This window comes from Paralichthys olivaceus, chromosome 6 (assembly GCF_024713975.1).
Source record: "Paralichthys olivaceus isolate ysfri-2021 chromosome 6, ASM2471397v2, whole genome shotgun sequence".
Lineage (NCBI taxonomy): Eukaryota > Metazoa > Chordata > Actinopteri > Pleuronectiformes > Paralichthyidae > Paralichthys > Paralichthys olivaceus.
Window position 1 is genome coordinate 10,693,026 of NC_091098.1, and position 107,489 is coordinate 10,800,514.

A 107,489-nucleotide genomic window follows, 5' to 3' on the forward strand; every position below is an offset into this window, starting at 1 on the left:
TGTATTGCTTTTCTTGAAGGAGAGTAAAACAAAAAACTAAAAAGGCATAGTTACAATTTTCATTTCTTTTTTTACACACTTAACCCTTTAACACATTTTCGGGGTGGTCTGCCAAATACCCTGCCCCTAATTCTAACTAGGTACCTAAACCGAAACACTTGGTTTCCATTCAAATATTTACTTCAACATTATGGCATAGCAGCATCAGAAGACAACGTGCCATGATTAAGGGATGACAGGTAAAGTTTCTAAATTTATTTCAGTCTCTTTAGCACTGTGACTGTAAATCAGCTGTTGCTTTATTCATATGAGAGTCTGAGCTGCAGATATAAGCTTCAACTTGATTTGCTGCATGAATAAACACTGTTCTTTCTTTTCATACATACACTGGACTGTTTGAATTAGAAAAAGGAGAATGTGTATCCCTGTGACTTCATCACTGTGATGTACATTAAACAAAGTGAAAGCAGTTTCAATGAACCACTCGAATATATAACTGCTACCACACCACTGATTTTACAGCTATGACAGTGATTCAACTCATTGAGCTCTATTGTGTATATAAATCCTTTCTGGATAAACAAACAGATTTTATTCCTCCAGTCGCCCTCTAGTGCTTCCTGTCAGGGAAATGAAGTCACATTGAAGCTGCCATTTTTCAAAACAAATTGTGAACCACTTCATCCAAGCAAATCATTTACAGTTACACAACTGTTTAACTTTTCTTTTAGGCACTTGATGAATTGATTTGAACAACACTCTTGGGGCAGTTTTTCAGAACGGACTGAATCTGAAGCTAAAATACACAAATATATAAAACAAATACAGGTTTATAGAATAAATAAACTGCCCTAATCACCAGATGATTTGATATTTTTAGATGGTTGGAAAATACCTATGACGCCATTGTTTATGGGCCATTAGAGTTTTCCTACTGTGACAGTGACTGAAAATGTTGGATACGAGGTTTAATTTTTCTGACTCAATCACAGTGAGCTGCTGAAATATTATGAAACATAACCCTTGAAAACAAAACTTCTCATTTATTTGGTATTTTTTCATTTTCTTTTAAAAAACTTTCTTTTTTTTTTTACAATAGCAGGTTTGAAACAAAGTTAACCCCCCCATGCCTGCTTTTAACAACCTACACACACACATGCTACCAGGCAGCAAAACAGTGTGACAGGTCTAATGATTAATGAGCCAAATTAACAGTAATTACCTCTGTGATTAGACTGAGCGAGTTAGAAAGTCTGTTGACACAATGGAGACAAGGCTCCCACTAACTAACCTTAGTAACTCACACACACACATACACACTCACACACCCCTTGATTTACAGTGATGGAAGCCTACCACTCTCCCACAGCCCTGTGTTTCTTATGAAAACAAGAGATTTAGACATGAAAAAGTATAGTCACAAAGTAAAAAAGAAGAAAATTGAAGAAAGGATGGTGGATCTACGATGTTTTAAATCAGGGCCTATACACATAATTATATGTCCAACATCCAAATACACATTTATGTATTTATGTAATTGTTTGCTCAATGTTAATTCAACAGAATTGAAAATACATTTTGAGAATTGCTCCTTGTTAAAGGTCGCTGAGTGCTTCACAAAAGCTTAGAAAATAAAAATTCTTCATGTTTATTTGTTGGTAAGTGACCAGTAGAAAAAAAACGATTACTGACAAGGACAGGGGGTAATCAGATTTGAGCAGAGGCCAGCGCCACCCCTAAGTGACTTTCTCCTGCAATTCTCCTGCCAGCCCCCTTGTAAAATCTCCAGATAATGTCAGAGTGAAGCCATGTGAGAAAACAGAAGGAAACTCTCCGGAGGATTCACTGTGAACGTTTCCAAAATGTGACAAGTGTAAAAGGCAAACTCCGGAGAGAGTCCATCACAATTTTGCAAACATTCTCCGGAGTTCATGTCTGAAAAGGGCTGAAGTAATTGAAGCAGAATTTTAACAGTGTTATGAAAATGACTGGTCTAATGCCAGCGCCTCCATGTCTCTGTTATGTCAGGTTGGCACGTATCATGAGCAGTAAGCTGGCAGTTGAAATGTCCGTCTGTTATTGAGCTCTGCTTAGAGCTGTGTGGACCACTGTAATAATGTAAACGTTTGCCAAAGTGAAATGTCTCCTGAGCAAAATCAGCTCATTTAAGCACCTATGCCAGTGAAGGGGCTGTTGTGTCCCTGAATCACACCTCATTTAATCCCCTCTGTATGTCAGAGACCTAGGTTTAAGAGCAGTGTTCATACCTTACGCCTAAATGACAAAATTCTGTACTTGTTCCCCTGCACCTCCTAAATCGACCCATGTGACTGCTCAAAATATGACCTATATGAGAGTTTTCTAACACCTCTATCATTAAAGTAAGTTTTCCCCTTTAACTGTTCCGTCATGTTCATTGTTCAAGATGATCACACCTGATTTGACACAGGTCTGCTGTTAATATTCAAGGCTACAAGTTTTGACATGGAAATATTATGGAGGATGTGAGGTAAGAACTTTGCCTTTGTAACTGACTCCTGATCATTGCTTGAGTTTTCACTACAAGCATCACAAACCCATACCTCTGGGTGCTGGTGATTGAATTGCATTGTGGGAACAGTAGACACTAGGTTTTTAGAAGATAAGAAGAATGCATGAAATGAAGAAGATGAGGCTATAACACATCAGTATGACTACCTTTTATTCTGAGGAATGGTCTGTCATTATTAGCATGAAAATAAATGGTGTTTTGTCAGTAAATTGAATATAAAATCAATTTTAAACATTTGAAAAAAATACTGTGGGGACTGCCCCTAACCCTTACTTTAAAAAGACTATGGGAGCTTAAAACTGAATGAATTATAGGTACATGAACCTGAACAGGTACAGAAACAACCCAGTGAGCATCCAGTCATGATGTTTTCACTGTCCCCTCTCACACATTCTGGATGAAAAGTGCTCAACATCACCTTGTAAAACAGGATCAATGTGAATAAGCTCAAGAAACAAGAGCTGCATAAGTCAATAAATAACCTGTGTTCATGTACAGTTCACACACGTACACACAGAGTAGGAAGCTTGTCCTACTGTTGACAATACCTCGGTCAGACCACATGGGAGGGAGCATGACTTCCTGCTGGTCAAGGTGGGACCACAGATTTAGGAAGGAAGTAGCTTAGGACACATTCTGCAACACAAACGCACACATGCACTTCACCCGTCTGGCTGGAGAATCAATTAACTCTGATTACACTGTGTAAAGGTTAATCTCTAATTAAACACACAGTCAGAATAGTCCCTCGCTTCACTGGACTCTAAAGACTGTGTTGAGTGTGTGTGCGTGTGTGTGTGTGAGACTTTACAGTGTGTGACATACATTAAGATGGAAGGAAAGATGGAGAATAAACAGACTGCAGGAGGGAGCATTTGTGTATTTATTTACGTATCTAAACCATTTTTACTTTAGTAAATTCAAATTGCATCAATCTTAATTTCTACGCTGTGGCAACATGTTTCAAAGCAAAATGTCTTGCCAATAAAATGTCATTAAACTGAATGAGAGGGAGAAATTCCACATTTTTACAACATTAACAATAATTGGTAAGTGCGTAAGAAAACGTTTGGTCTAAGGTAGTTCCAGAAGTGCCTGCTCTATTACAGAGTACAGCTGTTGCAGCTATCTCACACACACACACACACACACACACACACACACACACACACACACGACCGGTACTTTCAGGCTAGTCATTACCACTGACATAATCAAAGCAATCTGGCAAAGGATCAAATCCAGCTTTAGCTTGTTCCCCAAACAGGAAAAAAACAGGAAGTGAGTTGTGTGTGACAGTAAACAACCAGTGTACGTGCGTTATTGACTAGCAATCTTCACTTTGGCATGTGTACGTGTTGCTGTAAGTTTTACTTACAACTTTAAATAACCAGGTGCTCGGTCGTCTCCTCTCAGTTGTTTATTCCGATGTGGGTAAAAACAGCACTTCTTTGTCTCTTGTTCAATCAGTTCCCAATACCTAAAGGATGACTCGGAGCCACACAGCATGAAAACACATGTTTCATCTGCGTTGTAACAAACATCTGCTTTAGGGTCAGACAATGTTCTTTTATTTGTTGAAAAGGATCGAACAAATGCCAGGAAATTACAGGCTCAAACATCCACGGCTGCAGTCCACGATGACAGGCTCTGTCCTGAAGACACTGTGACATAAAAACACCAAGCGGATGGTTTGTTTGACTGACGACAGTGCTGAATTGTTGCTTTATTAAATGATGGCCATGATAGGGCATGCAGGGCATTCACAACATGTAAGCCCTTAAGTTGAGTAAACTCAAAAAAGCTTTTCAGCTATGGTTACTTTACTTTTTTAAGTTGACTCAACTTTTCTTTTTTTACAGTGAACAGAAAACATAAACTCAACAATCTCGACTGAAAGGGTCCAGCTATTTCTGCTGTCTCTTCCTCTGTGTCTCTCCCGTGCGTCTCTACTCTCACTGTGTGTCTCTCCATGTCTCACTCTGGCAAGAGGAGGACCCTCTCTCTCACCACTAACACACACTAATTATCAGCAGCACCAGGAGAAAACCTACCTGGACCAGTGGCTGTTAAAACTAGATTTGTGTGACAGAACGCACACGAATAAAGGCTCAGTAAAGGATGATGAGATTAGTGTATCGTAAATCAAGCTGTCTTGTGGTTGTGAGCAAATTGAAGATTTCTTGTTCACTATGACGATGTTGTATCTTGATGGAAACAAAATATTATTGAGCGAGAATCATTTTTGGCGATTAAGCTGTTTTTCCTGACAAATGCAAAGTGTTTTTATCCATGAATAGTCAATAACATCTCATAATTCATCAATATAACTGGGAGTCAGACATTTTGAACAATTGTTGACAGACTAATATTATTACATGGAGGAGGCTGATATCAATATGTTTTGCTATCCCATTTTCCACACTGCTGTCACTTGAGAATAGGTTCACAGCTTGATTTCAAACCGCAGTACATTATTCATTAAGTAGAAAATATTGATGTGGTCATTGATGTGGTATTTCTGTCCAACTTGGTGTTTAAATGTTGACTCCAGACTGTGTCCCTGTCATGAATTTGGATCTAAGGACCTCCTCATCTTTTGTTTTTAGCAGGACCCATTTGAAAAGAAAACAGCAGATGAGTCATTTTTTCCTCATTGTTACGTGATGAACTTGGAGTGTTCAAAGTACATAACATTTCTACACACTATTTTAATTAGGCCTCATTTCGAGCTGCGGTGGGAGATCCCTCTGTGCTTTTGGTGGAAGAAGCACTTTCAGGGCCTCAACGTGAAGGAGAGAAGGTCTCTGTGGTTTTGTGGAACATCAGGGGGGGTCAGTGAGTGATAAATGATACTGGTCTGAACACTGAAAGATAAATAATGAAAAGTCCCTCTCAAAGTGGGTCATGTGATGTTTGAGTGTGTGCGTGGAGTGTGTCCTGTGAGATTGTGGCGTAATGACACTATCTATCTAGTGAGTAATGACTTTTATTACCAGGACTGGAATAGACTCCCTGGTTCAGACACTTAACAGGTTGTGACACCCAAAACTATGTATTCCTTATTTCCTCTTTCCCCAGCGGCTGCGTGGGCTGAACATGAAAGATTAATGACCAAACTTTCCTTCTTTGCCCACGACACCTCCTTCACACTCCACTTTCTTCATTTCCCTTAACCCTGCATCATCCCATTTTACTGTACACTGTGCCACCTTGCTCTTCCTCTCTTTCTTTCCTCCTCTCCTCTTCTTCCACCCCTATTTGTCTTCTCGAGACTTGTTCTTTGCCATTCTTGGTTCTTTCAAGGTCTTTGCATAGCCCCTTTTTTCTCCCCACCATTTTATTTGCTTCCCAATGGAGATTCAAAATATGCAGTTTAGATGATTGGGGCCACATTTTGTTTACAACCAGTCATGGAGATAATGTCTGAATTTTCACTCAAATGTTTTAAATTTTTTATAATTCTGATGATAAACAGACCGTCAACCACTCCCTCCATTTTTACCAAAACAAACACCAACTTGAAATGTATGAGTGGCTCGCACATCAAGATGATATGCAGAAAAAAATACAAATCTTGTTTCAATTTTGTCTCTACTTGAATTTTTTCCATTTAATTGTATGTAAACTGACAAAATTATAGTTCATCTCTTGAGACACTTACTGTCAGTGTAACATTATGTACAGACCATACCGCAGTTGGCAAAAGTGTGAAGGCAACAACAATAGCAATGAAAAAATGGATCTCAATGAAGACCGGATGAAATAATGTTATTTCTTTCAAATCATGTGGTTTTCAGACTTGTTTTCCTGACTTCAAGACGCCAGGGCAGCCCGTTCTTACTGTTTGTTGCTGAAGTTTTCCTTTTGAGGAATCGTTCTACAGACATGCCAGTGTTCTAAAGTGAAACATCACTTCTACATCTCTCCATCCCAGCCAGTCTCCTCTCTGAAGATTAATCATCATCAGTCAAAGTGGAGCCTCCACATCTACAGCCGACTCCCTGTGGATCACTTATGCATGCCTGTCATTGCACACACACACACACACACACACACACACACACACACACACACACACACACACACAGCCTTCATGATCCATGCTGTTCAGTGCAGCACTGCTTTTCAAAGACCCGGATTTTATGTTTTTTCTAAGGTTGATGCACGTTAGGGTCCATATGTGGTGTGAGGCATGTTTATAACTTTCAGTGACCAGCATGATGTACAGCGTCATGGCTGACCATTCACTCAAAAACTATTATTACAATGTTATTATTTCACACATTTCAAACACGTTGCTGTTTTATGTTTTTAAATATGTTTATTTTTGAATTGCCCTCTGGGGTCAAATAAAGTTGATTTGAATTTGAAACAAAACAACAAAGAGAACACTCGTGTTGTGAGAGCAGAGCTTTGATGGACACTGTTCAGTCCACCATTTGCAGACATTCAAACAAGAATTCAGTTTGATTCTCAGCTTCTCCGTCACAGTACTGAGCTTCGCATAGTTGACCTGATGTCATGTCATGGTGGGAAAGTACAGGAGATTCCTCTGCTGCCTCTGGTAAGACTCTGAAAACAAAGCAGCTATGCTAGCAGGAGTAGTAATGATAGCAGAAGAAGCAATTTTAACAGGCAACCAGTGTTTTTTGTTGAGAGGACATGAGTCTCTATGACCTGCTACAGCAGCAGGAGTGGAAGTACCTTCCTCTACCTCAGATCCACCCAGTTGCTAAGCAGGTATGTAGCTGCGATCAATGCATCATGAAACCAACACACTTTTGTTAGAGAGATCCCCAAAACCTAAACCTAACACCAGACATCAACGTCGCTAAGAGGAGTAAGAATACATTTGACGCATTGTGTTGCGGGTCAGAGGACATCAGTTGAGTAGCTCCTCTTCCTGTATGGCCCTGGATGCATTTGCCTCTGTCTCTGAGTTCCACTTCACCAACTCACATCGAACAACCAAGCAGTGGTTGGTATAAAAATCCTAATAATAGTAATCATTATTTTAGCAATGGTCTCTTGAATTGTCTAAAATGTTGTATTACCATGAGGAATTCAATGCTGTGTTTAAAGGTGCATTGTACCTTTTGGCTCCACTACGTAGTCAGCATCAATATAACAACAGTACACCAACCAGTTTAGATGAAAAGCTATAAGTTCATACATCACATATCTATGGTATAGACCAGGGGTCACCAACACGGTGCCCGCGGGCACCAGGTCGCCCACAAGGACCACATGAGTCGCACCAATGAGCTGCGTTTAAAATGTGTGTGTTAGCCCTGACCCACAACGTTTTGCGGTAATATGTCCATCCCACTATTTACCCCACATATATAAAGATTCAAACGTGCTTAAATTGCCTTTTCTTTACTGAAAAGCAAATAGTTGAGGCACTGTCATCTCAAAAGCTGGAACTGAGCTGAAGTAAGCCAAAGAGTAATTATCCAACATATGTAGTGGAAATTACGGCAGTATAGGAGAGGGCAGAGTCTGCAGTCAGTCAGTGTGAGGCTGATACTTTACAGAACACAGACATAAAAAGAAAACCTCATGTCTCCAATCAGGATCAATGAGTTCAGCAGACTTCTCCAGTGGGTACGATAACCAGAACAAAAAAAAAAACTCAACAAGAGGAAAATTGTTTGTAGTCGGACATAAAGTTAAGAGGCTGACTGGGAGAACGGCCTCTGAACAATAACACTCCTGGGAGGTGTTGTAATAGACCTAAATCTGAGGTTATAAAGCTGCTCAATCCCACAACGTTGAATGTTAAAAGTATCTGAATTACATTAACACTTAGACCGGACACAGGGTTGTTGCTTCATGCATCTCGAGATCTCAGCAGACACAGGAATGCAACAAAATGTTTGGTCTGTGCAAAGGAAACAGAGGAGGTGGGCAACAACATGTTTTGTGTGTGAGTTGCTATAGACTCAACAGCATTTAAAAGAAACACTTTAAAAACACTTTGTCACTCTGCTCTTATCAGACCATGTCAAAAAATTCCCACAGTGCATCAACTGCTAAACAATGACTATGGCATCATTACAATAATTTAAGTCCATTCATTTCAGGCCATTAGGTCAATGAAAAGTATGCGTGTAGACTTATTTAATTAAACCTTTGAACGAGTTATTCTGAGATCTTGGCTGTGTTTACATATGATTGTAAGATTTTCTAATGACTGTAAACTGGTCAAGTGTGTTCCCATGGTTTCTCAGAGTTTGGATAGCCCCAAAAGGATTGTATGCCCAAAGCTGCAAGTAAAGCCCCAAGAGAGATGACAAACATGTATCTATTGTATATACTCTGTATAATTTACAACAACAACAAAATATAAACTAAAGCTTTAATTGTGGTATGAATCTTCTTATCATTAGTTGGAGTAGCTGTGTGCACATCAACAAACCCCACAAACATGAAAAGAGGAACGTGCACACTTGAATCACAGCTTTAGCGAAAGGTCATTTATCCCACAGAATGAGACCAAAATTCTGTCAGAAGCAGAGATTCCGATCTGCCCAGTCCCACCAAACAACACCTCAGAGATGATGACAACTGTAACCAACCTGTGGTTTTATTACATGTCAAATTCGGATATGAAGAAATAATGTTTTCTGTGCAGCTGTGATCAGCCAAATGAAACCGTGGGACTGAAATATCTGATTTCAACAGGGTAATTTATCTGTGTATTGAGCTGTAATATTGTCAAATATAGTTAGACAGATTAAGATAATAAAGGGTGACTACTGAGCACTGCAGAGAGTTGCATCCTTACAGGGAACCTGTGGACAGAAAGTCCTCCTCGTATTGAAACTAATCTCTAATCAGCTTCTGTAACGTCTTAGTCCATCAAAAGTTACATTGAGATTAATTTCAGCAGTTCCTTTTTGGAATGGTCTGTAGTATAACTCTGGATTATTGAGTTGAATTATTTTGAATACACAATTCAATTAAGTTATTCATTTAATCAACACAAACTTTAGCTGAATGTATTAAAACGCTCAGTCCACTGAGAAAAGCATACAGCTGTGTTCAGAAATTGTGGTCACTATACAACGAGCTGTCAAGATATCTGATAGAGATATCTGATATAGAGTTGTGCTGGCTGTGTGTTGGTCAGCCAATCAGAGGAGAGGCTCAGAGACCAGGGGCCTGTACTACGACGCAGGATTTGCGGTTATCAGGGTAACTTCAGGGTTTTTCAAGACCTACGAAGCTTGTTCATTTTGTATCGAGGTAATTCACCATGGTAACTTATGCTGAACAGCTAACCTGTTCCGCAGCAGGTTAAATTGGAAATAAGAGATCAAGCGGTATAAAAGCACCGTCCCACTGACCAAGTTCCTTTGAAACATGACATCATCATTCTTAGAGGATCCCATAAAAAGAAAAAGAAGGATCCTGAGAGGCTCGGTGTGGATTCTCAGAGGGTCTCTAGGGAGGACAAGGGCCTTCAGAGACTGACAAAATCCTTCTGCCTACTCTGATGTTAATGAAAGATAGATCCTCATCAGAGGGAATGATAAACCTTTGTCAGCTGTTGGAGCCGAACATAACCAACTTGGCACGTAGTAGCAATGTGCTCACAGTAATACAGACTGTCTGCATCGCTATACACTCAGATCTTAAGTAGGAAAGCCTGGGTTGACTTAAAGCGTTAGAAACCAGCTTCGTGTGACTGCTTAGCCAGACTGCGATTGTTTGAGCCGGATTACAAAAAGATATCTGGGGTATGTTGAACTCACTTTGTAGTGCAGGCCTCAGGTCCAAAGAAAAGCATGAGAGAAATGATGTAAATCTATATTGGGATCATTTTTGTTATTTAAAAGTCACAAATTAAGATGGTTTACTATGGTCGCTTCACAGGTTGAAGCAGGTTCTAATAAATAATAAATGAACACAGGCTAGCAAAAGACAGACCAAAAACAAACAAACAGACAAACAAAAAAAACAAGCACAAAAAATGTAAAAGTACTAGGGAGAGGTACATTCACAGATGAACACACAACCAACACATGCTATTTAATTTAAATTCAAAGTAAAACAGGAACTAAGAGTCACTCTGAGAGGCAGATTTAACACAGACATATCTTCTTGTGGAAACTAAAAGATAAAATAAAAAATAGAAAAGGTATAAAATATGGTACATTTAAAAGTAAAGATTTGCTGAGTGTTTGAGACACGTGAGAAAAAAACAATAAAGAAAGCAGTGTGGGGTTTGTTTGTAACTTGGCTAAGAAGCAGGTTTTTTTTTATGTCTTTGGTATATTTGAGTATAGCTTTTTTTACAGAGTTGAGAATTGTGGGAACTCTGTTTTACATGTGTGCCAGCTGCAGACTGTAATTGTTTGTGCGTAGTGAGATGGGAACAAAAATAAGGAAAACCACATACTGTGAATGGAAAGTATCATCTTCTGGACATATTGGCTATCTACAGAAAATATAATGCGGAATATGGAACAAGGTTTTACCCCTTAAGGTATTAAATTTTGTCAATTTTTATTGCTTTTGAATTTTCTATTTAAACCAGAGAAAAATGTTTACCATGCCATTGTTTGGTCTTTATTTTTTTCAGTAGACATCAAGATAATTTACTCTGAATCAAAGTAATAAAAGTGTTTGTTGTTTTCTCAAAAAAAGTGAATTTCAATTGTTTTTTTCTTGTTTTACTGGAGACCGAAAGAAAGATAAAATTTTCCAAATGGCCCAGAACACTGGTAAGCCTATAAGCTGAGGTCTGCAGCTCCCTAATGATGTGTGACTAACACACACACACACACACACACACACGCACACACACACACACACACAAAGAAAGCACATCAATTATTAAAATAAAATCCACAGGTGGTTCTGCACACTCCGCTGAGGTGACTGGGATAAATGAACAGATGTCGGAATAGCAGCTGCTGTTTTTTCTTGTCCAGGTCACTTCTCTTTATAGGACTTCAGTTAACAGCCAGTCCCACTGATTTATGTACTTTTCTTCTCCACCACAGAGCTGCTGTTTATGGAGGAAATGATACAGGTGTATGCATCACTTCAAGTGCAGATCAAGCGAGTTGATAATATGCAGCAACAAATGGAGGGGCTGAGGAAGCTCCAGCAGTTTTGGAACTGTTAGGAGCCTGAGAAACTGGGACATGTGATAAAGATTCAAAACCCACAGCCTGAAAGGTTTTACCCTGCTTCACATCCATAAAGGGTCACTTACATGAGCATCCAAAATGGCAGCGTCAGTTCATTCAAATGCATTTGCCCTGATCAGTGGATTTGCTCACAAGGAGAATCACGTGAACACACGCTTTCACATTAAGAACGTTGAGAATTAGAACTTTTCAATGAGGCTTGACCCAACAAAAGTGTTTACACAGTGTGTGTGACCTTCGAACGGACATTCTGAAGTTTTTACACATGGCAAAGTGTGGGAACATTTGTGCCAGTTTGTGGGTCTTTTTACACATGTATGTTAATTCTATATCTGTGCGTATTTATGTGGTGGCAGTAATTCTTAAGGTGTGAAGTCGCATTGCAGGCTTGTTTTTTATGAGATGGTCTGTTTGCCTAAGCGACAAGCGGCCATTGTTACTGCACATTTCCACAGATGTTACAACCCAATTATCCTCCAATCACACGCATGACCCAGTAACCGGGCAACCTAATGGGTCAAATTGGGTCTGTAAATCTGCAATCACACACACCCACATCTTCCTGCTAGCTTGAACACAAAAATGTACAAATTCCACCAAGAGGTTTTACAGTGAGAAATGCCTTCATACATTTGTGTTAAACCTACATGATCTGAATTCATTTTCTAACCCCTGTGAATTAAAGTTTAACAAACATTTTAAAGAATATTTTGACATGTATAGAAAGAAAGACACAAACACACACACATATATGTCTCTGCGATTTTAGAGGACATTCCTTTGACTTACATTGATTTCCTGGAGACCACAGTTACTACTTGCCTTACCATAAGCCTTAAGACAACACCTAACTTAAACCTAACTTAACCTTTAAAATGTTGTCTCTTTAAAATGTAATGATTTAGATTACAGGGACATGCTCTTTGTCACCATAAGAAAAACAAGCCCCCATGATGTGTCCCCATGAGTAATACTTGGACCACAAACACACATTTCAATCTTAGTGAGGACACGCATACATAATACAGAAATACATACCCTAGCCCCTAAACCTAACATACACTTTATTCGAAACCCTAAACCTAAAAGCAAGTCTTACTCCTCAAACAGCCCAAAGAAGGTCAGAAAGTGAGGACTGGCCAAAATGGTCCTCATAGAGACATAAGTACAAGTACACACACACACACACACACACACACTAAATTAAAGTAGACATGGGAAATAGAGCCGGTCTTTTCCTTCCTGACATTAAATACCAAACAGCCTTGTTGCAGGTGTGCAGTCTGCATGTTGTTGATTCAGTATTAAATAGAGCATGTCTTTCTTTCAGTGGGGTAAAAGCTATAGTTTATAAAAGTGGCTCATTTCAGGCCGCTGTTGTTTGGTCTCTGTTTATCTCACTGGCGCCATTAGTCTTATCCAGTTGGCCTCCCCCACCCCCCCCTTTGAGTAAATCTTAATCTTTAACATATTCAGTCAGGGACCATCTTTATGTTAGAAAATCAACCTTTAATGTTGTTAAACAGCATACAACTACACAGCATGCATGGTAGAAAGACACTTAAATAAAACATAAATACACACTTAAATTAGGCTCTTTGTGTCAGAGACCCCACAGCCAGCAAACATTTTTTACAGTACAATAAAGGGACATTACACCAAGATAATGTTCATTTCTGATCCAACCATCCTTCCATCTTTTAGCCTAATTTCTATATTGTATGTGGTGTTTTTTGTACTAAAAAATATCTGTACAGAAACCATGCTTGTTGAACCTGTCAAGTTCAATATAATAATTATAGTTTGCCCATTGGACTGCTGCCAGAGTCGGCAGAAGAATCTTTAAAAAGTTCAAAAGTTTTTACTGCAGTCTCTTCTTTAGGCTCCGGTCGCCTTCCGTTTACTTTCAATCTGTGAGAATGAGGAAGTGATTGAAACATTGTTCTTCCTACGACGAGGCAAATTGTGGCTTCGCATGGAGTTCAGCTTTGCTAAACTCTGATCAGCGATATTTGCTTTATATTAAGTATATGTGATGGGGCTCTTATTCTACCACTGGTTGAACCTCCTGACTGCTTCCTGCAGAGCAGCCGTGGGTGTCGAAGCATGTGCACGTATTAATGAATCAGCTCAGCACAATCAGGAGGATTAGCTGATCAGTGAGATCGCCTGCTGTAGTTCAACAGAACTGAAACACTTCCCCAGTTTTACAAAAAGTACAGCAACTTCCATGAGTTTTTAAATCCCTGACAAACAACACATCTATCAGCTGTCCATTATACATTATACACTGTAAAATACTGCAGTTCAACATTAAGGCAAGACAAATGCTTTAACTCCAAACAACTTAAAGAAAGTATTGAGAAACTGCACCAAACACAACTAGCTAGAGAGGTAAATATATAAAACATCAGATGCAATACCACAACACAATTTGTACAAATGTACTGAAATTCTTTTGATATTTGGTTAGTGATGGAGCTTTTTTTCCTGCTTTCTGTGTCATTGACTTCTCCAGCAAAAAGAGTGTCAGCATTTATTTTTGTGGTTCTATCTCACAATCATTGTTGTAAAAGTTACAGGACAACCTTTTCTAATGACAGAAATTCAGGACCTAGAAAGGCAGAAGCTTAAACAAATCTGGTACCACCACCACAACATACAAATAAAAGGCAGATTTTGTTATTATCTTTATAGACCAGAGCAGATTTAAAATTAAACTATAATAACTGTTACAGAGAAAATGAACTATTATTAAGGATTTTTTAAAAGATCAATAAAGTGTATTTCATCCCGGTAACTGTATCATTCTTTCAATTTTTTAGAGCAATATTTTTTACAGTAAATACCAGAGTTGCAGTCACACAGCCAGTCTCTCAATCCCCAACCAAAAAAAAACATGTTCTTTAGTGTTTTGTACAAATCAGAAAAAAATGTGTCACTTTTTCATATTGATGAAATGCGGGATAATTAATTAGGATAATTTGAATAGTAAATACAGCCTTCACAAGTTTCTTATCGTACCTTTATTTGAATCTCTCGCTCTTTTCTTTGTTTCATCTCCGTTCCTCCTCTCTGTTCATTTGACCTCTTGAGAGGCCGTTCACACGCCACACAGGTCACAAGAAGTCACCAAGTTCATAGGTGCAGCTCTGCTTCCCTGGCTAATTTTAAGCAAATATTGGGCTCACAGAAAATATATACCATACTCCATTAAAAGGATTTCACATGAGGTAACACATTGGCAGCCATGTTGGTCCCCTCAGTTCTTTGGCTCCTACTGTACTTGGCTACTTTGTGATTGTGTTATATATGTAGCTGTCTTCAAATTAAATTAAAAGAACACATATTATGTTACAACAGTTTATAATTGTTTATCTATTTTTCTGTTCTTCTCTCCTTTCATAATTATTTGTGTGTGTGTTTAATTCTTTTTTTGGAGGATGGAGGGATATATTATATGATATGCCATCATATTAGGGGCCAGGGCCCACTACTCTTCCTGCCTTGTGACATTGCTGTGAGTGCTATGGTGCTTCCCCTGCCTTGTGAAAATAACTAAAAAACAATTGTGTAACATGGAAAGTTATATTTTCACAATAAATCTGATGACAATAGCAAGGTGGATTATCATGTGTTCAAATCATGAACCAGTGTTTCCAAAGCAGAAAGAAAAAAAGCGTTAGTCATTACATTTGACCCTTCTTGTTCCCTCCACTGTCACTGGAAAGCTAAGGCAGACAGAGGAACTGTGAGAAAGGGAGTTCAGTGGCTGAATAACATGTGAGATGAGGTTAGTTAAGTTTAGCTTGTTGAATTGAGTCAGTTTATCACCCAAATTATCAACTGAAGATCTTTGCTGGTTTCATAGGCTCTTTTATGCATACTTAACAATGAAATCTTACTTAAGATTAAGATAAATGATTCAACAGATTTGCCTAAGGTTTCCCTTGACAGCGAATTTTAAGCATTTAGTGTGAGCTTTAGGTACATTCCAAGAGGGCGTGTGGTATGAAAACCAAAAGCATGAAAATAAGCCTCTGTGAAATATGCCTCTAAGGGTCAGTGAGGAGGGTGTTAGATGGTGTTTCATGGAAAATTTAACCCACTGCAGTAAAAATAAAGCAATGTGCCTTTAATCTGTTGAACCATCAACAGTCGTCTCATGGTAGCTTCCAGTCTGAGTTAGATAAGGCTATGCATTCAGTGTTATGGGTGAGTGGGATGTCCGTTTATGTAAGAGAGAGAGAGAGACAGAGTGTGTGTGTGTGTGTGTTACAGAGCATGTTAAATACGTGTGCTTCATTAGCTCATTTGCCTTCAACAAATACACAGCAGAGGCCGTCGTGTCTTGGAATAAAGTCACACATGAGCATGAATGTTTTAACTATGTCAAGAGCAGAACAAGTGAGGAGATATGGGCTGTTAAAGACAAAAGATATTAATCCAGTGAAATGTCACCAATCTGGTCAGAAAAAGAAAGTTAAATAATTGTGTGTGTCCAAACAGCATTTGGCAAATTTGCTGTAGTCTGAAGATGCAAAGGTACGGTATGTAGATGTACCGTTCCTCTCCCTCGAAGCACCAGTTTTCAATTTAACTGGATCTTTACAATAAAAAACCCGCCTAGTGCAGCTTGAAGTCTCAGGAGACAATTAACACAATAATATGAGCCAACACACGGTTCATCAAAGAGTCAGCAAGGCTGCGAAAGCAGACATAAAACAGGCTCTGCTCTTGGTAAAGTCCATCCATAGTCATGCATACATTTTTAAATCTGAGGTTTGTTAAGTGTCGAGGGTTTTCTCAGTGAAGATTGACTGGTATGACTTAAGCAGTTTATGTAATTTCTTATGCATTGACAAAGTTGTCGGGGGGGGGGGGGGGGGGTCCTTGGTGATTAGGATTTTAAAATATCATCCTCAGAGTGTATGTGAATGATTGTCTCTTATTTTCTCTTTATCTGTTTCAACATCTTTTCTGGCTCAGTTGTCTTTTCAGACAACTAAACACATCTTTCCTGGGCTACAGTCAAATCCAAGGTCGAGCACCAGATCTACACACTGATTTCACAAAATCTATTCTGTTTGATGAAAGTTTGATGACCAGCAAAAGTGGAAAAATGGTTCTGATCTCCCCTATCCTGAAATTCAACTAGGTTTAAAGTATGATGCTGGTCTTGATCCTTTTGTTGGCCCTTTTATCTTGTCCTACACTATAAACTTTCTCTGTTTTTAGTCTTTCATTTCCTCCTTCTTTTCCCCTCCCATATTCTCATCATTACTCCTCCCATGCGGTCAGATCCCGCGGCGTCCGGTTACGTTCTCCGGAGCTCTTGCTACGAGCCTTCCTGGCACTCTCCTGTGCCTGCCGGTACTTCTCCAGCATGCTCTTGTGTTTCCTCCTCAGCTTGTCGTTGCACCACATCCTCTCGCAGTACTCCTCCACATGTGGCAGGTTTGACGGCCCAATCAGTTGCATGATATCTTTGAACCATGTACGTGATTGGCCAATTTGGCTTGATGAGCCACCCCTGGTGTATGCGCTGCAGGGCATCCACGGCCTGTAGCTACCTGTAGATCTGTCTTTCAACGAGTCAGAGAGGCCGGCATTGTCACGAGCCATGAGCTCGTCCACGGTCTCCCCCTGGAGCACTTGGAGGGTGAGGCGGGCCAGGGTCTGTGTGAAGCCGTGCTCTCGGGAGCGACAGATGTACACACCTTCATCTTGGCGGAAGAGGCGACGGAACAAGAGACCCTGCTCTGTAGACATCACGCGATCATCTAACTTCACCTAAGGAAGCCAGAGAGAGAGCTTTTACTTAACTTAACAATTATCTCACATTAGACTGTTATTGTCTATCATATTTTATACTAAAATTGACTCAACAAAGTTCCAGGTGGCATTTTTAAAGTTCAGATTTAGTTGCTTCTCTTACACTTTGTGAATGTCACAAAACTCCACGTGCAGTTTAGAATCTGAGACTCAGATCCTCAACATAAATCAGTTGAGGATCTTGGTGACTGAACTTCTGACATCTATGCCCCAACTGTGAACTCTGTTTCAAAGGTATTTAGATTTCTTCTTGTTACCATCTTGATACCAAATCAGAATCAGCTGAGCCTGCTCAGCAGTTTCCAGTGAGCATGATTGGATGTTAACTGTTTAATAGTAGCATGCAGTGCCCCTGCAGGTATCTGAAATCGTTATGTCTCTCAACTCATTTACTCATACTTGTCTGAAGATGTTCCAAAGGTTTTTGATCATATATGGAATTATTGTAAGTGGTCAAGTGAGTTAACATGAATGCAGTGAACAATAGGACTTGTAAAGCCAACGAATTAGCCTCTGGGGGCAATGGCCAAGATTTTGGGGCTTCCAGTGTAAACAGCCAATATCTGGGCCAAGACTTAGTCTTCTGTTTGCCGTACACCATTCACAGGCCAACTAGTTTATTTTATCACACTAGTTGATTTCCCTACACAAAACACAAAGATCAATAATATGATTTAATTTAGTACTTGCTCTCCACACAGAACAAACAAAGCCTGCTCAAATGTGGTTGGTCAAACCAGAAACTGAAACCAGAAGGTTTCCAGCCCCAGAATAGAGTCCCTCTCCTACAGATTCTGCATATTCACTAGGAACATTCACTGTTGGTTTTTACTCTCTTTTCCTTCCATTTACTCTCATTCTCTTTGTCTTTTCTTTCCTATTTTCTTGCCTCAACTATGTCTCCCGTGAACTTTTCTCTATCAACCTCCTACATCCTCATCTGACTTATTCCATTTGTTCAGTGCCAACACAAACATGGCTGCCCTGTTAGCTAGAGTGGCAGCCACATGTTTATTTGCAGGGAAATGAGGAGGGGTGGTAATGCCTTAATTCTTGCATGGCTCACCGAGGTACTCAGTTAAGCTTGAAGAAACATAACCTCAAACAGATGAAAAATTACTGTGGGTGTGGGCATTCATACAGGACATCATCATTTTCAAAGAAGTAATTTGAAAAGGACTTTGCAACACTGTGCCGAAGTCACAGAGGTCTGTAGACACTGAGTGACACCACAGCTTTCAGTGGCATGTGGTCCATGTTTGCAAGGAATTCATTGTTTATTCAAGAGCAAAAGAGTGGTTGTGCACTTTTCTTTGAAATATAACTACTCAATTTCAACCATATGTCAAATGGCTGTCAAATGTGTCGGCCAAGTGCCAAATTCACTCACAATTCTCCGTTTTTCTGGCAGTTAGTCGGGCCACTGTTAGCCAGAAGTTTCATATCATCCCTTGACTGTCTCTCAAAACTTCCCCCACCTTCTACCTATCAGAGATACACACTATTTTGATATGCAGGAATTTCCTTTTCTTGATATTTACTTTGGCCATTTGTTTGTTGTCTTACCTCTTCCTTGTGGTCATGCTGTTGGATGAGCCAGGTTACAGTAGCCTGCGGAGAGCGAGGCACACACTCTAAGAAGGTGCTGTTGTTCTCAGTCCCATACATCACTCTGTCCTCTGTCATGTCAAGGTCTTCTGGTTGAAAGAGAGAGAATTAGGAAGGCTGTGTCTTTGCTAGTTTCTATACTGATGCAGTTCCGTCCAGTGCCAATCTTGTTTGCGTAGCAAAAATACATCCAACTGATCACCCATGGCCATGTTGATCTAAATATGAGGTGCAGACAGATGGATTACTTGCATGTTGCCTTCTTGAGGCTGTGAAAACAATTGCACTTTTGACCAACACAAACCATTTCAGTGCTCAGTATTTCACTGATATTTGAAGGCGGCACAATCATGATATTAATATAATAGGTCCAGTCTGCTTGTTACACACATGCAAGATGATCTCTTCATGTGCAAACTTTAGAAAAAAATTATTTCATTTTACCTGGCAAATCTGTCGCATATAGCAAACCATCACAATCCAAGTGCAAGCACACGTGGCTGGGAATGGGAGATGGCCCTGTAATGAAGTTTTCACGCCTGTCCATTTGTTTGTTGGGAGGTTTGTAAGCCAGAAAATACAAAAACAACTCCACAGTTTTCCACAAAACTTTGTGTAAAGTTTTGATATGGGTCGAATAAGAGCCCTTTCAATTTTTTGCATGACTGCATCAGGGGTCCGATTTCGTTCTTTGACTTTGCATGATATAGCGATTTTCTTAATTTTCTATCTTTCCAGGGAATAATTCCTGGATCTTGATGAAACTGGAGCTGTTGAGTTTTATTTCGATTTTCATAGTTGTTGTGATTGTTTTAATGAGTATTTGAAAGACTACACAAAACAGATATTATGTGTTACTTCTTGAACTTTAAATGTGCTGGCAGTAGAAAGACTTTGTTACAGGCAGTGCATGTCTGAGAAAGTGGAAATCTTACTTTAACAACTTCCTGACACTTTGGAACAAAGGAACCTTGTTGAACTCAGGTTCACCCAGAGTCTTGAATGAAGGCATGTTTCATCACCTGATCTCTGCTTCTACACACATTTGACACCTTCACACCTCTATTTTTACCTCCCTCTCTGCAGCCTTGGTTCTCTCCTTTTAGACTGTGCTCACTTTCTCTTATCCTCACCTCACTTTTATCCATTTTCTACCACTTATGTGTCTTTCTCAGGGTGATCATTGAAGAAGTTTGAGGTAATTTGTCTCCCAGCTCCTCCTCTCTCTCGAGCTCTCACATACACATACTGGTTATCATGTTGCACGGGGACCAACATTTTTATCATTACTTGTGGGGACCACCTTGACCCATGAAAAAAAACAGGTATACACACATGTATGCACATACACACTTACACACACACACACACACACTATTTTTGATTAAAAACAAATGTCTCAAAACCCAACAAGACGTGAAATAAGTTCTAGGTTGTAGCAAATTTAAAATGTACTTTACTGTGTTGTAAAGACAGCAACATGTTTGTATTTACTGCACAAACAAACAGCTAGAGATAAACTGACTGACATCTCACATAAACACTCTTTGTCTTTCATCCTGGGAAAGAGGCTCTGACCCTTACAGACACAAATACAAACAATCTTCAGTACAACCCAGGTTTGCACACGTCTTCCCCTCGACCACACGTGCATACTGTATACAGCAAAATTGAGTCTCACTGGTCTTCTCCCTATCTACAGCTAAATAGTTTAGAGTGTAAAGACAGCTGTGCCTTGGTCTTCATGGCACCTGTAGTGTCTTTGAAAGGATATGAAAATCTGTTTTAGCTGATACTAAAAACATGACCTTAAAAACAAGACAACCCAGTCAGCATTATAAACACAACATGTATCACTGGTGATATGTAAAAGTTCTTCATGAAGGATGGCTACAGAGTCAAATGTTTAGTATTTGTGTCCTAGAATCTTGACCATGTAAAGAAACATACTCGGGAGTTATACATGTATATTCATATCTGTCTTTGAGATTAAGGTAATAGTTCAACATTGTGGGATATTAACGTATTTAGACAATTTACACACTCTACTGCGTGTATTTTAAATAGGAAACTGCAACAATCTACCAGTTCGCTTAACACAAAGTCTGAAAATGGGGGGAAACAGCAATAGCATGGCTCTGCCTAAAGCAAACTAAATCAGCATACCAGCACCTCAAAAGTTCATAATATGATATATCTAATTTAAACCCAACGTTGAGGTTTGACATTGAGGTTATGTTCATATTTTGGCTGGGCGTAGTCCAGACTCAGTCAGCAGGAGGTTGCCAGGAAACTATCTGAAACTGCTGGAAGTCAGAGGAAGTAGGCGTGTCCTGCATAATGAACAAAGAGGGCACAGAAGACGAGGAGACGAGGAGTAGTCAACGCTCACCATTCAGGTTCTGATCCAAACACTGCAGCACAGGGTTTCCATGCCTGATGTCCTGCCTGCGGTAGCGTCGTTTGTTATTGGGCACATATCGTGCACAGGATGAGCCATCCCACGCGCAGTAAGGGTCCCTGGCCAGGCAGCACTCAGCACAGGCTTTCCCATAAGTCTCGCAGCGATGCAGCTTCACTTGTGCCACACCTGCCGGAGAGCCCACGTACACGGCTTGCTATTTAAAGGGAGGAGAAGATAAAAAAGAATAAGGCATAAAGAAGATAACATCTAGTATATTGAAGTATATTGAAATTACAGTAATATCAACCTACCCTTTTAACAGATATATCCATTGATGTAACTGGAGTTGGCACCTGCAACAGTGAAAATAATTCACCTTCAACCTCAATGCGAAAAAAGACTTCCAATTCTCTTAAAAGCAAATTTGCCTAGTTCTTGAGAGTAAATTCAAGCAACTTTTCTTTGAAAATTAGGAGACAATGAAGAGATGTTATAGACATACATAAAAACTTAAAGGGACATGGTAAAACTTACTTTAAAGACCTGTAGCTCCTCCAGTGTGACCTCCTCTGACTCTAGACTGTTTCCACCATGCACAGTGATGACCTTCAACACTGTGCCAATGTCTGAAAGACAAGGAGACCCATTGAATCATCCACATTTAACCCCATGTTCTTAAATAAATAGGCTTCATTAACAATTCACCAGTCTCTGATCATTGATCAAGTTTCTGACAGGAATCACAAGCACCTACCTGTGCCAATGAACATGACATCATACTGCCCATCCTCTGCTTCCACTCGGTCCACCACTATTTGCTTAAGCTTGTAGGGGACATTGGCTTTTACAAGCACGGGTTGGCGCAGAGCTGGATACACCGGTCGCCACATCAGGGGGTGGCTGCGGGCGAAGTGCAGCACTGAATCAGGGAAATCCTTTGTGCTGCCGAACTCTCTGCCAGGCTGGTTGGTGATTTTACTGGGGCACTGGAGATAAGGGGGAAAAAAACTTTTACAACAGATGCTTTTTGGTCAAATTCTTGGCTGGCAAATGATAGTACTCTGGAAAAGTTGATAATGATAGCGGATAGATAGATGGATGTGATACAGAAAGAAGTGTTTAAAGCAACAGTCTAGGTTTTTTCCACTTTATTTTATTATCCAACATTTTCCAACATTGTTTTCCTAATGACGGTTTTAAAGTCTTCTCAAAGAACCCTCATTATTATTTTTATTGTGCCTGAAAATTGTGGATTATCACTTCATGTTAAATTCCCTTTGTGTTTGACTGAAGTTATAATAAAATGTGCTCATACTTGGCTGAGATGTTGTGTCACTCAACTAAGTACAGAGGCTGAACTCTCTCCAAACTAAGGCATTTACACGAACCATGTGACCTCTGACTTTGCAAGTGATTGAGATCAGTGATTCTTTGTTAAGCAGCCAGAGTCTTTGTCACGCAGTCTGCACAGCAACTGTTTAACACATGTTTGACTGAAGCAGGGGTAACACAAAGAAGATGTCAACCATTCAGAAGCAAATGGCTCTATTGTCTCTGCTGGTGGCAAAACCACCATGATGTGATGTTTGTCTGGTCATTCACTGACGACGTACTAACAGATGTATTCCCTTCAGAATATAATTTCTTCATTCATGGTTGTCCTGCAGTTACTCATTCTGTCACAAATAAAGGATGTGGTAACTTGAAATTTTATCTGACTGACGTCAATTACTCAGAGGGTGCTGTTAAGGTTGACTTCTGGCATATCATCTGGAAATACACAGGAGAGCTGCGGCTATTGACAAAATCTGATTTGATTTCTCAGAGTCAGGCAAGACTCAAGCCTTTGTGTACTGCGAATATTGTCCCCTTGGTTTACGAAAAAAAAACTCCATTCACAAAATCTTAGTTTTACAAAATATCTCAGTCCAGACGACTACAAACAAGCATGCCAGGCCAGTAGGTAGTGATAAAGTCTCCACGAACGATCCGTCAAACACCAGAGAAGAAAATCTCTGAGAACAAAGATTATGTGTTGTTTTGGGTTAGACCTGAAGGGCTGATATGAACAGAAGGGGAAGGTTGAGGACACAGGGATTTGGGTGACATAACTTCTTTTAATAAAAAAAAGTAGCAGTGACTGACTAAAATGAAAGCATATGTAAGAGTAATGAAGCAACTTTGATATGAATTGAGACAAAGAAATGGGACATTTACTTGTGATAGATCATCTTACACAGAAGAGCCGTTTGATCAGCTTAAATCAGCAGGTCAAATATTTATATAAAACTTTTTTATTTGCGTGATATTGCTTTTCCAAACTATATTTCCATATGGTATAAATACTGTTACTTTGCCTTATAACAACAGTAACTAATCCACACAATAGCCCTCTAATGGTCTGGTTTCAATTTCGGTGAGGGGGCTTGAACTATGCAGGGAGGTTACACTCAAATATGCACCAACGTTTTGATGTATAGAATGTTCCTCTGAGTATATGCTTCTCTACACAGCATCACGTTATTGCAGAGGATGTAGAATGTGCGAGCAAACCTGAGCTCAATTCTCAAACTCACTAACTTCAAATGCTTCCCGGACAAATACATTTGTTTGCAATTTGTTTGCAATTAGTTTTTAATGATAAGTGGTGCATGTATTGCGATGTATATAATTCAAATGGGGTTCAAGCATGCATGCGCTCCCCAATCAGTAGGGAATCTGTATGCAAAATCAATGTAATTGTTATTTTTAACATGCACAAAGAAAAAACAGAAAGCATGATCGTTTACACTTTCATTTTGGAACTGAACTTTCCATGTATTTATATCAGATCTGCTCAACTTTCACACAGTTACACACTCACTCATGCAGCTCCCAGTGCACATCTTTGATATGTCAGGTTGCTTCAAAACAGCTCGCCACACTCCTCATTATCTGTTTGCTCATAAAACGTAAACTGGAATAGCTCCAGAGTCTATTCTCAACTCATCCAAACTTTTGCTGCAGCATGTCGACTGCTTTCAATTACCAACTTCGAGCCATGTGAGAATTAATGAGAGGGAGAAAGGGTGAGCATATTTGGCAGACAACTATTTGACTCCAGTATCACTGTGGATGTGGATGTTACTCTTGTCTGTTTCTGTTTATGTGTGTTACAGGCACGGTATGAAATGTGTAAGCCCTCCTCTGCTGTATATAAGACATTGATCCATTTCAACAAACAGACCCAGAACAGGAGATTGGCTGATATGCTGGGAAATGACTTTCCTCATTTCTACATCTACTGCACCCCTCTGACTGGGATTTCAGTCATTTGCACTTGAGACCAAAACATTCTTTATATCACCAAATATGGGATTATTCACTTACTGTTCATATTAAACAGAAACACAGCACCATAATCATACCAGGGTTTTCTCTGACTAATAGAATATAATTGTCAGCTACAAAATCTGACATGTGCATGTAAAAACTGTAAAGTAATGTAATGCGGGTATTGATATTTTTGGGTCTTATGGTGTTTGACATTTAAAAAAGTACTACAATATCAACATAACATAAGAAAAGACCACTAAGATATTATTTATTTTGTCTTTTTCAAAAAAGAGACTGACATTTGTGAATGGTTTATGTTAAGACTGGATCATGGTTTCAACATCTTTCAACTAGATTTCAAGATCAATCATATACTTGAAGTAGAGCAATGATGTTAAAATATCACTTTTAAGAGCCTTAATATTTCATGTTACAGAGCACACAGTCATGCAAAACTGCAAAAGGTTCAGGTGACATGTCATGGTGCATTCAGAATTCTGCTCAAGCTTCCAAGATGGACAAGTGCGACAAGTTTGTGGCTACAACAATGTCCCCATCCTTCATGATCTGCTGAGGGGGGGAGTAGTAGATGTATGTGTATACTATGTGTTACTGTAGAGTGGTGCCCAGCGTTAACAGTAGCCTGATGGCTTGTGGGTAAAAACCTTTCTCTCTACCTGATGGTTTTGGTTAAACGTTGATACACATTGTGTCTGAAGTCAACGTGGACGCTCCCTGAACGTAACCCAGTGCTCTGTGTCAGAAAACAAGTGAAAAAATGTTGTTTTACAATGTCAATGTAATGACACAGACCAGCAGAACAATACAACAAAGTACAGAGATGAATGAAATGTTGAGCCAAGGTCCTGGTAGGATTACTTAAGAGCTGGTAAATCTGTAGTATCCCATCACTCAGTCTGTTACAAGATTAGTTTTGACACAAGTTTAAACAATGTACTCTGATATTTCCATCCAAGACAAATGTCCAGGGAGGCTACATTCACAAAATGTCTCAAATAACTCTTTCCTAAAGCGACTTAGGAAACATGATGGATCGGTATCATCAAGCCGAAATCTGTTATATTGAAAATCCAGAGAAATAAGAGAGGACTTGAATGTTTTGTCTGGTGTATTTGAGACAGAAACAATAAACAACAATTAACTGACTCTTTATCTTCTCCTTCCACTCGTCTTCCCCTCTCTTCTTCCCATTGCCTACCCCCCACTCATCACCTCTTTTTCTTGCTTCCTCCATTTCTTCCTTCCTTCTCTCTTTCTCTCAGTTTCAGGCCAAGACATTCCTGTTAATCAGGGAGTCAGTGGAGTGAAACCACAGAGGTGTCTGCTCTCTTCTCACATTATTCATATTCCTTCTGCCTCCATGCTCTCTCCGTCTCTGCTAATGAGGGTGACGTGCTCGTGTGTGTGTGTGTGTTGCCTAAACGAGTCTGTTTGTGTGTAGAACGAGTCTGAATTTCAGTGATGTGGTTGAGAGAACATGACAGATCTCCGCTGAGAGCGTGGATGTAAACCAGAAGACGGTCTGTACTGTATACACTCACCACAGCTGCACCAGCACATAAAATACTTGACTTGACTGATAGGGAAACTTTCTTCACCTTATTTTTAGAGTTTTTATAACACACAGCTTTTTTCACTCCTGTGCTCCAGCAAGCAACCTGGATTCAAGCAACAAGGTTCTAATGGTGCGTTCACACCAAACGCAATGCAAATTTGCCATGAGATGATATTGCAATGTCAATGCCAAGAGCAAAATAGACGTTGCCCATCGCGAATGGTGTGTATAACATGAATGTTGCGACATGATAGATGCGAATTTTGCGTTTTACTGTTTAATGAGGGAAGCATGATGCAAGAAAACCAATGAGCATTATTGGTCACAGTAAATTAACAATTAATATCATTGACAACTCCCTAATACTAAATAATAAATACATAATCTTTTTTTAAATTTTTTGGGACCCAGTCTTGTTTATTGAATTGTAAATCATTCTGGACATCCACTTCTTAATCTAGTTGATAAAGTATCATCAGCATTTTAACTCTAGTATACATACTATATCTTCTTATAGTGTTCCAAAGCCGACACATTTATTATGCTATATATAGGTCATGCGAAGTGAAAAATCACTCACCACCCCTGGTCTTGGATATGGGACTCTGCCTTCATAAGCACCCCACTGGTAGTCGGGACCCTCTTTATGAGCAAAGGGTCCATTGAAGGCTTCTCTGATGTCAGCCATACGGTAAACACACACAGCAAATCCCGAGAACACATTGCTGTGGAGGAGAAAGGAGAGATGTCCACAAATGACTTCAACATTTTTCTTTACAAGAAATGTGAGAGTCAGACAAAAGAGGAAGAAAGAGGATTTACAACATACATATTGAAGAAGAGAAGATCTAAAAGGTAAAGAGTTTTACCTGATAGTGCTGAAGATTGCATACACATCTGGGTTCCTCTCATCCTTAGTCCTCAGGAGGAAAACATCCTCTTTTTTACATAAAAAGACAATTCCAGTTAGTGTGTGTGTGTGTGTGTGTGTGTGTGTGTGTGTGTGTGTGTGTGTGTGCGTGCATATGATCCACTGCTGCAAGTAATTGCATGTGTCATTACAAAATAATATTTAAACAGATTGTGTGTATCTTACCCAGTTGGTTGAAGTGTGTGTCGATGCCATGAGGTCCTGGTACAGAACAAACCAGTCTGGCTTTGATGAAGGTACTCCACTTGTTCACCAGCACTCTCTGGCCTCCAACATCATTCTGATTTAAAAAAAATGGATTAAAACCTATAAAACACAGCTGCATATTTATTTTCAAATCCACATTTTTATTGTTTTGGCTCTGTACTTAATGTTCTGTCTGAAAGGAAAAGTTCTGAAACAAGCTAGAAGAGAATGGTAAATGGTGTGCATTTATTTAGCGCTTTTCTAGTCTTGATGATAGCTCAAAGCACATTACAGCACAGTTTCTTTTGCCATTCAACCATTCACACATACATTCACACAGTTTCTCTGTGTGCAGCACTTTCTCTATGAGAAGGGACAATTTTGTGGATCAGTATTTTGCCCAAGGACACTTTAACAAGCTGAAGATGCCCCAAAGTGTATGGCTGCAGTACAGACTACAAGGAAGGACTCACATGTGTGTGCACATTGCCCCCCCTTTATTAGCTGTAATTGCTTGTTATATGTGTAAGACAATATATATATATCCATGATACCTTACATGGAAATCTTCTTTGTATGCATGTGTGTGTCAACAGTGATAAGAAAATTGGCTTCCTGGCAAGAATCACCGCAAGGGGAGGGATTAAAAACTGTTCAGATTCGCCTGAGGGAGAAAAATAAGGCTGAGGGGGAAATGCTATAACATATATATCAGGAGAGAAGGGGAGACAGATGGAGAGAAAGCAGGGGAGTGGAGATGGAGACTGGGTTGAAAGAACTTTATCATTTGAAAGTTGAGGATGGATTTTGTCTAAGAAGTTTGTGTAAACTTTTCTGGCAGAGTCGAACAGTCTCTGAGGAAATCCAGCAATTTGCTTGTAGCTTTGTAAGCACACCTGTGATCGTGCGTGATGAACACAATGCATAATAAAATTGGTGTACATGGCAGATGGGGATTTTGGTTGGGAAATTTGAAGCCTGTTTGCAATTTGGAAGGAGAAAGGATTCATATAATTCCTTATATTACGATGCCTTCACAGGCCTATGGGGAAATGTAAATATTTGATTGACCCAGACATTTGTCTCTTCCATGCAAAGGGTTTGGAACTGACACAGTGAGACGAAAAATCATTAAAACCATTACCTCCTGTCCTGGGAAGTTAATCCCACAGTGTAAAACTATACATCACACTGAAAGACCTGCTGTAGAGTCAGATTTTGGGATATCTAATGGATCTACCAGAAAACAAAAAAGCCCCAAAGAGCCTCAGAGACTCTCCCAGATCACAACTCTACAACCTCATCTTCAAGTGGAACACCCCTGCAGATGTCTCCTCTCAGGGACTGGATGAAGTTTTAAAGAAGTGTATTGTGCAGCTCACCTGGACATCTGGCTTCACTTACTCCCATCTATCTCTCACTCTCTCTCTGTGTGCATCAGAATACTGTAACTGAGGTCTTACCCTGGGCATGTGGGATAACATCTCTAGAAAATCATAGGGAACCTTTGATGCTTTTAGCACCTCAAATAAAATAAATCTCCTTTGAAAAAGTGGCGGCTGAAGTCCTCAGCTGCTGTCAGACATGCACTGAACTCCGGATAATCTCCGGACATTATCCACAGGGACTGCCTGCGAGAACACAAATGAATGTGCACTGACCCACAAATACACAAACAGTTTAAATATCTTACCGCACACACTCGTCCCACACGTGAGTGTATGGCCCCCTCCCTGTCCCCTGCCTCCGTGACTTTCTCACTGAAGAAGAAATATACTTTATCGTCGTCTCTGTCGTCGTTGTCCGGGATGAGGTGGGCGGCAATGAATTTAGGGTCTGCAGGGGGAGATCAATTATTTTATTGTTTTTATTGCCAAAATTTTACTTTAACAACTGCATTCCCTAACCCCTCAAAGTGTAAGTGGTTTAATGGAGCATCATATTCTGGTCTGGTGTTGATTAAGGTTGTGAATAAGGTACAGTGTATTAAACAGCATGTGACTATCGAAACTCTCACTCGTAAAACTGAACCTATATGTGAGCTCATTTGAAAATTAAGAAACATTAGGAACTGATTAAAGGCAGCTTTTCCGTATTTCTGTAATATGAGAATTTATTTTGTGTGTTGACTGAAATAGTGAAGCGTTACCATGCAGAAGTTTCTCATCAGTCTCTGTCCTCATCGTGGAGCGACCTCCCATACTCCTGAGGATCACTGAGTCTCTTCCCAGGAAATCTGCCGTCAGACCTGTATACAGCTCTCCACCTGCAGAGAGGCATGAGTGTTAAAAATATTACACAAATGTCGAAGGGAAGAAGACGTGTAAAATAACAGCAGCAATGAAGGAAAGGAGATTAGGAGGAATAAAAAAGATTGGCACTGAAGACCAATAAGGAAATCACGGGTGAGAGAGAAAAAAAATTGTGGTTCAGGCAAATGAGGCAGAAGAAAAGAAATTGGACAAATCCATAATAGCACAAACTGAGAGAGTAATGTGAAACCACAGCTCACACACTCTTATACGAGACATCCTCCACTGAGACTGACACCATCAGCAGTGGACTCACTTTCAATTTCAGCAATTGAGAAAACAGATTTCTCTGCAAGTGGAAATAAAATACCGTATCTGTCTCGCGCCACGTTTCTTACATGATGCTGGAACAACCTTTAGCAGTCACGCTTATCTGTCATTAGCTGAGACAGCAGCCTCAGCTGGCTTGGAAACAGCTCATGATAGGAATCACTACAATACCTGTCAGATAATGAAGAATTATGAGAGATAGTTTTTCGCTATAAGCCCAGTTGTTTTTTTTATTAACATAATACAACTGTTTCTAATTTTTTTCCTGGCATTGTTGCTGTTGTAGAAACAGAATCTGGCCACGGATGACTCCCCTGTGATCTCATGGGTGTAAATTCTTCTTATCTCATTTAGCTGCATTAATGGTATTAGAAACATACGCATCATCGTCTAGCTTGTGAACAGACACACTTGTCGGATAACATATTCACACACGCAGACAAAAACAGACAGAGAAATAAGTGACAGCGCCTGGGGAGTTCCACTTTGTATGTTTTGGCTGAAGATCCTGACACTGAAGACAAGTCTTAGAGTGGGAAACATCACTGGGTTCATAGCTGACGATAACAATTACTTTCATCAAGTTTTACCTTTTTATTTTTGGCAAAACCTTTTCTCTTCAGTTTTTTCATTTTGTGTTGTAATGAGATGATCAGTCTCTTTCAGCATGCCTGCAGTCGTTTGTCTGTGGTGGATACATTTTCTATTTTACCCCTCATGGTGAAAGTTGACCTGCATTTCATGTGATGATGCATGTTATGATTGGTGGACTACGGTATACCTTGCAGCCGATTGGCCTGCTGCTACCTATGAGAAGACCAAAGAGGATGGTGTTAAGCTGCACGTCCTGCCTGATTCTGCATTCTGCTGGTTTTTGAGTTTGAGAGTCATTAGGGGTAAACGTACTTTTTCATTTCATCTCACGTGTTCTCCTGTTTTTGATTGTTGGAAAGATTAGTTAGGTTATTTCAATTTGATTTGTTCATATTTGGATGTATTATATTGAGATTAGATTGTTATGTTTGTAGTTCTGGCCTTAGTCCAACTTGAGCCAAGATACTACTTAGATATTCCTACTTAGATATTACTTGTTAAAACAATATTAAACAATTGTTGACACTAAATATACATTGTTCCATAAGTACAGAATTGTTGTGTTGTTACTTCGGGCTTAGGTAAGATCTGGTGGAAGGACGGAAAGAGGATGGAAATAGGAGTGCATTATGCAGAAAAGAGGCCTTTGGCTTTTTGTAACCCATTGATCCCTGAGAGGAAAAATCCATAAAGAGGTCAGTGTTCAGTGTCAGACACACAGAATACAAACTGGGAGTATGGGAAGTCTGTCAGACTCAAGGACAGTCGTGTAACAGGAGCTTAAACTCGAGGCGTTAGATTATCTTACACAACCTGATTCAGCATTTTCCACGATGTAGCGGGAGGAACAAGTGAACTGGTGCAGGTGAAGAAACCTTGAACAAATCACCATCTGCTCATATGCAATTTACACCATTCTATAGCTTATAGCTTTGGATCGCTCTAAATCTGTCATTATACTGTACGTCTAAATCTCTACGATGCTCCAGAGCCAGCAGCCTTCCTCAGCAGGTTTGTGTGTGCTGTTCTGTATCTATGTGACAACTGTACATCTCAGCTGAGGTCCAGACTACTCAGGATTTTGGCTTCATTTTAACACTTTCCTGCCAAATACTATGCATTGGGATAAATTCTGATCCTGAAATCATCCAGCTGCAGCGAGAGGAAGGTGGTGGGTCGCAAACACACACACACACACACACAGAAAGAGAGAGAGAGAATTCACTGATATAAATCAGCATCCTTTCACAAGCTAAATACCTAATGACATCTTGAGAGAAACGCCCAGAATGATTTAACCTAATCTACAGAGAGCGTGTGCACATGTGTACATTTGCCAGAGCCAAAGAAGTTCACCTTAGTTGTTTTTCTTGGGGTTATTATCATTTCAACATCCAGCAGAGATGGGGTGAAAGGTGTGGAAACAGACAATCTGTGTATGTCATTTTAAATAGTTGAACATGGCAGATAAAGAACACAAAGCAACAGAGAGGACATAAATCTGACATTTGTCAAAGCAAGTTTTACTTTGTGAAGGTTGACACATGCACACAATCCACCATGTGTTTCAACCTCTTTGGATCTTATATTCAAGCTATTTCAATAAAACATATTCAGTTCACAGTTTAGAAATATAAACATGGGACGTACCACTGAAGGTGCTAGTAAAGGGGAGGCTGGGATCATGAGGAACTTTCCCTCGTCCGTTCTCCACATTGGTTGGGTCCATTGTGAACACATGCTGGAGAGGAAATAGACACATGGTTATATTAAAGCAGGATGTCTTCAATAATACAAATTTAGCCCCAAATACAAATGTTGCCCTCTGCACAGTGAATGTGAATGTGAATAAGCATCACGTTAATGCTTGCTTTTCATCCATTGGAATAGGTAATAAGACTGTGGATCATTAAAAGGTAATTGCTCCTCATACATTAGTTTGAATGTTTTTAGTTTGTGATCTGAGGGACAAAGAGTCCATTACCATCACACAAGCGCATTAACAGAATGTAAAAGCCACAACACAACGACAAAGCCACCCAATGGAAACACAACCAATAACGTGACCAACAACAGTTGTTGAAAAGGAAACAAGCAGCAAACGTTCTTTGGTCATAAGCAGTCATTTGTGAAAACCCATTCAAGCCAGCTGCTGCTTGAAATTGAATGCTTGTCTATTTGAGGTCTTATGGTGCAGGTGAGCTCCAAAAAATGTATATGTCCTACCAGTGAACTCTGTGTCTGTGAGAGATAAGACACTGTCTCAGAAACAAGCAATTTCAGGATCAGAGCAGATGCCAGAGTTGAGACAAGTTTCCCCTCGGTCCCTGGTGCAGCTCGACTATGAGAGCCATATTGAGCAACCATCAGAGTAATAAAAGAAAACAGTGCGTATCACTGTTATCAAATAAAAAATACATTTAAAAATCCAAACGTTATCAACAGAAAAATAATGCTGATTGCTGATATAAGACCTTTTTTATGACCCGTGTGTCATTAACATTCCCTCAACAAATACTGACCAAGTCATTATATAAAATCATCATTCATGACATTTCAATGTAAGAATGTCTTCACTTCGCCAACTGATACGTCCATCAGAACAAACACCTTCTTTATGAAACCTTTTCATTTGTGTCTGGTGTCAGATGCATTTTTTTGCAGTGAAAAATATTTAACACACTTTAATATAAGTCACACAAGAAACAAAAACCATTAAGTTCAGCAATAAAATATAAAAGTGTAAAAGAAACCGCTGTCAAATCCCTTCTCCTGACTCCAGCACTGACGAAGTAAGGAAGCAATTAAAACGAACTGAGTGGTTCTTTCTTCGTCACTCAACAGTTAGTCAAGTTCGCCTGGTGAACACTGGCCACATCCTCGGATTGTGTGATTTGTCAGGTCAAAACAGGGTTAGTGTGAACAAAAGGGCTTTTGTTTTTTGCCTTTCTATTCCCACTTCAACAACATCAGTCTCTGACAGAGCTGCCTGGGTGTGATCAATGTGGATCCAAATGTTGTCGACCTTCCAGGACAAGAAGAGACTGGAAGGCGACGGGACACACGCTAACAGCTCATGTTTGATTCAAGTCCACAGTGGAGATTAAAGTGTCCTCGCTGTGAACTCTGTGTGTCTGAGTCTCTGTTCCTCTAATAGACAATGGAGTATTGTCAGTGGATGGGTGAGTCTCATAGGTCACAGGGGAGATGATGACATTGAAGTCAGTGAGTTAAAAATAGCTAAAGAAACACGCGGACAATACACACACTCACGCACATAAGTCTTTGTACATGCACCAACACACTGCATAATAATGCCCGTCGGGTAACATGGTAACAAATTGTTACAGTTAAAAAGTAACAAGATTTGTATTAAGGCGACATCGGCAAAGCCAACAGGTTTCATAAAATGAGATGGTTAAATATTTCATTTGATCCATATGTACCTTTATGAATTTACATAAAGAGGCTGGAATAGGTTTTACAGATGTTAAAGTGAACATGTGCAGCCAACCAAAGCACACAATGTTTACGCACTCTATCATACTTTATTAACTTTTCTGTAAGATGATGACAGATATTTGAGAAGTAACCTGAATCTTATCACGGCCAAATTTAGAAAAACAATTCCAGTCCTGCACATCAGTGTAGTTTATAAAGATTTTTTTTGTCAGTTTCACTAGACGCTGCAACAATGTAAAATTCAACATTTGTCAACTGACACATCCCTTAAAGAATGAAGATCACAGCTTTGTGCAGTTTAATATCACTAAGATACTGAATACACCTCTTATAAGGGATTACTTTAAAAATGTGTTCATTTATTTTGTCACCAGGCCAACCTTTTCCCTTCCCGCTTCCATTTTCGTCATTGCTTTCATTCTCTCAATATCTTGATTTTCCTCTCTTCTGTGTTTTTCCTGCCCTCCATCTTCTCCCTGTAGTGAACTCATTAGTCATCCTTATTCCTTCAGCACCTCCTTGCTCTACTTCGTGTGTGTGTGTGTGTGTGTGTGTGTGTGTGTGTGTGCATTTCTGTACCCACATTTCATAGTACAATTGTGCATCCTTACTGTGCATGAGACTGTACATTTTGTAGTGTGTGTGTGTGTGTGTGTGTGTGTGTGTGTGTGTGTGTGTGTGTCTCTGTGTTATCTCATTATGATCTGACGGAATGGTGTGGCTGCCTGTAGCTGATTAGACTGTCAGAGTTGCTTTGACCAAACTCTGCCAAGACAAATATACACAAGTGCTGCGATTGACAGAGAACAAGAGAGAGAAAGAGATGGAGGGAAAGAGGGAGACATGGAAAGAGAGGCTACTTTGTGCTCAGCTGAGCCAATTTAAATATATCAGGAGCCCTGCTACAAAACCAAGAAGACAAGTGACTACTGACATAAATACTGTAAATTCACATTTGCATAATTTAACTGAGAAACTTCATTGAGTTTGTTCATCAAATAACTTACATTATTATAACCTGACCCTTTTTCCAAAATCAGAACCTAATGATGGCTATGATGTTGATATTGACCACTAATCATTTGCCTGAAAATGAAACTATGTGACCTTAATAAGACAAAGCAGCACAGTTTTCCTTGTAAAGTAAAAGATGAGTTTATCAGCAGAACAATCATATTCCAGAGGTTTTCTGCTACTGTACAGCCTCACTTAGTGTGGTATGACCGCTCAGCTTATCCAAATAATGTATCCAGAACACAGCAACCTTACACTGGCTGCCTGTTATTTTAGGATTGAAAGCCAGGCATGGGCTGGCCCCTCCCTGTATTTAAGACATTGTCTTTTTCTACGAGCAGGACACAGTCTGAGATCCTCTGGTAAGGCCTTGCTAGCCATTCCAAAATCTAGGCTGAAAACCAAACGAGACAGATCCTTTTCCGTGAGGGTATCTACACTTAGAAGAGATTGGACTTGCAGAATTGTTTAACCTTTTTATCTAATTATCTTTATAAAAAAAAAGCTTTTAACATGTGATAACTATGACTTTTATTATCTGTATGTTTATTAGTATTATTTGTACTCTGATTGTTTGTGCATTTCATAATGTTAGAAAAGCATACATGACTCTTTCTATTTGCACTAGTGTTACACTATGTTTTAGCAGTTACCACTACCCTGTAGTTGCACAGATACATTTTTTAAGGCAACAATCCCTTGTAAAACACTAAAACCAGACAGCTGTTACAGTCAACTCTTTGGACATCTTTCATCTTACACATAATTACATCTGAGAAGGAATATGGATTTGGGGAACTGACATCTTGAAAGACTGTCCCTACCATTCTGTGCTTTAAGATACAAATAATAAAGTCAATGCGGGAGGAGAAGAATTAAAGTTTCACTTTGAATCATATCAAACCACCCAGTCACAAAACAGCTTCTTGGCGACTGCACGTCCTGTCTTACTGAATAAACCAAACCAGACATCCACTCTTTGTACTCATTGTCTTTCCTTCCTGTCCTCCCTCCCTGTTAATACTTTGATGATGAAGAGTGTATAAAAGACAACAAAAATTAACCAGGCCTGTCCTCAGAACCCCTGAGGTTCATCCAATTGTTCATACTGTCTCATTTAACTCTAAACTAAATTCTATTTTAAAAATGTTAAATGTTAAAATGTATACTGCTCTTCAGTTTGAACTCATCTTAAGGGTCTTGATCAACCAACAGACCTCTTGCTGTTGTTTTTTTGCCTTTTTGCTCACCGTCGGATCAAATAATGGCTGGGTTCCATCTCCCCTCCCTCAGCTCTGAATCTTAGGAAAACAGGATAATCTCTGTCCCCTATGTCTCTTTCCTTCTTCCCTCTTAAGGACACATAAAAGGACAGTGTCTGAGACACACTGTGGAAGTTAAAAGCAGAGAAAATACGACGGTGGTAAAGTGTAGTTGGACGAGGACAGATTAGGAGTTATGGAGATCATTACAGGAAAAAGGTGACGCATAATGCCAAGTAACATTATGGAACAAAAATGAAAAGCAGTAAAATAATCATGAAAGAGATTTCATTCATCTCCAGTTTGTAGGGCTTTGATCCAAAGGCAATATACATGGGAGGAATAAAAAAGTGATTTGTGAGAAATTAACTTGTCAGTATAGTTAAAGTATTTTTAGTCTATATTTTATTCATATTAATGCTGCACTATGGGCCCTGTTGAAGTGTTCTTTCTCTGTCCTTTTTCCTGTGTCCCATATATCCAAGCACTTAAAAGAGGTTGTAATGGACGTCTGTGAGGAAGTGAGCGACGTAGTAAGTTACTTTGTAAATCTAAAAAAGCTGCAGTGTTGAGTAAAATGGGGCTTAACTGAAAAATTTAGCATCTGAAATGCCTTAGGCTAGGCTGTGAGAAGAGGCTTTTTCTGTGTTCTAGTTTGTGTGTGTGTGTGTGTCTACAAATTTGTTTTTATGCATTTTTTATTTATGTTTGAATGCAAATGTCTTTCATCATGTTTATGTGGGTTTCTGTCTGTACCGCTGCATATTTATATGTTCAAGTTGTGTCATTTGTTTTTCCTAACTCTGTGTGTGTGTTCCTATACTTATTGCTTTGTGAGGACCATTTAGAGCATAGACCCTACAGAGTGAGGACATTTTGACCGCTCCTCATTTCTTCAACATGCTGCTTTAGGGTTAAGACTTGGTTTTAGGGCTAGGGTTAAAATTAGGTTAGGGTTAGACATTTAGGTTGGAGGTTTTAAGGTTAGGGTAAGCGGCTAGGGAAGGCATTATGTCAATGAGTGTCCTCACTAAGATATAAGTACAAATGTGTGTGTGTGTGTGTGTGTGTGTGTGTGTGTGTGTGTGTGTCTGAGTGAGAAAGACAGACTCCAGAGTAAGCAAAACAATAAAGAAAAATGTAATGGACCAACAATAGAGACATTTTATATGATCATGCTGTAATCTTTTCCTGATTGGTGAGATGAAATTAAGCTTAAGTGCACAATAACTTTGAAATGTGAGCAACCAGAAACATTAAACCCACTGACATTTCCTTCCATTATGAATATATTTGAATTGATTTGTATTCTAGGTTGTTGCTGAATGCATCTCTTAGTTTTGATGTCTGTGTGAAATCATGAAATACAGTCAAGTCTCTATTGCCTGACAATAGAGAACAATAACAGTTTAATCCAATCCCATGTTTTTCTTGCAACATTCACGCATTTTGCGTTTAGTGTGTGACAGCAGCAGAGGACAGAGACAGAGGCGGCATAAGAAAGACACAGGGAGTATATGCGTTTCTGCCGCTAACTGAGATGAAACACGTAGAAGGTCAAAGGTCATCCCACCCAGAGTCCAGTTTGAGGGCTTGCAGCCTCTGTCTGAGGTCAGACAAACAGACGGGTGTGTGTTCTCCACCAGTTAACGATTGGTTAAATAAATGGACAGGCTCCCTGTGGTGTCGTCCATCCAGAGAGACACACTGACCAACTGAAAGGACATGGCTGTGGTCTGAGTGATGACACACACACACACACACACACATACAGTCAGTCAGCTGACACAACCTGTTAATCATTTCACACACCTGTTTATGCAGCTATAGACACACAAACACTCCATCTCTCTCTCTCATAAACACATACACACATTCCCTGGAGCAAATTAAACAAATGCAGCGATGTCTGCGAAGACAGCTGCACTATCTTCACTATCACAAAACTAGTAAACAACACACAATTTTACACAGTTTGACTCAGAAATTCCAAGAGTAACATTTCCAAACATGGCTGAAACTCTTTTATTGAAGAAGGGTTGTCTGACTAAATGTGGGTTGTTTTATTCCTTAGAAGCAGGTGTGCAAGTGCAACTCACTGTAAGCCTCGAGTTATAGTGAAAAACCATCTCTGTATCAAACTTGAAATAATTGGGAAAAAATCATACAGCGCAAATGCAGTTCAAATGCTTTGTTAAGAAGATCGTGCACTTCAGCTCCTGAGTTGGTTTATAAAAAACCTTTTTCATGACATATCTGCTCTACCTAAGGACACAGGATACTTCTGACTTCTTTTAATATCTTTTCAATTTTTTGTACTTTCATTTCCTCAGCCACACTAACACACACACACACACACACACACACACACACACACACACACACACACACACACACACACACACACACACACACTGTATACCATTTCTACGCTCAAAGTTATTTAGCACAAGTAAAGGAAAGCGTGTGCAGTTTTTCACGATGTGCCATAAAAACCCAGAGTCCAAAAACCGCACTGACGATGACAGATTGAGAGGAAGGCAGAAAAAAGCACGAAGGAGAACACACACTGTGACAAGCACCTAAATCCATGAGAAAAAAATAAGACTTTGTGTCGCAAGCCACACAATTCACAAGCCACACACACACTCATATGCAAACACTTCTCCCTCTCTCTGGAATACATTTCCGGCATTCCCCTGCCCGTCTCCTTTCTCTTACTTAACTCTATGCCAACATCCAGCTTTCTCCCCACCATATGTCCAGTGTGACCTTCTCCCGCTGGGCCAGGCAGGGCGCCACACCGAGCTGTGATCTGTTGGGCCACTGTGAAGGAGCCAGCTTCCACTCTGTCTTAGTAGCTTCATTCATTGATTCATGTCTTTTAAAAGGCTCCAAGAGTGAGACTCTGCAGCGGGCCCCCTTGATCTGAGTGGCTGAGTAGAAAGCTAGTCTGTGGAGTTGAAAAGATGTATAGAGGGTCTGACTGAACGGCTGAGTACTGCTACAGAAGGACCCATGACAGAGCTGCTTGCTCATGCTTGACCTTGAGCCCCAGGGATCTGAGTGTCAAGTCGGGCCAATCTGAACTGTGTTTCTCTGAAAAACACATCTGGGCTTAAACCATGTTTGTTCAATTAGCCTGATTTCCACCACAGAGCTGCTTCGAGGCCACCCAGTGATTTTATATTTTCTCATCATGACGCTGTGCGACATTTACTTCTGGCCACTTCATTCACTGTATCCAAGTTTGACCACCATCCTTTGAGGCTTTATGTAGACTCTATTTCATTTGATTTCTACTTTATTCAGAGGTAAAATAAATTCAACCTGTCTGGTGTTACAGAAACACTGCAATAGATTTGGTTATCTAATGCATCACTGTGAGACGACATCATCCTTCACCAAGCTCACAATGCACCACTACAATAGACAGTCGTTTAGCCACTAAAAACCCAAGAAAACCAAATGCAGAGGCCAAACCAGAGCTTGGATGAGACTATAAATGGATGAGTGTACATTAGAAAATGGTTCATTAACATTAGCTGATATATTATCAGTACTTTGTCTTTGAGTTTGTGGGTCATTTTGTTCTCTAGTGGTCAATAATGGCTTCATCTATTCAGTTTTAATGGTCACTTTGTCTTTTTCAAATTACTTTTTTCTCCTGAGTTTCTTTCTCACAAATTTGTATTATCATATGCTCAGTTTAAATTTATATATGTAGTTGTCAAATTCTGTCTGTAACCGATAAAGTATCATAATGACCCTGGAAATGTTGATACTGGAGTGATTCAACTTTTACTTAATAAATACCAAGTAAACTGCACAATCCAAACTGAACCTGCTCTGTAGTGTTTACACAGAGTGTGAAATATATATTGAAATATGTATTAGAGCTTCCAAACACTCGTTTTAGACAAAAACAGAGTAAAAAAACCTGCAGTCATATACTTCAGTGTGGAAGGGTACAATATAACCCTACTCAACTGTGACATCAGCATATACCAGAGTTGATATCAATAACAACTGTACTTTTTGCTTGTGGATGCCAGTACAACACACACAGCTTATCTTCACACAGCCTTACCTCGCCTCTGTGTCCCACATAGACGAAAGCACACATGGGCTGGAAAGCACCGGTGCCACAGGCCAGGAGGTGAGTGCGGTTGTATGGCTGCAGGAGACGGACAAAGTTGGCACACTCCGTCTGCAAAACAAACATACAAAGTAAAACCTCAAAGAAATATGAGAAAAGGTTCAGTATATGTTGCAGCACATTTTTTGCATCGTCCACTTCAATAGAAAATTCTTTTTATCTCAGTACCATGGCTGCCACAGTGAATTTGTCCCTGCACTATTTGGTGAATGGATTGCTTTAAGTTCTTGATTTGGATATGCGGCATGACTTATTTTCCATGCAACATAAAAAAATTAAAACAATAAGTGGCATCCATAACATTCTCAGGGTACAGCAGGAAAATTCTGTGCAGGTAAACAATGTAAAATTTAACACACACACACACACACACACACACACACACACACACACTTAACTCTTACACTCTTAAATGAAATAACACAATAATCAAAATGCAGTGAAGTTGGTTTTCTGGGTATGAGAGTGAACCAAAACTATTTTTTACACGGTTGATTGATCCCATATGTTTGCATGGAGGGATAAGAAAAGGGCTTTATTAGAAGAAATGCGATAGCCTCAGTGTCCCACACAGGAATTGTATCTCCAATTTTTGGATTTCTGCCAAAGTGACATGCTGATGTTGTGGAGCAATTTTCATCACATTTGGGTCAGGCAAGCTTTGTCATGATCTTGTCAAGATGTTCTGTGGAACATCACAAACGCCTCTGTGCCAGCGCAGAAACGTGGTGGATAATTTGAGGGTTTAAAGCTGAGATTTGTGGAAATGACAAACATATGATGAAGACACCAATGATGAAAATGGCTTTAACTGTGGTGTGTTGAATGTTGAAAATAGGAAAATAAAAAAGAAGGCAGATCAGGGAGAAAGATATAAACTGTCGTTGCTTCATAAGACACCCTAACACAATAAGTTTGTAACTCAAAAACCACTGAAACAATTGTTTAAGGTCCTGGACACGGACATTTAAGCACACAGTGGAGCGAGAACAAATGAAGCAGTGGCTGAGGAAACATGAATCAGGACTTTTCTGCACTACACTGAGGTCCAGAGGAAGCAGAGGGCACGACTACTTCCTGCTTCTTGACTGTCCCAGCAGAAGCAGACAAAACAGGTGTCAGCAGAAAAGGAAAGGATTGGGCCGGGTGTCATTCTCTCAAGTTAACAAGGTCAAACTAATATCTGCAGAATAAGCGCCTGGTGTTTCTCTGTGTATTCATGTGCAAATGCATAATTAAATACATGGGATTTGGCTGCAAGTTTCTTTGTCTTTTTTTGCACTTGCATGTTTTTTGTTTACTTGCCTTTTCTTAATTTCTCCACATAAATGCATCTTTTTGTGTTTTACAAGAACATGTCTCGTGTGTGACAAGGCCTAGTTAATCTGTCATCTTGTGTTTGTGTGTGGCCTGCGTCCCCCTCAACGTCGCAGTCGGGCGCTCAAACATTGTTGATGGTTTTCTCTGAGGGGTTTCAGACCTGATGTAAACCATGTCACCGCGCTACGAGGAATAGTTTACATCATCATATGGCCCTTTCCCGATGGCTCGTCTCTCTACCCAAACAAAACCAGACCAGTCATAAACTAAACAGAAAGCCATTTAAATTAAGAATGTGTTTCATAAATCTAAATTGAAGGCAAATTATTCAATGTACATAAAGAGGAAGAATCTGGAGTTGAAAGGTGCAGATTTATATTGAGGTATAGGGGCTACCATCAAGAAACTTTGGCAGCTTTATTAAGAGTTTCTGGCAGGTTTTTACCCCCTAATTATTTTTCACAAATCAATATAGGCTGACTTAACTCATGCCAAACCGCTGCAGAATTTATGTCCAGGCTACTGGAACCATCACCAGGCTGGAGGCCACAGTCTCTAGATTCTTTCAGGAGAAATACGATGTCTACCAAGTGGACTGAGAGTGAGCAGAAATCCGTCTCTCCTGTATTTCCATTCCTCCACTCAGGGAGTCGTCTTGGAGATTTGTGTGTGGCCGATGTGAGCAAAGGGTGGAATGAAATGTTGAACAAAGAAAATGCCTCTCTGTTCTTCCACCCTGGGATTTTGGGTTTTACACGTCTGTGTGGTCTTGTCAGAGATTAAGTGGCATTGAAGGGAGTTAAACAGAAGATGAAGTGGTTTGATGGTTTTGTCTCACTGGGAGATTTAAGTGAAAGGTTTTAAACATCCAGCCAGAAATGAAACTGGAGAGATTCAATCATTGCCTAAATATCCACAGTCAGAACTACGTTGTGAAAAAAAATCAACAATGTTAATTTATTAACCTTTTATTATGAAGAGAAGGTTGGCTGACCACATAGGCTTTCCCAACAATACTCTGCTGTCCATTCATACAGATCAGACTTTGACGCTGCCCAGAGAAACCACAGCTTTGTGTCTTGGAGGTTTAAAAAGTATATATATCATTTTCAACAAAACATTATTGTTACATTTGGTCTGACAGGCATTTGTCATTATCATAATCAAACAAAAAACATTGCCAAGGCCGCTCTAGGCCATTTTGATGCACAATATGCTGATATCTCATGATTTCAACTGCACAATGTGAAACATAAAACAGGAGGTCACTGTGCTTCCAAGAAAGACGAAAATCACTTCCCAAATGTCCAACAAAGGTCTAACCACTATACTACTTCTTACCAGTGTATTAATGCAACCTTTATTTTACTTCTGACCACATGACAACTCGACATGCACAAGTTTATGTTTTTCAGAAGAAGAATGAGAAACTTTGGCCAAAACAGCCGAGAAGGTGACTCCAGAGAGCAGGACTGGAGACAAATATCTTCCTCATAACATAAAGAAACAGGGTTTATGTCAAAATGTGGTCTTTATTTTGAGAAACATGAGCAGTAACAGCACCACAGGCTCCAAATCATTTAATTATGGTTTGATTTGTTTATTATAAGTACAACCTAGCGTCACAATTTGGCTCTGACACGTTAAGTATGCTGCATGTAGATGATCAAAAGAGATTTGCCTAAGGTCAAGGAAAATGTTTCTCAGACTGTTTTGTCTCCAAGTTGGTCCAGGGATGAGAAGTCTGGCCTTTCAACCTCTTGCACATTTCTAAAACCTCAGGGAATTTAAATGGAGGAATGTAACAGTTGCAACCAAAATTATCTATTGATGAAGATCTCACTGGAAACTCAATCCAAGGGTTGCATCCTTTGAAGGCTGCATTTTAAGACCAATTGTGTGACAGTGGCACAACTTAACTTGTCCCATTTCCTCCTCTCCTTCAAATGCGGCTGATAAATGTGTTATTTCATCCCCGAGAAATGAAGACTCCAATGGTTGGATCCTTCACGGCCAAACCTATCCCAGGGTTCATTTTTTTTCAAAAAGGTAATGGCACCAGCAAGTGCTTCAACTCAATCCAACAGCTAATGGTACACAGTCATGTCCACCGTCAGCTCTGTTGCTATAGGCAACAGCAATAAGGGCAAAACTAGCTGGTGACGCTGATTATGGAAACCTGTAGATTAGACCATCTCATTTTGAATTTGCCTTCTTGGTCTTTGAAGCCCTCGAAGACTCTTTTTGTGGGCTGAGTAGACAGTGTCTTCCAAAGCAGGCAGCCCCTTAATCAGGACACTATTTGTTAGTTGCTATTAGTTAGTTAGGGTTAGGGTTTAACCTTCAATGATGTTAGTATTTTCATCGACGTGTAAAATGGAGCCGCCATAGAGTTAAAGTGAAGCTAATAGCAATGAAAGCTTCACCGGCCTGACCCGGGCAGGGAGCGGCAAGTTTGGACACGGAGAGTCGTTTCCAATATAAACAACCAATGTTCAGAGGAGAGAAGTCAGAGTCTGTTATTTTAACAGGAAATGAGGAAACACACAGACAAATATGCACATGTACAAGACATAACAGTCAACAGGACCTCAAAAACAATCACAGGCTCACACAAACACCGTGGAGGCAGTTCAAAGCTGAACAGCTGGATGAACTCGTCTGTCCAATCCTTTGGTCTCAGCAGCTGTTTGATCCTCAAAGAAACCAGTTTTCTATGTTCCCCCAAAAACATTTAGTCATGGCAAAAAACTCGCGCCAAAATGTCTGAGGTGATTTTTGCAAATATCTACCGACTACAACATGTAACCAATCAAAAATTCATTTCGGGGCAGAAAACCACAGTCACCTATCTTGGCTTCCTGGCAGGCATATGAGCTGTGACCAACATGAACCAGCATCCTGACAGCAGAAAGAGCAGAAGACTGGTAGAGACAGATGACGCTTGGTCTCTTGCCTCTGCAGCATCTTTTTCTAATTAATTCTAAAACAAAATCCATTCAAAAGCTATTAAGAGGATTTGCAGTATCATCCAAAATCTGGAGCCCACATGTTACTGTTAGTTTTGTATTTTACCAGTGTAAACAATATAGAATACTTTCAGATTTGAGAGATTTACTTTCTGTTTGAAACATAAACATAATTTATCAAAGCACAAGTCAATATAGAGAATACTATTTTTGTGCCATTTTCAACACCTTTTTCAGTCCAAATAATAACGCAATTACTCAAGGAACTGTATTTAGGTACCACTTTTAAGATGGAATTACTCTGTGGAAGTCAAGAATTGTTCATCTGACACAACCTGACTCCAGGTTACCATCAGCTCCTCTGGACAAGCTGAAATGTCCAAGAAAATAAGCACATGGATATTGACACGCAGGTATGTGGAAGAGGTGGGCATTTTGGTTTGGCTAATTTAAAGAAAGAATTGGAGGTAAGGAAGCAACGTTTGAGGCAACTGTACTGTATTATATGTTGATGGCTAGAGCCACACTCTGATTACTGTGCTGTAAGTGCCCATTTCTTCCCTTTTTTTCTTACTTGTTGTACAATTGCTTCCAGCCATGAACAACATTTCCTACTTGCACTGCATTTTGCCATTTTGCGAAGAGTCAGTGAAAAAAGTTGCTGATAGTGGGGGAATCGGCTCATGAAGAGCCTGAAGACAGTCGACCAACATTTCTGACAAGTTAGAAATTCTTCTGACTGTCCAAACAGTTAGTTCTGCAGTGATTTGTTTCAAATATGCAGTATTGCGTCTCCAAAAAGTATTAATAATAGTGTATTTTCTTATCTGCCCACTAGATTTGAGAGGTAAATAAGGTTAGCAGCTAAAACTACTTAAGAGCAAGGAAATATTGACTTCATGGGGTTAGAAAACAAAAAAAAGAATGATAACCTTAAAAATATGACTACATGTCTAGACAGAATATTTTACTTTTTTAGACTACAATACCAAATAAGTCTAGACTGACTCATAGTAAAACTGATCACATCTCTGCTTATGAAAAAACCAAACCAAAAGAAAGGCATATTTTCAATCCTGTCATGTAGAACAGAACGCAGAACTGAGTTCACAAACTGATTGTTTGGGTTCACGTATAGAGTCAGTCGCATACTCGAAAAGTTTAACTTGCTCCATCTGTCACCTCAACATGCGCAGCAGTACAGTTTCAGAGTATGATCTGATAATCAGTCCGATTACAAGTAGAAGATGAAGCAGAAAAATGTGTTAACAAGCTAAGCAAGACAGAACACGCTTGGCTGAAATTGCTGAGAGCCTCCCCTCTGCCTGTTATTTATTTTCCTGAGCTGTAATTAATGATGGTGAAGGTCATGAGGTTGTGACTCTGGGTGGAAGCGCTATCAGTAAAAACATGTTTAAGGTGGTTGACAGTTGTCAGGAGACGGAGTGGAGACAGAGACTTTCATTAAAGAGATAACATGGACAGAGCTACAGGACGACTCAGGACGAGTGTGGCGTTAACGTTTGCCTAAACTAAATAATTCAACAGAGACTTAAAGATTTGTAATTTTTTTTTTCTTTTAGTTGCCAGGAACCATTTGTTTCTACACTATTTCTCAATGCGAGGACCTTTTGCCTTTTAACCTTTCCCACTTTTTGTCAAACTCAGTTATTTTTAACAGACACACATGGCAAACATATGAGATATAATGTGTGTGTGTGTTTACTGTGTGTGACTTTGTGCTTTGTAGATGCCACAATATAACAGTAATTCATCTAACTTGACACTGAGTAAAACAATGAGCCAAAAAGTAAAAGACTTGAAGGAATGCAGACAGTTGTGTAGTTTGGCAAAAAGAGTCAAACACCTCTATCTGTTATCCACACGGTTACTCTCTCGCTTGCCTTCTCTCTCTCTCTCACACACACACACACACACACACACACACACACACACACACACACACACAAATACACACACTAGGAATTCCTTGGGCACAAGTCAAAGGTAGAGTTTTAAGGTCTGTGTGATAATGCACTTGACTTCTTTTCTCCATGGACAGTAGCATGTGCACACACTCAAACACACATTCGTATAACCACACACACACACACACACAAACACGCACACACACCAAGTGCCATGTGAGTGGTGTGCAGAGGAAACACTTAATAAAACTGATATGAGACACCCAAGACACACCTGTCACTTCAAACACAGAATATATACCCATATACACACACACGCACACACACACACACTTTCTAACTGGTTCCAGATGGAGGTGGCAGTGGGACTTCTTTCCATGAGCAGAAGATTTAAAATCCTCACATCAGTGTGTCTTCACTTTACGTGTGTGTGTGTGTGTGTGTGTGTGTGTGTGTGAGTACTAATTAGTGCCAGTTTCGGAGCACCACTAAAGCCACTGAGAGCTCCCTCACCAACTGAGACCAAATTTAATGATGTCTCGAAACATCAAAGCAAAAAGACATCAGTCTCTTCCACTTCCTTCCTGTCTTCCTTCATTTATTCCTTCCTACTGTGTCATGTCTTTAGTAGCTTGTTTATTTCTTGTTTTCTAGGTTTGTGATCGGAATCTAAATAGTCTTGCAAGCATTGGGTCATAAACCAAAGTACAGTAAAAATGTAATTTTTGACTTGATGGCACTAGACAAAAAAACTCCTAATTAGTTTATGATTAAAGGTTAGAAATTATCCTGTAGGGAAACCATGTTCACAAAATGCAATGGCAATCCAATGAATATTGGAGTAACTCTCTCACTGTCATTACCATCCATACATTGGCTACCTTTCACTCCTCTCACAAAAACTAAATCCTCCAACCCGTATTAGTCATGTCTTCCATGTTTATGATGCCTTTTAAACCATCATCATCTCCATTCTGTCCTTTTACCATCTCCTCTCTCCTTCATCGTCTGTGAAGTTGCTTCTTTGAGGCCTCCAGGCGAACAAACAGAGCTGAGTCAGCTTAAGAGGCGGTAAACAACTCAAGGTGCTGACACATTCATGGACACTGGTTCCATTTTATGACACTATGCATTTTCCAAAGCTGAAACATTATTCTGAATTAGTTTGTTTCTTGACATTATTAAAGGTGATTGCTTTGGAAACTCCCTTTGAGTTTTTCATCTCACACTTTCCTCTCCTTTTCTTTATTCAAATCATTTTGATGGCTTTATTGCACTATGTAACTCTAGTACCGTACAGGAACATTTGCAACACGCTTCACAGTAAACTTCACACACCTACAACTGCAACAACCAAACTGGGAACACACCTGATTTCACTGCAATTCATACAATTTAGATGAAATGAACTAGTGAAAACATCATGAGGATTATTCTCCATTAAATATCTGCCAATAGTTCCCTTTCACCTAAATCTTACACACTGGACCTTTAAGTACATGAAAAACAGTAACAAATGGACAGTTGAATTCATTGTTATATGTTGTGTTTTTATCAGCAAGGTTTTGCACCATGTCGCATGGCTCAACAATCAAAATAAAAGCTTTTATTCCCCTGTATCTGTGAATTAGTCATTGAACTGCATTGAAAATGTCAACTATAAAATCAGAGCCTTTCTTTTTCTTGCAATAAATTGTCAATGGTATCCAGCATGTAGTTTTTCTCATTTGTCCTGTCACTGAAGCAAGTTCCAAACACACTCATTCAAACTTAGAAAACCCTACATTATAACTGTATTCATTCAAATATGGATTTGATTCTGAAGAACATTTAGTGACTACAGCATATATGAGATATTTGATTACTGTAATCCATCACTGCACATGATTAAAATGAGTTGGAATTCTCCCTGAATACTGATAATAATAGTTATATGGTAATAACGGTGATATTTTGTGAATATTTCACTTCATATTCAGTAACTACAAGGAATATGCAAATCAGGAAGATGCATATTCCTTCATCTGCATATTCAACCTGCCTCAATATGTGCCCCCCCACCTAAGTGTGGCCAAGATAAATTGTTCCATTGTGTTGCTGAAGGCTCACCCCTCGTTCCCTTCTGGTCTTTTGTTAAGAGATACAGCCCCTCCTCCCTTTACATCACCACAGAACCAATAAAGGTTTACAACTACAACCCTCTTCTGAAAGCATCGTTCTGGCCTCAGACATGGCAACTTTGAAATTTCATTATGACTATTAAATTATCTTGAGTGCGGTTTTACACTTCAGAGACAAAGTTTATTAGACTGCTGAGTCATATAATTTACTGTACATTTTTCATTTATGTTGGGGAGCAGCAACTAGACCAACTGCTTTAGGGTGTAGGAAACTGAAGAGTCAGCACAACATGACATGTCACTTAACTGATTAAGAGTGCCTTTGAGGGTACAATGCTGAGGGGAAATTTTGTACCTCCCATCATATGTGCCAGGCATTCTCGGACTGCTGTTTAGAAAGTACAGCAAATGCATAGAGAGCTTTTATCCCATAAAGATTTAGCACTGTAATGAACTGAGCAGAATCGGAGCGAGTCGGTAAGAGCAGAGCAGAGAAGATGCTGACGTGGCCTCAGGATTCGGTTGGTGAGAAGCCAAAATCTCTGAGAGCACAGGGACCAACTTGACAAGCCAGAGTTTGCCGGACACATGTGCCATGGAGAGAGTTACCTCACTGTTTTGTAACTGGAGGCATTCTGGCTGCTCAACATCATGGATAAACCCAGTCACTTCATTCATTGTTGCTTTATGAACATAAGGAGGATCTTAACATATTCTTCTCTGAATATTAAATAAAGGTTAGATAATGGTGCTTCACAAACCACAGGACATTACTAGTGTACCACTTTACTCTTCTCATGTGGTGTGGAGTGACAACTTGCTCTAATGTTAATAAACAAAAGCAAAAGGTCAAAAAGTCTGAATAAGAAAATGGTCACAAAGACAGAGTCAACATGGGTTATCCATGTTTTATTATCCATCAACAAGTGCACAATTTGTTCAGCTTTATGAAGAAAGTGTTTCAGAAAAAGCTTCTATGAAATAAATCATCCACCTCTTCCGAAAACAAATATTATTTAAAAAATGTATCATAGAGTAATTAACTGGATGTTGCTTACCTGCTCTTTCCCTGTTTCAATACACTCCTTTCTATTGCCAGGTAACGGGGGCCAGTTGATCTATGGAAGGAAGACCAAAAAAAGAGAAAGACAGAAGAACAGAAAAAGAGGAAGAAAGAGATGATTAACGACCTCATAACTTGAAGACAAGCACCTTTATTCAGCCATATTGCAAAATGTAATTGCCACACTGTGTGTGACTGTTTATACAATCCAAACATAATAATCAGCTGCTGTGTCATTAAATTTGAATTATTCTCGCTGCAAATCCAACTTATTGTAATTAGAAGCAAATTGAGCAGAGGGGATGCCACAATGTTGAAGAAAAGGCTTTGGAATGAGGAGCGTGTGGAGTGAAGTTTTGGCTTGTAAAACTGAAATCGTAATTGAGACAAGACGGACACATCCATCATTTCAGTTATAAAACCAGAAGCACAAGCCAGTGGATATAGGTTGGTTCACACACATCACAAAACAACATAGTGGGATTTATTTTACTTCACTCATTTTACTTTGGCCGAACAGATCATTTAGATTTCACATGTTCAGGTTATGACATCATCGTCTCATCGATGTCTCAAAGATTTCTGCCTCCACCCCAATAAAAAGAGGTGAAAAGGATTTCTCTTGTGATGCTGACAACTTTAAATGAATAGATTAATGACCAACGGCATCATGCCCGCACTAAAACAATGAACTGTTTACTCTGGATAACCCACTGACTCCACACAGTTTCTCTGGACCTACTTAGGAGATTGTTGCAGGAGATTGATTTTGCTAGTTAATTACAATATTCACATTTTTCATTTCAGCACCAGACACATCTGCCACATTAATTCAGTAATGAGATATGTTAATTACTGGAATTAAAACTGATAAGCCCCCCCCCAAAAATGACACAGTTAATAAGCACTATACTAAGAACAACCAATGATTATTCTGAGTTATTTGGCCAACAATGTGCAGTGTTTGCTTTTTTATTCTATAAAGGAATTCAAAAATCAGCTTCTTCTGTTTTGCGCCTGGAAATGAAATGAGACCATTTGCTCCAAACAAACTGGAAAGCTGTGCTCAGTCGGTCTTTCGGTGTCTCCATATGAAGCTTACAAAAGCAAAACAAGATATAAATAAATAAAACAATTTTCAAGTCAAGTTCTCACAGGATGGATCCAAGATTTTCAGATTAGGAAAGGTCTTTCTCTCGCTCTTTCCAAATCCAATGAGGAGATGAGGTGAAGGTCAGATAAGCATGAAATAAAAAGTTGGATCTGAAACAATGGGGCTAGTTTTCACACCACTCTCTGGAAATGAAAAATGAAATCCAACTGCCCCTGAAGAGGAAAGTCTGACTCTGCCCCAGTGTCGGAGCTGCAATGACATGTGTAATGCTGCAGTTTCAAGGCGACTACCAGAGGCAGTTTCTCAGAGACAGTAAGTCTTTGTCTGGTCCAGTAGGAAACATTGCTTTGTTTTTGCTAACATGGAGAATAGAAACCAGAGAGCAGCGCTAATGTTTCTGACTTACATTACCATGTCTGTGTTCAGTGCGTATGGGAGCATGTGTGAGTCCGTGGTCTATACTGTTATAGATATGCTACTGTGTTGTTTAACAGTGTGACTTGAAACTTGGATGAAGTGACAGAGACAGCTGATATGAATGAAAGTTTCTGAGTCGTTGGTTTTAAACTGAACCTGTTTCTGTTCTGAAACTCATCACACCTTCAATTTGATATCAGCAGGAAAACTTTCAAATATGAAATATATTTCAACTTGTCCATCAAGAATTGAAAGTCTTCACAGACAGAATAGTGGATTGATTGTAGATCACAATGACTGAAACACATTGAAAACTAAAATCTCACAGTCATCTTTATCAAAAGTGATGTATGAATAAAGTGTGTGAATCAGGAACTGTTTTACACAAACTCGTGAGCTGTGCTTTAATATAGTGAACTGTAAATGCAGTACTCAACCCCGACAGTGCCTAAACATGTAAGGAAAAGGAAAAACCTACACTCACACGTATGTGATCACAACTACAACAACATTGGATCACACAACTTGGATCACACAACATATCCCGCTCTCAAGCTTATGTACCATAATACCGTTCAATACAATGCTAAAGAGAAGTATAAGGGAAATGAAACCCACAGCCAGATGAACACACCAGATTCACCAGCTGCCTCAGGCCCCTTGACCACATGAACATGATTTGATTGGCTAGCTTCTGCACTGTGTGTTTGTTTAAACATGATTTGATTGGCTGTGCTTTCATTTAGACAACTGGGACACAACTGAATAACAATGCAGTTTGGTAACACATGAGATCACCCTATTCAAAGGGAATGAGCATCATATCCACTGAAGCCTCCGTGTGAGTCCTGTGTTATGCATTCAGGAATATTTTGAGAGTTGTTTAATTTTTTTTCAGTCATATTTCCCCACATTTCCATTCTTCCAGCTTTTTTTCTGCCTCTGTATTATTTATGACCGGAGGGATGTTTTCAGCTTGTCCGTCTTTCTGTCAATTAATTCCATTTTGTGATATCTTGGGAAAGATGAACAGATTAGATTTTAGTGGTTAAAGGTCAAAGGTTAAGATAACTGACACAAATGTCTGATAGAACTAAATGATTAAGTAGTTTATACCCAAATGGTCAAAAGTGAACTTCACTGTGTGTTCTGCAAATACACTTTTCTGGCCATAACTCAGGAACAAACAGGGAGATTGTGACCATATTTCCTGCAACTTGACTGGTTGGCTGAGACGTGGAACAGTGGGGACGTAATGCTAGTTTTTTTCTGTTAAAGAAATGGAAATGTGCCAAGAACGAAAAAACGTCCTCTAGATACTTAAACTGTGAATTATTTGACACATTTGTTGCTTCAGACTGGAAAATACTTTAAAATCACATTTACAATATAGATTTTCTTTTGGCACATTCATACAGCTAATTTTCCTCCTCCTCAGTGTAACTTGGACTTTAAACCTTAAATTACAATTATATGATTTAACCACAAAGAAAATGAAGAATAAGAGGAAGATGCACTTACAAGAAGTGTTACTATGGAAAGTCTTGGCTTTATATAGTTTTTCCTCCCCACTGTTGCTCATGCTTGCTCGGTGTGGAACAAGTTGGATTTTGTGTTTCTTAAGATCATGGATTTTTTTGCAGCACCCTGAGACAACTGCTTGTTGTGATACCGTGCTATATAAATACATTTGATTGATTGATTGATATAGTAAGTCTCAGTATTTTACATTCAGAGGATTAAATCCACAGTTTATGCTTATTCCGTTTCTCTTGAAAAGAAACGGAATAAGCATATCTTCCCAAATTTTCTAAGTAATACTAAGAGTAAGGTTGACCGCAAATAAAATGTAAACATTCCATGTAATGAATATATTAGTGTTGGTTAAAACTCTCAGCATAACATAAAGCTCTACTGATGTTTTCAATATAAACCTCCTCAATCACACCTGACCTGATTTAGTAAGAAAAAAAAAACTGGCCTGCAACAGTTGGAATTCATGAGAAACAATTATTGGTTTCATGCCACTGAATTAGAGTCGGTGTTGGGCTTGGCCTAAAGTGGTTAAGATCTCTTGGTGAGTTTCTTTGTCATGATGCTGGACTGATATGGACGTGTGCCCGCTAAAAGGCCTGGCTCACACTCACAGTCTGACCTAGAGCAGCCGGATAACACGCCTGACTGATACTGATTAAGTCAGACCCTGGCTAAAACCTGGCTGACAATGGTTTCAATCCCATCCATCATCCAAGATTCCTGCACGACACAAGTTATGGCTGACCTCCACTGGCCGTCCATGTGTTATGTTCCCTCCTCTGTTTAGCTGTTTCCTGACCCGTCATTGCTGTGACTGGGCCTCTTCAAGGGCCTCTTTAATTTTTAATCCACCCTGGAAAATTATTCACATTTGTTATATTTTTGAGCACTTAGCTTAGCAGTCTTTGTTTCAAGTGCAAAGACATTAACTTTCCAACACTTTCAACTGACCTTGTGAATAAACTGGATCTTGTCAAAACACCATGACACAATGCTTGAGCGGGTAGACATAAAAATCTTTGTTCATGTGCCAGCTACTAAACATCCAAGGAAAGAGATAAAGTCCACAATGTATCACTTGAGGAATGAGAGGAAACAACTGCTGAAACTTTGATGAACCAGACTTAGTTTTTACAACATGGACACAATAGAATTTACAAATCAATGCATCACTTTTATCAAGGTTGTCATTTACCTTGTGGTCATTAATATGAAAAAAACTTTCTCTATCAACTTTATATTTTGGCTTCATTCTTTTGCTTGTATGATTTATGTGCAGTGAACTTATGCAGTAACTCTTACTGACAATAAAAGAACTGGACTATACTATATTGCAAAATTCAGCAGCAGCTGAAAGATCGAGAGTTTATATTTAACTGAATCAGGATGCATCAAGGCTAAACATCCATCCATTTACTCCGCTTATCCTTTGAGGGGTGTAGAAGAGCAGCTAATCCTGAGGCTGGACAAACCCCAGACAAGTCAACAGGTCATCAGAGGGTCAATATAAAGAGAACCACAACCATCCATGCTCACATTAACACCTGCAGGAAATTTAGAGTCAACAGATGCCTACTGTGTACTTGGAGATAACCCAAACAAGCACAAGGAGAATATCCAAACTCAACACAGAAAGGCCCAGACTGGCAAGCAGGTTTGAACACAAATCCTTCTCCTGAGGCAACAGTGCAAACTACTGCACACAACTCTTGGAGAGAAGCTTCAAATCTCTTCTGATTTTATCACCATATAATTCTTTTTACACAGTTTTCCATTGAGGCAGAACAGATTAATCCAACTTCACTAGCAACCATCTCCAAAATCATACATACACTGTACGTAACCAAACACTGAGAAAAATAAACCAGTCATTTGAAAATGCTGAAAGACATGACAAAGATTTTGACACGTGCCAAACACATTTCCAAAAGCCAAAAAGAACACATGGAACATTTTATAAACAGCAATCAGATTGTATACCAGATACCAAAAATTAATGTTTAAAGTTGACTAATTATCCCATCATTTGAAACATTTACTTGGGCTAAATCATAATTTGTTTCAGTGTTTTTGCGGGTGGTTGCATTAAGTGAAATGTTTCCCCTCTCAGATGTGACTCAGTCAGTGTTGGATCCAGTTTAAAGCCTGGGCAGAAACACCATGCTGATATAACAGCATTTAACTTATTTTCAACAAAAGCCTTGAGTTAAGAATTTGATCGTACTCCCTTTTATTATTTTACTGCAGTGCTGATCAGATTTATAGTGGAAACTGAGGACGGCAAACATGTTTTTGATGTGCAAGTGATATAGAAAGTTGGTTTGAGCTGGAAGACTTGGCTACCAAAACATATTTCTCAGTGGTTTCTGACTTAATTCTGGTAATGAAAATTGAATTTTTATCAAATGCATAGAAAGTAATGAATGAAAAATTGTCTTCAATGTAAGTTAGGAAAATTTATTTTTCATCTTTTTTCATTTCAGGATGAATCAGTTCTTTCTTCAGAAGACTAAGGAGCTAAGGAATGAAGGAACTAAGGTAGAAAGTAAGGATGGAAGGAGGTAAGAAAGTAAGGAAGAAAGAAAGTTAGCAATGAAGAAAGTAAGGAAGGAAAAAAGGAAGAAATTAACAAACAAACAAAGGGATGAGGATGACCTTCAACCCAAAATACATATCTTAAAATGAAAGATAATTAGTCTTTTCATGACAACATTTTCTTTTCAAAACTGAGACGAGAAGGTTGAAATACGATTTTGTTTCATTAGGTAAAGTATGGTACTGGGGTAGAAACATAGTTTACATCTGTAAATAATCTGCTTCTGTAGACAGAAACACAAATGCATCTTGTTCTGTTGTAAATTAACATGGTATTTATTTTCTAACCTCAAACTCAGAAAGAAAGTGAATATGTTAAGTGTTTGTTTCAAACCTCAAGAATCCTCAGCAAGATCCCAAGGTTGTAATTTTATATAACGATGCAGTGATCATGACTTTTCAACACTAGAGCTGCTCGTCATAGCAACACTGACAGATAAAATGTCAAAAATTGTTTGAATTCATTCAATAATTTTTTTTCTCTCCTTCTGTTAGCAGTGGTTTATGGTGCGTTTGGCACACTTTGGAGTCTTGTAAACATTTGTTTCACTGAACTGGCATCGCTGAAAGATCTCACAATGGCTGGCAGGGACAGAAGCACAGGCATTAAGTATCAGCGAGCATCATGTGTGATCATCAGCCAAGAGAACAGTGAAAGGAGGCTGAGCGAGGGATGAGGGAGAATAAAAGTGCGGACGAGGTGGGCGGCATCCTGATCTGAAATTCCCCATTCACCCATTCACTTAATGTCTTCAACCCAAGTAGGAGCACTGAAATTCACTCATTCATTCACACACACACACGCACGTGTGTGCGCACACACACACACACACACACAAACATATGTAAAGCTCTTTAAGTGGTTTAAGTGGTTGAAGCACACTGGGGATTTCTCTCTTTTTCTGTCGTAGAGATGTATTTTTGTTCTTTGCATACTAGAACCCTGTCTTTCAATGGAAAATAAAATATATGGAAAATATTGGCTGCATATTTTTTTCAAATTTTTCCTCTACACAGACACAAATTCACCCATTATCTACTCACCACTATGCTGATGAAGGTGTGGGTGAAGTCCACAAAGCACTTCAGGAGTCTCAGGGGTAAACAGTGTTTCAGCCAAAATGACCTCTTCTTCAGACGTAATAAAAAAACTGAAAAACACAACATGCCTCTGTACTGTTCGTGTGATGTCATCCAAGTGTCCGCAAACCCTGACATTTAAATTTGACTCAACACGGCATCATTTACACCAAGTTTTAAGCCTAAATGTCTGCTACCGAAAGTGGCTATGCTGCATGGCACGTGCCCTTAGGCGAGAGTGTGTGTGGTGTTCCAAAGTGCCTGAGGGTACGTGAATCCACCTCCGAAGAAGCTATCAGTGGACTTTAAGGCTTAAACTATAGTGTAAATGACGCCATTTCCAGTTGAATTTGAATGTCAGGGCTTGCTGACACTTGGATGACACCACATGAGCAGTACAGAGGCATGTTGTCTTTTTTCAGTTGTTTTATTACGTCTGAAGAAGAGGACACCAGTTACTTCAACTGTGCTGGATTCAGCTGCAACGCTGTTTACCCCTCAGACTCCAAAAGCGTTTTGCGGACTCAAACACCCTTCACCCACCCCTCCATCAGCATGGTGGTGAGTAGATATTGAGTGAATTTTCAACTATCCCTTTAAATCTACTCATGTCCCTGGTACTGAAGCCTTCCAAAAACTCTGAAGGTATAACTCAAAGGTGAAATAACTCCCTAACTCTACAAACAGCACAACTCATATCCATGTCTGCTGTTGCACTGAATAAATTACTCTAAACATAAATTCCATTGGAAAATGAGACCCATATTTTTCCATAATTGTTAACATACTGTATTTGGTCTTCTTGATTTAAACCAAGATGCCAAATCATTGCATCAGTGACATGAAGCATATTAATATGATTCTTCTCAAAATGAATAAACTTTATTCAAACAGCTAATCAATGATGTAATATTTAGGATAAATGAAACAATACCATGAGAGCATACGTTATTCCCTGTTGGTGAGACTCACTGTGTTGAAAGTGAAACTGGATCATAATGATTCTCTCATGTGTTTCTGGCAAACCAAAAGAATCTGTAAGTGTTTGACATGAGCCTTAATGACAAATTCATACACAGATTAGAGGTGAAGTAGATAGAAACACAATGCTTGATTTATGGCTGCACTTTTACAGGTGTTCCTGCAGCAATGGTATGAGACCGTGAACGTGTTTGGTAAAGGAAGGATGGAGGACATAAAATTTGATTGAAGAGTATGTTTGAAGGCTGCTGTTTATAGATCAAGAGCCCGAGGTGAAAACAGACATGATAACAAGACTCTGTATCACAAAGAAACTATTAATTAGGAGCAATTTACATGTGTAATCCATTCATTCTTAGCTTTACTTCTAAAACAGACTTTTTTTAAATTTCATCACTGTTTTCTGAAACTGTTTCACTAATGCAATAGTAGCATAATAAAAGTATTATAAAATAAAACGGCTGCTCAAGTTGATGGTTGATTTATGATGAGGAGTGTTTTACCAGATGTTCTGCACAAAGTGAACGCAGGAAAAACACAGATTTCCATGCCCATCTCTTTAAGCTGTACATCATGACTGACACCACTTAAATCACTGCAACTTAAATCAAAATGTAATTACTGTTCTGCATGTAGACTGTACTGTAACTAACCTTTTACTGTAAATCAACCCTGAAAGCAGAACAGAATACATAAAAAATAACAGCAGTTTGACTGATATTATTTACTGCATTTCAAAGGCTCACCTCTTTAGACTCGCTGCTGACAGGTCCCAGCATGAGAGAGTACAGGATGTCTTTCCCTCCCAGGAAGAGACGGTCGCGGTACTCATCCAGGAAGACAGCGGTGAGAGAGAGCTGACCGTGGTGACCGCTGAAGACAGAAGACCTGTTGGTGGACAGCAGGTCTGCAGAGAGAGGAAAGGAAAGGATGAGCAAATGTATGAAATGGCAACTGGGTCAAACCTCAAGTTTAAATCCCTGCCAGATCATTTTGGTAATTTGTTATAGTTTGTTGTTTTATTTCATTAATGACTGACAAAGATATTCATGGTTGCTTAATGGCAGCTCAGTTAATCATTCATTCTTACATATAAACCACTCACATGAAATGTGATAAAGCAAATTCAGTTTTATGATTAAGTTTTATGAAAAACATGAGTAGAAAGTCTTCACTGGAGATAAACCAGGTAGGATGAACACAAAGTTTCCTACTTCACTCTGCACCGTAGACTGTTTTGAAAAGCTCTTCACACATCGTCCAGCACACAAACAATAAAAAGTGAATTGTAGAACTGTTTGAGGAGGACTCACTGATGACATGGAATAATTCTGAAGTAGCTCCTAAGCAATAACACAGGACAAGAAAATAGAACATTCTAGACAGGCCGGTTGAGAACAGTGCAACACTACACACCAGGATGCACCTGGCTCTCCCTTCTGAGAGACAGCTTCACAGTCAAAAGGTTGATGCAACCCTGCAGGAGCGGGTTGAATTCAAGTTCAGCTACATGCCGGGTGTCCTCCCTCGCCTTTACACACACACACACACACACACACACATGCACAAACACAGTATGCACACACCAGTGCATAAACACAAGCACAAGCCTGCTGCTTCTCAGCCTGTCAGTCTCCTGCAGCTTCCACACCTTCCACTTTCTCACACAAACACCTCTTCTCTCTGTTTTCATACCGTCTCTTCTCCTGTATCACCCTCTCTCTCTCTCTGACACTCTCTCTGTCTAGGTAACAAGATGTGGAAAGAGAGATGTGTGTGAGAAGACGTCATTGGTATTTCAAACTTGGTGGAGGAGTCCTTCGTCTGAATCGTCTCTCTGTCTATCGCTCATCACTAGTCTGTCACACTCGTTATTCTTTTCTCTTTTTTCACCAGGTCCTAAACACACACACACACACACACACACACACACACACACACACACACACACACACAACCTGTGAGAAAACAGCCTCACTCACTTGCCACTCAGCAAAGGTATTGACTGAGTGAAGCACATGGGGCCCTGCACCAGTGACACCTTGTCCATCACTGAGGCCTTCACACACACAAACAGTTGATTTCCTTTTTTTTTCTAAGAAGTCTCTGTTTCTTAAGTCATAAACTCCCACACGCTTAATACATCATCACTTTAGGGCTACGAGTAAGAATTATTAATCCATTTATCAAAATGTTATTATTAGGTCACTTGATTTACTTGTCAAGCTAAAATCAGAAAATGAAAATAATGAAAATCATCTATTACAATTTCCCAGAGCCCTCTGACATCTTTAAAATGCCCAATAAGATTATGTTTATAATACTACACACATTCAAACAGTCTCTCATTCGGTCAACCTCATTACTAGAGCAGAGGAAACTTTAACAGTTTAACACTTCATCATCTATTCTCTCTACTGCATATAAATTCCCTAAAGGTTTCTCTGCAACAGACAAATCAAATCCATTCGCAAAATTGGGTGAATCATCACTGAAGCGTACATCCATGCCTGCTAAATGCTCTGAAAACACATCTGAAGACAGCGATAAGGGGAACGGCTTTGTAAAAAAGACAGGACATAAAAATTTAACACTGCTGGGAAAATATAGCACTGAAGACACTCAAACAGGGAGGCATCAGGGACAAGGTACGGAATGGCATAGTCAGAGAAAGTTAAGAAAGAAAGATAAAGTTGGAGAGAGAAGAGATGAGGGTGGATTTTTACATCTGGTAAGAGTTAGAAAATAATGAGTAGAGAGAGAGACAGACAGAGAGGGTTGATGTCTGGTGGATTTATTGGGCACTGGTAGAGGAAGATGAGGAACAGAACCTAATTAGAAGATGCAAAGGGTGAAATTGTTTTGAATAAGATAATGGAAATATATGTCATTTTTATGTCAAATTTGTTGTTTCCTCAGTCTAGATTAAATTTATGTACCGTTGTGGCTGTTGGACAATTTAAATAATCATTCATGAATCTACATCGACGTAAAAGTTTGAAATGGTTCATATCACCCAGCCCTACATTTTGATATTTGTTTCCAGCTGCATTCAGACATTTTCTGGGTCTGGAATATTCCTGAAAATGTTCTGAGCAACTGACGTGGACAGTTCTCACATAGGCCCCTCCAGAAAATGTCAGTTAATGTCCAACATGTCTGAAAGCACCTAAATACCCTGCACCGATAGCGGCAGATATGCAGAATCCAGATGTTTCAGCAGGAAGGTCTGATCAGTGTTTTCATGATAGTTTATCAGCAGAACATGAGGGCGGCTCTACGCGTCCACAGCTGATGACTCTCTGTCTCCTCGGGTTCAACAGTTTCCACACAGCTCTGAGGCCTGTGATGACCTGCAGTTGCAGGGAGAGTGATGAAGACTGACAAGAAAACATGTGTGGGTGTGCATGCGTGTGATGAGACAAGGATATGGTTTTGCATGTTTATCTGTGTGTGTGTGTGTGTGTGTGTGTGTGTGTGTGTGTGTGTGTGTGTGTGTGTGTGTGTGTGAGCTGAGGCCTTTCACAGATATCGGGTCAGGATTTAGTGTTCACAGCACACCTCTCTGTTTTGACAGGAGAGATTACAGAGGATGGACACTGTCAGGTTACCAGGGTACAGCTATCGAATTTTTGTAAACTATGTGTGTTCATCAAATATGAGGGTGCACTATCTGACCCAGCTAACTGAAGGACAGAAGAATGAATAATGAGCAGGAGAGAAGACAATTTCCTTTTAAACTATGACGATTGACAGGATAAGTACTAAAAAGTAATAAAAACCACTTTGTGAAAGTTAAGGTAAGATGATCTTTGGGTTAAAATAGGTGCATAGAATGTGCATAGCAGCATTATCTCTTTCTCAGATGTGTGTCTTATTGTGCATTGGTTGTATGATAAGAGTTTGATCCAGTTTCCTTAACTTTCATCCACAGATGGAGAAGTTATCTCTCTGATTCCCTCTGCCAGGTCTAATGTCCTCTCTGATGTCTTCTTCTACCTTTGAATCTCATAAATCACTCAGTAAATATAAACAAATCTAAAAACAAAAACTTCCACTGCACACACACACAAACACACACAAGCTAACAGCTTCCATCTGTAGCTTGTTATCACTCCAGCAGCTCATCGGCTCAGTGTGGATACCACACTACAGCCTCACCTCTCACCAACCTCTCTTTCTCCTGCTGTCTATCCATCTTCACCTCTCTTCCGTCTCTCCATTTAACCTCACTCTACTCTCCATCATGTTCTGTCTCTTCTGTCTATGCATCCTTTACTTCCTCCCTGGTGTTTTTTTCCCTCTCTTAATGTGACTTTTGAATCTGTCTTGTGTTTCACTTCTCATGTCTCTCCATCTGTCTTCCTGTCTCTCTCCCCTCTGCTTCAAGATCGCCGTCCCTTGTCTCTCTTTTTATCCATCTTGTGTCCTATAAGACCCTATCCATCTACAAAATCTCTGACAGCATCCTGAGGGAAACTTCTACATCTGTCTCCAATGCACCTCGTACCCCCTGAGTGCAACCAGCCGACTCCGCATTGACAAACAGCAGCCGTGCCAAACCAAAGCGACACGCGATAGAGCATCTGGTTTCATTGTACGTGTCAAATCTCAGCTATATCGCATCACGCAGTCCGAGCCACTACAAAGATATGTAGGTAATAATTTATTCTGAGATTTGTTTACATTGTCAATGTTCTGCTCAGTCAGGCACAGACCTGGTGTCTGTCAAATCTGAATTCACTGCTGCTGATGAAAGACACTGATTATTTGCATATTTTTCTTAGATCTGGGGAGTTTATGTAATCCTTTCCTCACACAAGGGCCAACAAAATATAATTAAACTTCTAAGTTAAGATAAAGGAGTGTGATGAAACTAAGGGGCAGCATTATGATGTGAATACACTTCCAGTGTTGCCCTCAACTAGGACGTATGAAATGGCAGCAACTGCTTTTTGCATCATGTTTAATGGTCTTTCTGGGAAATGTTTGCATAATCTCTCTCTGTCGGCACAGGTTTCCACCTGGTCTCATTTCCCCTGACAGTCCAGAGACATGGAGTTAAGAGCATGTGGTGACAAATGTAGATGTGAATATTTGTCTGTATGTATCCATGGTGTACCATGCCACTTGCCAAATGCATGCTGGGACAACCCTCATGCCCCTCCAGTTATGAGCAGCACTGCAGCACATAACTCATCATGAAGTCACAACTGGTTCCTTCTACATTTTTCTGCAGGGATTAAATAATGAAGATAAAATATATTACTGAGCTTTAGCAGAGCAGTTTTTTTTTAAATGAATTATTTGTCTTTTACTTAGACTAGGCTGTATCCCCCTGATTTCCGCCTCTATGCTTACCATGCCAAAAGCCTTCTGCTGCTACCTTACTTAGCGTACAGATTGCAGATTACAATTGCATCTGGTTGGAATCGCTCGATTAAAGATACATAAACGTTTATGAGTAAAATCAATAATAATAATAATAATACTAAAATTGAGAAACAAAGTGCATATGTCAAGGTGATCTTAAGTATTCCCCTGAACTCCTAAACATGGATCCTTGTCTTTTCCTTATTTAGTCAATAAATGCTTAGTGTACATTCATCCATAGCTACTGCGTTTTGATTTAAACTGCACACTTCTTGTGTGGGGAAGTGCTAAGAGCTTGTAAACTCAAAATTCTGATAGTAAACCACCAAATTAAAAACATGTTGTCCACAGCATTTACAGCACATACTCTACTTTTTATTAAAGATGTTATCGTGTCATTGTTATCCTCACCAGGAGCTCTTATACAGGCACTCATGTTAGGAGCATCGCTTAACAGCCACAATGAAAAATCTCCAGCTGTCTTTGACTTTTATAACTGTAATTAGAGAAAAGTACAAATATAAAACGTCATTAAAAGTAAGAATCCCAGGTTGTGAAACATGAGTAAAGCTGTGCTCAAGATGAGAATCAGGAGGAAAACATATTTTCTAAGAGAGCTGCAGTCAGAGAAAAAGTTCATGTGTAGTGCTGAACTCTGTGATGTACAAATTAAGCAAAGACACACACACACACACACACGCACATTAAATAGTATCAGTGTGTGGGGGGGGGGGGGGGACATCTGAAGCCTATTAGAACCCTGTGATGCAAATGAGTACCAGAAACACACACAAACCAATAAGACTATTCAGTCACACCTATGACTATCTCAGCTGGCAGAACTTAGGGTCAGTCTCTTTCTCTTCAGATTCCTCTTCGATACACAAACAAACACTAAAAAGACTCATTAGACTCATTACAGTGCTGACAGGTTTCCCAGGGTACCATTACATCTTGGCTGTATATTGTTGCAGTGTGCCAACTATTTCTGGAATCTGCCGCATGCACAAAAAGTCATTTCATGGCGCTTCTCCTTCGCTCTCCACTCCTCATCCTCCTCTCCCGAGTCTCGTATTTCCTGCTCATCCTTTACATTCACTTATAGTGGCTCTTTGTGTCTGGTTATGAAGCTCTCTCTGACCTAAATCCTAAATTTTTAAATTTCATACATATTTTATCAAGAATAATATAATTTCAAAGAAAAACTGGATACATTTTCCTTTAATATTTGGTCCTATTTTTTATTTGAAAAGTGTGTGTGTTTTTAAGAGCAGAAAAGTCCAAAAACTTTGCACATGAAGCTTCTTTAAAACTCACACTTGTTTCTGTTTTTGCCAATGTCAGTGCCACTGCAATTCCAGGTTTCAAATATTTTGTTTGTTCCATCATTATTGACCATATTGAAAAATCTCACTAACCCACTAAATTAGATACAGAATGTGTATAGGTTACGCTATGACTACTTGATGATTCTTTGATATGTCCTCTGATGCCAAACTTAGCTCAAAACTGACTTATTCAGTGAAATTTCTCAACATTTTGAAGGAAAACTAATTTAACAACAAAGGTGTGGTATTCCTGCTGCCATAGAAAAAGTATGGGGATAAATGAGAGGTTCATTCAGATTTAAGGCCTTGAAATCAAATGTTTATAATGTTAATACTGGTATCTTTGTTACAGAGCAGGGAGATGTGTATTTGAAGTGTTGTGGGTACAGTTTAGCAGCTGCTGAGAAGTTCAGATAACTTTTCTTTTCAGAATGATTTGTCTTGGCAGAGATGCCACAGGCCAGATAAACCATGACAGAGTAAATCCCAGGATTTCCTGCCAACCTGTTCCTGCTCCTCACTGGATGTGACATTTTAGCCACACAGCTTACATTTGTATCACATTTGATCATGTGATGAAACCACGAGAGATGAGGGCGACAAAGGGAGTGCACACACGTGCACAAAAACACTGACATATTCAAGGCATCTCCTCGCTCTGCCTATCAGAGTTCCTGTTACCCGATCTTCCCTACTGGGGCAAAACCCAGCATATAGGGTGTTACCTCATCACCCTTGATCCTCATCAACCCTCACCCTCCTCTCCCCTTTCCTCCCTCATTTCATCATCTCCCCCCTCCTCTCCTTTTTCTTCTTCTTCCCTCCCTGATGGCAAGTTGTTTATTTAATTTCAATCCATCTCTCTATCCTATCTCTTTTGTCCACTTTTATCTTTTTTCCTCCCATTTTTAATCCACTCTCACTCTATTTCTCACCCGTACCACACACACACACCTCTTACTTTATCTCTCTCATCCAAAATGATCCATGACAAACTTCTCTACTCTTTACACCTGATTTTCCTCATCCTTTTTCTCATCACTATTTATTTCCTTTCTTGATCTCCCCTCTTTATGCTTTAATCTAAGAAATCACTCATCTTTCCTTAGTCCTCATCCTTCCTGGCGTCATCCCTACTCCCTTTCATCATCACTCATATGTATACCTCCCTCCAGAAGGAAAAGTGCTGTCTCTCTCCCTAACTCTCTTCTTGGACTTGACTCTTTAACTCTCATCCATCGCTCCCCAGACATCTTATCCGAGGCCTCTAAATCTCTAATTTGCTGTTGGCATGTGAATCAGCACACACACTCTACTAATTGAATGTAACAGATAGCTGGAACGCTGTACATTTCTCTTCTTTCTCAATTTTTGTCAAAACTATTGTTTGCCATTTTTTTCTCATTATTACAACAAACATTTCATAACTATATATTTTACATTTTTAAGTGTTGCTGTTGGAAATTGCAAAAAATAGAAAAGTAAATGATTCTGGCCTCTGGTCAGCTATTGTTATATACTGTATATTAACAACAAGCTTCTTTAGCTCATTTACAGAGTTAATAACAGCTCAAATGTTTTCAGAAAGATCTGGGGTCCCTATTTGGAAATGATAGGTGGAGTGGTTCCATGACAACTAAAATTCACATTCCCGATCTATGTATCATGTCATTTCTATGCACAGTTAACCAACAAAAGGTGTAATATGATATCCTTTGTTACATGCTATCCAAAGGGATGTACATGTCCTTTTTGAATTCTTTTGATTTATATACATGGTTTGTAAGTTTGTAATGTCTGCTTGAAAATACAAAAAGAAATAAAAAGTTCATTCAAAATATTTTGACTATTCTAATACTTGGATTAAAAAGTTTTCAAATAAATGATATTCCAGAGAAAAGCGCCTGTTTAAAATGAATAAAAAGTATAACAAGAACCTTAAGAAAAAACATCAGAATAGAAACAGACAAATATTTCTCGACACTTCCAGATTTCAGTATTTCATCAAAAATAAAATAAAATGCTGAAAGTGTAAAATTTATGCTTTGCTCTGCAAAAAGAAAGGCCATTAAAACCCTGCGCTGCAGTGCACATCCAGCAGCACTCTGTCTATTTACAGTCAAACACACAGATGTATGCACATGTGTGAACAGTGGCTTTTCCTCTAGTGTCAGCTCAGCGTAATGTTTGTCAGCTGCTGTTTAATAGACACGTCAGTCCACAGTGGAGCCATTGTGCTCAGCTCTTCTTGTCAGCGGCTCCAGTGGAACTAATTGATTGCTGACAGAGAGGGTGCATTTGTGTTGGTGACAGGCACAGCATCTCAGTGTGTGTGTGACATGTAATGCTTCCCATCCTGCATGAAAAGTGTACCTGGCACCTCTGGCCTCCTCTGCTTTGGACTCATGCTTCTGAGCCAAAAGGCAGGACACCACAACAACATGAGAAGACAAGAGGAACTGTCTTTTGCTGTGTCATGGTTTGTTCTTGTGTGTAATCATTTATGTGATGTTTTTCTCTTTCTGATTTCTTTGTGCTCTTGCTGTGCTCTGCAGGAATGTCCAGCTGTACCATGGGAAATGTCCGTTAATCCTTTAATGTCTCCAGTGAAATAAAAACGCGAGCAGAACCAAGGATGTTTTCACAGAACGAGTGGTGGATGGTTCTTCCTCAAGCTGCAGCAGTAAAACACCACAACTCAGCATGCACTTGGCGACAGTGGCTTACAAGTGGATGCCAAGTTCAACATTAGTCCAAGTGAACAAAACGTTTTCACAAGGGGTTATTGTGAGCTTGTGGGAGGTATTGAAAGCTCTGGGTGGACTTTTCAAGGCATCAGTTTCACAGGAGACAAATGATTGTCGCTCACAAACTACAGATATATTTTAAAGTAGTACAGGGGTCTTGGGTGGGGTGTTTGTTGTGATGAAAACATATCAGAATAACCAAGAAGAAACATGCAATTTTGAAAATCACAATTTGCATTTGCTGAAACCTCAGTCACCCGCTAACTTTGACCCAGGATGATGAATGTGAACAGGCAACGCTGCCTTAGTGAAGCTATAGACTGTATAAAGATGAACAACGCCTCTGCAGATATGAAGCGAAAATATCCCAGATACAAACGCTGCCATCTTGTGCATTTGGAGCAATGAGTGTGCACGGTAGCCATCAGGGGATGGAGCAAGTCAGTCTCAGTCTGTCAATCAAGCATCAATTAACTAACTAAAACCAAAATTATCAGAAAAAATTGCACTTGGACAAAAAATTACTCATACTTTGACAGATCTGCAGATCTAAATAAGAACCACATTAATAACTTAATTCAAATGTCGGGTTGCTGCAGGAAAACAATCAAAAACAATGGCTTTGATCTTTGCCAACATCAATCTTCATGAGAAACAGTAGAGTATGTTTGCATATGCACAATGTGTGTAAAAACCCAGGCACTCACCGACACAGAGAACACAGAGAGCACAGATTCAGCAGCTACTTTCAGCAGATTTTCTGCGTTGCCCTTGTTGTGTTGAGTACCCATATTTGTGTGCATACTGAGTATTACCCAAACATTTAAACATCTTTATTCGACAAATAAAATGTTACAATATCAGAATTATAAAAATATGTGGGAATCCAATCAGAATCCTTATAAAACATCGGGTTTTAAAAAGCATGTGGTGCTGACACTGAGAGGAAATGAGAGTAACAGGGCAGAACAGAGCATGGTACAGACAGAAGAAAAGTGACCAGCGCAGGATAAAACAATAGATCAGATGGGTTCACAGAGGGTGGGTCGGAGCCCTGGAGGACAGCAGGGAAGTGAGCTGCTGCGGTTCTTCAGTTTTCAGGGTGTGGCAGAGTGTAGAAAGTTTAGATAAATAGTTTTCCAGGACTTGAACCCCCTTGGTGCGTGTCTACTGCTGTGATTTGTTGCGCTCGTGTTAAAACAACTGCCATAGCTATAGACACTGGGGTTGGCTTTGGAACACAAACACCGAGACACACACACACACACATGCAGAGTGTAAGTGGGGTCCTGAGTAATCTCCATGGTCAAAGCCACTCTGTCTTTTCCTTTCCTTTTCATTTTCTTATCCCTTGTCTGTCTTTATTTCCGTCTATTTATCTCTATCCACCACCATGACCTCTTTTTACTCTGCACTCCTCTGGTATTTGCATTTCGTCGAATGCTTGTTTTTTTCATTCCTTCATTCATCCTCTTCTTCTCTTTCATCGCTCCATCATTTGTTTTCTCTCTACATTCAAAGATCTTTCATTCATCATCCCCCTCTCTTCCTCCTCTGTCCCCCTCCCTCTCACGTTTCTTTAACATTCATTGAAGTTTCCACTCCTTTGCGGACATTTCCCTTTTCTATTCATCTTCCATACTTCTGTTGATTATGTGCATATGTGCCGCACTGATTCTGCTGTGCACTGACCTTTCTAAACTGCTTCTAAATCCATCAGGGGATCCTTGGACTTAGAGGAACATGGTGAGGTGTTAGATTTATCCCCCAGATCATCCCTGAGGTAGCTGGTAGGTGTTTATCCAGAGGCCGTCGAGCCTCACAGTGTAAACTCTGCTCTAAAGAGTTACATTTTGTTAAGGATAACAAATTGTCTATATGAAATACACTATTTTTATATCTCTAAATTAGATGTGACTAATAACTTTGTATCCTGTCCATTTATTATTGTGGTCAACTACAGTATCACTAAAGAAATTAAATCTACATATCTATGTATTTAATTTAGCAAGCTAGCACACCATCACCATAACAACCAGCACTAGTAATTCTTACAAGGTTATCAGTACTATAACATATGTGCTGAAAATATTCAAAAAGTACTAAAAGACAAACTGAAGTAACTTTTTATATTTATATAATATATATATTGATAATGTTAATACAGCAGGACTAAGATTTAAGATTCCAGATTAAATGTATTGTCCCAGAAAATGAAAAATTTGCCTTGGATTCTTCACCCATGTTCTGCCATGAAAATATGCATGAACAAATCCACATTATACAACAAACATCACAGTAATAACCCCAAAGATGTGTTAATAAATAACATGGTACCTTATAGTGCATATCAGACTATATTGCTAAAACAGAAAGAAAAAAAAGATCAGTGGGTGGTTCCAGGATTTTTTTTTCTTTCTTTAATATCCAGTATAATTTCCAAGGTAATAAGTCATTGAACTTGATTAAAAAATATCTAATATCTAAGATTAGGTTGAATTTGTTGCAGCTTTTTTCGATTTAATGGAACGGTTGTGGCTTGGTGGAGGTATCTGCTCTACTGACTGGATTCTTCAAGCCAATCAATGTTATTTATTCATCTTTTTCTTCATATTCATATTACAGAGGTGTCATGTCTTAATCATTTCCCTGAGAGTCATGAGACCATTTCAAATCTGTTTCTACTTTAAGTTGCTGCATGGACTCAATCTATTTCCCTCTTCAGGCTCATTTCAAACCTGCTGTGCCAAGAAATGAAGAAACCAACTTCACCAGGACACAATGAAGAAATGTGGTCCTGCTCTCACTGATAACTAATCTAATTTCATCCATAAGCAGGAGAAACAATGAGAACAGTCACAGGAGGAGGGGATTTTTTATCAGCACGACAGTTGTGTTTCCATCCCTGCAAATAGAAACAATCAAGGACAGATTTTATCAGCCACAGTGTTTATATTGGATTTCTCACGCTAAATTTTCCTTATCTGGCTTTTTAACGTTCCATTTTTTCCCCCTTTGTTATCTTGTTCTTTCTTCTTTTCCATTTTTGCACTCTTCCCTTTACTTTTTCTTTTTCCTCAAACATCACTGGCACCTTCTCTCCCTTCTTCCAACTTGGGCTTCCTTCCCATCTGTGCTCATTGGTCTGACCTTGTTTTCATCTCCTTTTTTCAGCTCCCCCTCTCTTTACTGTCAATTTTCCCTCCCCATGTGTCTAATTCCTCCCTCTGTGTGTTGTCTGTGCTCGGGCCAGGACGCCATCTGTGGGCTGTCTTATGAGAGATGCAGTCGACACCACACACATGAAGTGACACCTTGAGATACACACATGTCTACATCAGATGCAATTACTCTGTCTCTCTGTCACAGACACACACAATCACTCCACAACCACAATCCACAGTTAACCTCAAACACACACTTACACACACACATGCATACAGTCACAGTGAAGCACATTTTGCACTCCTACAGAGAATCTTTCCAGATCAAAAACACCTCCACACTGATGCCTCAGCACACACACACACACACACACACACACACACACACACACACACACACACACACACACACACACACACACCTACAGATTATCTCAGTGCATTTCTCTTTGTCTCAGACACCCCTCACATCATGTACAGAAACATGAAGTGCGTCCCCTCTGTCAGCGACTCTACATACCACGCAGCAACTGTAGCCTCCAAACTAAATATGTGGAATCTGGACAAAGGGCTACTGTGCTGCTTTCAGTATTGTACTATACTTAACTATAAACTATAGTAACATGCACAGTCATTTTGTTTTGTTTCTGAAAATGAAATGGATGTGTGTTTAATATGTTTTTACATGAGTGTATACACTAAGGGTTACAAATAGCACCACAATGAACTGTCAACTGTCTCAGCTTCTTCAAATACACTTTTCATTAGTAAAGTAGATTCTACAGCCAGAATCAATAAAGAATTAAAGGTTTGACCTGGACCACGACTGTTTTTTATCATTCTAACTTCTTTCTTTTTCTTTATGGAATCATATAGACCATATCGGTCATGTACTGAAAACTTTAAATAAGGGCCTATGGGCTAAATAGTCTAAATATTAAGAACTTAAACAAACATTTGAAATATAAGTACATTTCAACCTGACTAAAGCCCTTTCTTCCTTTGAATATTTCTTAGAACTGAGGCTTCGTAAAAAAATTGTAAATGTCTGACAAGTTGGCCCAGTTCTTGAGCTTTGGGGTTTGTCCTTTTTGTTTCCTATTTTTCTTTTCCAGGGCTGGATTTTTGGTTGGTCCAGAGGCCTGGGACCACTTAAACTGAACGCAGGAAAAGCAGCGGAGAGGAAGAGCAAGCTATTACATGGAGCAGTGAGGGAATGATGGGTGCGAATCGGAAAGAAAGATGAGAAATAATGGAAAAGAAAGGAAAAGAGCTGAAGGATGAAAGGATAGGGTTCGCCCTACATTCCAGCAACTCCCGTGTCTCCAACAGACTCCTGGTGACAGATTATCCTGCTCCGCCTAAGAACAACTAACACCCGTCTGCATGTAGGCATCTGGGCAACGCTGACTGAGAAAACAAACTCATTAATTCACAGGCTGTAAGCGAAAAAACAAACACAAGCCTTCACTCTAGGATCTAATGCAATCTGATCAAAATAGGACGCTGATGTGAGTGTTTGTGCTTTTAACTGCCTTTGGTAAGACAAAGTGAATATTGTATTAGGCAGTGTGTGTGTGTGTGTGTGTGTGTGTGTGTGTGTGTGTGTGTGTGTGTATGAGAGAGAGAACAAACAAAAACACAAAGGAGATTCAAATGAATAAAAGAAGCAGGCAGATTGAAGAGAGTAGGGAGACAAATGAAGGACATGCAGTGACACTGAGAGAAAGACAGAGAGAGAAAGGCATGATGGGAGGTTGGGCTCTGCAGAGGTCTGGGAGTCCAGCCAACCACACACATACACACCCACGCACACACACATCACCCACCTCAACGCTTTCGCGCTATCACCTAATAAGACACATGAAAACGGGCACATTCTCACTGTTGTTATTTAGAGTTTGCATTGAATCTGACCCAGGGTCAGCTGTGATTGGCTCCAGCTAACCAACTGTGACCCTTAAAGGTTCAGTGTAAGCTTTAGGTGAGAGGGATCGATTGGCAGAAATTGAATATGAAATAATCCTAGTGTTGTTTTCCCTAATGTGTGATCATCTAAATACAAAATGTAAAAAAATAATAGATAGATAATAAAATAAGCTTGAATAGATTTACACTTTATATTTACATCAGGAGCGGGTCCTCTCTCGTTTTTACAGTATTCCAAACTAGACAAACTAAACACCTTTTGAGTTTTGGAAGTGAAGGATGAAGGGAGGGCTATTCAGCTGCAACATGCAATTTCACCACTAGATGTCACTAAATTCTAGACACTGAACCTTTAAAGGATACGCAGTATGGATGATTTTCTCTGAACATATTAAAGTCTCATAATTACAGCATCAAGGGGAAACAAATAAGAAAGAAGCTGAAAGAAGAAAGAAGCATAAAGCAAAATGACTGAATTGGTCAAGACACATGAGGTAAAACTATCGGCTGGATGACATGGAAAAGTTAGGTTAGTTAGATAATTAGATTTAGTATAGTTATCGATCCACTGTAAAAGAGTGGATTTTAACATGTACTGTATTTGGGGCCCACAAGTATTCAAGTAATATAATGTCTAAAGAAGATTCACTCTACATCTATTTACCTAATTTCAGTCTGAAAACTTACGTTTGAAATGTTTATTGCAGCAGCGGAACATAGGTGGAGTTTGGTGCCTAGGCTCGACTTCATCACTTCCCAGATAAATTGTGTAAATATAAAGGGGAGTGATGAATGAATATATTTGGCCCCCTGTCAGAGCTACGTGAGGAGGTGGGCTGGTGAGGGGACAGGCAGCGATTCTGACGCAGGGCAGCAGAGGCAGAGAAAAGGGAGAGATGGGAAATCTTTGCAGCTTAAATAGAGTGCCAAACTGGAAGCTTGTGTATAGAGTGAGAGTGAGGAGAGTGAGGCATGTGACATCATTTGAGCAAAAACTAAATCTGTTGACTGCAAAGTCTAAATTACACAAAAAACCAGGAAAGGAGAGCAGTGGAGCACAAGTAGCCTGTTCTAATAGTTGGCAGGTAAAATGGCCTTCTTCCTGTTTGAACTTCCACCCACTAATTGATTGAAATGAGATAATGACAGCTTTTCCTGTCACCAAATTACCTCTACGTCCTTCGGGAATACAAACACCCTGTGGGCTTCTCTGGGTTTAATGAAAAAAGGGAGTGAAGCGACAGCCAAACAAACACAAATGAAGAATGCTGATGTGAGAAGGAGGAGCGAGACATTCGACTGAACAGAGAGAAGATTAGACACATTAAGAGGTAAACAGAGATTTACCATTGGTCAGGAGACAAGAGATAAATGGAATTGAGTCACTGAGTACTTATATACATATAAAACAGGTTGAACTGTGGGATCATATTTGGGGTCATGCAGACAGGAAGTGTGGAACTACGGCGATCTCGATAATGAGAATCTAATAGGCTGAGTTTCTTCCCACACTCCTCATCTTGCATGTGAAATGAGAGTTGAGCTTTTGTGTTTTTATGAAACAGCAGTTTTATATGGTGTTGTTTATTGATCTAGCACAGTGGAAATGTGGGAGGCTGAAAAGAGACTTTTCATGTGTAAAACACATTGAGTGAAATTTGGGCGCTGTTTTTTCCACCTCTTGTGTTTGCCCAGGGCACAACTTTGTTTGCTCAATAACAGAAGTTCCTTCCGCTCTGCCTCAGCTCCTCAGTCGTGTTGCACTATTTCCTAATTATTAACTCTGTGCCAAAATTGATCCAGGAAACTCCACAAACTCACAGAGTTACATGACAAAATACAGTGAATGTTATGGAATAACATGCAGGAATAACCAACAACTCTCAAGATGTTGAGACACATGAAAAGTATGACACGAAATCAAGGCAAACCAACAAACACAACTAACTTTGAAACTACTCAGTGTATCTCACAACACAAGAGTGTTGAAACATCATGCCAACAATTCTGCTGTTCCGCCTCAAGCGAGTGGTGCAAGAGGAAAGGCCATAGTGCCAATCAAATAACTTCCCATGAGAGCAATATTTCATGGTCATTTAACTATTACAAAATTTTTTGGGCAAGGCTGATCGGCCTGGATATGTCACAAGAGGAAACATTTCAGCATGTTTAAAAATGGTAACAGTTTTGGTGCATAAATGTGCTCAATAATTTCTTTGCAATTTTTCTCACTAGATTTTGATATTTCTTATGCTCAAATGTAACATTTTGGCCCAATGGTAACACTAGAGGAAAGGTCAGAGGTCTCACCCTCATAAACACCAAGTGTAATCCTCCGTTGGTCTCGAATATATAAAGCAAAATGCTGTGATCTGATCAGTAATTTTCAAAATATCCAAATGTTGGACAGATGGTTAAACTGAAAACCCACCACCATTCCCAACCTCAGACCCTGCTACCAGCAGAGCAGAGACAAATATGTGACGTAAAGGGTTGATCGCACTTTCTGCCTTTCATTTCGGCTGAGAGTTACATACTTGCTCGGTTGTATTTATGATAAAACGAATTCTGCTGAATTCTTCTGTCCCAGCAGGTGGATATATTGTACCTGGAGTGGGCACAGTTGACATGTTCAGTTAGCGTGATCCCTCACATTCTACTCTCCTTAAGGTTTCTTCATTTTGCTGTCAGTTCGAGGGGTTATGGAGTGAGGACGTCACACCTCGTACAGACTTTTATTTTTATTGCTCTAAGGCAAATTGCCATTTATGAATGTGGGCCATAAAATGTGATAGTTTTAAAATTCAAATTCCACATTATACCTCATGTAACTGCTTTTCTGTGGCCTATAACCCAAAAATTTGTTCAACATCCTTTTCTATTTGTCAACTTTGATTACTTTATCAGTCTCTCACTCTCTCTCCCTCCCTCCAGGCAGTGTTTCCAGTCCAGGCAACAGGAAGAGCAGTTCAGACGATGACTTTTCTCCTGAAAACGGGAGGAAATCCTGTGTGATATCTATCGCTGATGATGATTGCAGAGCTACTCATGGCCTGAGTGAACCGAACAATGAGAACAACTGGCAACAACACACACACACACATACACAGTCCTCCGGCGTTATTATCACCAGTGTGAGTCATGTCCAGCAGCAGCAGGGTTTAAATTACAGAGGAGGAGAGAGGGCAAATGTGAACGAGCCAAAAAAGATGCGTTATATGGCAATGATGCAACTTTGGAAAGAAATCAGAATTTTTTACCCTGTGAGCAATAACATAGCAGCCAATAAATCAGTGCAATCATCCTTTCACCTTCAGTGTAACAGCAGAGACCTGAAGACAGGTCATTAACCAGGTTTGACCTAATGTGAGAGAATTGCTTTATACTAAAAACATCCAAACTGTGCTGGATAACAGATTGTATAACATCCTTCCTAACTATTCCTTCGTGGTTGTCGCCCTATAAACTTTTATAATGTATCCCACCGCAGAGAGATGAAGCTCCGCCAGATCCTCCTCCTGTGGCTGGATACCATGCCTGCACTGCACCGCCGCTTCATATCCTGGAGACCAGGCAAATTAACGCACATGGCAAAATACACAAAACAGTAGCCAAAACATCGACTTCAATTCAACGCCTCCAGCCCGGACCACCATGAAGAGAATGTGAGTAGTGCACAAATAATAATAAAAAGAAAACGCCTCAAAGCTTCGTAAACAGGAGGATGTTGAGTTGATAAATGCGTAATTACTGAAAGGAAAAACAAAGAAGACTCCAAATTATTCACACGAGATGATCACGATCACTAAATAATTATAGATAAGATAGATAGATAGATAGATAGATAGACAGATAGATCACTTAATTACCTTTATATGTTAGTCTCAGCCGTGGTACATTTAACTTGGTCGCTGAGACGATGGTGACAAGTAGCGCAACAACGTGGAAGAAATGCGTAAATTCCCTCATTCTGCTTGAGATTCAATACATCTGTCTTCAGCTGATTATTTCAAAAGCACCAAATTCCAAGAGAATAGAGTTGGGGGTGAAAAAATGCGTTTTCAGGTAAGTTCCCCCGGTGCGTAAGAAGGGTATTCTGCGTGTCCACTCCACAGAGCGACTGGTGAGGTGATTCAGTGACTGCGCTCTACAGACTTGCGCTCCCTCACTCAGCTCCCAACCGTCCCTGTTTCAGCAAAAGGGAGAATGAGAGAGAGAGAGAGAGAGAGAGAGAGAGAGAGAGAGACCACGCCTTTAAAGCATAGCGAGGGAGAGAGAGAGAGAGGGAGACATGCGCTCAGTCAAGCACAGCCAGGCGCACTTGGCGGCGCGCTCCTAACGTGAATCACAGCACTATTTCAAAATCATCTGGGAGTGAGGTGCATTGAAAAACATGTGATACCACGATAAACGCGTAGGGAGGCCACGGAAACAGTTCAGCTCCAAACTAAATCTTAAACAATGAACAGAAAAGATGCTTTGACTAACAGGAAGAGAATGCACCTCTCTGTTCAGACTGATTCAAAAGTTGTAGATGGGTTAAAGGAAAACTCGTAATGATCAAGCTCTTTTCTATGTGTTGTGAAATAGAGACTTAGTCTGATTCCTGTATTTTGGGTGACCTGGCACTTTTATGCTCCACGCATGAGGACAAGCTTCCAGAGGACTGCAGGTGTGCTGACACTCTCATCTTTTCAGTCAATGCAGAACACTGCCTTTTATTTAATCCAATAATTACTACTCTCTTACACTGCACATTTACATGCATTCATTCATTCAGTAATCTATCGCTATGTAACTATTTTTAATATCTTTTTAAATGGGTATTTTTTGTTTTATCTTGTGTTGCCACGATGCCCTTTATATTTAACTACAGTGCCTGTTCTAAACCTGCCTGTTTGTAATGTTCCGTTCTCTCTTCCTGTATTATTGCTCTGCAGCTCCTTCAGAATTATTCCTTGCCTCAAACAGTTCTACAATATACCATCACTTTTTATCATTTGTGATGTTTTGTAACCTTTTGTAACACATATATAAATATATTTTCAGTCTATGGTGCAGAGTGAAGTTGGAAAACTTTGTTTTCATCAGTCAGTGGGGGCAGATATTTATCTGTAATATCTGCCCCCGCTGACTTCTACAGAGCTGGCTGCCAGATTATTCAAACTGTACTAATATGGAACATATCACACATCCAAATCACACTAAACTTGGTACTGCACTTCCTCGGGCAATTACTAATACGCATGGCAAGAGTGAAGCTGATGAGACGAAAGGTTCTCAAGATATACATTCCACAGACAGAAACAGAGACAGAGGGACAGAGAGACAGAGACAGATGTTGTAGAACTTGGTAGATGAAAAGCACCTTGATTTGCCTTGTTGTTGAAGTGTACTTCACAAATAAACTTGCCCTGCCCCGCCTTTTAGCAAGTTGTAGGCCTGTCGGGCAACTGATGAAGAAAGACGTCACTCTATCTGACTTTTTAATGAAACAAATGCATAATGAAGAAATGAATGAATGAAATATAACAAGATGAATAAACAAAAACAGAAAAAACATGTATCTCCCTGTCAGCTGTGAGCCCTCGGAATACTTGGCCTTCCTTAACCCCTTCAGTGGGATGCTCACTAGGACGTGCTCAGTAGTTTAATTAAGTTGAGGGGTACCTTCTACACAACCCCCCTCCTGTGTGCATCTATTCACAAGCAAGCCTACAAGTGAGCACAGGGGTCACGGCAGGGTGATAGAGAACCATTGAGGGTGTCAATGTTACCCCGACCCCGAGTCTTTTGGGAACACTTGTTTGTCGGAAGAAGGTTCTCATACATGTTTGATAAAGGCTCCGAGGCAGAACTCGGGGAAGGAGCGGAGCGTCAAAGTGTCGGTGGGAACGCCGGGTGCTCGAGATGACAGCGTGTCATGTAGCTGTGCTGAGGGCTTCTTTTGTCAACTATCTGTTCATTCATGTTGTGAGGAGTATCCCTGCCCTGGGGTGAGACAAAGAGACGGTCCTGTGTTCTATAAGGTTTGATTCTCCACAGTTATTATATATCCCATCATACATATTGTAAAAGAGTTTGATTGAGATGAAATTGATCTTTGGTACATGTTGAACTCTTAGCCTCAATAAGATGTGTTATTTAGAGAAGAAAATATCCAATTTGCTATCATACAATTATAATACATTTGCATAAGAAAAGGCATGTGCCCATAAAATCTTAGATAAAAAACTGGATTTACATATTGATATCTAATCATTCTATAACCAACATGTTTTTTATCTCAATTACCTTATCAGTGTCCACTAAGTAAAGAAAAAAAGATAAGTGCCTTCAGAGTAGTGCATTAAGTATTGTAAACGTTATTGCAGCATAAACAAAATTATCAAATTACTACAATGCTGACAACACACACTCCAACTCATTCCAGTGGTACTGTGCTTCTCAAAATTAAAATCAGGTTTCGAGTAACCACAAGCGCATACTGATGCAATAAAGATGTTGCTACTTGTCTTCAGGCACGTTTTTCTTCTTATCTTTTAGATGACAAACATGTTTGAAATGATTTTGCTGCGCCATCATCAGAGTCTCTGAAATATTATCTGCGGTTTCTGTGTCTGTTCTTGTTTAGTGCCATCAAGCGAAATAAATAAGGAAATCAGATACAGTGGCACATAATGTGAAAAGCTGTGTGGAGGCCAGAGCCTGCCAGTGGGGTTTGGGTGAGTTTCATGTTGTTTGTCATCATTAATGTGGTATTAATCTACTGCTGCCAATGCTGTTTTCAGATATTTAAGACTAGATTGAGAATCCAGACTGTTTTGGATAATCATTTTACTCCTGGAAAAACAAGTTAATTCATTCTAAACCAAACAACTGATTATGCAGCCTTCAAGTTCAAATGTTTAAAAACTGTCTGTGATGTATTTATTCTGTTTATATGTTGATTATGCATGCATAAACCAAACCAAATGTGGCTTATTGCACACAACACTTCAAAAGAAATCTAGAGTAGTACTTGTCTTTTTCCCAAAAAACAGTGAACATACATGTTATTTGCTGCAGAAAAACTTACAATTTAAATTGCATTTGCAATCATTATTTTTTTCATCCAAAAACAAAACAAAACCACAAGTGATTTCAGAAATCAGTGACCGCTGGTTGTTTTTTTTTTGAGTGAAAAGCTCTAAGCTGACTTCTGAATGGATGACACTTGTCCACATGTTTTTGAAGGACACGCAGACGTGGGAACATAGCAGACGAGGAGGCCACAGGCAGTGCGAGTGTTCAAGAGCTGAATTAATGAATTTGTAAAACAGCAGCCAGCTTGAGATCCCTATTCTTGTGTGTTCCCTGTATTATTTCCAAAGAACTGGTAACTGGAAATGCCTCTTTAGAGAAGAAATGCCTCTTTAGCCGCAGGACGGCAAGAGGAAGACGAGGAGCATGGGCTGATTAGACAAAATGAATTTCCCTTTGCCCTGTTTTACTCTCCCCTTCTCTCGTTTTCTCTGTAAATTCCACAGTGTCATTACCAATCACAGACAACAGTAATGTGAGTTTCAAACATGGTGATTGCTCTTCAAAACCCCACATCAGATCTTCCCGTGCCTCAGTTCTACCATCCAAACTCTCAAACAATGTAATTCAGTTTGAAGGCAGCAACGCACCTCTCAGAATTCATTGTGTTTAAGAACTGCGGTCAATTGTCTGATTGAATTGTCCTGTCTGAGCAAAGGACCTTCTTTGCGCCTCACAAAATCCTACTGGGGCCGAGTTATGCTCTTAAAGCTGTCAGTGGAGATGAAACGCAAGAGCACTTACCAGCATCTTGACATTGCATCACTTTGACAAATCAGTCTGGCGCTCTTTGAGAGGTGATTGGGAATGGCAGGGCAGAAGTTCATGAATTCACAATGTGGGAGGCATGGGGAAGAAGTAGTGGATGGAGAACAATTTTTGAGGCACAAGACAAGGAGACAGCTGGGGTGTTTGTGTGTCTGCCTGAGGGCTCATTAATGTTTCATCTTTCTTGGCCCTGAGAAGAGAAACCCAGATAATGGAATTGACATGAGAAGTGACAGTGAAGGACAAAGTCACAGCAAGTGGAGAGAGAAAAGGGAGGTTTGAGACAGAGGGAGTGGAAAACAATGTCCAGTGTGTTGTACAATGACCTGCGTCGACACACAGGAAGCTCCAGAATGAGCATTAACAGCTGTGAGCAGTGCTGTCAGCATCAGAGTAGTACACAGCATTAGGATTAAAACTCAGTAGTACTGCATGAACACATCACATCATCATATAATGACCTTGTCGGAAAATAAAGTAATTGCTTCCATTGTCTTGACCGACATTCTAGTGTGCTGATTTTCAAATGCAATGAGAAGATTCTCATGAAAAAACTAGAAGGGAACTCATGAGGTAAATACTTCTGCCAAGTCTAACATAATATCTTGTAAAAGAAAGTGAAAGAAATCTCCTGGATTTGCTCTCTTTATCGAATCCACTCCAAAAGTTAATGCGTTCTTCCCTGACACATATCCCAGCCTTCAGAAAAGTTTCAATAAAACACTGCAGCCCTCAGGAGTACATATCTTCACCAAGGTCCAACAGTCCCCTTTGATTCAGTCAAGCTGCAGCAAATTTCACACACTCATAATTATCCGTCCCCTGTCTTTCTACCTACATCCATAGAAATAAAAATATGAAAATATTTTAGAAAAATGAAATATAAAAAACCCCACAAAGGGGTTCTTCCTTGGCCTACACCTCACCCCTCCAACATATTCCAATGAAATCAGTTGAGGATGCTGGGATTTTAGCCGGGAAATTGGTGAAAACGTCAGAATTTGCAACATTAAGTAAAATTAAAAAAGATGCACCAACATTTATCGGGTTCTTTCCTGACCCATAGTGCGTCATTCTACTTAGTGGTAATCTGTCCAGTAGTTTTTGTGTAATGCAGCTAACAAGCAAAGTAAGCAAAAACATATCCTCCCTCTTTAGCCTAGATCAACATAAGCAGTTGCCCACTGTGTTTTAGTGGTAATGACTATTTGCTGGAAGCAGCATGTAACACTGAATAACACAAAGACCCAAAGTGAGTGAAGCTCCAATAAATAATGAATGTCACAAAAAGTCAGTGAATCATTCTGGATCATGACCCCACTGACATTTTCTATCATTTTTTTTTCTGCCCTTCACTGGACATTGAGCATTTGTTACATGGAAAAACTCCCAAACTACAATTTAAAGCCAGTCTACATCAATGCCAGTAGCAATTACAGGAAATCATACCACTGACATTTTCCAAGACTCTTCTGAGCCAGCTGCTGTAATAAAAGCTTTTCAACAATAGTCGCTTTGACATGATCGGAAAATCACTGAAACTGAAGCCATTTTCATTTTTATTATTCACACTTGTGCTCTTCCTTTTACAGTGAAAGTTAAATGGTGTTCTTATGAGATATAGTAGGTTTAGTTCTTATTTTATTTGTGCAGTACACTCCAACAATGTGTGGCCTTGCTCAGTCTAAATTCTACAGAAGGTATTTACTACATTAAACTATACCACACTATGCTAACACTTTTATATATATATACCATACTAACACTATACATTGGCACATGCATATGCTGAATTGAGCTGTGTCACAGTTCAGGGGCTGCATCCCTCAGAGGCTGACCTTGAAGACAGATTGCATCACAGTGGCACAAGGCTTCTTTAAGTGTGGCCAACACATGTGTCTTTATATTCCCCTGCAACAGAGGCTCACACAGTGGATGCTTCTCAGGCCAACCTTGGCCAGGATGCGCACTGTGGTGAAGCTAACGAGGTAGCTGAGCTCCAGGAAATACGGCGGCTCAAACCAGCTAATGATGCCATGGTAGGAGTGGGATAAAGTGAATATGAAATCCTCCACAGACCAGATCCTCTGATTTTGTTTAGGCCTTTGTGGTGTATGTGGCCCAGGGATGGCCCTGTTGACTGTGACCTCAGCAGGAACCCCTGAATTGGGAGACAGTTATGTTTAGCTAATGGCCCTAGGGAGAATGGAGATGGAGGCTTTTGCTTTGTGCACTCATATCTTCTATCACAGACACAGAATTACAACAGATCCTGAATGTGTGTATGGTTTCTGTCAAATTATTTAGAAAAGGCAGAAGACTTGGACAAGTTGAACAGCTGCTGCCTCTGGGACAAGGACCATACATTGGCCCAGTTTCTACACTGACTCGCATGTTTGGCCATAAAGTCCTTATTCTTTTTTTTCAATTGTGAATTTTTAATACAAACTGCATAAAGAGACAGATGATGCTCGTGTCTTGTCCAAGCGTCTGTGATGATGAACATTAAATACCGGTTACTTGTGTTCTGTTCCTCATTACATTTGACCCAAATAATTGGCTGGAAAAGATGATGATGGAGAAATGATGCGCTCCCTGAGTGAGCCAGCCAGTGGATGGAATTGGAAAGTTAACAAGCCAACAGTGGTTCTTTTTAAATATTCTACCAGAGTTTATGTTACCAAAGCACAAAGCCATATAGGTACAATTACACACCAAGGACCAACAGCGTCCATCTCTCCCCCCACTGGATTATTTTGCTCTTCAATAACTTTATATGCTGTAAGGGACGGGTCATAAAATGTAAGAAATCCCAACACAAACACAGCTGCAATCATTCTTTCCATCATCTTACAAGTTGAGGAAACAAGACAAGAAATCTTCACCTCGTTCCAGGAGGAGGTGGGAGCTGGATTTTTGTCTTCGCCCTGTAACTAATGCTAGTACCACAATTTGCACTACATTTGAACTTTTTAGCCATTTCAACTTGACAACAGTTCGGCAAAGACATTTAGTCACTTGGATTGCTCAGTATTTCAAAATCAGTGGTTTGATTTATGATCAACCAGAAAATCCAATAATGTTTTAGACAACACCCTACAAACCAAGATAATAATCCACATTATTTATTTTAATTGATTTGTCTGTTGTCAGTCTGCCTCTTAAATCATTCATGCATTATCATTCAATGGGAATTTGAAAGCTAAGTAATAGGGCCAAGAGAAAAATATTGAGAAAAGCCAAAATAAAGTCAAATAATTAAGAATAAATCAAAACTACTCAGGTGAAATAAAATACTCTCCTTAGTGAAATTGTTCTTCAGAATCAGTTTTAGTAGCAAGGAAATATTTCCTCTTTCAGCTCATAGACACAGTGTTGATCAGTATCAGGACTGAAAACAGCGTCTGTTCTGCAGAAGAAATGAACTTGACACAAGGTGGCTGCATTCATGCAAACTACGAAACCTGCTGATGGACAAACACGAGGATATCGATTGTTACAGCAACACTCCAGGGATGTAACACTCTGGTGACTCACACAGCAGTCAGTCACTCATCTAACTGGATTTGATGGACCAGAAGAGTTGATTTGATTCCCAAAATGTTTACTTTATTTGTGAAATTCCTAAAATAATATTTTTCTGATTTAGTTTTAAACTATTCTTGACATGTAAACTAAAAATAAAAATGTTCCCCTATTATTTTTTAGGCCTGGCCCTAATATTCTTCAATATAAAGCAGGATTTTGCATTGATTTAGGAGATGATGTAAAATGATAGAAATGGATTTATTAGGAGATTTTCTGAATCTCTTAAGAAAAAAGAACTTGCAATTTTTTGCAGTGCAACACATAAACTATCTCCTTCTGTCTGAGTTGAGAAGAGTTGGCAGGAGGAAGGAAAGAATGAAAGAAACATGGCAGAAGAGAGGAAAGAATTAATGGTGGGGAAAAGACAGAACAGGAGAGAGAACAGAGAGGCAAGGAGGAAGGGAGAACATATCTACTCCACAAAGAACAAGAAGAAGAAAGGAGGAGGGAATGGGACTTGACAACAAGAGATGAGAACAAAAATTTGATAATGGAAAAGTGGGGAAAGGATAATAATTAATAGACAGACAAGGGTCAAGGTGGACAAAGGATTGGGAAGAAAAAAGGAGACGATGACAGATGGAAGGATAAAAGGAAATAAGCGAAAGAGACAGGTAAAAGGTACCTGCACACACACACACAAATACACACACCATGCAGTCCCCTAAAGGACTTTTATGTGCCCCAACTCTTCATTGAGACTGATTAGAGTCTGACCTTAGCAGTGAACTCTCTCTCTCTCACACACACACAGGTCCTCTGTGTGTGTGTGTGTGTGTGTGTGTGTGTGTGTGTGTGTGTGTGTGTGTGTGTGTGTGTGTGTGTGTGTGTGTGTGTGCCTGCCTGTCCTGATTAAGCGGTGACCCTGCCACTGACCACTGGACACTAAACACTCCCAGACCGGGATAAAACACAGCTGATGTGCAGGAGAGGCCACATGGGGACGTCCTCAATGCTGAAAGAACAAAAAGGAACAAGCCTCAGCTGCATGAGGAAATCATTACATTTCAACTCAGTGGAGCAGGAGGGAGGAGTCAGAGGGCTTCTACTACCATGACACTTTGACCTTTAATACTCCTGCAAAATGTTTGTTTCACTTTTAGAATCGATGTTATGTTACAAAATAGTTTACTTTGAATTTAAATTACTACTTCATAACACACTTTTATGTTGTCTATGTTACTCTCTTTTATGTGTGTTTGGACTTTTGCTTGGTTAGATCTCAACATATAAAAAAACCAAGTAAATAAAATACAAACCATATAATATGTGATTTTCTTTTAATCTATTTTTCCACTGTGTATTTCTTCTGGAAGAGCCAGAATGTGAGGGAAGTCACTTTCATACAGATGTTGCCACCGCAGAAAGTCCCTGTGTTTATTTACAGTTACTCTTCATCTGAGATTAAATGTTCCTATGGAGCATGAAGGGAACAGCTTTCTATAAACAAGTGGACAAAGATTGATATGCATGTGAAGAGACATCAAACATAATGTTGTGTTATTGGCTACTATAACATGTTATTAGCAGTATTTAAAAAGACTCACATATATATGACCTGCAAAACATAACCTGGGATAGATGCAAGTATGCCCAGGATATGTGTGCAGACTAAACTGTAACTGCCAGATAATCTGTACAGATTTCCATGACACTCGGTGGAAGGATGAGACATCAGCTAAGAAAGACATTTTATCATGACTCTGGATGATAATAATAATTCATGGATTTTGATGAAAAAAAAATCAACCATGTTTTTGGGACTGATAATTTCTTGCAGATCCAAATGAAAAATATGTATCCAGCAGTTTTGAATGTGGTTCCTTTAGGGGACTTTAGAGCTTTGGTGGAGGTATGCACTCTACTGAGTGCCATTCTACAACGGAACAAAATGTTGACCTCCACTCCCTCTTATTCTCAGAGATAGTATCTTTTTTTAATTTATGATTAACTGCTGGTTTTCCCAGAAACCACCTGGGATGTGTCTTGTGGTGGGAGGAACAAAGCTGAGTCAAGAGAGAGGAGAATCTTCTTCACTGATTTACAGCCAAAACACCTACACACAAACTTAAACTCTCTAATGTACAATATATTTCAGGAGTGACCTGTCCCTGTCCCTCAAACGTACCGTATTTCTTTAGTATTCATTCTTAGTCTCACCGTTTTTATCTGATGCCACTCCACACTTACAAAAGTCAAGACTGGCAAAAATATTCTCACTTATGATGTGCATGTTATTCTCCCTATGCAGAGACTTGGCTCTTGTAATGACACAAATGCAAGAAGACATGCACAACCAGATATCTCAATCCTGGGTTAAATCCCAAATGAGCAACCTCTCCTGTCTTCACCATTCTCTCCCCATCTAAATCATCCACCTCTCTCTCTCTCTTCTCTCCCCCGCAGCAAGCTCTCAGTTTCCAGTTGAATGCATGAAAACAGCTTGAGGAGAAAAACAACCAGTGACAACCATATCAACTTTATCACGCCCAGACATAAGATGCCAATTTCCTTAGTTTCCTTTAGTTTTAAAATTTTTGACTTTTTGTTCCTTATACACCAAACTATTCACTGAAAGACCTTATAACAAATTGCCTATGTGTTTAGAAATTATGTATCTGCAACATGATTTCCACAATTTATTTTATTTACTTCATTCTTCAGACAGAAAAGGGAGAATATATGCTGTAAATACTGGATACATTTTCAACACATGCAGCTCATGTTGGCTACTCCGTTATTCCTCAGACAAATCTCAACTTTTGCCGCCAAATCAGTGTAAAATATATAGCTTGTTCTAACTTCTGCACAGTTGCCTCCTCCCAGTGGCTCTTTGCGGCCTCTTATCACTGTTTACCATCTCCTAAAGCAGAATAGACTTGACCAATAATCAGTAAATTAAAACAAACAGTCCGGTCGTGTGTCTGCTCTGTGAGGACAAAGTGATGATTGTTGTGTGGTTCCTACAACACGCCAAGGTCAAGACCCTGCGCTAGAGATCACAATCCCTTAATGTGGCTGATCAGTTTGACGGGGTCATTAACACACACACACACACACACACATACACACACACACACATGCCGTGGTCTACAACCTCTTGACCCAAAGATCACGGTGCCAGATGTTTATTTGTTGATTCCCTCTATCCTTGAAGACATCCATCATCACTGTCAGAATGGAGCAGCAGAGTGTGTGCTTGTGTGTGGGGGCGTGACTGAAGCATTACGGGTGCTGAGTGATATGCTGTGTGTCAACATTTAGCTGGAATAAAACTGACAGGGGTGGCCGCGGAGGATATTTCTAGAACATTGGGGTCTGATAGTGAGATAAAATTTTGCACTGTGTTTAATTTTAGGTTCAGGTTAGGGTATGTGCATGTGGTGGTTAAGGTTAGAAGGGTGGAGAATGTGCTATGTCAATGAAGGTCCTCACAAGATGAGAAGTATAAGATGAATAGAGGCGGTTAATACACACGTCTTACTGTCATTTAGCTTCATCACCTTTACTGCTGTTCTGCAGACAACACACACACACACACACACACACACACACACACACACATATTCAGTGTACACACTCCCAAAAGACCACACAAACAGTCCTCACACAATTGTAACACTCCCTAAAGATTCATATAAAACACTGACAAAAGTGAACTGAGACCCTGCAGAGCAACAAAAAGAAAAAAATAACACTGTGATGATTAACAACAGTGATGTGTTTAACTCTCACATCTTTAACTCTGAATCTAATCAGCACTAAAACTGAAACATCGGAAAATCCAGTTTTTGGCACTCAGATATTTTTGACTGTATCATCCCCTCATCAGCATGATATATATTTTTTCAGTTAAAAACAGAATGTGTTTAATTTCCATCAATCACTTTCAATCAAAATCATCAATCATACTTTCTCTTTTTTAACATACAAACAGTAATCAGCAAAAATGTTGAAGCAGATTGAAAATCTTTCCTACATCAAATCCTAATGTGACTGTTTTAATTGCTTTGTATTGGGTGTAGAACACCAGAGCAGAATTATGAATTATCTTGTTATTAAATGATATTTGACTTTGATATTTTCAGTAGCGTGCTACCAGCACCAGCTCTCTCTGTTGTTAATGGCCAGCGAAGTCACCTGCTGTTCTTTCTGCAGCCTGGAAGTCACATTTCCAAAACCAACAACTAAAGTGGATTGTTTGAAATAATATTTTTCTGGGTTGCATATCACATTTTTCAATCCTTAACTTGAAACTGATGAACAAACACTGCAGACACAACACACAGCCCGAGGTCCCGGCCAACTAAATCAAACTCACTGAGCATATTGACAGAGAAAAACATTCAGTTTACATCAAACATTTCACTTTCAATTAAAAACTGTGAGTCAAATTTGTAACATTTCATTTCATATATATTACTTTGCCTGGAGATGATAAACACCAGTCCTGCTGTTGCTCCTGCTGCGGTCTGACCCCAGGCTTTAAAGGTGGGCTGCTTAATGTACCATAACCCTCACAGCATAATGGTTTTCAAACCTCTGAAACAAGGAAAAACACAGAGCCACCTTAAAATTTATGAGACATTAAATTTCTTTCCATTACATCCCAGTCAATCCATCACCTTTAAGACTTATAAAAATAATCTCCAAGCCTTTGAAACAACTAAACGTGTGTTCAAGGCACGAGGAAGAGGTGTGTGTGTAGGCCTTATATACAGTCTATGGTGTAGGCGTGTGTGTCGTGTTGATAGATGTAATGGGACATGATATAAGCTTTATATTTTCCTTATCCCCAACTAACACATTCCTCCACATGATTAAATATATTTAAACCAGGCTCAGACATATTTAACAAACAGAGCCACTTTTCATATATAGATGCAAATTTCCCTTGAGATAAATAGGGATGTTGCAGGAATGAGGTGTTACCTACTGAGATAGAGATGAGAGTTAAACATTGTAATTGAATTATTCGAATGAAAAAAGTGTTTTTAGTGGGAAAGTATCCACTGCCATAAAACTATTCATTCACAACCCAAAGCAAGAGTAAACATGAAGTTACACACACTGACCTCTAGCGCATTGATTGGATTGTTTCTGCATCATCTGCACACCATCAGGATCCATAAGGGGAAAACTCATTCTGCACTTTGATTCTGCTAATGTGTATATTTATGGTGGCTGGTGTCACAGAGACCTCATGAAGAAATAACAGATTATGAGATAATTATTGAAGACTGCGAATCAATCTCAGTTACTTATAATGTCATGCAGGTGGACATAGGATAAAAAAGAGACATAGAGAATCTCTTTTCAAGAAGTCTTGATCCAGCTGATTGATTCGCACCAGGGTCCAAGCAAAGATTTTCTGTCCAGCCCAAATGATCCGTACTAACCAGAAAACACGCCAAAGCTCATGTGCTACTCAAGAATAGGTCCAGTATGATTCATAAAGTAGAGAAATTTAACAACATATAATTTAACAACCACAGCTCTGTTTAATGTGAGTTCGATCTTACTCCCTCTGACACTTTTTAACGTATGATCTCACCCTCTGATGTGCAGGAATTTTCTTTAGTACAAGATAAAAGAAAGAGTGGAGCATTAAATAGTAGTAGAAGTAGAAAGACATGCTCCTCAGAAGCATAGTGGTTATTGACGGTGATCTAATTAAGAAATAAAATTACACCTCTTCATGTTTCACTTTCCCACCATCCTGTGACTCTCATCACAGTTCCTGTATGCACTTATGTAAAAATTGTTCTGCTTCACTGAGCGCCTCAGTCTTTCCTTTCCCCTCAAAAGCCAACAATGCGTTTCCTCGTCGTCAGAGCGAGCCAGCGGGTGCTATGGTTTGTGCCATGCAGATCCCAGTTACACTACGAAGTAAAACAGAGAACAGCCTCTACAGTCCAGCTCATTGTGGCTCAACCCAAAGTTGTCACTTCTAAGGCTGGAGCCAAGTTTGGACCTTTTTCTGAAGCATTTTGGCACCGATCACTTGTCACAGGGATTTACACTGATGGCAGGATCAGCTCCTCTGTTGCCAACTTTACAGGAACAACCAACAGTCACAGTCATTGTGCCCTAATCAAAATGTTGGATTGAAATGTTATATTATACAATTATATTGATTAAATTCACAGACAAGTAGAAGGACCCCCAGAGAGAGCATACCATCAATAAGGCTGACCTTCTTTTCTATGTTGAAGAAAAGCAATTCCTTCATCCACCTGTTTATCCAGATCTACTTTAATGGGTTTCTCCTTGGGTAATGCCCATAGACTGCATATAACACAATACATAGTTGTAGTAATGACCGTACTCCTCAATACAACCTGATGTTCAATTTGTAAACCATGATCCCATTCAGCCAAAAATAGTAGATAAAGCACCATAGGCATTGGGGAGTAGATACCGTTTGATTGACAGCTACTATCATCCAATGGGTGCATGTAGCAGGAGTAGGTGGGTGTGCAGTGTCTCTCAGTCTTGTTAAACTCGCACCTCCAAATATGATTAAATCCAAGATGGAACTGGGCAAATCTCCAAACTTCAGGCTTCAAAACAACAGTTTACAAACCAATGGTTGACATTATGGTGGGTTGGCACTTGGTTGCACCCAACCCCTCCACAAAAGTTAATGTATATCCTATCCTGAGACAGACACACAGACAAACAATGAAAACATAAGGCCATTGACAGAGGTAACAAAATGTTTAATAATGTAAAAATTCTCAGAACTATGGGAAAAGCTCAGGCACAGCTGGTAAGATTTTCCACAGAAAACTGGATTTGACAGATTTCTGGCTAAAATGACACAGCATGTTTGACTTTGATCACAGCAGTAAGTTCCTGCTCTGACTTGACACTTATGGGTGAGAGAAGCCCAAGTTCAACATGGGCCAAAGTTAACATTTATTCTTGGTTTACCTTCAAAGCATCATACATTTCAGTAAAACTCCTGCAACTTGTAACTCATAATTGCTCTTTTCCTGGAAACACCCTCACCCAACACGGACCCAGTCACCTATGACTCAGCCACACTATCCACGACTAAAGGTTAATTTACACTGTTTTTATGAAGAAAAAGATACGTCCACTTCGATACATCCAAACAATTTAACCTTCACTGCCCACATACTTCAATTCATCCTTGGCCTGGTCGTTAGGCAATACATCCACAATAGTGTAGCCCAAAGTCCAGAGGTTTTAACAACAGTAAATGTAGCAGCAGTGGAGGAGCTTGTGATAATGTACCTCTCAATGCTCAAAACGCAAAATCGGCCACTTTGTGATAGGCAAACTTACCAATAACTAACTATTTGAACTATTGGCTACACTGCCCCCATTATTTCTGATGGTACTGCGTTTCACCTGTTTCGTCCATATGCGTGTTGTCCATTGAGACCTGCCAGAATATACATGATTTACAGTTTAACCTTGCTTTGATGGCTTCAGGGGACTGGCAGCTTCTCCTCCGTCGCCAAGACATGTCAAACACAAACTGCGAGCCAAGACAATTACATGTACAGTGAGCCAGCAGGTGAGAGTGTGAGCCAGAAAGAGTGTCAGCGAGAAACAGAAGAGAAGCAGTGACACTGTAGACATAAACTGAAACCAGTCAGCCATGCTCTTAGTGACCGTGTCAGTGAACCATGACATACTCAAACTTGTCTCAAAGTTTTTGTGCTGCAACTTCCACGATGATTTCACATGAGAAAATGAGTAGATTTTCCATTTAGGCCTCGATTCTTCCCTTGAAATAATCTGTGACCATGAGGCAAGGAAAGGCAGTTTTATTTACAAAACAATTTTCATACACAGAGGAAGATTCAAGTGAGGAAAAATCAAGAGAAATCAATTTGAAAATCAACATTTTATTTTACACAAAATAATGATGTTAAAAAGTGAAGAATAACAGGAGTAAAGAGATAAAAAGAGGTCAAAGTTATTAAAGGATAAATCTGTATAAACATTCAAAACTAAGTAAAAGGAATAAAATAATAAAAATGCCATATGACCTTCAATTTTGTAAGATTACAAGACATTAGTCTTTGTCCATTTGCTGTGATAATGTTTTCAAAAATATTTGAAATTAAAACTCACCTGTGACGTCTTCATCGGAAAAGAAAAAGAACAGTTATAGCTCAACAGGATTTAGGGAAATGTGTTTTAAGGAGTTATGATGTTACACCACAGGCTGACAAATTGTGTAATTGGTGTATGACATGTTGGCTTTTACAAATGTTGAACTTTTAGCTCATTTCCTGCTCTTTCTCTTTTCATCGGACACTGTGTCAATCACTCTGTAATTTGCTCTTTTTGGTGACTAAAGTTTATCTTCTTGTTAGTTTTTCAAAGCTATATCTCTTTTTCTTTTTCGTCACCGCCAGCCTCTCTCTGACCCCATTCATCTCCTGCTACCCTCCTTTCATCACCAGCTCTAGCTCTCTGTCACTGGTGTCTTCTGTATTTGCTTCCTTCCTCTGTGTGTTCCTCTTTTCCTCCCTTCTCCCTTTCATCTCCCCACTATCGTTTTTTTCCCCCTACTCTTATTAGTGTGTCTCAGTTCCTCTGCTCTGTATAATATCCACCAGCTCCGTCTGGGTACACACACACACACACACACACACACACACACACACAAACACGTACTGTCTGTTCCTCACTACCATCACACACATTAAGAGCATTAAAGGATCATATAAATCTGCACTTGACCACATCACAGCATCTATAAAATCCAGCATGAATACATTATTTCCCTGCTGCTAAACAGCTTGACTTGCAGACACAGGGCTTAATTAAAGCATGGTGAAAGTTTATGACTGCACAGAATGCAGTATATGTTTTTTTGCTGATTTCATCTTTTCTCTGAGTTTGGATTGGAGCCCATTTGGTTACTTTAGTTTATTCTTATTAATTTTTCACCAGTTTCTTTCCAGCATTGTCCTTTTTCTTTTACTGTTGTCATTTCAAAGTGTCAAATGCATGAAATACATGGATACATCAATAACTGATCAGGAATGTAGTTGGTGATTGTGTAGACTGCATTTAATAATATACCTCTCTTACTTTTGTTGACATTTTTGTCATGTTCACATTTTATCGCTGATCTTTTTCTGTGATCTCTGTGCTCCACATGTTACCAATCTATTTGAACATACAGATATATTACACCAGTGTGTGTGTGTATGTCTGTGTGTGTGTGTGTGTGTGTGTGTGTGTGTGTGTGTTCATTCACACATCCCCACTCTGAACTCGAGATGGTAAAAGAAATACTCTCCCATTATGTGAGCCCGAACCCTCAGTGATTTACAATCTACGTCCCGTACAATTACCTTTCCCACATCAGTGCTTCACTTTCTTTCTTTCTCTCTCACTTTCACACACAAACACACACGTGCTTCTCAAGCTTTACTCCATCTCTCACTGCACCTGAGAGACCTGGGTCACAAGGTTTATGGCTGGAGGTAAAGAAAGAACTGTTCGAGAAACAGCAGAACCGAAGAACATTAAAATAGGTGAATGGAGATAAAACAGAGGATGGTGGTAAAAAAGTGAGAGCGAAAAGGAGGGAGGGAGATTTTTTATGACAACTCATTAGGAAATTAGAGTAAAACAGAGAAAGGAAATATTGAAAAAGAATAGAAGGCAGGAAGTAAAAAGAATGTGTTGGAGGTGACGCGTAGACAACCATTTCCAAGACACACTGAAATTCTGAATGTTTCTCACACCACTGTCGAGGCATACAGACTGTTCACTCTCATTCCACTCTCAAGCTCTTTATTTGGCTGAATATATAAACAGTTGCTACTTCCCCACTTGAATTAGAAAGTGTTGTCAGACTTTTGGACCTAAGGTAAAACTCCACATCTCAGAGCAGACTCTATATCTCAGAGCAGACGGCTTCTGTTACTGTGCAGACCTGGATAATTACTCACTACTGAAACACTGTTACTGGTTCTGGTTGTTTAAAGATAAGATTCAAACACATGGATCTAAAAGCCATTTAACTAGTTATTGAGGTTTTAATAGGTGGTTGATGGATGGATGGATGATTTTTCTAGACAATAAACAACATGACTTAATTAATTTCCATGCATGCCATTACTAAACAATAGAATACTAGAGGAATAATAAAATCAGAGCATCATCTGAAGGCTTTATCAGGAACACACATTTCTCTCAGATCACGACCAAACGTTAGGGACTATGAGGAACTAGTGAACGTCAAAAACATTAAGTGAGTTAGAGTGCATGAAGCAAAGGATAGAAATTAATTGTCAAACAATTGGCTCAATAAACTGAATCAAACTTAGCAGTGCAAGGCTGCATGTTGTCAAACATAGGGATTTGCCCAGATACACTTCGACCATACATAACCTCCCCTTTATAACTCCTCCTCTTTGCACAGACAGGTGAATCCCTCCTTTAACCCTGACCTCACAGAATGGGGTTAGGGTTAGTTTCTGACTTGAGACTCTTTAAGCCCTTTACCTGGTGTCTTCAGAGCTTCTAACTGTCAACTTTCAGAGATTCACACATTCAAGTTTTGCAAAATACTCAAGCAAAGTAATATATTTTAAATCCTCTGTTGTCTTTCTAGTCCTTCCTCTTAAATGAAGGGATGAAGCAGATTTAATAATCCAAATAATTAGTGCAAAAGTGGTTTGATTACATATCCATCCTGAATAAATCATATTTCACATGTTATGTGAAGTACAAGATAACAGTCTCTATACCTGGTGAAACCTCACTGCATCTTCTGATATTAGCATGCTATAAACTATGACAATCATGGCTTTGTCATTTTCCCTAACGATCAGATTTAATAATTAAAGGATTTATAAAAGATACAGGCACTGCTGGTGCACTTTTAAGAGCTGTCATGTCACAGCAACAAAGTTAATTCGAGACTTTAAATCAACCAAAGGTGTAAATGTGTGAATAGGTGTTTGTCTCTGTATGTGATACTTTACCAACCTCATAGGATAAGTGATATAGGTTCAGATTTACAATGTAGCACATTGCACTGCTCTTTAGTGAAAACCAATAATGAGCTTAAAATGTTTTTTAGCTATAATGTAAATTATGCAAAAACATAACATGAACAAAACAAGCAGAGCAGATTTTGAAAAAAGAATCTGTAGTAATCGTTCTTTTGATGGTTCTGATACAGAGCAGCTTTTTATCTCTTAATTGGTTTTAAACCTCCAGTAACACACATCAATGTGTTTTAATGGCTGTTTTTAACAAACAAGCTCCACGGTTGTATATAATAATGATGGTTTTACTTATCTAAACGTGGACGTGTAATTTAATGAGCAGCCACATAAACAGTAAATGTGTTTTTAATGGCACCTTTTAACTGGCTGTATATGGGTTTGTTTTCTTTGCGGTTCTGACACTTCTCCTGGTACTGCCACCCCTGATGAAGCACAGACCGTCCCTTTAATCCCACACAGCCCCCCTGCCTCACCTTGAAGTCTGGCTTTTATAGTATGGCAAACATAACTCACGCCCTCCAACTCTTAATGTGTTCTTGTGAATGAAGCCTCTTTAATCCTCTTCAGAATATGCAGACAAGCCACTCTCCATATCCACAAGCCTCACGCCCCGCAGGCAACCACGTCTGCTCCAAATGATTTGTTTATGTGCATCTATTCTGCATCAGTGATTTAGGTTTGAAGTGGTGTAATGCGCATATGGAGCAATGAGATGAGGTGGGAGACGTATGTGAAAAAACTCACGTGGTTTCCATCTCACACTGAACCTATTAATGTGTTTGCGATGAACTGTTATTCATGTACACTTTACTATTTTGCTGATTTTTGGACCATCATTGGTCTCCACCATTTCTGTAAGACATTCAAATCCATTAGAAGACATTGGAAGCTGTATGATCATGTGGTCAGCATGATTCACCCACTTAGTTTTAAATAGTTATTTGATTGGTCAAGCACGTGTATCAACAGCTCCACCCCCCATCGCTACTGCGAAGACGCCAAATGCCCAAATGTGCGAGATGGCATTTATTTGTGGATAGCGTGAGGAGGATGAGACATGTCATCCATCTTTACATACAGTCTGAGGCTGTGATGACAAGTGTGTGCAATTTGTAGCCAACAGGCAAAAGTAGGATTGAAGGACCATACCACTTTAAAGCTCTATGTCACTGTTACTCATTGTGCGACTTGAAAGCTGCATGTGTCTCATCAAGCTTATGGTGGCTCGAATGGCGCCTAAAACGATATGATACTGCAGTATAGATGTCACCGTTGACTATGCTCTACAATGGTGATTGTTCCGTTGGGTTCGGTGTGGATAGTTTCTCCCCTTTAAAACCACTGCTACAAAAAGTGATGTCTTTTCCTTTTTTGTGAGCACAATACATGCGAGTCATCATTTTCAACAATATAACCCATATGTTTAAAATGCACATCTTGAATGTCTCACAATGAACAAACAACAAATATGACATGAAGTAAGTCAAGGAAATGCCTGTGTTCAGTCATCCCAGTATTAAGGTAGCCCTGCTTTTGATTAGGATTGTGGGATGATTATCAGGCTTAAAGGTTAGCATGGCTTTTGATGTTTTGTAGATTCATCCTGGCAGTGCATCCTTCATGGTAAAAAAATATCAAGAATCACGGCTCTCTGTGATAATTAGTGGGAAATCAGAATTCTGACTGCAGTGTTTAGTACTTCCAATGAAATTCACAGTAGATTTAGACAAATAAAATGCATCACTTCCTATTCTACAGTACGATTGTGTTCCAAATGATTATGTGCACAGGTACTGGGCCCGTGTCCAGTGAGCTTGTTCAGTATTTAAGACAGAACAAGCAGCAGCGCTCACTGAAGATAAACAGATGCAGCTCTGTAAAACTGGCTCTAGCTCTGTGTTTGATGCAAAAAGCAAAGTAACACGGGACACTGAGCAAACAGCAGCAGTGTCAGAGGTCAGCAGCCTGTGGGCTTGGATCAGTGTATAAGGAATTATTTAACACATTAACAAAGGTTAATCTACTGCCACGGATTTTGGAATTCATTGTGACACCAGTTTTATAAACTAAAAATCTTAGTGAGCTTAATCTGAGCCCATAGGTGCCCCTATATAAAACATGTTTGGCGATTTACGTACAGTATCTCTAAGTGTAGTGAAAGAATATCGGGCACATATGTTTGTATTTTGTTTTTTAAAGAGAACATAAAAAAATTCTGTTCACACACACACACACACACACACACACACACACACACACACACACACACACACACACACATCCTTTCACCTCTTGGTGAGGACACTCATTGGCGTCATGCATCCCCTGCCCCTTACCCTGACCTTAATCACTAAATTCCTAACCCTAAACTAAACCAAATCTTAACCTTAACCCTAAAAGCAAACCCCACAAATATACAAGTACAATTAGACTTCAGCCACCCAGGCTAATTACCTATTTCCATATATCCTTGTCCTAATACTTGGTTTTACTCTGATATTAATCCTTAAGCTATACCATACATATAAAACCAAACTCCTAAAGACACAAACACACACAAAGACCACCAACCATTCCACCAGCAGTTCATCTTTATATCATTTTAAGAACAACATTCTTAATCAACTATTTCTTATAATACACAGTGATATCACACAACATTAATTCTACCATGAGTCAGTTGTGTGTGAAAGTTGTGGAGTGTGACCTGTAAAAATATGTTGGAAGGTGAGCACAAAAACAGAAATATGCAAACACAATATGAGACTATTAAACCCCTGTGAAAATATAATAAAATACAGTTCAAGACTTTTCTGAATACTGCACACATGCAGTTGCCAGGATTATCCCTAAATGGATTTCAACATGCTCAAATCTAAACTTGTTTGGATTTAAACCAGACTGTCTGTTCTTGGTTTTGAATGGGCAACTTCTCCCACAGTGCCACAGCAACCAGCATGATGTGAGCCATGTGAGCGCCAAGTCTTTGATCGGTGGCATGAGGAGGCTAAACTTAGCTTTTCTGCATTTTTGGATTGTTTTGAAATTTGAAATTTTTCTTAGGAGTAAATCAAAGACTTACAAAATCAAATCCTTGATGTGCCCACTGATTGGAATCTGCAAATTGAATGGGTTCTTCCCTGATCCATTCTGCATCCAGACGAAAACCTAAACTCCTTATCTGAGGTAATGAAAGCTGCAGAGTGCTTGGCTGACAGGTTATATCTGTCTATACAGAAAGTTTAGGTAAGATATTATAACATGGCATTTTTATGTCCTTTTTACCTCTGCCTGCACAGTAATAAAATGCTTTGAGCAGCAGAATGGTGAGCGGCTCATCGGTGTGACATTGTCAATGCTGCACATTCGACAGCAGAAATAAACTTCAAAGAGCAAACTGCTGTCTGTTCCTAGCAAAGAGACTGGATAAGGAATCTAACGCACATTCAGTATATATATATATATATATATATATATATATACACACATTAACACATTAACACAGTCACACACGGTGCTGATAGTTCACTTCCTGATGTGATAAGTCTAAATCACAAAGCAGTGGAGGAGACTGAAGGGCAGCTTGGTTTGCACAGTAGGAGGTCTGAGACACACACACACACACACACACACACACACACACACACACACACACACACACACACACACACACACACACACACACAGAGACACACACACTTCACACAATTCATTCCACAAGCTCAGTCCAGTGATGGGCTCTGCAGACTCCCTGGGGACTCACAGATTAGCCTTGGCCAAAGCCACTAATCCCCTCACATACCCACACACACACAGACACACACACACAAATGATTGCTGTTTCTCCTCTCTTCCAAATATCTTATTCAATTTTAAGAGAGTATTTTTTTGTTGCCGAATAATATTCCACTTCCACTTCTGGATAATTGCAAATATCTCTGACACAAAATCTACATGAAGTTTGTAACAAGCCTTTAACAAAATCTTTTATTAAATGTGTTCACACAGGATATAATGCAGAGTCCAGAAGGGGAAGATGATGGTATTATGTCCAATTATTTACCATGGTGAGACAATTTTGACATTAAAGTATTTCTTACGTTTGTTTGGCTACATTCTCTCATTCCTGTGAAATAGTTTTAATGACAGAAACTGGAACAAGTAGAACTTTGGACCTAATGCAATAACATTAATGTTTTGCCCTTAACTATTTTTCCAAGTCAGATTCATAAATATAAATAACTAAAAATGAAATTTCCTGTTTAGCAGAGCCACAGCAGCACTTCATACAGGTAGTTGTCTTAACAACACATAATCACTCTCTGGCTACAACTTTACCACAAGTATCTGATGGTTTCACAGCAGCTAAGCTAACTAAGACGAGGTCAAAGGTTAAAACCACACTAGCTCCTACTGGGAGATTCAGTTTCCTAAGGTGTGTGTGTGTGTGTGTGTGTGTGTGTGTGTGTGTGTGTGTGTGTGTGTGTGTGTGTGTGTGTGTGTGTGTGTGTGTGTGTTTATATGCTTTGTTTAGCCACTTCAACTCACCCTCCTCCTGCTGACCACCAGTTCAATATCCTGGGTATGTTGGCTCAGAGATATTTGCTTCTTTTTTTCTCTTTCACTCGTGTCTCATTACTTTCAATTTATCTCTCATTATTCTTTTGTCCCATTTTTTACTTGTGTATGTGTGTGTGTGAGAGTTTCATTAACATCATCCAGTCTATCGCTCGTTCTTTCACTTTTCCTCTCTCTACTATAGGTATTTCAATTCTTCCACTAATACACTCAATCCATCATCGAGACCCTCAGAGCCCCTGATGCCTGTTGTGGGGGAAAAGTCCAGTAGCAAACTAAAAGCAGATTACACGTCCTTCTTAAAACAGGAAGATGAAGAGAAAGAACGAACGAACAGACAAGTGCCCGTCCACTTTTAAAGGATTATTGGTTTTAGCTCCTACAGAAAGACAGGGATACGCTTCCAATTTTAACAGATTTAATTTGTTCCCTGAAAAAAAAGAACAATAGCCAGGGTGAAAAAAACTTCTGCCCTGCGGGTCATAGTTTACAAACAAGAAGAGCTTCAGGATTATGATTGCATTACATCTCTTTGGTGACGCGTAGGTGGTCTGTTATACAACCTCAACAAAACTGCAGCCTGCATATAAATTGTTTCATGAAAATGCCTCATTACAAAGGAAAGTATACTTGGACTATAATGTCATTAAAAAAATCTTCAGCAAAATGTTGAAAAAAAAATGTTGAAAGTTCATCCTCATGTCCTATGATTGTTTCACTTTAACTATTTACTACACTGCCCTCTGATGTTTTATGGTGGGACTGCTCTGGTTTGTCTGTGTTATTAAGCTTTCAGAAGATGTGGACAAATATGGAATAGGTGAGCACAGAAGATGGACACAAGGCTCAGTTCATTTCTAATGTTAAGCTTAAATGAGCCTGATTCAGGTGCAATTCTGCCATCATAAAAAACATGTGGGCGTTGCCAATTCAAGGACAACAAACACAGATTATCTGGCTAACTGATCGTGGGCTTTGTTATTATTATTTGGACTGGAGTCTCCCCAACTTTCATTATAGATGTAAGGAAAAAATTATTGGGTGAGTGAGCAGATATCCACAATAGTAAATAAGATCTAGCCTCACTAACACGAGCTTTCTTGTATTGAACTGACACCACCTATACAGCGCAGATGAGACTTTTGTCTCCGTGCCAGGGGGACAGTAGAAAAGAAGGACAAACTTGTGGCAACAGTGTGAGGGCTTGTTTTTTACTTTCATTACATTTTTTATTACAAAACATGGTTTTGCAATCACCAGATGAAGACACCAACAGTCCATGTTTGTTTTTATTCTGGTCACGTATAATTCGGTTCCTGTGAGTTCCCAAGTCTCTGGTATCACCACTCAGAAATCGTTTGTTTAAACGCCAAGTGTGTGGTCCTGCTTCTCAACTGGGTCGTCTATTGTGTGCGTTCTCACAATTTAAATATTTAAAATCGGTTACATCTGTTATTATCTCTGTGGTCTCCCAAAATTCTAAAATCAGTTGAGATTTGAAAATATGTGCAGCATAAAATTCTCAGAGATCTTCCTTGGCAACACTTAAACGACCAAAAAGCCCAAGTCAAACATCAAAAATATATTTTGTCTGTGATAACAAGAAGCTTCCTCATTGTACATGTTCACTCCAATGGCTGATATATATTATATTAGCACGTTTCAGCCAAAGTGGTTCTTGTAATTATCTATAGAGACTATACACTCATGCTGTACAGAAGTAAAAGAAAAAGTTACTTAGAAGACAAAAGGCAAAAAAACGAAAAAGAGATTAAAAAGAGTACAAATGGGGGAAGGTTTAGGATCAGACTGGATAGGCAAAAGAGTGAAGGATGAGTAGATGTGATAAAAAGGATGAAGAAAGAATGAAGGAGAGATGTTAAGAGGGGACGAAGGATGAGAAAGGGGAATCTAAAGACAGTGGGAGGACTCTTGGTATCCATGGAGGTAAATAATGAGAATCTCATGACATGGGGCCTCCCGGAAAGCGTCCCACTTTTCTCTATCCTCCTCCCCCCTTCTCCTCCTCCTTTTCTCTCACTCAATCCCTCCTCCTCTTCTCTCTGTGTCGTTTTCATCCGTGCCCCCGATGATTCGCTTTTCTCCTCCAAAGTCTTTCCTGCCTTTCTCTCAACCGGCGGCACACATATGTATGAATTAATCTTGGCGTCATTTACATAAGTAAAGAAAATCCTTTTTTGTTTTAATCCTCATGGAGCAGATCCGAGACGGTCATTAATGATTAAAGGGTGATTACTGACATATCTGCCTTTTGACTCTATGTGGAATGTCATGAATAAAAAAAACAGTGTGGGACACAGATTAGCTTTGTTAATATCTGCGTCTGTCTGGAGGAATGTAAGGAAGGAGGGGGAAGTGGAGGAGAAGAAAAGGATGTACGAGCAACAAGAGGAGGAAGAGGAAGAAGAGGGTATGAGGAGGAAGGGAGGAGGAAGAAGAAGCAGAGGAAGAAGAGGATAAAGAGAATAGAAACACAGAAGAGGAAGAAGAGGATGAAAAAAAGGGAGACAAAAAATAAGAGCTAGTGAGGAGATAATTGAACTGTAATGTGATTTGAAGCAGTACTAATGAATTGGATCACTAAGTGGCAGAACAACAACTCATAACAATGAACAGAGTCAAGCACCAACATCAAACTAAAACACAGCAATAAGAGAATGTCTGTTAAAATGCAAGTCCAACAACCACTGACCTCAACACTTCAGAGTGTTATCGCTCTGGTTCTGTGTTGAGGAAAAGCACTTTCCTTGCTGGACTTTAGTCACCAGCTTCTTGTTTATTTAGGCTCTCAGCCACTTGGCAGGTGACTGTGAGTTCCTGTACACATGGGAGTGGCTGAACTCATTTATACAGAGAAGTGCAACGAGCACAGTGCCTGTTTAAAACCTGCAGCCTGTTTAGAATGTTCTGTTCTCTTTTCCTGTGTTAATGCCCCAGAGCTACTTCAGAAGTATTCCTGTGCGTCTTCCACAAACACTTCTACCATATACTGTCACCTTTTTATTCTTTGTGTGATGGACATTGTGTGCAGAGATTTATGGTGCAGTGTGAACTTTGTGTTCATCCTACCTGGATTATCTGCTGTGAAGATTTTATAGTCAAATGCAACTGTTCCGTGTGGTCCATTGAATGATTTACTGAACTGCTGTTGTTTTTTTCATACATTGGATGTTGGTTATCTCAGAGGTTCTGTGAATTAACCAACACTTACACTGCCTGTTACAGAGCAAGTGTGGATGTTCAATTTTCACTTAAATTGAACGCATCACATTTGAACCTCTCTTGGCACTGCACTTTCTCAGGTCATTTAGAATGGACATGCCAGGTGTGAAGCAGATTAGATAAATGGTTTGAGGGAGGCACACAGACAGAAAGGCCATTGTGGAATTAGTAGATGTTAGTTGATCCGTTAAGAGAAACTCTGTCAAATTTAATCAGCTCAACACATTCTACAGTAAAAGTCGCTTTATGTTCATCTCTCCCTGCACTTCACACTGACTCTTCTACACGACTCACAGTAATACATTATAAACATCAGCCTAAAGGTTCATCTGAGTTTTATCCCTCGTCTTCAGTTTCGATGTTAAAAACAGCCCAAATCCCCCTCAGACTATTATCCACAGAGATTTCATTTTCTTAATATCCGTCTCAACCGTCTCTCAATAAGCCTCAACCCTGCCTCCTCTTCCCAAACCCTACCACAGCCCCTAACCCCTCGCTCCCCCAGATCCCTGTGCTGTAAAATTCCTTGGGGCTGCTTAGGTGATGATAAGACCTAAGGCTCTCTCCCTCTGTCCTGATTGTATTCACTGCTGTGGGTGTGTGCATGTGTGTGTGTGTGTCTGTGTACGTGCGTGCATGTGTATGTGCGCTGATGAGATCATGTGATGATTTAAAAGTGTTTAGACCTCTGGACTGACTTCAGAGTGGAACCACAGGTTCATAAACCTTCTGGAAACATCCCCAGACCAGCAGATGTGTGCGTCTTGTCTATAATGCATGTGTCTTCACGTTGGGGTCAGAGGGGGAAAGCCCCTCCTTCAAAGGAATGATAATCAGACCCATCACTGCAAGAACAATCCTACACAAACACACAGAGAGACATGTACACACATTTATTAAAGAATTGCTGTGTTGGTGAATTTAACCATTATTTTTCCACATCTCGCCTCCACGCCTCTTTTCATTTTAATTGAGGATGATAATCTTATATCTACTTATGTGTCATCGGTCCTTTATTTGATTTGTCTCATATATTTTTGTGAGACTCAAAGATAGAAAGAGATTTTAAAAGAGTAGAGAAGGTTTTGCTGGTTTAAGTTTTCCTTATTATTATGACAGGAAAATGGTCACCAGCTTTTCGTGAGCAAAAATATATTTTCATGTTCAAATATGAGCAAATACCTATCTTTCAGAAATATTAATATTTAGATAAAGGAATAACTCACTTGGCTTCTCATGCCACAGGTAACAGCAGTCAGCAGTGTAAAAATAGCCTAAATGTTATTCACAAAACTTACAGCAAACAATATCAGTGGCCTGTGCTGACACTATTAACAACAGTGACAAATACAATGTGACAAATTTCCTGTAGATGTTTCCCTGTATAGTCTCCACCGTGCACCATGGGAAATGTAGAGATTTGACTAGGGTGAAAATAAACAAATACATTCAAGATACCTTGAAATGTCTCAGTGTCAACTTCAAACTCTCGACAGTTGTAGTTGTAGTTGTGCGAGTGACCAACATGGACACAACACACATCTCCTAACAACAAAGTTTACACCTGCCTCATTCTTTTATACACGATTGTCACTGCACAAGTTGCAGACAAAATCATTCACATAGTCCATTTCAAACTAACAACCAAACCTAAATGTAATTCTACAAACTAACCATTAAACTTACTCATAAAACCTAAACAGACCTTTGAAATTGTGAGTTGCAGCAAACGATGTCAAACAATACAATAGTTTTCAGCTAAAATGTATATATATAAAAAGGCATTTATACACAAATAAGCTGCTTGTACAATATTCTCAGGTAAAACAAGTAGTCACATTTACAATAAATACTTTCACAGACATTTACCATTCAGAATGGTACTAATGCACATATACACACACACACACTTCATTCCCCTCTCTCATCACCTCCAGAACTGAACCCAACTTTGTTCAGTGTGCGCGCTCTCCCCTGATGAGTGACAAATCTCTCTGCCAAAGAGGCAATCCATCAAACCTACACACACACCCACCCACACACACACACACACACACACACAGAGAGAGAGAGAGAGAGAGAGAGAGAGGTCCACTGTGTGTTATGAAGATTGAATATCACAGTAGCCTCACATGATCCAAACTGATTCTCATCCTGTAGTCTTGTACCAACCTGCAGCCGATACACAGATCACAGCAGGAATGCGTGTTAAAAATGATCCAGACCAGAGTTTGTGAAGTGCACACACACACACACATGCACAGTAGGGAGAGGTACAGCAAAACCCACTTGCACATGCTAACACACACATACCAGTTGGAGCAGAGCCCCATGATTTGGTCCGCTCCGCAGGGTGTCTGTTGTCACAGTGAGGTTTCCCATGGCTCGACTCTAACGGGAAAATCAGACTCAAGACGTTCTTTCACACTCTGAGGCACAGTCGAACACTGAGCTTTACACACTGACTAGACACACAAATGATGCCAAAACCCAACAGCTAAATGTCATGTCAGGAGAATTTTACATGTGAATTATTTTTTGTGTCTGTGTTTTCTTTATTTTTGTAAAGTCAATCCCATTGCATCTAATGTACACTACCTACGTATATATGTGTACAAATGACATATCTATAGATGTATCCAGATAACACATTCTGAAGGTTGGGACAAGTCTTTCCCACAAAGTCAGTCTCCTATGTAGTATCAGCAGAGCAGCTCCAGGTTATACATCTTAATGGCATTACATTTTCCCCTCCTCTCCTCTGGCTTGTGGCCTTGGATGAGAGCAGCTCATGTGGCTCAATGGTCTGTCCGGAAGTCCCAGGAATAACACATTTAAAAGCCGGTATGTGCCTTTCTGAGTTCAGCTGGTATTTGGCTTAAAGCTCTTACCAGCATTTATATATACACGACATTACAGAAGGGCCCAAACCTCCCAGAGTGTTTATTTGACTTCAAGAGGAGCAGGGTATAGTCTCACAGCTCTTTTGATAAGCCCAGCAGATTCTACAGAGGCTCAGAATTTACATAGAAACAGAAAGTTATTCTCTGTTATCTTTCCATCACTGTCCTGCACAGATGAATCAGACTCTGAATTTTCCCCCTTTCTTTAGACATAAATGAAAAACCCTGACCTGCTGCTGTACCAAGCAGACACTACTGTACTGTGTACTGTACACTCTGGACACACACACTTACACTCATAACCAAACCATCTGCAGCACGCACCGCTGCATTTAGCCTGCAGGTGTGTCAGGCAGTGAATGGGGGTGATTTGCAGTGTATGTTTGAACATTTTGAACATTAATCACACTTTCTGAAACATGATTATCCTTCCCTGGGTATGTCAGTCTGTCCTAAGGGGGAAATTTATAAGACGCATGGAAACTGTTTTGTGGGATTTTAGTCCTGCATACTACATCAATGATTAGTTTAGCTGATTTACACCCCAAGAGACACAGTACTTATGTTGGACATACGAACCTGTGGCTGCTGCTTCATATTTCCTTTGTTTCCAGGGGTTTTCTGCCGGTCAACCTACATTTAAATCTCCACGCATCTATTATAAACTTTTTCACTGTGCATACACTGTGCTGAATAAACCCCAATCTAGCAATGCAATTTCCTAATAACATTTTTCTATGATATAATAAAGAATGATTGGTTAATCTAAATAGGATATAGATTTCCTTTAATCTTAGTTGTTAGTAAAATGAATGCATTATTTCACTATACAATATAATTTGTGATGTAATTTCTATATGAGGAAGTTAGGTGAAAATTCGTCCATGCATTGTTCAGTTATTTTGTGTGCACACACACACACACACACACACACACACACACACACACACACACACACACAGATGATTGATTTACTGAACACGTCTTTATGATTTTTCTGTGTGTTCACTTGTTGTTCAGCACCTTTTTTTAAACATTTAAATAACTGCAGGTTTGTCATTATAGGAGGCCAACATAACAAATGTTTGCATTGCCATTATTATAAGACATTATTATTACAAGCAGCAGTGCAGTCACTAAAAATGTAACTGCTGCTCTGTAAACTGTCCAGTTTAGAAAAGTCACATTTAATCCATGGAACTTCTTTTCATTTTGTTGCTGTTTTCATTGCATTTGTTTCTTCAGAAATGTATCTTGGCATTATTACCAAAATGATTAGTGGATTTACTCCGATCAGCCCCAAAATTAAAACCAGTCACCAGTTTAACACAACATTAAAACCAGTTTCTTGTTTTACTGTTGGGGCTGATTATGTAGCCTACATACCTGTTTCTTTACAGCAGAGTCACTTTTCCTATATGTTCATCATGAAGTAATGGTCTTTATTCATCATCTGGTGAAGATATTCATGTAAATCTACAAAATTATTTGCCATTGCTACAGCTTCAAATATAAATATACTCTTCCCATTTTAAAATGACGGATTTCAGATGACATCATTACAATGTGACTTTATTTTCCTTTTGGTGCAGTATTAGGAACTGGGCACTGGGACTTTGCAGTGGGAGAGCGGTAAAGACTATTAACCAGAAATTTGTATTGTCATGTCGATGAATTGGTACCAGACATTAGGACCATCGTGTTTGGCATTTTAGTGGCATTAAAGAGCACTTTACTGTTTTAACCCAAACCCTACTGTTTCCTTTAACACTAATCAAGTTGTTTTATCCCTGTACACTTTAATCTAAAACACATGGAAAAGAATTTGCTGCACACAAACAGAAAGTGTAAAGTTGTCTTGTTTGAATACAGACTAATGAGCCGGGTTCGACATTCTGACACATGCACAATGATACTCTGGGTTTTAAGGAGGTTGATGTTGAAACTTTAAAGAAATAAAGTTACACTACAAAGTAAAAGTTTGCTTTATTCTTGTCGTGC

General features: G+C 39.5%; 1 protein-coding gene across 2 annotated transcripts; it reads right to left on the minus strand.

The window, feature by feature from the left end:
- Positions 1 to 13,206: 13,206 nt before the first annotated feature.
- sema3bl (sema domain, immunoglobulin domain (Ig), short basic domain, secreted, (semaphorin) 3bl) lies at positions 13,207 to 76,479 on the minus strand. Of its 2 annotated transcripts, none has more exons than XM_020089484.2 (16): positions 76,180 to 76,479; positions 58,516 to 58,676; positions 50,042 to 50,101; positions 40,578 to 40,697; positions 32,400 to 32,490; positions 29,723 to 29,839; positions 29,267 to 29,409; positions 27,553 to 27,667; positions 27,326 to 27,395; positions 27,037 to 27,181; positions 22,320 to 22,551; positions 22,100 to 22,191; positions 21,877 to 21,918; positions 21,554 to 21,779; positions 19,120 to 19,247; positions 13,207 to 17,511 (listed from the first exon to the last, which is right to left on the minus strand). In XM_020089484.2, the coding sequence occupies exons 1-16, from the start codon at positions 76,277 to 76,279 to the stop codon at positions 16,999 to 17,001; spliced, it is 2,355 nt and encodes a 784-aa protein (XP_019945043.2). In that variant the 5' UTR covers positions 76,280 to 76,479; the 3' UTR covers positions 13,207 to 16,998. The 2 variants fall into 2 exon arrangements, with proteins under 2 accessions (XP_019945043.2, XP_019945042.2); XM_020089483.2 differs by having other exon boundaries at positions 19,120 to 19,250.
- Between the last annotated feature and the right edge of the window lie 31,010 nt (positions 76,480 to 107,489).

Excerpts from the sequence above, each read along its gene's own strand:
- sema3bl (XM_020089483.2), bottom strand. The coding sequence starts at position 76,279 with ATGAGGGAATTTACGCATTTCTTCCACGTTGTTGCGCTACTTGTCACC. Across the intron at positions 40,698-50,041 it reads TTGAAACAGGGAAAGAGCAG|ACGGAGTGTGCCAACTTTGT; the intron begins GTAAGCAACATC and ends TTTGTTTTGCAG. Across the intron at positions 21,919-22,099 it reads AGGAGCTACAGGTCTTTAAA|GTGCCAACTCCAGTTACATC; the intron begins GTAAGTTTTACC and ends TCACTGTTGCAG.